The 104,957-nt window shown below is 43.7% G+C and overlaps 1 protein-coding gene across 2 annotated transcripts; it reads right to left on the reverse strand.

Moving 5' to 3' along the window:
• Positions 1-15,700: 15,700 nt before the first annotated feature.
• On the reverse strand, positions 15,701-63,233 carry TENT4A (terminal nucleotidyltransferase 4A). 2 transcript variants are annotated; one of them, XM_066374731.1, is made up of 13 exons: positions 62,405-63,233; positions 36,150-36,273; positions 33,994-34,040; positions 32,967-33,087; positions 30,594-30,701; positions 29,092-29,220; positions 26,683-26,896; positions 24,536-24,662; positions 23,407-23,507; positions 21,621-21,793; positions 21,012-21,170; positions 19,511-19,675; positions 15,701-17,998 (listed from the first exon to the last, which is right to left on the reverse strand). In XM_066374731.1, the coding sequence occupies exons 1-13, from the start codon at positions 63,121-63,123 to the stop codon at positions 17,807-17,809; spliced, it is 2,379 nt and encodes a 792-aa protein (XP_066230828.1). In that variant the 5' UTR covers positions 63,124-63,233; the 3' UTR covers positions 15,701-17,806. The 2 variants fall into 2 exon arrangements, with proteins under 2 accessions (XP_066230828.1, XP_066230822.1); XM_066374725.1 differs by having other exon boundaries at positions 15,701-18,001; positions 62,405-63,232.
• Positions 63,234-104,957: the final 41,724 nt, after the last annotated feature.

The raw sequence follows: 104,957 nt of genomic DNA on the forward strand, positions 1-104,957 counted from the left end.
TCTCTGATCCATCTGGCCAGGAACCCCTCCTGGGAAGAACACAAGGAAGGACAGTGAGGCCATCATACTGTGGGGGCCCGGCCCATGATTCCACACCCAGTATTCTGCTCTGCACGTGCAGAGCCCCGTGTCTTCAACTGCTCCTTCTGCAGATGGTTGGTAATCACCCTCTGTCCCAGACTTCTCTGCTCTGTCCTGCTCCCTTTGGCCAATGTCAATGATCAAGTACATAACTCAGAAATTGCAATAATTCCATGTGATATGGGACAAAGAGAAATAAACACTAGTCATTTATAAATGTTCTACAAACCAGGATATTTACTAATTCACTAATATAACAAGTTTGAATTACTGGGTTTTACATCATTAAAAAAATAATCAAAGACCAAGTGATCGTTATCGTAGCCAGATTTCTTCCCGAAATTGTTTTCTTTACCTGTTAAGTTGGATAAGTTCACCCTTGCTGTCAATGTGTGTGAGTATGGGGGGAGGAATGTTGGCAAAAGGTTAAAAGTACAAATAGCTTTTTTAAGCCCCCCCAAAATAATTAGATCACAGAAATTAAAGTCTTGGCTTTCTTCTGGTTTTTGAGTCCTCCAGAACAGTTTTATTGGTTCCCAAAACAGCCCTTCCTAGAACAAAATATTATTTAATAAATTCTTGCATATAAAAATGCCCTGCATCCTATTAATATTTTATAAACATTTGCTAGTTTGTTTTTATTAAGGATTTATTACTCTATTTCTTGTTTAAAAAGTCCTGATCCATACGTATATCATGTCCTGGGACTGCAAGACAGAGGACTGCTTTCCTCTAATCACATTGTTCTCCACAACTTGGTTTATCTCGGTATAAACTCAATTCCTCGGCACAAGGACAGCTGTCCTGCGGCCGGCGCTGAGTCCGGGCAGAGCTGTGAGTGTTGCACTCATGGCCAGGCTCTGCCATCTGGCCTGGCATTGCTACCACCCTCAGGTTTCTGCCTGAGACCACCCTCAATCAACAACAGGCAAGCAACAGGCGAGCTTTGTTCAGGTTTGCCGTCGTCAGGGAAGGGCTGAGCCCAGCAGCCTGAGATGATCATTCCACTTCAGGCATGGAACTCATTTATTCAGCAAATATATTCTGAGCGTTAGCGATGGGTCCCATGGAAGGTGAACAGGAAGCTAGGTTCCCATCTGTGTCCTACTCCCTGTCCCCCCTTCCTTCCTCAAGGAGCCCCTTTACGGGCGTCAAGTTCTTGCATTTCTCTAGGAAACCACAATAGGACTGTAGGTGAGCACACATATCCCTGTAGACCAGGGGTCTCAAACTCGCGGCCCGTGGGCCACAAGTTTGAGACCCCTGCTAGACCCTCAGATCTGGCTGTCACAGTTGATGATTAAGATTCTTGTGGATCTGAAGGCCTGACCAGCACTTACAAAGTCCCTTTGGATGCTTTTTCCCTGGGAACCTGGGAGCTTTTCCACTAAAAATGCTCACAGTGAATTCCCTAACACCTCACTGTGATGCCTTTCACCACAGGTAAGACACAATCTCTATTCCCAAGAAAAAAAATAACATGTAGCCTGGCCAGGCAATGACGCAGTGGATAGAGCATTGGACTGGGACACAGAGGACCCAGGTTTGAAATCCCGAAGTTGCCAGCTTGAGCACGGACTTGTCTGGTTTGAGCAAGCTCACCAGCTTGAGCAAGGGGTCAGTTGGTCTGCTGTAGCCCCCTATTCAAAGCACATATGAGAAAGCAGTCAATGAACAACTAAGGTGCTGCAACAAAGAATCGATGCTTCTCATCTCTCTCCCTTCCTGTCTGTCTGTCCCTATCTGTCCCTCTCTCTGTCTCTGTCACAAAAAAAAGAAAAAATAACATGTATTTAGAAGATAATGTATTCTAAATGCTGTGTGTGTTAATTCAATAAAAGTAGTAGCTAGCATTATTGAGTAATTAGTGTACTCTAAATGCTTTGGACATATTAATTTACATGTAAGGACTTTTTTAATATTCAAAAACTCAAAGCTGTTACCAAGACCTGGCCCATTTTACAGATGAGAAAGTTGATTTTCCCTCGATACAGCTAGTGAAAACAGATGCAGGGGTTTGTTCCCAGGAACTCTACATCCAGTGCTTGTTCTCGTAACAACTAGAACATACTGCCCTCCTGAAGCTGCACCACGAAGCAGAGAGAGAAGATTGTCACCCATGAGTGCGGTAACAACTTGTGTGACGCATAAGTTATGGCCATGTGCTTTCTGAGTGAGAAAGTGAGAGAAATCACTCACAGCTAGGATAATCGGCAATTATGAGATGAAGTATCAGTCGTACCAAGCCAAATGTAATTCATAGAAGCAGAGAAATCATTTCCATCCAATTTAGTAACATGCAAAGGGATGGAGACAGCAGTCTTGGCACACAGGGGCGCCCACGGCTTCCCACCCCTGCCCTCCAGGGCGGGGAACACGGCAGTCCCCAGCATGATGAAGCCTCTTTCTCTTCTCTCCAGGGAGTAGGTGCCCCCAGTGGTTGGTGATGAAGGTGGTGAGACGGCTGGATGCATAGTAAGACTTGGCTCCACTTATTTCCTGTGTTAAGTAAGTGACTAAGGATTTGAGTCAAGGCCAGTCTACTTGTCCCAAAGCAGCCGTAAACCCAGAGAAACTTTACAAAATATAAGTCATTACCCTTAACTATGGTTTTCTAAAATCATCTGTAAACACACGTTATTTTTTTCAAAAGGTAATATCAAACGTGAGCAGAAAACACAGTTCAGAGTATGTGAGGTTGCCCTTGTGTGCTGTGGGATACACGTGATGCATGTGAGTTCCAGCAGTGTAATCTATCCTCTGCTTCCACCCCTCTTACACGTCACCTTCAGCTCCTCCCCATTCATCTCCCAGGACAGGAGGACGGGAAACGAACCACAGCAATGCCAGTGACTGCTTCCCAGGGCAAACTCCATCTGTCCGTTTCTTAGGTAGTACAGCAGTGGCCAAGCATATCTTTAATACCAAACAGCTTCCCTAAATCCGAAGGCTGTGAGCATGACTCATTGTTCACATTGCATCAAAACCAAACAGATTTCTTGTGGGCCAATTTCCTGTACAATCTTCCTCCTGAGTGTCCAGACCAGCATTTCAAAGGTCTGATGAAACAAATCCAAGTTAACACTACTTTCTAAAAATTAGAGATAAATGTAACTCTTCCTAGCAGCTTTAAAATATTCCCAAACTAGAAGCAACGCCAATGTACATCAAGAGAAAAGAGAAGTTTATTCTGGTATATTCAGACAATAAAATGTGACAACAGTGTCTTAGTTCAGTCTGCTATCATGGAATAACACAGAATAGGTGGCTTACACATTTATTTCATATAGTTTCTGAGACTTGAAGTCCAAGATCAAGGCTCAGCAGATCTGGTGTCTGGTAAGGCCCCACTTCCTGGTTTGCAGATGGCCAACTTCTCACCGTGTCCTGACAAGACAGAGAGCAAAGAGAAAGCTCGGGTCTCTTCATCTCCTTATCGGGGCACTAATCCCATTCATGGGGGCTCCACCTTCCTGACTTAATCACTTCCCAAAGGCTCTGCCACCTGATAGCAACATTGGAGATTTAGTATTCACCACATGAATATTGGGGGAACACAAACATTCAGTCCATAGCACACAGTGATGAAAAAGAATGAACTGCCGATGTCAGTAACAACATGGATGAATTTCAAAGTCATGGTTAAGTGAAAGAAGCCATACAGTAAAGCGAAGTTCCCGTGTGACACTAGCTATGTCAAGTTCAAGACCAGACAAAGCCAATCTACAGGGATAAATGTCAGGATAAACATTACTCTTGGCAAATGGAAGTAGTGATTTAAAAACAATACAGCAGGTCATCAGTTAGTTAGCCTAGGTAAAATTGGTTTCATTATCTGCGTTTCACTGCCCTTCCAAAAACCATCCATGATGTCAAGGAATTCCAAGGGTCTGGCAAAGCTCTGAGTCTTGCTCTGGATAATGGTTAATTACAGGGGTGTGTTCAGTATGTGAAAGTTCATAGGGTTGCATGATCACCAAGGAAATAAGAAACAATTAATAAATGAGCTCAGCAGGAACACAATTTCCCTGTAAGCATATTGGCAATGTAGGTGTATAACACAATCAAAGTTATAATGCTATTTGGGACAGCTTTTGTGACCTTGAGCACTGTTAGGAATCCCACACCATTCCAACACCAAGACCGTAAAACATTGGGGCTAGAAGATCGAGGAGATCACATAGACCAAGCTCCTTGGTTTACAGATTCATAAACAAAGGCTCTGAGGCTTCTGTGGATGGACAGATGTTACCTGGGAACGAATGCCTTCAATCAGTGGAGCTCAGCCATGCTGCGCACATCAAACTGCCGAGAGCTTTAAGCCACTAGCATCCAGGCTGGACCCAACCCATTAAATTCTAGTCTTTGGGAATGAGGCCCCAGCAGCAATAGTTTTATGAGTGTCCTGGGTGAGTGTAACGAGCAGCCAGGGTGGAACACTGACCACTCAGATTTCCCAAAATGCTGACATCTCAACTGAAATTCATTTGGCTCAATCTGCCCAGTGACCTGCAGCAATGGTCCCAGGAGGGGTAAGTTTTGTTGGGGTGCAGGAGATGTGAGAAGAGAAACAGTCCGTATGGTGGGGCCTGCCTCACAGGGCTGGAGGAGAGAGCAGGCCCCACCCACACGGCCATCAGCTCTCTGGAGCAGGAAGATAGCTCTACTGTCCTATGTGCACAGCTTCCTGTCACTGCCTTCAACTCACATCTAGTGTGCTGCCGTTACATAACCCAGCGAGCTGTGCTCTTAAAGTTCAAAGTCAAGATGGATCTGGCACAGCAGAAAATCCAGGATACATTTAGTAGAGATCACACTCTCAGAAGAGGCACGACTCCAACTGCCTCGTGCTGTGCATCCTGACACAGTGATTCCTGGGTGGAGAATCACACCCAAACATCCCACTGCAGCCAGACATAAGTTAGGCAGCTTCTGGGCCACTTCCACCACCCCCGGGAAGGCCCAGGGAAGGGCTAGGGTGGCCACCAGACACCATCTTTGGGTTTCCTCTACCTTAGAGTCCCTGGGTTCTGGGGAAGCCACCTGGGAGGGGCCAGCCAGCTGGACCAGAGGCATCTCTTGGTAGACTCAGTGTTCTCACCCAAATGTTATTGGGGACTCTGCCATCGCCCTTCCTCTGGGGTCCCGAGAGCACCCCTACTGCTCCAGGGAATCCAGGCCTGGCAGGGTGGCCCAACATCTTCACAAGGCCCATCTGTGGAGCCAGGAGGGAGCAGAGCCTGAAGGAGTTGCCCAGCCACCTCCTGCTTACCTTCACTCCCCAGGAGCCCGGCGTGGAGTGGATGATGGGCAGCATGTCTTTGCCTCTCCATCGAAATCCAGCTCTAACACTGAAACCATACCTGATAGTTTTTTCTTTCTAGTTTTTTTTTTTTTTTTTTAGTGTCTTTCAGGAGATAACACCAGGCCTCCTCACAATGCTCAAGAGACCACCAGACCAGGAGGTCAAGCTGGTCCCAGAGGCTTGAGCAAGCCCAGTTAGAAAAGAGAAGATCCTGCGTGACACCATCTCTGTCAAGTTCAAGACCAGGCAAATCCAATCTGTGGTGATAAAGGTCAAAATAGACATTACTAAGGTGACCAATTGTCCTCCTCTAGGGAGGACAGTTCTTCTTTTGTAAGTTCCGCCCTCCCTCGAAAAGTGTCCTCTGCCTGACTAGGCGGTGGCGCAGTGGATAGAGCATCGGACTGGGATGTGGAGGACCCAGGTTCGAGACGCCGAGGTCGCCAGCTTGAGTGTGGGCTCATTTGGTTTGAGTAAAGCTCACCAGCTTGAGCCCAAGGTCGCTGGCTTGAGCAAGGGGTTACTCGGTCTGCTGTAGCCCCATGGTCAAGGCACATATGAGAAAAACAATCAATGAACAACTAAAGTGCCACAATGAAGAATTGATGCTTCTCATCTCTCTCCATTCCTGTCTGTTTGTCCCTATCTATCCCTCTCTCTGACTCTGTCAAAAAAAAAAAAAAAAAAAGAGTCCTCCTACATGTCTTCCTTTTTGATATTGGAAGTTTAATCTGTAAATGTTCGTATTCAATCGATGCAGAGTTGATCCATTGCGTGTGATGTGATGTATTATTTGTGTATCTAGATGAGTACTTTTTTCTTAAAATTATTATTAAAAATTAATAGGTATGTAAGCATAATTACAATATAAAATATTACAAATGTTTTATTATGCATTTATATTATAGTGTATTATTGTTGCAATGATAAAAATGTTTCTTTTATTTACGATATTTTCTTCAATTTATTTTTGTCCTTTTCATTGTAAAAAAGTTGGTCCCCTTAACATTACTCAAAATAGAGCATATCAAACCAAGATTCATGGAGTTAAAGTAACAGAGGTGCTGCTTTTCCCAGCAGGAGCACATGAAGAAGCCAGAGGGCCATCAGTGAGGAAGATCCAGTGTCCAGCCCCAGTATGGACACGTTCCGAACTGACCGCTCAGCCAGATTGGAATTTCTTTGTTCTTTCCTGTCTTCCTTCACAGTTCTTACCTTAGGTAGCTTCATTCCAAGACAATCCAATCAGACCCCCTGAATTAGAATTAATAATTACTGTGTTGCCCTGGCTGGATAGCTCAGTTAGAGCATTGGTCTGATAGACAAAGGTTGCTGGTTCGATCTCTGGTCAGGGCATATACAGGAACAGATTGATACTTCCATCTGTCTGTCTCTGTCCCTTTTTCTCTCTCTTTAAAATTAGTAAGTTAAAATAAAAATAAAAAAATTATGTGTCGCCCTTCCTCACTTTATCCTTTAAATTTGCTTCAAGTCTTTATTGGAGAGGCTAATTTGCACTTCCTCTCTGGTCTCATCTGGTTGTCTCATGAATAAAAACTGCTTTTCTCTGCAAAACACCTGTTGCCTCAGAATCTGGCTTCTCTGTGTGTGATGGACAAAGGACTCACCAACCTGCCTCCTTGAGGACATCAGGAAAGGAAGCCTGGGATGGTTCTACCAGCCCTGCCCCTTGTTGATGTAAGAAATGTCCAAACCTGTCTAGAACTTTTATGAGTGTATTTGAGCCAAATTGATGACAATTGCTGGAAAGCAAAATCTCAACAGATTGAGGAAATGTTCCCCGAAATGGCACTTTTACCACGAAGACGTAAGGGGGCTACACAAAATCCAATGGTGATAGATTAAAAAGGTGAGAGGGACCAAAGCAGGGAAATCTCTGAGATTGGATAAAAAGTAAAATGGATAGACACTTCTTTTACATTGGAGCTATAGGATAGTCAGTAGTTAACATTTACAGCCCACAGAGATGGTGTGCGGGGAACAAGATAACGACGAGGGCTCCTGTGCCCGTGTTCTGGTGGGAGGCCGTGCCCTGTGGGGTCTGGGAATAAGTGATGACTCCTGACATTCCAAAGGTTAAGTTACTGTAGGTGCAAAAAGACAGTAGAGTCTCAGTTGATGTCAATATTTCTCAAGGAAGATACTGGCCTAGGACACGACTGCCCACCATGATTCGCTTATAGTGAGGAAGTTTTCATTTCAGCCCATCCTGTGCGGTTACTTTAAGTCTCTGGTTTGTAAGGCCACCTTAGAGATATCCCCTGAACTCATCGAGTGTAGTATGTGGCCCCATTTTGTCCACACTCAGCAAACCCTAACCCGTGTGGGGGTCAATTAGAAAAATCAGGGCCTACTGACTGCACAATGAACAGAAAAAAAAATGAGCTCTTACGAATATTTATCTCCTCTAGGATCTTCTTCAACACGTCCCCCATCTCCCACCCCTGGCCACTTCCCTCCCCGCTCCCGCACTCCCCCTCCCATCCCCCACAGAGTTCTTTCAGCATATTCCTCACCCCACACACACCCCTCTTCTCTCAGTGGCACCCCTGAGACCAGCCTATGTGACTGGGTGGGGTTGGGTATGGTTAATAAAAAGCTACTGCTCCTGGAACACGTGACCTAAAAAAAATGATGGGACAGTTAAAAATCACACAACTACCTGACCGGGTGACCCTAAATTACAAGATATCCAAAATACTGGACTGGCAGATTACTTTATTTTAAATGGAGAGGGGATTTTCATTCAATTCTAAACTGAGTTATTTTCTATACCTTTTAAAAAGTAAGCATTTACTACCTAAACTTTAAGATGCTTAATATTTGCATCACTTCAAGCCATCCGACATGCTAAGGTACAGATTCACACAAAACTGGGTTGCGATTATTGACTTTGTAAAATGATTCATATTATACTTTTTCTCCCTAGGGTTGGTGATTCATTATGGCAATTAAAATATATAAATTTTATTTATATGCACACTGAGGCAACATAATGTATACATAAATTAATGAATAATACCATATTAAAATTTCTTACATATATGAAGCACCATCTTTATTCAAAAAGATAAATCACAGACAAGACTTGACTTCGGTCTCCATTAAAATATAAAATAATGGGTAAAAAAGAACTTTCCACTAACTTATTTTGCCTATGTGTACAAAATTGTCAGGCCACCTTTTATTGTAGGAAACACCTATTTTCTTTCAGAACGTGGGGCTCCCCCTCCCATTTCTCCATCCGTGCGCCCCTCTCCCGCCCCTCGTCTGGGTTTCTCTGTAGCATGTGGGCTCACACAGCTCACTAGCCAGCCACACGCCAGCTTTCCGATCCAGGGGCCCCTTCACACTCCTTAGCTCAGTTGCTTTCACTGCAGCATTTGTCATTGCTAGTGACCCTCTCCTCCTGGATCATGGGACCCTCGTCTTCTTTCACTCTAGTCCTCCCCCTCCCGCACAAGAACAGCTCATCACATCACATTCTCCACAGCCCGTTGGTCTTTTCTTTCACGCTGAACTTTAGTTGTCACTCATGGTCGTAGCATCCAAGGTACCAAGATGTCCCTCCATCCAGACCACCCTCCTCAGTCCCCCCCACCCACCCCTGCTCTCTTCCAGGCTCCTACCTCACACTCACCATGGCCAAGTAAGCTCAGTATGCTCCCAGAAACTTTGAAACTGGTTTTTCTTAGAATGCCCTTGCTAAGACACACTGATCTAACGACTCAGGTGTGCTGCATGATAGAAATCACCCAAAGGAGGGGTTGCCACACTGGTTACACATATAAAGGGCCAAATAGTAAGTATCTTAAGCTTTGCAAGCCATGCAGTATCTGTCATGACTCAACTCCACCACTGAAACTGAAAATGGTCCTAGACAACATGTAAACAAGTAAACGTGGACACATTCTCATAAAACTTCAGAGAACTTATAAAACCAGGCAGCAGGCTAGATTTGACCAATGGGTCATCGTTTAATAGACCGTGCCTAAAAATATATCCATGGAGCACAGTGGTTATCTATGCCTGTTGGAATTCTAGGTGGTTCTGATATTGTTCTGTGTTTTCCAAGTGTGCTAATATGAATGTGCACATCATATTGATAATCAGAAAAAGAATTTAAGGTCGTGTCAGTTGTTAGTGGCCAATGCCTTGATCAGCTCTATTGATTGAGGTTTACTCCCCAGAGGAGAGAAAGATCCTGGTGGAACCAAACACTGTTTACAAGGAGCCTGAAATTAAATGGTTATTACAGGTTTGTTGGAGGCTCCAACAGAAAGGTTTTTATTAACTTGACTTCTTGTCCTTAATCTGTGCAGGCACTTGGGCGCATGCTCAAATACTCACACACACGGTGATTTTCTCGAGGGAGTGAATGAAATTCTTTTTCCCAATACATTCTCCTCAAATGACTTCCTTATCTCATTGGCAGTGCAGAAGTCAAAGAAAATATGTCTATTTCTTACACTACAAACTCAGTAAGAATAAAAAATAAGGCAAACTGTAACGTGTTTCCTCTTTCTCCTCTCTACGACTTCCAGTGCACATAGCACTATTAAGGATTGTCGGTTTATTTAATGCCCCCACGATCCCAGAAGAGGGGCCCTGGTATTACCAGCACAGGTAGGCAAAGACAGGAGGCAGATGTGCAGGAACTCCCCGAGACCCTCACTAGCAGGGGCGGCGTGGGGTTCCAGGTCAGCTGCCCAGGCCCCTGCTCCCTGCTCTTTGTGACCTTCTGAAATGTCCTGTCCTGTTCCTTCAGCACAGCCACTAGTGGGGGAAGGGTGCCCCATTCAGCTTGAAGACTGGGCGACTGAATAGCCCAGATGAACGAGGCCATCCCACAGTGTCATTCACTGAGGTTTTACTAGTGTCCCAGGGTCACCCTAACAATACCACCAACACGCCAAGTGCTCAGAATGGGTCCTGACATGTAGTGGGCGGCACAGGTTTGCCTGGTCATAACAGAGGTCAGGAGGAGGTCAAGCCAGTGTTGTCAAGTCAGTGTGGTCCCCACGGGGCCAAGACCAAGGCTGCACGTTCAGCTGAACAGCCTCTCCTCAGAGGTCCGAGCCCTCAAACACAAGGGGCATCTTCATTCAGCTGCCAAGAGGAGCTCAACTCTCCTACATTCCCCCACCCAGGCCTCAAATCTCAGCAAATCATAACAGGCAGGAGCCCTCATCTCTTCCTTCATGTCAGACTGGAAAGGTTAAGTCAGGATGAAAAGGTTAAGTTGGAAGAATTAAAAGTGTTCCTGTCATTTTCTAGGTCGGATGGGTTTCACTAGGTACCTTGCCAAACAGAATTCTAACTGAAAATGGTTTCAGGGGGAAATGTAATTATAAGATGAAATCAACAGGCCCCATCGCAAGCCCCCAGGGTGCTTGTTTGACAGGCTCTCAGCTAAGTCTGACCACGTTTCCTTGTGTGTGTGCTGGTAAATAAAGACGCATGTGCAGTCCCCAGAAGCAGAAGCCTGTCCAGGGAGTCAGTGCTGAGGCGAGGGCTGGGCAGAGAGCCCCAAGGAGGGCAGGGGGTTAGAGAAGGAAGTGCAGGGCGGGGAGCTTGTGCCCGAAAGCCTCCATGAGCAGCATTGGCAGGGCAGCTGGCAGTTGACAGAGCTCTTGCAGGTAGGCACATGGCTCTCCCACAGTTCCGGGGTGGGTGTCAGCCACCCTGTCAACAGGTAGAGGGGCTCAGACAGGGTCACTTGCCCTGTGGGCGCTTGCTCACATGGCCAATAAGGGAGGGAGATGGAGCAGGGCACAATCCTCAAGCCACAGCAGCTCCTGTTCCTGTTCCTGACTTCTTCCTTGGAAAAGGGGCATCGTGGGGGCAGGTTGTGCAGGTCCCAGGGGCACAAGCCCCTCCACCATCAAGCTTGGGTTCCCTCCCAGCACACGGGACCCCAGTGACAGAGCCAGTCTGTCTGCAGGCTCTGCAGGGAGGGTGGAAGTCTGATTTCAGCAATTCAGGCAGTCCCCTGTTGGAGCTGACAAGCACCCCTTGGGGCAGCAGGGATGGCCCAGACCTCAGCCATTCAGCCTCACCCCTGTTTTCACTATTGGGATTTTACAGATTTTTTCTTCAATAGAAGAAAAAAATGCAGCCTTTTCCCCCCGTATTATTATTTTTTAACCTGATCACAAAGTTTTTCAAATACCAATGTAATTTGCAGCCTACCTCAGGGGGCCACCCTCTCACGAGGAAGGTGTGTCCCTTCTGTGATGTGCAGATCTGGGATCCCTGCAGGAGGGAAGGACTCCCCAGCCTGGAGGTTCGCAGGGTAAGAAAATCTGCTCGTGAGGTGAGAGCGCCCCCTGTCTTCTCTCGGTGAGACTAGAAGCAGCCCGCGCTTACTGAAGGGCCTGCAAAGGAAGGCTGGACCAGCCAGGGAGCCCTCAGCCCACAGAGACCCTGGGTGCTCTTGCAGAGGTCCTCTGAGCAGTCAGCAGCAGGAAGGATGGAGGCCTGGCAGACCTGCCAGGGGGACAGACTCACCAGTAGCCACACCCATTCAGGAACTTGAGATGAAATTGGATGAAATTAAATGAAACAAAGCAAAAGAACAAAACAAAATATTGGCAATTATCTGGCTCCCTTGTGGCTCCAACTTTTCTTCCTCCTATGCTGATTGACTAGCAGGCACTTTGTCAAAAACAACAAACAAAACCTTCCAGGATGGAGAACACTCGAATGCGCTACATTTCAGCTAAAAGGACAAAACACCTAAAAAAAAATTTAGTACAGATCTAGATTCCAATTTTCCTTAAAAAATGAATCTGGATTCTTGACTCAATTTCCTGCTGCTTTTCTCTACAGAACTTTTGTCTTATATTCACTGAAATTTCGCAGTTCATTTTGCTTCAGACTTTATCTGGCATGTAATAACAGGAGCAAGGGAAGTGGGGTACCTCCCATAAACCTTGCGTCCAGCAACCTCTGGGTGCCCACCATGGTGCTGAGCCTGGGAGGGACCCACAGACAAATACATACACACCTCAGAAAGCTGATAGTCTATTCTATAAAGAAGATAAATATGAAAAGTTAAATAACAACACAGAATACTACTTTACTATGATACAGTGATTGTCAAAAAATATAGATTATTATTTGGCCACTGATTTTACAGGCCCAACACCAGAAAAGAGAAAAACCACCATCTATACTCCTCCAGGCAGCTAGCTCAGAGAGGAGGACGGACCCAATGGATGTGGACAAAGGAGCTGGCCCCCAAAAAAGTGGACAGGGAAGAGGTTACCCTCAATCCCTGTCAAGACTCACCCTGTTCCCCAAGGGGACCTGGGGTCACACAGGCAGAAACCAGGGTTGTCAGAACCCCCCCACACTTAGGCAGGACCCCCTTCCCTGCACCAGAACTGCCCCCTGGGCTTCTCAACTTGGCAATGAGCTGGAAATTTCGGGCATGGAGAGGGAGACCAGCCAAAACACGTTGCATCTGCCCTTTGTTCTGCACTCAGGACAGAGGGCAGCAACATTTAGACCTGATCATGGGGTGTTACCACCAGCCAGAAAGATGTTCCCCATCCAAGGGCCAAGCACCGTGGACCCTACCCATCAGAATGTCTCTTGAAAAGCAGCAGAGGATACTGGGACACCCCAGAGGGAGGAGGCAAACTGCCCCATCTCTAAGGTCTCTCCATCTGAGGCAGCTCTCCCTGTTCCCTCTCCTCAGCATTTAGTTGTTTCATGAAATAGAACAGACTAGACGCTATATGTAAGAGTGGCACAGTTATATGCACATGGTGGCAAAGAAAATGTAGCCCACTTGGTGAAGCATCACAGAAATATGAAAAATGGTGCTTTCCCTGGCCACCAGGGAAAACGACTAGGACTTCAAATTTCCCAGGTGCAGCTCTGTCTACACCAAGGAATTCACATCTCTGGAGGGGGCACCCCAACAGCCATACTTACCTGGAGATGAGCACACAGTCCTTAGAATTACTTTGTCAAGAACAATAGCACAGTGTGAGTTCCCACTAACCACCCACAGGAAGGAATCAGCACAAACAGTGTGGTGGTTAGGCCAATGATCATGAGTTCCAAGGTAGTAGGAGAAACGCTTCTGAGGAGGGAGGGCCTGGAGAGGCCTGAGCGTGTGGGAGCTGCTGCCCAGAGCATGGGCCAGGTAGGCCCTAGAGCCCTAGCCATGGCCACCAGGGACGTGGGCCTGTTCAACTCCATAACAATGTGGGCTTTAATCTGATAAGCCGATGTCACTCTGGTATCCAAACATAAAATGCAATCGTCACAATTTTGGGTATCACTGAAAAAATATCCATCTCGTAGTTACAAAGCTATTTAATTTTCAACTGTGTTTTCTACTACCTACCCGTTTGAGCAGACTTTTTCAGCCCTACCACTGATAAAAATCAAACAGAGAAACCAATGGGTATCAATGTGGCGCTTCATCTCAGAAACAAAGCTGCAGCCTCAGTTATCAAGTGTTCTTGCACAGAAGCAACAGATTTCATACTAGCTTTAATGCAATTAAATATTGCTCTCTAGAAATTTCAGTTGTATTCTATTAAAAATATTTTTTTAATGTTCATCTGGTTATTTTAGAGAATTTTCATTTTCTATATAGTTATTATAATTAAAAGGTAATGGGCTAAATATTAATAATGGTTTTAATTCCTGCTTTCACGGTCCACAAGTGTAAAAATGCTGAAAACCAGTTTTACACGACTTTTGGTACATGACCAATAGGATATTAAAAAATAAGTCCTTTGGTAGAGACCATCTGAGAGGCAAGCATTCATAGGACACTGGACAACAGAAACCACGGCCTTCTCCTCAGAAGGGATATATGGCCCACCTGCAGGGAGCCACCACTGATCACTGTGACCCAGGCACAGCTGCCCAGGGGCTGAAGGTGCAGACTGGGCTTGGTGAAGGCCACATCCCCACCCCAGCCAGTGCCACCCTATTCTGGAGAGATGAGACAGACGGCTGGAACAAGCCCAGGGCTGTGCGGATGAGGAGGGACTCATAGGCCTCATTCATGAGGTGTTCAAAGATTTAGGAGCTGGCCAGAGGCAGTGGCACAGAGGCGCATCCTGACGGGAGGCAAGGCCAATGGCCAAAGGGAGTAAAAGGAACAGGGTTGGGGGAATTTGTAGACTAAGTGGGGATTAAAAGCAGTCACTGGGGTAACGTGTCCCATCTCAACTAAGCCAGTTGACAAATAACCTTGACCCAGTTACTTAACCTCCCTGTGCCTCAGTTTATTCAGCTAGAGACAGGAACAAATACCTGTGCCTCAGGGCCAGGCACCCACTAAGCACTTACCAATGTCAGCCTCATCTCAGTGGCACCACCTACAGGGTTTGGCTAACATCCCCAGTACGCCTTATGCTGCACACAGCACTGAGGGGGCCAGCAGGGGCGAGAAACCGGAGCTGCTTTGCTTGGGGAACCAACTGAGAGACAGGGGGTTGAGGGACTTGACCACAAGGGGGCTGCAGTATGAGGCATGGACCAGACAGCTGCACGAGGAGGTAGCAGGGACAGAGTGGATGGAACAGGAGGCCCAACAGCCATGAGTGGCTGAGTGAGGAGGAACTGAAACTAGCTGCTGAGGTTAGTGCGTGTTTACAACCACACCAACACACCTTCCCAGGACCACCATGATGCGGGCCGGCATCCTATAAACACTGCCCACAGAACCCCAGTCCGTGATGCGGGCCGGCATCCTTCTGGCCACCTCACAGAAGCGTGGTGCCATGGGGGCTGGGTCCCAGCCATCTCCAGTAGCACCTGCTCAGAGACGCCAGGGAAACCTTCTGTGGAAGGACTGACTGACTGGGGTGCACTCGACACCCACCTTCACAACGCTGTTGATTGGTCTGGAACACACACTCTGAGGGGCCGTGTGGCCTGACACAAGTAGCTCTGTCACTCACTGGTTTATAAGAATTTTTATCAAGTTCCATATAAGGTCTACATGTAAGTTACATTTCAAGATACAATATGATTATTTGACATTTAAAATGTGTCTTTTTTACGTGACGGAAACACTGACCTATGAGTGACATAGAAGAAACGCTTCACGGGCAGTCCAGGGACACAGCACCCAGGGTCGGCTCGGCAGTCACACAGCACGAGCGCTGACCGCCCCCAGGCCTGGGGTCCCGACCAGGCACTGCGCTTACTGAGCCAATGGATGAAATCATTTTCATTGCCTTAATTTAGAAAATTTGAGATTATGAAACTGTAAAAACCACCCCTCTCCTTAAGAGGAAAGCTCATACTCAATCACTGTCTGGTTTTCAAAGTTTATTAAAAATCAAAGAATAGAAAAACTTTACATAAAAATATGTCAATTTTAGCTTCCACATTGTTGTCCATACACAAAAAAAATCAAAACATGATATCTTTTTGTTAGACCTGTAGTGTGTGACCACAGTGGTAGCCAGGCCAATTCATTCGGTTCACCATGACGAGGGTGGAGCATGGCACCTGTGCCTGTGAATCGAGCTTTAAAATGGGCACCCACGGGACACTTGCTGCTGTCCCCGCAGTGGTGTCCTTAATGTAGTGTTACAGTCAATATTGCTAATGCGTAGAGATTAGTACAGGCCTACATATCAGTTTTTATAAATATTTCTTTATCAATAGGTTCACAATTTAAATATCTTTAAATATTTTTGATAGCTTTCAATCATTAAGAACTGCAGACAAAATGTGCTACTCTATTCTGGAATGCCTCCTAGAGAATCTGCAGTCTCAGCTGGCAGACCTCAGTGATAATGTGGGCCAGTCCTGCTTAAAAAAACAAACAAAAAACAACAACACCATAGACATAGACACTTTAAAGCTTGTCCTTGTTGGGTGTCCATCACATTCAGATATCACTTTGTGTATCAATCAGCTGTCATGGTAATAAGTTTCTTGTCTCAACATTCTCCACTAGTGGACTTCAAAGGCCAACCTCCCTGTAGTGTTCAGCAAGGACAACAGCCCCACGTTAGAAATGGGAAGTCAGATGACCTGTGCAACGCAGCTAACTCCCAGGACAACTGTGGTGCTCGAAAAACTCGGGGTCAGGCAGGATGAATATATTCTTGTTCAAAAAAAGGTAACAAAGACAGTGGTTGTCATGGCAGAATACACTTGCATAGTATACCTGTATGCCTATCCAGTCGGGCACCAGCCACGTCCCGGCCCCAACACTGGGCTATGCTCTCCCGCAATACTTTAGGAATACTCTCCATGGCGCACTGAGCAGCTGAAGTACTTCTCATATATTTGCTCTTAACAGAACTAATGCATACTGCTACACAGATTCCTCAACGGAATCAACATAATTCCTTTCTCCACATTCCTAAAACTGGGCACCATTGTCCGTAATGATATTCACCAGACCCATCATTACAGGTTATGTTACTAAAACTGAAGCAGGTAGAAGTTCACATTTTTTTTTAAAGATTTTATAATGTGACAACCTTTTTTCATCTTAGAAAGTTATACTTCTGGCACTTTAAATGCTGGATTTGTTGTCTAGTTTAAAAGAACCAAAAAGCAAACATTAAAACTCCATGGTCAGAGCAAGACAACAGACAGGCCAGACGGCAGGGCCGGCAGGCAACTGGTCAGTAGACTCGGGGGCCAAAACCCTTCAGAAAACATGGGGGACAACTCAGCTCCATCACGAACAAAGAGGTCTCCCCTCTGACCCGAAGAATAAACATAAAAATACACTCAAGCCCCTCACTCATGGTGTTCACAATGGTGCTCATCAGACAACCAGCCGACTTGATGAACCCAACTTAGAAAATGCAACTCGGGAAAGGTCCTAAGTTTGTTTAAAAAAATTCCCTACTCCCTTAAATATAACTTATGTGAAAATATGAAATTAAATAAAAAAATCTGTTATTGCACAAATCATAAGTTTTCAATATTTACATAGAAAAACTGTTCTGAAATTTGAAACAAAATGTGAGGGCAGTAAAACAATGGCGACCTCCCATCCTATCCACCGAGGAAGAATAGAGTATGGGTTGACCTCTGTGGCTCCGACAAATGTAGAATGAAAATACCCCACCTCAAAGAACAGACACGGCTACTGAGAAACAAACGCCAAAGCCGACTTCACCCCCTGCAGCTCCAGGTCCAGACTTGCTTCTGGAAGGATCCTGGGAAGTCAGAAAACAGCGTCCACGTTGAATAAGGCTTCACAGATGAGTACAAGGAGCTGTTCTTTAAGATGGACGTGACCACCACACAAGGAACATGCAGAGTGATCAGCGGCAGGCGTTGGAGGGGCCCGGCTGAGGTGCTGGATGCTGGTCTCAGTTCCCACCGGGAGCCGAGGCCACCCGGGTCAGTCTTGGAAGGGTGGGGGCCAGGAGGTACTGCCAGGAGCTATTATCTGCTGAGACTGACAGGCAGGCTGTCCCTCGTGTGCGTGTGTTTTTTTCTCCTCCAGCCAGTACGGTTATACTGGTGGTGTCCCCGGTTGCCCACGGGGGGCCGCACACCTCCACTGCCCACGGAGCTGTAGCTGCCTCCTTGGCTGTGGTTGTGAGACCCTTTCATGGCCAGCTTCATGCCACTGTGCTGCTGAAGAGACAAAGAGGAACAGCAACGATGAAGGGCGGCTTGGGGACAGCAGACACTGCTGCCATGGGAGACCCTCCCACCCCAGCTCCTGCGAGCTGTCTTGGGGCAGTGAGCCTCCATGACCGTGACTGTGACCCTCTCTACTGGAGAAAAGGTGGAAAAGCAGTGAAAATGTGCAAATGCTGCACACACTGACATGCATCTTGTCACCACTGCACATGCTAAGTGTACACATGATAATACACATAAAGACTCTGAGAAAAAGCCAAACTTTTACATTCCCTAGTAAGTATGACATCTGAGACAAAAAATACTATTCCTATTCAGTGACACATTCAAGGAAGGAACTGTGGACCTGTATCAAACTATACACATTCATATCCAAATATATCTACAATCTCACTTCTAACTGGTTCTATCTATCCACAGAAACAAGAGGGCCTCTCTTTTTCTTGCCCCCAACTTTGACCATGAAATCCTGGAAACACATGAACCAGTCCCATGTCCCAGCGCTATGCCATCTTCACACACAGCAGCATGTGATGAGGTTGCTCCTACACCACAAAGTCCCATGCGAAGTAGACTAGGAGAAAACAGCCATTTTCAGGAAGGTTTCAGAGCAAAACAGGCAGCAGAAAGGGGTTGAGAAGGAAAGCTTAAATCCAATTAATAAAGGCTGCTTTTCCTTTTTGCAAAGTTATGGGTTCATCTGAATATTTCTAACAGAAACGCCTCATAATACAATGAAATTTGATGGCAGATATGGTTAGATAAGTGACAGAGGAACTGACTACAGTGATGGAGATGGACAGTGGTAAGTGTAGCAAATACATCCCAACACGGCCCAGGGGAACATCAGCCTTAGACATTGCACCTTGCTCCCACCAGAAGCTGCCAGTCACAACCTGAGCACTTCAAGAGCACTGGAACTTCATATGGCCTGTTTTCTTCTTACACAACAGTTTCTAGCATGTGGGATCTGGACTTAGATTAGGCATAGGGAAATGGAGAAACGCATTCACAGGGGCCCCAGGACCCAGAAAGCAAATGAACTTCAGGTGCTACCAGCCCATCTCGCCCTCTGCAGGGGTACCCAGGCCAAACACTGGGCAGGTGACAACGCTGCAAGAGGGGGCGCATCAATATTTGTTCTTGATTCTATTGTTTGCTTCTTAAAACCAAACTTTTTAGCAATAAGTTAATAGATAAATGGGAAAACAAAATATTCTTTGCTTCATACATTATTTCAAATATCAGTTTGCAACAGAAAAATTAAAAGAAATAAATGTGGAGAGGAATTAAACTATATTAAATTTTAAAATAATTTCTTAACATTTTTAAAGTTTTGTTTGTTATATGGAAAAGCAAACATGAAGCTGAATGATCAGGAAACAAATTCTGTTGAAAAAGTCTCTGTGGAATTCTCTCTTTGGTGGAGGGAGCATTAAACACTGCCTATCATGAACCTGCTTTGTGGGTGCCGGAGGCCTGGGCCAAACAGAGACCTACCTTATGGTACAGGTGAGGGCTGGAGAGCGGGTTGGGAGACGCGGACGGAATGGCCGGGGACGACATGTGGTGCACGGCCTTCAGTGCTGGAGTTCCTTCAACACCAACTTGTCTGCAAGGAACAGGGGCTACCCCCAGAGTCGGCGGAGGTATAGTAAACCTGGTCTGGAGACAGAAACATAAGAAACATCCATAAGGCATGGACCTGACAGGTCAACTGCCCAATTCCAGGGATGAGCCACCAAGAAGGCAGCCATTTGCAAAAAGGCTCATGAATCCAGTTTGTGTTTGACTATGACCTCACAGGATTTCTTCTGAATCAGAAACATTTTTATGTTTGGAAACAGCAAGCACAACATGAAGTATGCCCAGTAACCCAAGTCAGAAAGTTTCAATATTCAGTAGGCCTAAACAACAATTGAAAATAAAGAAATACAGTCATCACAGTAACTGTCACTCGAATATCTGGAAAGAGCCCAGAGCAGCGACAGCCTGTAGATGGGCGCTGAGGTGGGGTGGCCCTTGCCCCTCCTTGGCACTCTGTGAACTGCCCCAACTCCTGCACCCGATCACCATCCCATCACGGCACAGGGTGCTGGTATGAACCCCTCCTCAGACTTCTGTAAAGTGCACCACTCACACCTTCCAGTCCTGTGCCCCACAGACTCTGGAGAGTGACTGTGGCCCTCCTTGCCCATATCTATGCTGCTTTACACTTGAATTATAACCACCTTCTAGAGACTGGCTTTACTTTTAAAGTAAATTAACATGATGGGTTCTATACCTATACACATTCAACTGATGTATAATTGGGAGGTAGATACAAAATTTATTAGTTTTGAAACTGTCCTCAGACTTCTATTTTTGCCTCAATTAAAAAAAAGATGACATTTTCTTTTTTAATTTTAAGTTTTAATTTCTTGTGTTGAAATGGTTTCAAGTGTCCCAATCAATAAAACACCCTCTACCATCCACATCATGCCCCACATCCCCACAGAAAGTCTCTATCCCATTTAAAAGAGGACATATTTTAACAGAAAAAGCCTTATAAATACTGGCTATGCAAAAAAGTCAAAGTTTATATTAAACTTTGTAAAAGTGTAAACATTGTGTTTCTGAGAGGAAGCACAGACAAATGTCTGCTTCTACCCCAGGACAGCATCAGAGTGCCTCTCTCTGACACAACCCAGGACAGTGGTCTCATACTGGGTCTCAATGTAGTATGCAGAACGACTGTCAATTTGGGCCTTGTTCAAAGCCACATCAGTGTTTAAGAACTGAGTCCCCTCACTGCAAACACTGCATGGTGGGCTGCGATAGCACTGTCTTTAAAAGAATGACAGGAATTACATTCTATCAGATCCTCAAAAGATGAGAATTTCCTTCAAGAAAGAAATGTACCTTCCAAAGACTCTTAAAGTTCTTTTCCTAAATCAAAGAGTCAGCCACTCCTACATGGTTCCCAAGGGCCCATTACAGGATGGCACCAGCGGCCATGTACCTGAGTGTTAGTTGTCATGATCAATGTTCTGGAAGTAGTGGACTGAGGTTTGCCACTTGGCATGGGCAAAGCAGTGGGCAAACTGGTCAGCAGAGGAGTGGGCGCTTGCAGACTGAACTGGTAAACACTGGGTGTTGTGCAGGGCGGTGTGTCAGAATCCTGTGGGCAGGAAGAACAGGGAGGACTGTAAACAGAGGCACACAGCTCCTAAAGTCACAGAAGAAACACCTGCCATGCTGGCCATGTGAGGCTGCTAGAATCTGCCCGCTACTGCTGCTCAATAGGCCACATAAAAGCTACTCCCACAGCCTCCACCTCACAACTGACGGGAAATGTAAAGGAAATGCAGAAGGGACACCACGACTTAACTGCTTTATTCCCAAGTAAGTTTTTTAAAAACTATTCAAGGAAGAAGTCCACTGTAATTCTACCATCGGGGCATTACTATTCACAAGGGGCCACTTGGGTCACTGAGACTGGGGCTCATAGCAGAGTGAGGACCACTCACTGCAGACTCGGGGTGGTCTCCCACCCACATAAAGAGAATGATGAACACTCCCTGCTATTGACATTTTCCACAAACACAGACCACCCAGCAGACACACTCACAATGTCACTTCCAGAAAGTGAAGACACAGAAGATGCAGAGGAGCCCGAGGAGAGGAGCTGGGGGCTGGGCAGAGACAAAGTCAGGCGCTGGCCATAGGGCGGCTCCGGGTCTAGGCGCTGGGGCTGCTCTCCGTCACCAGCGCTTATTCGCTCTTTAATCTTAATTCTATTTTCTATGGAGGAAAAACACAGCCTGGGTGAGTCACGTTCTAGGAGTGCAGACATGCGGTCCCGATGGGACAGCCACCAGCCACAGTTATGACTGAGTCTCTAAATCAGGGGTTCCCCAAACTATGGCCCGCGGGCCACATGCAGCCCCCTGAGGCCATTTATCTGGCCCCCGCTGCACTTCCGGAAGGGGCACCTCTTTCATTGGTGGTCAGTGAGAGGAGCACAGGATGCATCTTGGAGCACTGTATGTGGCAGCGCCGCAGAGAGGTGTCACTAATGTGAAGTACTACTTCCGGTGACGCGTGACATATGCGTCAGGGCTCCGGAAGTATGTCATATCACTTGTTATGGCTAGCAGTGACAAATATGGAACCGGACATTGACCATCTCATTAGCCAAAAGCAGGCCCATAGTTCCCATTGAAATATTGGTCAGTTTGTTGATTTAAATTTACTTGTTCTTTATTTTAAATATTGTATTTGTTCCCGTTTTGTTTTTTTACTTTAAAATATGTGCAGTGTGCATAGGGATTTGTTCATAGTTTTTTTTATAGTCCGGCCCTCCAATGGTCTGAGACACAGTGAACTGGCCCCCTGTGTAAAAAGTTTGGGGACCCCTGCTCTAAATGTTGCTAATGAGACTGACAAATTGAATTTCTAATTGTATTGAATTTCAATTATTTTTTAAATTATATTTATTTCAGTTATTAGAAAATATTTAAATATATTTGAAACAACTTGCATATGTAAATAGTTTTCAACTTGTACATTCTATGAAATCTAAATACAGATCAAATATTTCTGGTGGAAATTTAGCATCCTAATTGCAAAGTGCTGCAAGTATGAATACATACCAGATTTAAGACCTGTACAAAAGAAGGCTGCAAAATATCTCAAAATTTTTTTATATTGATTATATCTACAAATGTTAATATTTTGAATACCAAATTGAATAAACTGTATTATCAAAATTAATTTCACCTGTTTCTCTTCACATTTTTAAGCCAGTTACTAGAAACTTTAAAATTCCATGTGGCATACATTGTATTTTTATTGGATAGCACTGACCTAAGATTTTTTTGTTTTTTGTTTTGTTTGTTTTTTGTATTTTTCTGAAGTGAGAAGCAGGAAGGTAGAGAGACAGACTCCCGTGTGTGCCCAACCGGAATCCACCTGGCATGCCCACTAGGGGGCGATGCTCTGCCCATCTAGGACATTGCTCCATTGCAACCAGAGCCATTCTAGCTCCTGAGGTGGAGGCCATGGAGCCATCCTCAGTGCCCAGGCCAACTCTGCTCCAATGGAGCCTTGGCTGTGGGAGGGGAAGAGAAAGATAGAGAGAAATGAGAGGCGGAAGGGTGGAGAAGCAGATGGGCGCTCCTACTGTGTGCCCTGGCCAGGAACTGAAACCGGGACTTCCACACACCGGGCCCACACTCTACCACTGAGCCAACCGGCCAGGGCACACTGGCCTAAGTCTTGTAGGTTTAAATTAAACTCTTACAGAAAAACTAGGTATTCTTCTTAGTTTGAACAGTTTCCTGTGGAGGGACAAAGAGATACTCCCCGTGAGTGGCCAGAAGTTGAAGGGTAACCTGACTGAATTATGCTCTCACCAAGGTCAGGCGCTGGGTGGACCTTGCTGCCCCACTTCTCCTTGATCCACCTCCGGTAGTCAATCACTTCCTGAGTTACTTTGACGATCCTTCCTAAAGTACTGCAAAGAACAAGGAGGAAAATCAGCATAGCACAACAGCACTGTGAAGCCCATGAAACCCTTCCAGTAGCTACTTTATCTTCTTAACAATATATTGCTTTGCTAAGTGAAACATAGGGAAAAGCTAAAATCATTTTACAAAATACACAGAGATAGAAGTCCTTGAACCTAAAATGATCTACAAAAGAATGTTTAAATCCAGTGCCTAAGTAAGAAGTCTACCTGCCCCAACCACCATAATCATGAAGGTCTGACATTCCCACTTCCTAGTGCATGGTGAGAACAAAGAGAGACTGAACCCATCATGGGGCCCAAATGCTGCCTGGAAAGACTTGGTCACAAGCCACAAAACCCATGGCAATTCTACCACCACCAGTGCCAAGCCTCCAAACCTATCTATTCCATAACCTTCCCAAGAAACAGGGGCAATGGCACTCTTTCAACTACCACTTGAGACAACTGTGCTATCTTCCTTCTTCACTGTACTCTCACCTCCTGCTTCGCACCCAAATCCCACTACCTCCGTCACAACATAATCTGAAGCGAGAAATAAATATTTCTCACTACCAATGACCATGTGCACTGCAAGTGTTCCAGAATGGAAAATGAGACTGTGCCTAAGAGAAGGGGTGGGGCTTGCAGACCCAGATACACATTCACATAGAGCTAACGATCCACATTTTGAAGACTGCCTCAAGAAAAAGCATCATGTTCCAAAGTTTTAAAAACCAGCAAAGTCATCTTCCCAAAACAAAATATTCTGAAAAGAAAAAGATTTAACTCCTCAAATAGAAATTTTCAACTCTTAACTTTGGATGAATCAAATACAGCCATCCTTAATTCCTAAAAGGTCTTCCTTTACTGATATTTTCAAGTGTTACTAAAATCTGACAGCACAAGCACCAGTAAACTTTGTGGAAACAAATGACAGAGGCAAGGGCTACCAGCTGTGCAGAGGCTAATGAGGGTGTGACTACCGTGCTCCTGGAGCTAAGAGCCCAACAAAGGTGTCAACTGACTTCTGTTACCTTTCAGAATCTCTGTTTGGATAGGACCTCGCAAGTGGCGACACGGCATGACTGAGAACAATGTAGGCGTAGTCAAATACCTGCTTCACCTGCATGGCCCCATAGGAGCTTCGGCCAACGTCATTTCCTGAAATAGAAAAGCAGCTTAAAACTCTACCAAACATTTGAGCCATTATCCAGATGTTTTTGATCTTCTCACGTAAGTTATTCTGAAGCAGGCCCCTACCACTCAAACTTGTCTAGACCCCAAGAACAAAGCTGAATCAGGCACCTGCAAACATGCATTAATCGCCATGTGTGTATCTCACAGTGTTTCACAGGCTGAGGGGCCCAATCTGAATCATCAACTCAGGGTTTACCTCCACGAACACAGATGTCACTCAGAGATGGAGTGACAGTCTACAAGAGTCAAATAACTTCCCAGCTATCAAAAACACAGCAAAGCGGCAACCAGAATGAGGCTGCTGTCTCGTTGACTGAGAGCCCACTGTGGCAGGCAGTTAACCTGACCACACCTCAGTTCAGTCAATACCAATGGGACCTGCAAAGCAAATCCTCTAGGATAGGAGGATAGAATGTTCCAGGTCTGAACTCTGGGTGTTGGGTAGCAAATTAAACGAAGCTGCCAATGAAGTCATCAAGCAAACAACAGGGAAGGAGCTTAACTTTTTTATTTTATTTACACGAAACATCTTCACAAGCCAGGTAAGCAAGAAAAAAATTAGAAGCTGTATTCTAAGTATTGGAATACTATCTTTTCCATATTTAAGTATATACTATAACCTAGTATTAGGGTGGTGTTTTTGTTTTTCATGTACATTTGAGCAAACACTGAAGACAATGGAAATATCTCCATTTAACTTACTAACACAAACAGATGATGAAAACCTGTCACACTGTGCTGCCAGGAAATCACTACTGAAAAGGCAGGGCATAAATCAGGTCATTTATAAATAACAGAAAAAAATAGTATGTTTTTTTGAAAAAAATAAATTTAAGACATTTTATACCCCAAAAACCATAAAACAAAAATCATTAAATGAGGATATTAAATATGCTAAACAATAAAAGAATACCAAATTCAGATGCAAATAAAGGGGGTGAAAAGGAAAGTACAGTATGTACAACAAAGAAAGGTTTCCCTAACAATACACGGGTCTCACAAAATCAGTAAGGGAACAGTCTGACAAACAGACAAAGCACATACACTCACACAGCAAGAAATACAAAGGGGCAGCATACCAGGAACTGACATCTCTACCACCTTTTCTGTCACCTGTCAGTCACTGACTTTATCACCAACAGTAAGAGCAGTATCTCACTTAACAGATGCTCAATAAACATTTGGGTAATTGACAAATAACAATGTGACAAGTAACAATGTGTTTTACCTCACTGTCATTAAAGATATGTAAATTATATGAAAATTTATATTGCATGGTTTTATCAGATTGGCAAAGACTTCAAAGACTGTCATCAGAGTTTGGAATTATGAGTACCCTTAAATACTCTAAAAGAAATAAAACTAGAAAAACTAGAGGCCTGTTTCAGGTTCTTCAAGGTGGTAACTGTTGTGACAGAACAGACTCTAGACACATAAAAAAGGGGGTTGGGGTCTCAGATATGCTTTTAAGTAAAGAACAAGTTACAAATCAAGTTACAAATCTGTTTGTATTATCTGACGCCATTTAATTAATAAAGCTGCAATAAAGAGTGTTAATATCCATGTAGGAAAAAAATGGGAGACATACAGACCAAAATGGGAGGGGATTATTACGGATGGAACACTTCACTTTTCTCTGTCACTTACTTTTAGGGGGAAAAACGGTTTATGATAATTATTGTTATAAAAATAATTTTATAACAAAAAATACATTTTTTTTCTTCTCACCTTCCACATTTTTCTGATTGACTCCAGAATGTAAACAAAATTGCAACTCTACAGTAAGTAATTAGAAGCATTAAACAAGGACTTGTAAATTGTCACTCCTTACTGTTAGAAAAGTAGGAGTTTACATCAGATCCAATGAACTGCCCTTGGCTTGCAGGGCCTGAGGACACACGCCACCACACCACCACACCACCACACCACATGGGTACACCAGGGAAGGAATGCCCCACCCGAGTGCAGAGGAAAGTACCCTTACCAGGCAGTAAGGGGTCCTCAATGCAAAGCATCGATGGTCTGTACCCGCTGGTCATGGCTTTCATGATCTCTTCTTTGGCAATATAGGCACCTCCTTCTTTTATTCTAATACCAGTTTTCAAGTAATTAAAATTTCTTCCATAAAGTTCAAAAAATTCTACGAGAAGCATTCCAAGGTTTTCATCAGCTCTCCGGGCATCAATTCTTGGATGCAACTGCAAAAGCAACAGATTCGACTCACTTCTAAAGAAGATGGCATGTACTGAAGTTTGTTACCTAGAGGTCTCTTCTAGGAACCACCCGCATGGCAGTCGCTCATGCACTACCACTGGAGTGCTCAAAGCGGCTGCGAGGAGGCTCTAAGGAAGCCTGGGGAACCTTTCTCAATAAAACGAGTTCAAAAGAAATAAAACCTTCTACCTGAATGTTTTTACTATACCTTAATTCTTTGAAATTGGTAATCCATACTGCAACTTCCTACAAAACATACATTTGATTAACTACAAGTTCCCAACTTGTAGTTGGGCCACATTGTAGGTGGGCCATATTGTGTACAATTTAGTCATCTAGATAGAAGATGGTGGAATTTTCTAGTTATAATCTTAATTCCATTGTTCCAAAATACAACCAACAGGGGGCAGTATTAGACTGAACAACATCACAGAAAAACAGAACATGAAAGGATTTTAACTATTTATAAGTAATTAGTATTGTATCGTATTTATAGCAAACTCATGTCCCTGCTTGTCAGAGAGATTAGTGTCAGCCTCAATTCAGTGCCACAATTTCTTTAAGCAAGTAATGGACTTCTGAACCTGCTGACACCCTCCTGAGTCAATGATTTAAGAGATTCTCAAATCTAAGCAATGCAGACCTGCTCTGCCCATGATAGCTACAAGCCACATTGGTGGTTTATATTTAAATAAATTAAGACAAATTAAAAATTCCATTTTTCATTCTCACTAGCCTCCTTGCAAGTGCTCAGCAGGCATCTGTGGCCCACTGGCCCAGGGCGACCTGGGACTGTACAGACAGAGAACAAGGCAGCAGCAGTCACACAGGATGGTGATTATAAGGAAGTTCTAGCAAAAGCACAATTTATCTCCACGGGGAAATACTGAAAGTATTTTTAGGGTTCAGATCTTTGACTTCTAGGGATTTGCATGTTCCAAAGGCACATGTGTAGCAAGCAATCTTACTATATTTTCGCCTTACCTTACTCCCTTCCTAGTCAAAATCAAACACCTCAGAACTACCCAAGGCAATGCTGGGCTTTCTTACCTCAATCAGCCATGAAATGAACTCAGATGCTATAACAGTCACAGCTTTGAGGCAGGAAGGGCAAGGCACTAAGGGATGTGGAGGTGACACAGGCAATCGCACCTGTGCTGGGTGAGGCTCTTGGGTCACAGGAGCGCTGCGAGGATCCCATGGGGTAATTTGACAGGGGGCACTGAGCCCAGTGCAATAAAAGGAAGTAGTCATTATTACAAGGCTACTAAAATAGTTCATATCAGGAATACCTGAGGAAGCAATCTAAGAGAAGATTGTGTTTATCAAACTCATGTCTGAAAACTAGGGAAGAATGGTAGGAAGGGCAACATCAGAGGTTAGGGTGGAAGACAAGGCAAGGAATTAAAACTGTAAGCAAATGCATGGAATTCCTTTTTCACTATTAAAGTATTTCTGCAAAGTAGTCTGAGGAAATCAAAACAACTGAAGGCAGTGTGACCAGGAAGTGTACCGACCACTAGCAGTATTGCTGATGAGAAAATGACCAGATTCTGAACATAAAGCCCTAACTAAGCACAATCACAAATACAAAACTAGTAATAAACCTGGAGGAAAAGTGCTGTGCGGCTAGCATACATAGGCAAGATCTTATAAAAAAACAGAAACCTTCATTTAAGAAAATATCAATAAGAATATTTTGACTATAGTTTAGCCGTATAGCACAGCATTGAATTGTCAGTTCTCTACTGACAGATTTCCCCATGGTACTTCAAGAGAAAATACTGAAGTTTTGTTAATCTGAAAAAAAGACTCTTCAATTTTTACCATATATGGTACCAAACGTTTTTCTGAGATAGATTTTTTTTCAGTATACACTATAGTTAAGCACCAAGAAAAATGGTTGTTGTTTTTTTTAATTCTTTCAAGGTATGAAAGTTTCTAAATATAAAGGAGTTTCTTCGAGTTTGGACTGACATACACATAACTGACAACCAGATAAGCTCTCCCTCCTCTAACAGTTAAATCAGCTACAAAACAAGATATAAAAAATAATAGGAGAGAAGTATTCATCAAAGTAGGATTTTGTTATGACGTCTCTCCTAAACCAAAACCGAGCAGCGAAGGGAACCCACGTGAGCCTCAGTATCAGTGTTTCTCGAGAGAAAAGCACACTCACCTGCAGAAAGCTAATGGCCATTAAAATTAGGCTGTATGAGCTAATTCCACCGGTAAAAACTTCATTCAGGTCCCTCTGCAGGAGGAACTGTTTCAATACTAAAATCAAGTAAGGCAGCAATGAATATTTCTGTAAATTCCAAAAGAAAAATATTTACTGGTTAGTTAATGTACCTTTGAAGACCTCACACAGCAAATTCTAAGTGGTAGAAAAGAAAGCTTCCTCTATCCTCCTGCCCTTTGGAAAGCTCTCCAGTGGTCGGCAAACTCATTAGCCAACAGAGCCAAATATCAACAATACAATGATTGAAATTTCTTTTGAGAGCCAAAATTTTTAAACTTAAACTATATAGGTAGGTAGCGCCACACTCAAGGGGCCATAGAGCTGCATGTGGCTCGCGAGCCGCAGTTTGCCGACCAAGGCCTAGGCTAATCATCTTCAAACCAGAGAGTCCGAGAGTGAATTATATGGGCTCATTCCCATTCCACTGGGGAGCCCCTCCTCAGGTTATGAGGGGGGAAACCCTGTACAAAGAGAAATGGAATGAATGAACACATTTCTTCAAATCCATCCCACGGCATGCTGCATGCTGGGTGGAGGGCTGTGCTGGTGAAGGGAGGGAGGCAACAGTGCACAAGGAAGGGTCCTAGAACCAATACAAGAACCTTTAACACTCAGAGGCACCCAGAGAAAAGCCAGTGGCGTCGAGGGAACAGCTCATGAGGCGGGGGGACAACAGCAGGATGAGCAGCCAGTCCTCCCGAGGGATGAGCAGGTTGAAGGTAACAAAGAAATGCAGAGGATGAGGAAGGGGTGGGGGACAGCAGAAACTTTGGTTGTTTTTATGTATGCAGGAGCAGAAAGGAGCCTTCAGACAAGACATGATGGAGAGGAAAAGGGAAAGGGAAAGGAAAAGGGAAACGGAAGGAGCAAGGTCCCTGGACTGTGGGAGGAGGCAGTACCCAGACTACAGGTGCTAGGTGGCCTCTATCAAGGATGTCACCACTTCCACTATAACAGGAGGAAAGACCATCTGTTTAACTGGACCAGACATTTGGTCAGAGTTCAAATTATGTCCCCTTCGTAAACAAGTTTGCTCTTCTATCTTCAGGCAAGAGACCAAGTACATGAATCTAGAGTGCATCACGATGCATTCAGTGTCCAATGGGCTCCTGGATTCACTTGCAAACCAAGCCCAAAGAGCTACAGGGATGGCCATTTTGTAATAACCAGGAAGAACATTTCACAAAGCTCTCTAAAACAACATTCAACTTTATGAAATGACTAGCCAAGGAAAGTAAATCTGAAAAACAGCTATGTAGTTTCAAAGTTATTATTCAATATTATTTCTTCAGAAATAATACTTATAGGCTAAATTATTCCTGTATAGTCTCTATTATTATAGTCAGTTTAAATTTTTTAACATTTATAAGAGAAACAATACCCAACATAACATTTTAAAGTCCCTGATTTTTATTGCGCTAACTTGCTGATGGCAGTACCTTCATATAATTCTTGATGAACTCCGCTGCCCGGACCCCAGTCTCCATGTTGAAGCTGATGTCAACTTTAACCTCAGTCTCCTGGTCTGTGAGTTTTATTATTGGTACCTGCGAAAATTTAATTTGAAAATTTATGCTTCAATATGCTAAATTCTTCAAGGTCAGGCATCAAAATGTTTCCAAAGTTATACAGAAAGGCTTTTTAAAAATTAAAAATTATTCACAAATTTAGAGATCATGAACCCAAGATTTTAAAGATAAGAAGAAAAGGGATTTTTGCCAGGGTTAACCTCATTCGTCCCTGGATCCAAAGACTAGCCACTTCCCCAGCCCCGCCAACACCTCTGCCCAGCCCTGCTGACATGACTCAGCACCTTGCCAGTGACCTAGCGTCAATCATGGCCACTATCCGCTTCTGCCAAGGAGGTGAGGGCAAAGGGGAACAGGTGCCTGAGAGAAGGAAAAAGAGGGGTGGGAGGCCCAGACTATATGCCTGCCTACCAGGAGAAGAAGCCAGCTAAGTCCCGGTTCTACCATGAGTGCCCAGTGATGGGGAAAAATTCCTGGTCCCCAAATTATGCTTGCTAGAATTTCTGAAAACATTCAAAGCAATCTCAAAGCCATTTTTAAAATTATAATTTGTACTGATGATGTTTCTCCAAACAATTCTACTTTGGGTTTCAATCTTTCTTTAAAACAAACTAAAAAAAAATTATTCTCTAATAAAAAAAGTCATTTTGGAAATACCCATCAACAGAAATTATCACCAAAAGGCACTAAAAACTGGCCTCATAAAAGATGTCCAAGCAACCATTCAGATTTACAACCCCATTGTGTTTTTCCAGAAGGAAAGGCAATGCTTTGTTTACTCAGCATCTAAGGAATAAAAAGGCTGTTCCCTTCAACAAAACAACTGAGGTCTAGTTAAAGGTTTAAAACATCTAGAAGTCAATATAGGAACATGCTTTTCAGTGTACAACCTGCTCTAAAATGCTCACCTGGAGCCAACTGCCACGGACACCCACAGGAGAGTGACCTATGGCAGCAGAGGAAATGGCGTGGCTGTTGAACCCACCCTGGACCAATTACCTAGCCTCTCTGTGCCTCAGTTTCCTCACCTGTAAAATGTGAAAAATATCAGTTTCTGCCCATGAGAGTGGCTTGGAGGATTAACTGAGATAATGCCTGTAAGTGGTTTAAAAATAGCCAAAACTAACTCATTGGGCAGAAGGCAGCTGAGCAAATGGTTCCACTACATGAGCAAGACAAAGCCCCCACCTTAATTTCTGACCATCTTAAAACTAAAAGGATTTAATCCAGTTTCATATAGGATGAAACATAACTTAAAAATTAAAATTTAACCTGTAGTACAGATGAGCTAATAACCATCACGCAACAAGAAAGTAACTTACAGTTTCTGCACTGCTTTCTAATCTTGGACTTAGGGAAACTTCGACAAGTACACTTCAAAATCAGTCTCACCTTCCAACTGCTTCCCAAAATAAAAAATTTTTCATAAGTGTATATTTTTAGAATAAAAGGAACTGGCAAGGTGTTTTCTTTCTGAAGTATAATTGCCAAATGATGATCTTTTTCTACGTAATCAAAACCATGTTTTGTTTTGTTTTTTGTTTTTTGGTTTTATTCAGTGAGAGGATGGAAGACAGAGACAGACTCCCGCATGTGCGCTGACTGGGATCCACCCAGTAAGACCACTAGGGGGCAATGCTCTTCCCATATGGGGTGTGGCTCCATTGCTCAGCAACTGAGCTCTTCTTAGCGCCTGAGTGAGGCAGAGGCCATGGAGCCATCCTCAGTGCCTAGGGCCAGCTGTCTCCAATCAAGCCATGGCTGCAGGAGGAGAAGAGAGAAAGAGAGAGAGAGAGAGAGAGAGAGAGGAAGGGAGGGAGGGAGGGAGGAAGAGAGAGAGAGAGAGAGAAAGAGAGAGAGAAAAGTGGAGAAGCTGATGGGCGCTTCTCTTATGTGGCCTGACCAGAAATCAAACCCAAGACATCCACACTCCAGGCGGATGCTCTACCACTGAACCAACCAGCCAGGGCTATAAAAGCCATGGTTTAATTATTCAGTTACACACTCCAAAAAGGGCAGCTCCCAAACATGTCTTGTTTCAGAGACTCGCATCCTTCCTTGCATACCCTAACAGAGGCCGACAGTCAGGTACTCTAGTGCCAAGAACAGCTGGATATTCTCACAACTTGTAGGTCAGACTGAACACATTCTCAGCTGATCCTAACTATAAGAAAACAACTCGGAAGCACATTTATATCACAAGTAGAGAAGTCTTCAGCAACCAACACCTGCTGCAGACAACCTCAGTGAATCACACAGGCATCAGGAGAGGCCCACACTTACTGTAGCTTTGTCTAAGACTTTGATGGAGCCCGGCTCAGCCACGTTGTGCTTCCTTAGGGCCTGCTCCAATAGCTGGAGAGGTGGACGCTCCCATTTTCCAAAGACCACTAAGTCGATGTCACTGGACAAAAAAAAAAAGTGGCCATGAATCGCTGCTCACCTCACTATGCAGTAACACAGGCACACACATTCTCATCTCCTTCAAGGGCTGTACATAAACGCCATTACGTATATCCCTCTCAGGGTTATGTAGTGAGAAAATGCAGCTAATGATGTATCTGTAACACAAAGACTGAAAGCAAAAAGGGTGACACAGTCTCCAACACCATTAGGTAATAAGGGACTGAAATAAACCGCCTGCCCTCTAAGGTTTCTGGGTCCTTACTCTAGAGCCGTCTATACTGGATCACTCTCTTGCTGACTCGGACTCCTTGACCCCCAATCCTGTTCAATTACCCACTGGCCCTGCCAACACCAACTCCAAACCCTGAGATTATAGCCTCCCTAGTATCCAAAGTTAACAGCAAGTTAACAAAAAATAAACTTTTAATGAAACTATGTATATAAAATTGATTTGGATATTTAAAGTCCTTGATGGACTTTAGAATGCAAATGACATTTTTCTATCAAATAAAAATCCTAACAGTATTGTTTAATTAGAATTATGCTAAAATGTTCAGTAAAACATAAGATCAAATTTTCAAAGTATATCCAAAAATATCAGCAAAATGTTTTCTATTGCATTTTCTTCCCCTGGCCCTGTCACTCATCTCCATATGTTTCTAGTGTCCAGCAATTTTGTACCCCATCAAATTAAGCACAACAGGAAAAATACAAAGCAATCAATTATCATAATAGTAAATTAAATTTTATGTCCTGCAATTTTCTCTCTCTGCTCCAGTCTTTTCCTTTAGCTACTATTTCTAGCCTTAGTCTTGAATACAAGGACTTTACTAAGCCCTGACTACAACAGAGATACCACCATCTCCTCTTCCCAAATAAACATAAACACTAACCCGGCACTCACCTAGTTGGAAGATAGAGACCGGTACTGAAGCTGCCAAATATCTGTACCTGAAAGAAAAAAAATAATTGTCTTAAAATAGGTGACAATTCAGTCATCCTTCCATCACTTCTCAGTCAAAGGCCTCATTCCTACTCCTGAGTGAAATTAAAACAGTCCTGCAAGCCCTGGACAGTTAGCTCAGTGGATAGAGCATTGGCCGGTGTGAAGACATATGAGGTTCGATCCCTGATCAGGTCACACATGAGAAGCCCTGATCAGGTCACACATGAGAAGCAACCATCTCCTCCTTCCCCTTCCTCTCCCACTTCTCTCTCTTCCCCTCTTGCTGGCAGTGGCTCATCCACCCCAGGCACTGAACATAGCTCAACTGGTGTGAGTGTCAGCCTTAGACGCTGAAGGCAGCTCAGTTGATTCGAACATCGGCTCCAGGCGGGAGCTGCCAGGTGGATCCCAGTTAGGCTGTATGCAGGAGTCTGTCTCTCTATCTCCCTTTCTCTCACTTAAAAATAAATACGGCCCTGGACAGTTGACCACAGATATAGCATTGACCCGGCATGTGTATGTCCTGGGTTTGATTCCTGGTCAGAGCACATAGGAGAAGTGACCATTTGCTTCTTCACCCCTCCGCCTCCTCCTTATCTCTCTTCTCTTTCTCTCTTCCCTTTCTGCAGCCATGGCTCAATTGGTTCGAGCGTGTTGGTCCTGGGTGCTGAGGATGGCTCTGTGGAGCCTCTGCCTCAGGCACTAAAAATAGCTCAGTTGTGAGCATGGCCCCAGATGGGCAGAGCATCAGCCCCTGATGGGGGTTGACGGGTGGATCCCAGTAAGGGCACATGTGGGAGTCTGTCTCTGTATCTCCCCTGCCCTGCATGTTGGAAAGACACAAAAATGATCCAACAAAATCTACTTAATCTGTAAACTAAAGACTTGCCCAAAGAGGAATTTATTTTTATTTTCCGAGAGAGAGAGACTGGAAGGGAGAAAGATGAGAAGCATCAACTCATAGTTGAGGCACTTTAGTTGTTCACTGATTCCTTTTCATATGTGCCTTGACCAGGGGACTCCAGTTGAGCCTATAACCCCCTACTCAAGCCAGAAACCTTGGGCTCAAACCAGTGACCTTGGGCTTCAAGCCAGCAATTTATGGGCTCAAGCCAGTAACCACGAGATCAGGTCGAAAATCCTATGCTCAAGCGTTGACTCCACGCTCAAACTGATAAACCTGTGCTCAAGCTGGAGACCTGGGGGTTTCAAACCTGGAACCTCAATGTCCCAGATTGATGCTCTATCCACTGCACCACCACTGGTCAGGCCCAAAGAGTAATTTTTAAAAACTCAAAATTAAGAGACAAAATAATTATTGGCCTCATCCACACCTGCCAAAGCTAAGAACTTTATGGAGACTGGTTCAAGCCCTCCAATAATTTTCAAGCCCATAGTTAGGACACAGAGGTGAAACACCGTGCCAGAGCACTAAAGTTTAAAGCCAAGGATACTGTAAGTCACTTGAAGAGAGGAGAGGAATTGAGGTGCTGCCCAGCTCACTGGGAGCACATGTGCCCTTCAGCAGCCTAGCGCATCTCCATCACTGGTGGGTCACCAGTCACAGTCACTGGTCACCGGCAGGGGAGGCTGACCGATAAGGACAGAAGCCTGCACGCAGACCATCATAACTTGGTCAGAGGACATGTTCATGTTTCTTGCATTAAGCACCAGAAATGCCAGTGGCTCTCATATCAATGGACACTATTTCGTTTGCTGTAAAAGTAGTGTTTGAGAAAATACTTTAAATTTTCACAAAAATAATCACACCACCATGAGTGGCGGGAGAAGGGGTAAAATGTCTAACTTTCAATTAGACATTTTAAAGAGAAATAATCACACCATCCCCAAAAACCTTCTGTTAGGCCAGTGGTCCTCACTTGAATGCATCAGAACCACAAAGAGAGCAAGTTAAATTAAGATCCCTGCCCCACCCCAAGGTGTCTGACTCAGCAGGTACATTTCCAATCAGCTCTCAGGGGATACACTGCTGCCTGGCCCAGGACCACACCTAGAGAAAACCTGACTTGGGCACAGGTCTGCACAGACATGTTACAATCTTGGGTGTTCACATTTACTTGTATGTGACAAGGAAGTACAGAGACTATACCCACATCAGCTGTTGGCCAAAGATCTTTAACCACAGTTTCAATCCGTTTTACCACCTCTCTTCTCATGGCTGCTTCTTCAGGACAAGGGGACATGAAGTTATAAAAGTCAATTATTTCCTCATGAAGTCTAATGGACAAAAGAGAAAACATACTAGAGTTACAATTAAACTTAGCCACACTTTTCACTCTGTTATTAGGTCATCATGACACGACAATATATTTCTGGCCACTTATAATCCAGTTTCTTTTCTCCTCTAGAAGTACATAATGAACACTCTGTGATAGAACAATTACACATATATTTAGCATCACACATTAACAAGAATTTTATTAATAACACATACAAAAACTTTTGATTGGCATTTTAAGACTTACCCAACAGAATCATTTCAGTGACTTTACATTAAGAAACAGAATTCCATCCATGAAAGATAGAAGACAATTTCAGTTTATGTGTCACAATAAACACAGTCTCCCCAGGCATGTCACCCCACCTCTGATGAGCTCTGAACCCCATGGCCATACTAAGCATGGAGGGTCTGAGACAGGCCAGCCTGCCTACCCACTGACAACGTGCTGGATCCAGTGTCCAGTGCCTCCCAATCCTGTTACACAGAAACGTCCCTTGGGGCAGAAAAGTCCCATTTAACTCAACACTCAAGTGTTCTCTCCTTGCAACTCAGAGACAAGGAAGTCAATGACCAAATGCGTGAGGGCAGAAATATGGCCTCCTTTCTTTTCCTAACAAAGGTCTGCAGGAGAGAGAAGTGAGCTCCAAAAGCCACCCTATACCTCACCTCCACCTCATAAGTCACTTCTGTCACTGTCAGCCTCATGAGCAAAAAGCTAGTCCTTTGGAGGTGGCAACAGCTTTTGGAGTTAAGTTTCAGGGTAAGGACCTGTTCCACAGAATCCTTCTGAAGGAAGGAAAAACGTTCATACTTCACTTCTTTTAGAAATTGGGGGGGGGGGGGGGGTCAAATGATCCAACCCTAGAAACTATAACAAATCAAATTCACCTGCTTCTGTTTCAAGTTTGTTTAGAAAGCAAATAAAAGACAAAATAAATTAGCTCAATAATAATATTATAATAATGTTAGTTCAATAGTTAGCAAAATAGTCCACATAACAACAGGCAATACTTCTTAATGCCAAATTACAAATGTAAAGAGCATCAGATTATCTTACGTGTAATCTTATATAGCAGTGGTCCCCAACCTTTTTTGGGCCACGTACCAGTTTAATGTCAGAAAATATTTTCATGGACCAGCCTTTAGGGTGGGACGGATAAATGTATCATGTGACTGAGACAAGCATCAAGAGTGAGTCTTAGATGGATGTAACAGAGGGAATCTGGTCATTTTTTAAAAATAAAACATCGTTCAGACTTAAATATAAATAAAACGAAAATAATGTAAGTTATTTATTCTTTCTCTGCGGACTGGTACCAAATGGCGGCCCAGGGGTTGGGGACCACTGTTATATAGGCTCTTGTTTAAGGCCAATTTCAACTTTCTCCCCCTGAAGTACTGCCTCCCCCTCCCCAAAATTCATTTGAAGTGATCATTCCTAACAGCAGCAGCCCTGAAGGCTACTCGAGGCCACCGAAAGCAAGGAGGAACTCCAGTAGGAAGTAAATCCTCAACACCCTTGTTCCCGGAATATCTGCAATCTCAATTAGGCAATCATTTAGAACTAATTTTGTTCACCATGTTTAATTTTTTTTTAATCTAAAAAAAGAAAACCTCACCTAAGCATGCCAGTCAGGATCCAGTTTTTTAATAAATCCAAAAAGGTAGAAAGTCATGCAACACTAAAATGTAGTAAGTTTCCAAAATATCTATCAAACTCCAAGATAGTGAGGGTAAAGTGACTATTAATTCACGTTACTGAGCACCAACTACATACTAAGCATTTAACTGTCTCTCCCAGGAGTTCAGCAGATACGTTAAAGTCTGAAATTCCCTACCACTTGGAAAGTTGTTAAAGGACCAGATGTGTCTGGTTAGCAGGTAGTGCCTACACAGCGAGGAGATTCAGGTGACACCTTCCCTGTAGCAGAACACAGGGCACCACTATGGAGAGCTGGCTGGGAGGAGCATTGGGCTCTTTGTGAGAACAGCTTGAGCTGCAGGACCAGCCATCACCTTGGTGAGGTTAGAGCAACTGAAGCTTAAGAGTACATGCGCTCCTGCACCTCTTAGTTCTGTTCTGATAACAACAGTAGAGAAATTTAGAAACAAAAATAAAGATATGGGCCTAGAATAACTCAACAATTGGCCAAAGTCATGGAAGAAGAATACCAAAGCCGATGGGCTAAACTTCTATCCACATCCCACAAATACATTCAATCGCCTTGTCAAGAGGGTATTCCAATTTGCTAAATGTCACTGCAAGTCTGTACTTGCAGACCTAGAATATCTTGTCAACATTTTGTAAAATTGTACACATCTGAAATAACAACAAGGATAGTCCCTCGTCAGGTTCCCAGGACCCCTTGCCCTCAGCACCTACACATATACTACCTGATTTGTGTGACAGTATCAGTTTTCTGTCTGTTGACTGACTCATGACATAAGATGGGTCATCTAGCACTCGCCCTCCCCACATTGTAGGAGAGATTGATGATGGGGTTGCAGCATGCCCACATTCCAGAGCAGGAAGATGCCAGGTGGGCCAACAGGCCTCCTGATTTCAGTGGCATGACCCACTAATAAGACACATTGATAATATCTGAAGTACATATTAACTTGTATCTCAAAGTTAGCAAATGCTCTAGCAAACATTACAGAGTAAGACTATTTTGGCTTTGCCTTCTGGGAATAGAAGGGATACTGCTGGTGAACTGGCTGGACCAGAGCCCCGCTGGCCCTTCCTTGAAGCAAGCAAGGACCGTGAAGGCACTATGTAACTCCTGGAACGACCAGAGGACTGTATTACTCTGGACTGTGATGACACCGTTAGCACAGAAAGACACAAGAAGGTCTAACAACCACCATGACCTCTGACTCCAAAAGCTACTGTGGCTGTCACTTTCTGCTAGGGCTCCAGGTGGAACCCTCAAAGAAGAGAAGAAGCACCGAAAGTGTGAGGGAAGGGGATCAGGGAGACAGGAGTGCCCGCTCCCTGGCCAAGCCCAGCACTGTCCCCCACCCCTAAACTCTTCAGGGCACATGGTAATGGACTGCAGGCTGGTCTCCTCCAGAAGAGGGCTCAACTGCGCACTGCCTGATCTCCAGCACCAGGGCACAGTCTGCTCATGGCAACCATTCAATCAATGTGTGTGGATGAATCAATCAAGTTTCGATAAATATTTTGTTATGACCCTGTCAATTTATAACCTACCATACTTCCCCAGGTATAAGACATTGCCATGTATAAGATACACTTTAAGTTTGGGGACCAAATTTTGAAAAAAAAAATGTATTACATAAAGTTATTGAACTCAAGTTTTATTCATCATAAAATTCATTAAACTCCTCATCACTGTCAACACTTTCATCCATTAGCTTGTCCTCATCTGTGCCTGATGATGAATCACTGTCTTCAACAAGTGCAAAAAACAAGCGCGAAAAAGCGGGAAATGCAAGCAAAAAAATCTACAACCACTGTATAAGACACACCCAGTTTTTAGACCCCAAATTTTTAGGAAAAAAGTGTGTCTTATACATGGGGAAATGTGGTATATTCCCTACAAAATGACATCAAAACATAAAATTCCAAAAAAATAATACTTTAACCCTGTAGTGGCTAACTTGATTTGTTAGCAGAACCCATTTAAATGGCCAACTGTCCTTTTAGAAATGTAAACAGCACTAAAAAGAAGTCTGGATTACTTTATTTAATACTAACATTACAAATAGTTTTCATCATTTAAGAAACTGCATATTTGGGTAAGAACAATAATACATTTCCACAATTAGGTGCTATCAGCCACGTGTCCAGCTGCCAGCATCAGATACAACACAAGTGGTTTTATTAATCTATTACTTCTCATACTGAATATACCTGCATGCTCAATTCTCCAATTTCACAGAACTATTTACATCCATGGAAAGTTTTGATCATTTCTCCTCAAAATGAAAATGAGAAAGTTTGACTTCTCTCACATATCAAAACCTTGAAGGAATCTCACAGCTGACAAGATATCTACACAAAACCACACTAAGTCTCCCTACCTGCAATCAGTCATTGTTATGTCTTACAGCTCAATGTCAGTCCACCAGCGTTTAAACTCCAGATCTTCCCAGAAAAATTATAGAAAAATCTCTAAAATGATCACATAGGTCAGGGGTCGGGAACCTTTTTGGCTGAGAGAGCCATGAATGCCACATATTTTAAAATGTAATTCTGTGAGAGCCATACAACGGCCCGTGTACGTTACGCATTATCCAATAAAAATTTGGTGTTATCCCAAAGGACAGCTGTGATTGGCTCCAGCCACCCGTAACCATGAATATGAACGGTAGAAAATGAATGGATTGTAATACATGAGAATGTTTTATATTTTTAACGTTATGTTTTTTTATTAAAGGTTTGTCTGCAAGCCAGATGCAGCCATCAAAAGAGCCACATCTGGCTCATGAGCCATAGGTTCCCGACCCCTGATATAGGTGGAAGAAACTTCAATCACTTCTCAGGAGGCCTTGGGGCACTGTTTCAACTCTACTTCAATAGCAGAGGCTGCTGGCGGCCCACCCAGTGTGCTAAGAGGCCACGTGGAACATCGTCCACAGCAGCTCCTGGAAGAAACTACCAGCCCACTTTCTCAGATTTCTTGAGAGGGTAGTTCCCACAACCCTTTGTCTTCCCCTTCCCTCAGTCCTGGGGCACTGACCTGTGGCCAGGCTCCAGAACCACAATCCCCATGTGGCTCTGAGAACAGCAAGCAGGTGTGGAGCCAGAAGGCAGGCCAGATCCCGATAGGATTAGATCACCATTACTCCATTATTTTTGTTCTTTGAAGCCAAAACCAGCCCTGACAGAGTAGCCTAAAAACAACAAAGTTAGATTTCCACCTTGTTCTACATTTGAAAATACGTTACAGATGCAGAGTTAAAATTTTTCCTGAAAAAAAAAATCAGAAAAAAAAAAAGAACCACAAGGAACATTCAGGTATCTTAAACTTGAAAGAGGACTTTCCAGACTCCAATTCAAAAACAACAATCACAATGCAAAAACTGACAGATTCAAATAATTACAAAAAATTCTATCAGGCCTGACCAGGTGGTAGCGCAATGGATAGAGTATCAGAGACTGGGACACAGAGGGCCCAAGTTTGAAACTCTGAGGTCGCTGGCTTGAACGTGGGCTCATCCAGCTTGAGAGCAGGTTCACCACTTGAGCACGGACTCGAGCAAGGGGTCACTCGCTCTGTTGTAGCCCCTGGTCAAGGCAATTATGAGAAAGCAATCAATGAACAACTAAGCTGCAATGACGAATAGATGTTTCTCATCTCTCTCCCTTCCTGTCTCTGTCCCTTTCTGTCCCTCTCTCTGTCACAAAAAAAAAAGAAAAAAAAAAATTCTATCAGAAAATATGGACTATAAACAAATTCAAAAGCAAATGACAACTACACATGGCAAAAATAGGAAGAATGCAACTGCAAAAAGAACAGGCCTCTTAGAAGTATACAGGGACCTAGACCTGGCATACTCTAGAAGTTGGCCACTGATTTGTCTCTGAGCAATTCCACTTCTGGAACCCAGTGCTACAAAACATTAACACACATGCACAAGAATCAGTAAGGCATGCTCACTGCAGGGCTGCTGGTCCTAAGGACATGGTCCCACATGATGAGATGCCATGCACTCACTAGAAACAAGGAAGATGTGTGTATTGATATGGAAAGACCTCATGACAGACTGTCCATGCAAAGACAAAAGAAAGACATGGCCCTACTTACAGATGAATGTTTAGCTGCACATACATGTGAACACACCAAAGGTCTAAAAGGCTACTTGCCAAGAGGGTGTCCTACCCAGGAGACTGGGATGAGCTGTTCCAGATACCTTCGCACTGCCTGAATTGTTTTTACACAAATGTACTCATCACATACATAAATTCAAAAATAAAAAGGAAAAAAAATTCTTCTTTTTAGAAGAAAAACAATAAAGGCTGTACACAAAAATTCACCCATAAGAATGTTCATTATATCACTGCTTATATGTGACTTTTGGAAACAGCAAAATGTTAAATACAAGACAAGTCAACTATATTTCAATATCACAAGATCACCTGTGATTTTATTTATTTATTTTTGTGTGTGCATTTTTTAATTTTAACAATGAACATACAGTCCTTAATTTAAAAAAAAAAAGAATATTATGTCATTCAGACTTCCAATCCCCAAGGCCACTTCCCATTCCAGCTCATAAAAAGCAGTGTGCTTATGGACTACTTGCAGTCTAACGAGTGTGGGTTATGGAGGCCAGGCCCCAGCACTACCATGAGCAGATGTCATAGGAAAAAGAGAGACATGAACCATGAGAATCTAGCAAGATGCTGCAGAGAGGACTTCTTGCACGAGGTAAATGTTCGGTAAGTGCGGCTATGGAGCACTTGTAATGTGACAGGTAAGGACCTCGATCTTTCAGTACCTTATCTAAAAAGTCGTATGTGGCCAGTAGCAAACATCTAGGATACTGCAGTTCTGGCTGTTTCTTCCTTAATTCAACCTGAGACAGCTGAGCAACACTAAACTCAATAGAAAGCTGATGTAGGCAGCCTCACTAGAACACATTTCTTGAGGTTTTCCAAACTGGACAAACAGCCTCCATTTCCTCTCCCAGATCCTCACTCCTTCCTTTCCTTCTTGAAGGCACCGAAGCCAAGGAAATAAAAGGTGGCTCTCCCCAGAGGGCGCCAGGCCTGACTTAAGCACCCTCTACCACCTGCACACCCTCTAGGGTAGACCAAGTCAAGTGATAAAATACTATTTAGTAAGTCTACAGACACTTTCTCCAAACTTGATCTTCTAAAATAAACATTTAAAAATCTTAGGGCTAAATATGGAAAAATAAGAGCAATGTCTGTCAAAATTAAGCATTATAGTTCTTGATGCAATTTAAACACATACTGCTACAATTATGAAACTATGGTTTAACAGCTTAACAAGATGTTAGTAACAATGAATGGTACCAGATTAGGGTATTTTGCAAAGTAACTGATGTAATTGTGAAATTGACACATCTTAATGGAGAAAGGTTGAATAATTCATTTTCTGGTTATTCAGAATTTTCAGTGAATTTTATTTTTTTAAGATTTTACTTATTCATCTTTAGAGAGGAGAGAAAGAATGAGAGAGAGAGAGAGAGAGAGAGAGAGAGAGGAGGGAGGAGCAAGGAAGCATCAATTCCCATATGTGCCTTGACCAGGCAAGCCCAGGGTTTTGAATTGGCGACCTCAGTGTTCCAGGTCAATGCTTTATCCCACTGCACCACCACAGGTCAGAACAAGTTTTCACTTAATCATGAAACTACTGTACTGGAGAACAGACTTCTGAAGCATTATTTTCTAGGGTACTTTTAAAGTAGACATTTCTTATCTACAATGGCTCTCTTATAAGAGAACAGACCCAATCAAAAGGTAATGACTTTTTTATTATTATTATTGCTTGATTTTAGAGACAGGAGAATGGAGAGAGACATGGAAGCATTCATTTGTTGTTCCACTTAAATGTGCATTCACTGGCTGCTTCCCATATGTACCCTGGTCAGGGATTGAACCCAAAATCTTGGCGTTTTCGGACAATGCTCTAAACAACTGAGCTAACCAGCCAGGGCCTGACTTCTCAATTTTTAGTCTATTTCCTAAATTAATTTCTGTGTTCAGTACCAAATATAAGATCAGCAATATTTTAGTATCTATCTTAGTATCTGGTATATTGTTGCAGCAAATATTTATAAAACCCGCTTCAGGGAGCTGTTTTAAAGAGCATAAGACATTACTCGGTTAAAGGACCAAACTATTTAAATTTCACAGCTAATGAAGCTATGATGAAAACATATGACCATTTCAGGGGATGATTTTTGATATTAGAAGCTCAGCTGGGCAGGGTCCATGGTTCCGAATTGTGTCTAAATTTGACTCAAAGCAAGGTAGACCTGGCTGGCTCCCCCACCCAGGAGACTTGATATCCAGCCCCAGGCAGAGCTGCCACCGCAATCTGTAAGTTGGTTAAAGCTGATCTCTTGGTACTTGACCAAGGAGAACAACAAGTGTTTAAAACAAAACTGTGGAAACAAAAGGGATGAAGGAAACACTCCAATCATCTAGGGATGCTGGTCTGCTCTGGGAGGGGAAGGCATAGGTGGGCTGGCCCGCTCTCCTTGGCTGTAAGTCCTGTGGCTACTTCTGAGCAAAGCCATGGCCAGAGTTCAGAATTTATTCATCGTTTTGTTGAGGAAAGAGAGAAGCCATATGAATGAAGATACCTCCTTTGGTGTGCTTACAAGAAATTTCAGCACCTGAATCCACTAAATAGGAGCTGTGCTCTGTGTTAACACATCCAACTTTCCCACCTCACTGAACTTAGAACTCTCCACACTGGTCCCTACAGTCCCTGTCCCCACTGTTAGCCATGTGTCATCCTGTTAACCAGGTGTGGCAGTTTACCTTTAACATCCTGCATGAACCTGGCCAATTCCAAAGCTTGAGGAAAACCAGGCTTTTCCATTATGACATAAAATGCAAGACAAAGTACTGTACTAGAAACTGCCTTCAACTGTTACTGTCTCTCTCCCTCTCCAAGTCGTCTTAAAAACTTCAAAAGGTTTAAAAAGCCAGTGATTTCTCAGAAACTGGAGCTCCCTCCCCTCATGACCACAAGTTGCATGCTTTTTTTGCCAAAACATGACTTAAAATATCTGAAGTTACCTGCTGAAGTTTTATAGATTTTAAAACACTGTCGACGCACAAGAGGACAGATGCAGAGTCCACTCCACTGCATAGACAGGGTCTGAGTTAGCACTCTCTTCACTAATTAGAAAGAGTGGGCTGTTAAGCAAATGGCAAGTGAAAGCATCCACGAGGGACTGTATCGCTGAATAACTTCTATTGTGAGGGGTGGGCCAGCCTCTTTAAAGTACCTGTTTATTAATACAGTTAATGAGCTAATTAAATATCTTTATTTTTAATTATATTATAAGACAATATCTGCTCCAATTACTTAGAAAACCTAGCATCAGGTCTTCAAAGGTTATTTCCTTTCAGTCTAAGCTCAAAAGTGGAAGGAAATTAACTAAAACTGCAAACTAGAGACCTCCTCTGTTTCTAGAGTCTTCTTGTATGTTGTAGTGGTACAGCTGTCAAGCCAGGGCTCCCATCAGCCTGCTCTCAGTCTGCCCTTCAGCTCTCACTGCTCCTTGCAGACACACATCTGTGCTCCTGCTTATTTTAAGTCTTCTTTAAGAATCTGGCCTCCTTCAGTCTTTCGAGTATAGCCAAACAAACCAGAGAGGGCTTTCCATTCTGGCTCTGTCACAGCCCACAGTGAGCAATGCCCAGTGTCTTGGAGGTCCCAGGAACTACTCCTGTGACTGTTCAGCTCTTGGGCCAGGAGGTTAACAGGCCCCTTCCGAGCTAAAACTCTGGTTCTAGTGCCACCCTCAGTCACTGGTGCAGGAAGCTATCCATCAGTGAAGCACATACTCACACCCAAAAATGACAGGGCTCCTGAATAAGCTATCCCACAATCCAAAAAAAACACCTCTGCAGATGTGGAAGACCAAACCCAAAGAAGACATGTGTGAGTGAGGGTGTGGGGTGAGGGGTTCTCTCCAATACCACATCTCTCTGGCCGTGCCACACCAAGTACAACGAACAGGCTTTCCTGTGCCAGCTCTCATTAAAGGCACTGCTGCCAGATGGCTGGTGCTGAGCAGAATTATGATGCTGCATTCAGACTTAGAAGCAAACCTAAAATTCAATAGTGATACTATCATATCAATATTCCTATTATTAGCTGGGATTTACCACCTGCTTACTCTGTCTAGGCACAGCTTGACACACTTCATGAGTGTGAGCCCGATAACCAGCATTACTGACCGTTTACAGATGGCTCAGAGGTTAGAGGGGGACAGCACCTCTATAGCACACATCTCTCTGCTGCTCAAAGCACTCCCTGGAGCCTCCCAACCTACTTCCTGCAGACTTCTGGGATCTAAGAAGTCTCACTCTACCTCCACCACATTAAGCTGCTTCTTCCCCACCAGCTACTTGCCTGGCCTTGACCATTTTAGCAACACCAGATGTTCACAGCCTCTTACCAGTGCTGGTGCTGCTGTCCTGATATGACAAATGGTCCCAAAGCCCCACAGAGCAGGAAAACCCAGCATGGAACACACCTAATGAAGGACCTGATCATCACCTTCCGCATTACCTGGACTGAAAAGCACTTGGTAGAGCCTGACCATGTCCAGTTCCATATGTCTGTGGATGTGTACACATGGGGCATTCCCAATGGGGAACCAGACTTGCTTCAGACTTCTCCACAACATTCAAAACGAGAGACAACAGGACAGAGAGAGGCTCTGAGATAGAGAAGCCTGGTACTCAAGCACACAGCAAGCTTAAAAAATATGGCACCAGTTAGCTCCTCTTTAGAAAGTTGGCCAATCAACACACACAACAGAAAGATACTGATAAGTGGAAGGGCTGGAGCCAGATGGCTGCCTGTGCCTCAGGCAGCTCAGAGGATCTCAGTGTAAGGACCACAGCACCTGGTCAAAGTGAAGCAGGTGCAGGTTCAGAGCCAGAGGACTGTCTGCCGAGTGTAAGGGAGGTAACAACCTTGCAAGAGCCTGCAAACAGATATAGCACACGAAGGCAACAAAGACAGCCCAGCACCTGGTGAGCCCTGCCAAGCAAGATATACCCTCAATGAAGCCCACCAGGAATGGGGACCACACAAAGAACTTCGAGATCTAAAGGAGTCCCACTAAAAGTCCTGGTAGGAGTTTATATAAACACAAAACCAAGACTCATCGATTGCAAACTCTGGTTTCCTGTGCTGAGGCAGGATCGCAGAATCAGTCAGAACCCAGACTGCCTGGGGCCAGGTCAGCCTGCTGCTTTCCAGTTATAAGACTTGCAGGATCCTCAGCTGCTCTGTGCCTCCTTTTCCTCCTGTGAAACATGAAAATGCCGATGGTATCCCCCACATGATATTGTCATGAGGATTTAATGAGTCTAGACAAAGTACTTAGAATTATAATCATAGTGATTATAATTACAGAACAAAATACAAATGCTTAACTCATGGTGACATACAAGATAATGCAAATCCCAAGGTGGGAAGATATATAAAAGGGCTGTAGTCCGATTGGGCTGCTATAATAGGATACCACAGACTGGGCAGCTTAAACAAAAGACATTTAGGCCCTGGCCGGTTGGCTCAGGGGTAGAGCATCAGCCCGGCCTGTGGAAGTCCCAGGTTCAATTACTGGCCAGGGCACACAGGATAAGCGCCCACATGCTTCTCCAGCCTTCCCCCTCTCCTTTCTCTCTATCTCTCTCTTCCCCTCTTGCAGCCAAGGCTTCACTGGAGCAAAGCTGACACAGGCACTGAGGATGGCTCCATGGCCTCTGCTTCAGGTGCTAGAATGGCTCCAATTGCAGTGGAGCAACGCTCCAGATGGGCAGAGCATTGCCCTCTGGTGGGCACGCCAGGTGGATCCCAGAGGGGCACATGTGGGAGTCTGTCTGCCCCCTCTCTCACTTCAGAAAAATAAAAAAGACACTTATTTCTCACAGTTCTGGAAGTTAGCAGTCCAAGATCAGGGTCAGGTTATAGTGAGGGCCTCTTGTGGCTTGCGGACAATTGCCTTCTTGCTGTGTCCTCACATGTGGAAAGAGAGTATTAGTGAGCTCTCGGGTCTCTCCTTATAGGGACACTAAACCCATTTTGAGGCCCCGCCCCCATGACCTCATCTAAACCTAATCATCTCCCAAAGGCCCATGACATGGGGGTTTGGGTCTTTTTTTTTTTTTTTTTTTGTATCTATCTAGACTTAACTGTTTTCATCATCTTTTTTATGTTCTTTTGTGTGTGTGTGTGTGTGTGTGTTTAATTATTTTTATTTATTTATTCATTTTAGAGGGGGGAGAGAGAGAGAGAGAGAGAGAGAGAGAGAAGGGAGGAGAAGCAGGAAGCTTCAACTCCCATATGTGCCTTGACCGGGCAAGCCTAGGGTTTTGAACCGGCGACCTCAGTGTTCCAGGTCGACACTTTTATCCACTGCGCCACCACAGGTCAGGCTTTTTTATGTTCTTAGTCTAAACCAGGGGTCTCAAACTCGCGGCCCACGGGCCGCATGCGGCCCGCCAAACAATTTTGTGCGGCCCGCAGACTAATCCACGAATTTCAAAATATTTTGGATAAAATTAAGTAAGCCTAGGGGCCTACTTGTATTTTTCATTTCTCTAGCATCCTAGCTAGATATTAGCTTCGTTAACAGCAGTTGTGATGCAAACTACAGTTTCTGGTCGTTTTGTGACACTGAGTAAACTGCATGTACGATTGTGCTTGTTGTACTGATTTTTTTTTGTTTTCAACTGCAGTGAGAAAAGTGTTGTGTAACAGTTGCCTTTTGTAGACCTAGTGCGGCCCGCCGAACGGCTGTGATCTTGCTCTGCAGCCCACATGCTGAGTTGAGTTTGAGACCCCTGGTCTAAACGGTATTTAAAAAGAACATGAATTGTAATGGAAGTATTTCTATTGATCAATCCATGTGTCCATCCACAGACCAGCTTAGAGAACTGGAAATCAATGTAATTGTTTCCTTCCTGCTATTGTACCTCTTTGGAAAAGTCCCTTTTTGCTCTACAGGTCCAGTGGTCAAAAAGATGGGCTGTGGATGAGACCGCCTGTGCTCTAACCCGGGCTCTCCACATACCAGGCATGTGTGTCTGGACAGGCCTTCACTTCATCTTCTGCTAAGTGAAAGGACAAGAGCTTCTCCCTGTCCTAGAAGGGTTGCAGCAGATGCCACCCATAGTAGTGAGGGCTCAGTAGAGCCAGTGATGATTATTACTGTGACCAGTGCTGAAGACCACTCACTTATTTGGAGCAAAGAAAAAGTTGAAGCACCCACAAGCAAAGGAAGGCTCTGAGTACAGTGAGTCCTCTTCCTCATCTGCAGGCCTTTTACTTACTCTGGTCTTACTCTAAAACAGGGGTCCCCAAACTTTTTACACAAGGGGCCAGTTCATGTCCCTCAGACCACTGGAGGGCCGGACTATAAAAAAAAACTATGAACAAATCTCTATGCACACTGCACATATCTTATTTTAAAGTAAAAAAACAAAACGGGAACAAATACAATACTTAAAATAAAGATCAAGTAAATTTAAATCAACAAACTGACCAGTATTTCAATAGGAACTATAGGCCTGCTTTTGGTTAATGAGATGGTCAATGTCCAGTTCCATATTTGTCACTGCTAGCCGTAACAAGTGATATGACGCACTTCTGGAGCGTCACTGGAAGTAGTACTGTACATGAGCCATGCCGCGCTTTGCGGTGCCGCCACATACAGTGCTCCAGGAGCACAGGATGCATCCGCTGTGACCACCAATGAAAGAGGTGCCCCTTCCGAAGTGCGGTGGGGGCTGGATAAATGGCCTCAGGGAGCCGCATGCGGCATGCGGCCCGTAGTTTGGGGACCCCTGCTCTAAAACCATCCAAAAAGGCCATTTTTACTCCTAGCAGTTTTGCAAGCTATAATTCATTCCAGGCCTTACCCTGTGACAATTTTCAAAGTTCCTATTCTTTGGAATTTGGTCTTGCTTCTATATTCTTATTTTTATCCTTCATGCCTGTACTCAAGTTTGTACATCAGTCTCTTGTGAGTCAGTCCTTGATAAAGCCACAAACTGTTTAGACAGATTCACCTTCTGCTTTTTTTCCATAACTTCTAACAACACTCTGTATTTCTCTACATTTCCCAGGCTAACCATCATTTCAGAGTTGTCCTTCAATTCTTAAAAATCTGTTTGCTTAAATTTAAAGATTACCATAACCAAAATACTCTTTAACACACTGCACCATGGCTTCTAACTTTGCCAATTCACCAGGTTCTTATTTCTTGCTCTTAAATTCAAGTGCACCAATTTCCTCCCTGGGGAGGCAGTGGTAGAGTCCATAAGCTTTCTCATCAAGGCCTCCATTCCTTTCAGCCCAGTTCTTTTTTTTTTTTTTTCTTTTTTTTTGTATTTTTCTGAAGCTGGAAACGGGGAGAGACAGTCAGACAGACTCCCGCATGCACCCGACCGGGATCCACCCGGCACGCCCACCAGGGGCGACGCTCTGCCCACCAGGGGGCGATGCTCTGCCCCTCCGGGGCATCGCTCTGCCGCGACCAGAGCCACTCTAGCACCTGGGGCAGAGGCCAAGGAGCCATCCCCAGCGCCCGGGCCATCTTTGCTCCAATGGAGCCTTGGCTGCAGGAGGGGAAGAAAGAGACAGAAGGAAGGAGGGGGGGGCGGGGGTGGAGAAGCAAATGGGCGCTTCTCCTATGTGCCCTGGCCGGGAATCGAACCGGGTCCCCCACACGCCAGGCCGATGCTCTACCGCTGAGCCAACCTGCCAGGGCTACAGCCCAGTTCTTTGATGCTTAAATCTACTGAGGCTTAATTTGTAACACATTGTTGACCAGCAATTTTACGCAGAAGTTATCTCACGTCACCGGCTATTTTTTCGTAATTGAGTATGAAAGTGAAACAATCTAAATAAACCAGTATATTTTATTTATACATAATAAATTTAAATAACTTTGTACATATCTGCTATATATTATATTTTATACATATTATATATTTTAGTATTTTTTTTGGTGTGGTATACTGCATAGCAATCACCTACATGTAATAGTATGCAACATGTTTTGTAAATATATCTGGTTTCACTGCACTTTCCTTTTGAAACACACACTTTACACGTTCTAGTTGGATTGAACACGACAAAGAAAGATTTTACAATATCCTTGATATATAAGTTTAAACTGCAAGCGGTTAGAAGACAGTCCAAGTTTAGACGGCTGGACACTGATTGTTTTTGTTTACCATACCTTCGATTTTGCAGTCTCACGCCTGGAGGAGTGGGAAGGAAAGGAATCCGCATGAGAATATAGAATGGTGTGCTCTTTTTTGAACTTTTACCCTCAGGGTGAAGAGTCACAAATACAATAATCCTATATTACCCTGAGTTTCAAAAATTGAAATAGCTAATGCAAGTGCATACACAAGTTACCTTGTGAGCGTTCAACAACATGTTAAAATGAGATGCTGTGAAAAAGAATGTGGAAAAAGCAGGTTCTGCACCAATGCAGCATCTGACACTAACGAGGTAGTCGGCAAAAGCTCACTGGCCCTGCTTTTGGTCTTTAGATTGTCTTCAGATAAAGCAGCAACTCAGCAAATGCTCCTTTTCTGGTATAATGCAATTTCCAAGAATAATCCAGATGGTAAGAGTCCTGCTCCCTCCACCCCAACTTCCCTCCAGGCCCATTTTGGAATGCCTCAGAAAGCAGGCAGTGCAGGAGTGGCTTCCTGTTGCTGGAATCCTCTTGCAATGCTCCCCCATCTTCATTCTTCACCTGACGGCCAGAGTCCTTACAAAAGGAGGTAGGTAGTCCCTATCCCCCTCAAATCTGGTCTCTACAGACACTTTAAACCAAGTTTGCAGGACACATTAGTTGCTAGCTTCTATCCCCACATCTTGGGGACGTCTCCATTTAATACTGCTTGGAACTCCCCGATGTCGGCTGGACTGACATTTACAAGTGCAGCATCTTTTGGCAAATCACATTAGCCTATATAGGCTTTGGTTTTCTGTCTGAAGACAGGAGTAACAGTACTCATTTCATTAGCCTGCTCAGAGAACTGAGGACAATTGGACAGAGCTATGCCCCATGTGCTATGAACTGCTACTGCTGCAGAACTGAGAACCAGGTAGAGACTGTCACATGATGCTGTTAACCCAGAGTGCAGAAGTGCCAAGACCTATTATTGCCTGCATCTTTGGACAAGGCACTCCAAAATGTAAAAGTTGTGCCTTGTTGCATTCTGCTGTGAACCTATTTTTATGCTTCATGTGTTATTCAAACAGCAGACCTTTGAAAGGATTTATTCTAGAAATTCAGAATACAATTTCTAGAGCTTTCTAGTGGTGACTTGCTGGGTAGCACAGCTTTTGCTCTTGTTTGAGCTTGAATTTATTTAGGCAACAGTTACTGAATCAAACACTGTTTCAAAAAAAGAGTCTAATAGGTACTCAACTCATGGACCTGGGTTTTAAAGAGCATTTTATGAATTGGACTCCACAGGCAAGAGAAGTGAAGGCAAAAATTAATGAATGGGACTACATCAGACTAAGAAGTTTTTGCTCAGCAAGAGAAACTGATAACAAAATAAACAGAAAGCCAACTAAATGGGAAATGATATTTTCAAACAACAGCTCAGATAAGGGCCTAATATCCAAAGAACTCATAAAACTCAACAACAAACAAACAAACAATCCAATAAAAAAATGGGAAGAGGATATGAATAGACACTTCTCCCAGGAAGAAATACAAATGGCCAACAGATATATGAAAAGATGCTCATCTTCTTTAGCTATTAGAGAAATGCAAATCAAAACGGCAATGAGATACCACCTCACACCTGTTCGATTAGCTGTTATTAGCAAGACAGGTAATAGCAAATGTTGGAGAGGCTGTGGAGAAAAAGGAACCCTCATCCACTGTTGGTGGGAATGTAAAGTAGTACAACCATTATGGAAGAAAGTATGGTGGTTCCTCAAAAAACTGAAAATAGAACTACCTTATGACCCAGCAATCCCTCTACTGGGTATATATCCCAAAAACTCAGAAACATTGATACGTAAAGACACATGCAGCCCCATGTTTATTGCAGCATTGTTCACAGTGGCCAGGACATGGAAACAACCAAAAAGCCCATCAATAGATGACTGGATAAAGAAGATGTGGCACATATACACTATGGAATACTACTCAGCCATAAGAAATGATGACATCGGAACATTTACAGCAAAATGGTGGGATCTTGATAACATGATACGAAGCGAAATAAGTAAATCAGAAAAAACCAGGAACTGTATTATTCCATACATAGGTGGGACATAATAGTGAAACTAAGAGACATTGATAAGAGTGTGGTGGTTACGGGGGGGGGGAGGGGGGAATGGGAGAGGGAAAGGGGGTGGGGAGGGGCACAAAGAAAACAAGATAGAAGGTGACAGAGGACAATCTGACTTTGGGTGGTGGGTATGCAACATAATTGAACGACAAGATAACCTGGACTTGTTATCTTTGAATATATGTATCCTGATTTATTGATGTCACCCCATTAAAAAAATAAAATTATTTAAAAAAAAAAAAAAAAAGAGTCTAAAGTTACTCTGGTTCCCTGTCCAAACATATTGCTGTTTAAATTTTAATTTAAATTAATTGCAATTAAAAATCAGTTCCTCGGTTGCACTGGTCATACTTCAAGTGCTACAGTACTGGGCCATATAAAACTAGAGCTCTGCCATCTTCACAGGCTGTCCACTGGACAGTGCTGCTCTAGCTTTAAATTCTCTGTCCCTCACTTTTGTTTAGCCCACTGTACCTAGAACATATTGGAAGCTGCAAAGACCTCAGAGAAAATGTGCACAGAACAGCAAAACCACTCCTGAACAATTCTTAAATAAATCACATACTGCAGCACACACACCTGGTAAGATACTTTGGGATTGCACTTAAAGCTCTGGGAAGCTAAGAGTCTTAGTTAAAACCAGGAAACACATTTACTTGAGCATGGTTTAAAATTTTTTTTCTTAATTTTTCCACTTATTTGAGAGAGAGGAAGGACAGGGGAAGAAAGAAAAGAAGGGAGGAGGGAGGAGGGAGGGAGGAGGGAGGGAGAGAAAGAAAGATACACACACATATATCAACTTGCTTCCACTTAGTTGTTCCATTTAGTTGGGCACTCACTGGTTGCTTCTTATATGTTCTCCGACCAGGGATTGAACCCGAGACCATAGGATGACAGTCTATCCACTGACCCACCCAGCCAGGGCCGCATTGTTTAAATTTTTTTTTAAGTATATCTTCATTCAAAGGGAGAAAGTATTTCCAAAGCTTCCTGTTGGTCTCCAGTTGTGTCCACAGCTTTCCCTAGACTCCTACCTTCAGTATTTTAACAGTTTCTCCAAGAGAAAACTTCCGACCTGAAAGGGAAAGTTGTCCATATTTTCAAAAACCAAGCAAGAGACTTTTTCCTATCCAGTTGGCACCAACACCTAATTTTGGATTTCAATTTCCTCAGAGGAGAGAAGAAAAGGAAAGCAGAAGCCTTTTTAATCCCTCAAGGGACAAGTCACACAGCACTTCCAAGTCTCTTAAATTTAATAAGCCTGTAAGAGAGATGTCCTACGCCCTGCTTCACTGATGGGGAGACTGAGGCTCAGAAGTCAGAACACAGGATGAACCTAGCCAAAAGCAAACCTGTTAACCAGTCAATGAGTGCACAATGCCGGCTAACCAAGTGACCTCAACCAAGGTCATGTGCATGCTTTCCAGTGCTGGGAAATGAATGCCAGCCAAAGGGCTCAAAGCAAAAAAATAGAATAAATAAATAATTTGATTTTTCATTGCCTTTCAAACCCTGCCTCCTAGCCATTCCCTCTGATCCCCAGGATGCCAGAAACATTACAATAGTCTGAAATCTCTTTCAAACATAGAAAGATAACAAACTACCTATACTCACATATTATCACTTAGGAAATTAACTCCAATCTTAACCCACAAAAGAGCCTAAGTGTTTCTGCAGAGCAGCAGATCTGGTAATTAAGAAGAGCAGAGACCCACAGTAAAAAGGCATGTTGCTACTAATCAAAGACGTTCCTTGCCAATGAGAACCTCAGCACTGCTCCCATCTAGTCCACCTGTCAGTGGGAGATGGATAAACCTCTGCATAGAGACCCACCTGACCCATGACCAGGTTCAGCCCACAGCCTTCCTTCTCAATGCCAGCAGGAGGAACACACCTCTCAAGTCCAGGACAAGTGTGAACTGACCACAGGACACTTACTAAGTGGACAGCATTTATAACTTTTCATGCTAGGTATTACTTTTATAGTTAAGAAAAGTAAATCAATTAAAGTTAAATGGGGACACCTTACAAATACAGCATAACTTTTTTAATGTTCCTGGTTTGTATTCAATATTGCAAGGGATAAAACTGCTTTAACCACATCCTTCAGGAAGACAGGCAGATAAACTGCAATAGGTCTAAATATTCTGCACTTAAAATAACTTCAGAAATGACACTCAAATCTTAAGAAATTCTAAGACAAACAACAATTTGGTTTATTTAAACTATGTAGACTTGCCACCCCTCACTTGCTCACCTAAACTGGCAGATCCTTTCTTCTTTTTCTTTCCTTCCTTCCTTTCCTTCCTTCCATCATCCATCTATTCATCCTTCCATCCATCCTTCCATCCACATTCAGAGATAGCAGTTAACATGTACTTGGCTCTGAAAATGTAGGCTAAGACACAGCCCTCCTTTCCTGAGGGGATACAGGGAAGCAGTGGTCAGTTTTATAAGAACAGCATTAATTCCACAGGAAGGGACCATGGGAGAACCATAGGGGAGTCTTCTTTCTCCTCCTGTTGAAGGAAGCACTGGGTTCCGAAGAGGGACTCTGGGAAATACCCCACTCCCATTAACCCTGGGTTGCAGAATAAGTGGTATGGTCTGCAAAGATAACTGCTATGTACTTACAGTTGAATTCCAGAGATGACCTGGGTGAGCCACCAACCACCCTTTCTCCCAGCATAGGAATGACACCTTTCCTAGTCTGGGCAATGCAGAACACCTTATGAACAGAACTTTTCAATTACTGTAATTTTCATACTCCTTTACACGGCTTTCATGAAAACATTTCTTAGATAACATATTTTAAGAACAGTTCACATGAGAGAGGCACAGAAAAGCACTCACAGAAATGGTCACTCTGGGTGCCTGAGTTCAGTGATGAGAACCAAGCCAGAAGACAAAACTAGCAATCTGCAAGAGTCATCCTGATGAGCTGAAGTCCAGTCAAGGGGCAAAAGTGTTAGAAAAGAAAACCACCACCTACTCATCATCCATTTTCCCATGTTAGGGGAGGTCTACCTAAAGGAGAACACCTGCATATGTCAGGCAGCCCCAGAAAATTCTACACCTTAATCCCTGGAACCTCAGACTGTGATGAGATTGTCATCACTCGTGTGACAGGCCTTTAAGATAGAGGGTATCTGGGTGGGCCTGACCTAATAACATGAGCATGTAAAGCAGAGGGCTTCTTCCAGCTGGCGAAGACATGGTCAGAGAGATTCAGGGAGCTGTTGACACTTTGAAGATGGAGGGACCCCAGCCAAGGAATGCAGGTGGCAGCCAGCATGGAATGAGGGATCTCAGTGTTACGACTGCAAGGAACTGAATTCTCCTGAAAACAGGAATGAGCCTGCAAAAGGACCCTGAGCTCCAGCCAAGAATAAAGCAGCCAAAACCTTGACTTCAACCCAGCCATCCCCAACTTCTAACCTATGCAAACTGTGGGACAATTAATGAGTGTTGGTTTAAGGTGCTGAATTTGTGGCCATTTGTTGCACAGCCACAGAAAACTAGCACAGCATGGAAATCTTAGAGTAAGACATTTAATTTGTAATGCAAACCCCAAACTGCCAGGGGTGATGCACCTTGACCACCTCACTTGGAAGGCCCATTCACACCGGAGGCTGGTGTCCTGAGTATCTGTCTCCATCACCATGATCAACTATCTACCCTCAGGTGCCATGCTCTCTCAGCAGACTTCTGAGAGGCAAGACCACTGACAAGCTGACCAGAGCCTTCTAGATAGACTTCTCGGGTCACACTAGCCAGTGGCAATTTCTAGGTGATGCTGTGGCTTACACAATCTCCTGTGAATCTGGTTAGTATGATTCAGTCATCCCCTCTCCTGTCAGCCTAATTCTGGCTGCATCATCAAAATTGAATTTCTGAACTTGAATATTACATGGCACTTTTGTGGTATTTTTTTTTTACTACAGCCCTCTTTTACTTCACAACTAAAAAAAAACAACAGATCCTAAACTGTAAGCACCTAATGCACAGAAGGTCCTCATTTTCCAGGGATAACTGGTCCCTCTCCTCCCATAAGCCACTTATAGGAGTTCATTTGAAATGAGGACCAAAATGTCATATTAGTGACAAAAGAAGGCCTGACACTTTACCTTGAAATTTATTACAATTAATTTAACTTAAAATATTTACTTTAAAAATTACTTACAAAAGCATTAAATCACAACCATGTGGATTTTTCCTAGGAAGCAAAGACAGGCTCCACTTTACCCCATTCCAATTTCTAGGGCTTGAGCAGGAAGGTGGCTATTTTGTGCAGAAATATTCAAAGCTCCATTTTCCCAAAGAACCTGTTTGATATTCCAATCCTCTTTTCTGGAGTGTCTGTTCTGCCATCACCATTCTCTTCTCATCAGCAGCCGGTTCCCTGAGTATTGACTGTTCTAACTTCGTCCAGTCTCCTTTATCAGTGACCAAACTTTCCTCAATTTCATCACAGCCAGCCTCTTGCACTAGATTTTCGATTTCACTTTGAGAGAGACTGGCCATGGTACAATGGGCAGGAATGAGTGATGCTATTACTAGGTAGGGAGGAGTGTTTGAGCTCTATCATAAACACATGCAAAGTGCAATCATTCTCGTTTCCCTCTACCTTATACTTTTGGGGTCTCAGAGGATGAACTAAACATTCAGAAAACAAAGCCCACATGAGCCACCACCACGTTTTGAGGTAAATCTCGCAATAACCTTTCCCCTACATCCCGTGATGTTTTTTGGAAGAGATCAAAGTGAGAAAAAGGCAACTAGAGTGATGATGGCTCTAGTCTGAGGTGGGCCCTGCTGGGCTTTCACCTGTGCCTTCCCATTTGGTCCCCCAAGGATGTGCTGAGAAGGTCACACTGGCTCTACTTGGTAGTGCCAAGTCAGGTTGGAGCCACTCAGAGAGCAGGGATCCTGGCTGCTCCTCTAAGCTTTGACTTCCTCAGAACTAAGGAAAGAGAACACACATGGAATTAGAAAGAACCCATATTCAGGGCCCTGAGCAGTGCAGCTGACCATGATCTATGAATGGCATCTACCAGTTTCTCACAAACTTCACAAGAAGAACATAATTTTCTTTGGAAGAGAATGTGTCAAAAATTAAACATCATGAAGGGACCTGCAGAGAGAATACTATATATGACTGTTGCACACTGCAGCATGCCTGAGAGGACACTCTTCGAAAGGCTAACCCCCAACTGAAGCCTAGTCAGAGCCCAGGACTACAGGGGTCTGTCAAGGAGCTGAGGGACTCTCCTTGTTTCATGATACTCTTCCTGACTTCACAGGGCAACAGTAAGGATGTGGCAAAGTATCTGAGGTCCACACTCCCACACCCACTTATGTAGTACTCTATCTTTAAACCAGGGGTCGGGAACCTTTTTGGCTGAGAGAGCCATGAACGCCACATATTTTAAAATGTAATTCCATGAGAGCCATACGACGACCCATGTACCTTATGCATTATCCAATAAAAATTTGGTGTTGTCCCAGAGGACAGCTGTGATTGGCTCCAGCCACCCACAACTATGAACATAAGCAGTAGGAAATGAATGGATTGTAATACATGAGAATGTTTTATATTTTTAACGTTATTGTTTTTATTAAAGATTTGTCTGCGAGCCAGATGCAGCCATCAAAAGAGCCACATCTGGCTCATGAGCCATAGGTTCCCAACCCCTGCTTTAAACTGATGAGGTTTCTAAAGCTACTGATAGCAAAGTAACAAAACACTGCTGGGTCAGAAGGTGAAAAGTCAGGAGGTGAGGGCACGTGAAACTGGCAGCAGCCAGAGGCCAGGATGCACAGGCCCATGAGCCTGTCCACACACCTGTACATATCGCTATGTCAGAAGCCTAGGTGGAAAGCAAATATCACATTGTCCACAGTGTTCTCAAAAGTGTGAGAGTTCAACAAAAGATGGAGTAAGAAATAGAGTCAAAGGCAGCTCCAAAAGAAGCATTTCACCTTTATTACTCCCAAAGTTCTCCCACTAATTCCTATCCTCTCGTCTACTTTCTATCTTACTCAAAGATGAAAGCAAAATGGCAAACCCACAAAGCCAGGTCATCAGGGAAAGTTTCCAAGGGCAGACATCTGCTCTTCAATGCAGGTTGCTACATTGTGCCACCAGGCAAATGCCCAATTGGGTTTAGTTGATGCAACTCAAACTCCCATTGCACCAGGGAACAACTGCTTATCCTCTCGAGGACTGCAGACACTGTCTTTCCCAAAATGCCTGTCCTGGGGCAATACTGTAAATCTGAGCAATTCTCATCAAGGTCCTTTTCTATTGGCCAAGACAGGGGATCCCCTGATTTCAGCTCTTTCCCATTCTAAACCCCAAATGAAAGTGTTTTTGGTGGCTTCCCTATCACTTTGGGTAAGCTATCAGCCAGGGGCAAGTTCCAAATAAAACTGTATCTTGACATCAAAAGGTTAGTTCCTTTAAAGCCAGTGGGTCCCATATTAATGATAATCAGAGTCATCTTACTCCTTTCATCATAGGCACAGCTCAACTGCTACTCTGGTTTAATCCCTCTCCCTGTCTCCTCTGAAAGGGCAGTTTGATAGAATAATCGAGAATAGCAAACCAAGCAAGGATGCAGAGGGCACCCCGCCCTTCCAAGCACATGGTAGGCAATGCTAGTAGGCAGAGATACCAGGAAGGGATACACGGAGATTAGTAGTGGGGCATGGTACAAACCCCACAAAAGCAGGAGAGGCAAGGGGGCCAGCAAAAGAAGAAAAAAAAGAATACTAACATTAAGCATCACTGCAAAGGCCCCTAATAGGTGGATTAAAATGCAGACCTCCTGGATACTTTAGTGTCCACTCTAACCTCTATACCATATGGCCTCTGAACTGAGTTCTAAGAGGCAGGCAGGGGATGGCAGGATGAGATGGATCCTAGGAGAGAAGGGGAACAGGCCCCCAGGCAGTGCCCAGGGCAGCAGTGCCCTGCTTTAGTGTTTAACTTAAGGAGGTGCCATCACAGGGTCCCAAGAGGGTGGAACTTGATCAAACGGGCTGGCAGATCACCCCATAGGCAGTGCTGGGAAAGGCCCAGAGGGGCTCACGTGTGCAAGCAAGATGATCACCTGGAGCTACATGAGCAATCTCCACTAGAAGTGACAACAGTCTGCTTAAGGTTGAGGAGGATGAGGCACAAACTGGACAGTGATGAAACACCAGACACAAGAGAGAGTAACAGACGAGAGATCTACACACCTAGACAGAACTCATCTGTGCCAGGCAGGGGCACTCACAAAGGAGGACTAGGTTTCAGAGTCAGGATCATGAGATTGTGTCTCTCATGCCAACCCCAGCGCCAGTCTCTCATCCTATCAAAGAACCTGGCATTAAGTGGGCTCATTCATTAAGAAAAGCAACAGCAAGGTACCTACTGAGGCTTACTAGATATAAACCTACAGATGAGGAAACAGCATCCAGAACCCGAGTGATTTGCACAAGAGCATGGTGCTCCCCTGCTAGAAGCTCGTGAAGGGAAGAAGCAGGACTCGTGGCTGCCCGAGCCTCAAAATGCTCTACACTGAAAACCACGTTATCTTCCTGTTTCCTAGTACCGAGACACAGAGCCAATTCCAGTTAGATTGACAGGCTTGGAAACCTGAAGTTACCCCAAAGAACTCTTAGGTATAATGTTCATACATCAAGAAACTGCTTCCACCACCTCTTTCAGCAAGTTTTACAAGTAACAACTTGAAGGAGAGGAAGAGAAAACTGGGCTCCTACTTGGGGTCTGAAGTACATGCTCAGGCTTCAGAAAATTAAGAAAGTAACACTTCTAACCCAAACCAGGTGAAACAAGTTGCAAACATGCAGCTTTAATGTGTATCAAACATGCTTTGAAGTAAGAGTAATTGGTTTTTCAATACACTTCCAATGAGAACAAATAGACCTATAAGAGTATAAGAGTGTTCCTTTAAGAAGTATTCCCAATACCTTAACAATTGTGAAATTAATAGAATTCTAACTTTTTGACAACTTTGATACCCTGGGAAATGCTTAGGTGCCTTTTAAATGAGCATGCAATTGTGCAAGGCAAGTTTATAATTTAAATCTTGAAATATTGAAATAAAGCTTATGCACAAATATTCATTCTTAGATGAGGAGAAAAGCACAGGAAGGGATAGAGACTGACTGGGTAAGTAACATTCGCACCTGAGCCGCCCCACCTAGGACAGCTCCATCCAACCACGTTTTTACCAGTACTGGCCATCTGTAGCTGCACTAAACTTGCCTGTAACTTCTACGTCCCTCTAGTCTGGTGTGAAAACATTTAAAACAAAGGTGGCATCTTCCAAAAAATAAGTATGTGCAACAAATGTTTTTCTTTGAATGCTGTTTAAAAAAACAAACCAAAACAAAAACCTGCAGTTGATGCTTTTTATGTTAATTTGAGCACAAAACAAAATAACATATAAAACCCCTCCATAAGTCATTTCTAAATTGTTTAATTGTGTTAGTGTAATTGTGTCACTACAAAAAAAAAAATCACCTTTTAAAAGGGCTTTGCCAAAAAGAAAAAAATTTAAACAATTTGATTCACGTTCCTAGCAATACTAAATCGTCTGCAACTTAAATAAAATGCCACACCGATCTGCACCCTACTTTGACACAAGGGTCCCTAGCATGTCTTGTGGGGAAAAAAAAAAGAAGGAAAATATCCGAACCCCCTTTCCACTCTAAACAGGCAAAAAAGGCAAACATCTGCACAAGTGAAACTGACCACTCGTTAAAAAGTTTAATATTTCTTCAGAAATAAGTGATAAAGATTTAGTGTCAAGAATCTTAAGATTTGCAATATAAAATTACAAGAAGGCAATAACCACAGTCTGAACATTAATACTTTCCAAAATAAAAACCTTAAAGCAGAATCGGACCTTAGCCTCCAACAATCCATTCCTGAAATAAAACGGGAGCCCGTACGGGGATGTCAGAGCGCCCGCAGCACCCACCGCAGGATCGCACACGCGCCCGGCCCGGGTCCCCCTCCCTGTCCCCTCGGCCCCCTGCCCATCCCTCCTCCCGCCCCATCCCCGCCGCCGCCCGCGTGCACTCACCCCTGGATGCCTGGGCTGTATGCTCGGCTCTTCCACGGAGTGCCGGGCCGCGGTGCCTGGGGCCCGGGGCCGCCCCCTCCGCTCAGCGCGGCCGCGCGGCTGCCTGACAGCAGGTAGTTGAGGCCGTACGTGCTGGCCTTGTTCTCGCGTTTCCGGCGGCCGGGGTGGAACTGGTGCTGCGACGGGGAGCTGGCGGGCGCCGGGCCGCGCGGCCCGGAGTGCCCGTTGGCCGCGCCCGGGGTGCTGGGCGGGCCGTCGGCGAAGTGGAAGAAGGCACCGCCGCGGCCGCCGCCCGCCCTTCCGATCGAGGCGCTGCTCGAAGAGGACGACGAGCAGCCAGGGCTCTCGGTGCCCGACTCGGCGTTGGACGAGGACGAGGACGAGGACGACAGCGACGGCGACTTGTGCAGGCGCCGAGCACCCTCTGCCGTGGGCCCGAGCGCCGTCAGCAGCGCCGGGGGCAGCGTGGCGGGGCCAGGCGCGGGCGGCGGGGGAGACGCGGCGGGCAGCACCGGCCCGGCCAGGCCGCCGCCGCCGCCGCCCAGCCCAGCAGCCCCCGCCGCGGCCGCCGTGTCCAGCGCCGGCGAGTTGAGGCAGAAGTAGGACGCGAAGCCAGAGCCGCCGCGGCCCACGCCCTGCGAGGTCTCCCAGATCTGCATCCACAGGGCATTGGCCGGCCCCTTCTGTTCCGGCTGGATCCAGGCCACGCGCGGATCCATCCACGCGCCGCCCCGCGGGCCCGCGCGCCCGCCCGCCCCGCCGCGGCCCCGCCCCCGCCGCGCCCTGAGCCCTGCCGCGCCGTGCACGGACCGACAGCCGGGTTGCGGGTGGACAGACGGGCGGGCGGACGGGTCTGCGCTGCGGTTCCGGCCGGCTCGCGGCGGCAGTTCCTCCGGTCCCGGAGTTGCTTGGGTCGGCCCGAGCAGGCCGCGCTTTGGCTTGGGCCTGTCAGGCTCCTTCAGGCGGCGTGGGGCGGACACGGGGGCCGCGGCGGCAGCGTTCCACACGGGCCGCGGGGAGAGGCCATGGGAGAGGGGCGGGCAGCCGGGCCGAGGGGGCGGGCCCAGGCGCCGCGCGGCTCAGGACCCGAGGGAGGGCCGCCGCCGTGCGCCGGGCCCTCAGTCAAGCTCGCGCCGCTGGCACCGTGCTCCTGTGGCGGCGGCGAAAAGACACTCTCGGCAGCGACAGGGCGCAGGGGAAGGAGGGGGCGCCGCCGCCTCCGCTCCAATGAGGGGCGGAGAGGGAGCGGGGCGGGGGCGGGGCGGGGGCGGAGGAAGCACGGCCTCCCTTGCCCGGCCGGGACGCCAGTGCGCATGCGTTGCTCATTTCAAATGCTCACTTGACATCGCCGCCTTGGTTACCGTGCCTGCGCACTGGCGTGCTCCTCGGCGCGGGTGGGGAGAGCACCCGGGTCGGAAGGATACGCGACTGGGAGGGGCAGAATGGGTGGCGGCGGAGGCGTGGGTCCTTCTAGCCTAGACTTGGGTCCTTCTAGCCTAGACTTGGCTGCAGTAAGAGAGAAAGTGAAGAGTCTAGTGCGCCGCCCTTGGCCCGGCTGCGTCCGCGGGTCCCATTCCCGCCGCTAAGCGCAAGCCGAGGAGTGGAGACATGCGCACTAAGGCTGAAGGTCCTGTCAGTCGCTGGGCCGCGCTGCGCGTGCGCAAGGGCAAAAGGCCGCCTCGGCTGCTGGGTGGAAGTTTCCACGCTGCGGGATGGGGGGCCTCAGACGCCACCTCAGTCCGTGTCCTCTACCCGCCGTCTTACGTAAGGGCCGGGCCAGCTTCGCAGCGCAGCGCCCGCTGCTCGGATGAAAAAACAAAAATGCCTCACAGTGCTCCTTGTGTGCAGCTGGTTGCGTTACAGCCACTCATGCCCGCGCCTTCCCACGTGCTCGCCGGCGTCTGTCCAGAGGAGACGTCTCCACACCCTGTGACCCAGGCGGCGCTGCGCCAGAGCAGGACCCGGGGGTGGCCTAGCAGTAATTTCTGCGGGTCACCTTACCCTTTCTGTTTCCTTTTTTTAATGATTTTGTGTGCAGAAAACGAGGTTCAGACTTCCAAGTCAGCTCACTGGTGCGGTTTCCGGAGGCAAACTTGGCAGTACTGCCCATCAGGGAAAGAGTCCGTGTACTTGGGTTGGGGCCTCCTGCCTTTGATTATTCAAGCTGGCACAGTATTGTCTGTACTTCATTAGAGAATCGTCCAGCTGTCTGCTGTTTGAGTTCCCGGTGTCCAGATGATGCTGTGAGCCGGTTTGACAATGGTATTGTTTGGAATGTAAGGCTAACCACACGTTCTGTGAAATCCAAAGCAAACGCCAGGGTGTTGTATAAACCTGCACGTGCTATGTAAGCCCAGAGGGCATGACAGGACACCACCCCAGCGGGACCCTTGCCCCTCCTGATCTGAGCCCAATGCATGCACTTCCTGGCAGGCAACTTTTAGGAACCGAGCCAGGACCCTGAAGCTGTTTGTCTTGCTCCCGCAGCGCAGGGGCACCATTGCTTTTAAACATAACTTGAGCAAAGTCTTTAACGGCGTTATATTTTAAATGCGCTCTTCCTCGTCTATCCCATGGATGAGTACAAATTACTAAGAGCTTAACACTTCAAAAATTGTGCTAACATGGAAGATCGTGTGTTGCATACTAAGTCTTTTTGGCAAATGGTGTTAATGTAAAAAATTAATATTTGGGTTCGTACATTTCTCAGTACTTGTGTATTGTACACGTGGAAATTATGACGAGGATTAGAATATGTGCATTAAATAAACAATGGAAAATCACACAAAAGTTAGTCGTTATTCTAGAAATCTGTTTCTGGTGAGTCAGGCCAAAATCCTTGCAGTCTTACCGGGCTCCCGTCTCCATAAGGAACACCTCGTTTTGGCTCCACCTGCAAGAAACAGCCAAAACCCAGCAGCCATCCCCCTCTTCATTCCACTACCTGTACCCCTTCAAGCCACCACTTTTTCAAGGCTGTTTTAAAATAGTGACCCTAGCTAATTTCCTACATTCCAGTCTCACCCCTTTTGGCATTTTCTCAGCAGCTTTGAGTGAACTTTAAAAAAAAAAGTGTTACTCTAAAAATTCAGGTCATATCACTCTTGTGCTCAAAACCTTCCAGTGGCTTTCTTTCTCCTTCAGCCTTATGCCCTGCAAGTCTTTACATTATCAGGTCCTCCCTCTTTTTTCCACCTCCTTTTCCAGGCCTTCCCCTAACCCAGCCTGCTCCAGCCATAGCAGAGCTGGCACACTTTCTCCTCAGAGCCTTGCACTTACTGTCCCATACTTGAGATGCTCTGCCCCCAGATACACACATGGCTCCTCTCTCCCAGTCACAGGTCTTGGTAAGAACTTCCAAGTGACTCTAAATTACAGACTTAAGCTTCAACACTCCCTGCCTCCCTACTCTGCTTTACTTTCTGTTAGCATTTATCTCCATTAGGTTCCTAGGGCCGCATAACAAAATACTACGAATTGAGTGGCTTAAAATAACAGAAATTCTCTCACAGTTCTAGAGCTAAAAGTATGAAACTGAGCTGTTGGCTGGGCCAGGCTGTCTCTAAGGAACATAGGGGAGAATCTGTTCCTACACTCTCTTAGTTTCTAGTTTTGGAGTGATTCTTGGCATTCCTTGGCTTACTGGTGCATCATTCCAGTCTCTACCTCCTCCATCAGTGCATGGAATTCTTCCTGTGTCTGGGTCTCTTCTTCTCTTGTTTATAATGATACCAGTCACATTGGATTAGGGTTCACCCTACTCACTTCATCCTAACTTGACTACATCTGCAAAGATCCTATTACCTAATGAGGTTACATATTAGTGGTACCTAAATTTAGGACTTAAACAAATTTCTTAGGGGGACACAGTTCCACCCATCTACATCATCTAATGTCAAATTTATCTGTTTCATCATCTGTGTCCCCTTACCCCATTAGAATGTAAGCTCCACAAGGAGAAGAATTTTTATTTGCCCTTTTTTTGTGCTGTGGTCTACCTTGAGGACTGTGTCTGCCGCATGGAAGGTCCTCAGTGAACATTGATAAGATGACGACGGGTCTGCTGACCAACCCAATGGGAATGAAAGCAGGTACTTGCCAGCTTCCAGGATTTATTATACAGATTGTCATTGTTGACGGCTTTTCGACATTTTAAGCTTTTTCTATTACGGCCTCAGACTCCATCTTCATTGTTTGCCTCTAGTTAAGTCCCTTAATTTGATTCATCAGCCACCAGTCAACTTCTTATAATCTGAGATTTTGTTGTTTGTGTATTGGGTCATAAATCTTTCTATGTAGAAGCAATATATTTCTTAATGTAAATCAAGCACTACTGAGTAAAATGCAGTTCCTGAGACTCTGGGCAGAGGAAGTCTTTCTTATTGCTTACCTAGTTTCACAGATAAGCCCAGCATTTTCTCTTTTGGACCAAAACCCATTTCTCCCTCTCTCTCTCTCTCTCTCTCTCAATCTCTCTCTCTCTCTCCCCTGACATGAGAAGAGGGGTAGTAGGACAGATTACATTATGGCTTTAATGGTTTGTTCACCAAAGCTAGATATGCTGGTTAGTTAAAATGCACATATCTGACTCATCTGACTTACTGAAGCTTTTAGAGAGTGAGACCCAGGAATCTGTATTTTAAGTAAATTTTCGGAGCAATTCTTAAACACAGTAAAGTTTTAAAACCTCTCTCTAACTTAGGGGTCCCAAACTCAACTGCTTACGAAAACTGAATAGGTAATGTAAATAGGTGAAAAATTCAGGGTTTGTGTATATTAGTCAAGTTACTGTTGGGTAACAAACCACCCCCAAACTCAGTTGCTTTAAATAAGTATTTACTATAGCTCACAGGTCTTATGTATCAACTGCATGGTTCTGCTGACTTGGATCAGATACAACCAACCTTGGCTTACAGATCACTGACATGCTACAGTCAACTGGCCGGTGAACTGAAGGCAGATAGTCTTAAGTGGCCACACTCACATGGCTGGCAATTTGCTGGCTAGCAACTAGAGCACCAGGGGCTGGCCCACGAGGCTATCATTGTCAGGGAGGCTAGACTCAGCTTGTTCTCAGGGTGGTGAACAGGATTTCAGGAAAGCAAATCTACATGCACAAGGTCAGCATTGGCATGTCTTTGGTTTCTCACCATTCTGTGAGCCAAAGCAAGTGATGAGACCTTGACAAGACTTACATGGTAGAGAAATAGCTTTAACCTCTTGATGCAAGGAGCTTCAGTCATATTGCAAGGGGCATGGAATATTGGGAGGGGAATAATTGGTGCCCCAATGTGACACAAGAGTATTGGGGACACTGGGGTTCTAAACAGCACTTGCCCGGTATAAAGGGGCCAGAGCCACTCCTTTCCAGGCTGTTGGAATACAGGACTCATCCACGGTACCAGAGATGTCCTGTCTCATGAGAAACTGGAAAATATAGATGTGAGCCTGAAATATCCTATTCTGAAATGCCAATCTCGAGGTAGATACTATTTGTTTCCTACCCAGGTTTTTTGGCCCTGCTGCCCTACTTTGTTCTCGCTGGCAGAGCCCTGATTCTGCCTAGGTGTCTTTGTGGCCAGGTATATAGGAAGAGGCCACACCACAGAGTCTGTGTCGCTCCTGGTGATCTCATTCTTCCTGCCATTGCTGAAGTAAGCACAGCACATAACTCCATCCTGGAGGATATGACCTTCAGGAAAAGCTGCCAGGACACTCCTGGGAAAGTCTCTCAGCTGAATAAAAGAGACATATAAGAGGAAACCCCTTTCTTCACCACCAAACGTACTTATATCTGCATAGGACACCTCACAATGCTATAGTCATCTGGAGGCCTGAAAAGAGATGTGACCACTCACTCTGGGGGCTGCGCCAAATGATGGCAAGAAGACCAGACCATAGCTTCACTCTTGACCCTTTGGCATCCAAGGTGACAACCTTCCTTGCTAGTTGAGGTGTTTTCTGGATGGGTCACACTTTCATTTGCTACAGAAAGCATTGTAATATAGCAGTTAAATTTTAAAAAATGCTAATGTACCATAAAAACCAGACTAGAACAGTCAGTGGGTTGTTTACCTATGGATAATCTCTGGTCATTAGAAAGCAAAAAACGTTGGGGGCAGGGAGGGGGGTGTGAAGAGAGAGAGCCATCTGCACAGTTCCCTAGTAATAATGTGTTCACAAAGAGGTTTCCTGCAAAGGTGGATGCTGAAATTTTTGGAACTTTCAAGCTCGGGTGCCACTTAAATTTTCGGAGTGAGTTTTTCTGTGAAGTGAATTATCTTCCTTTTTATTTAATTATGGGAAGTTTCAAATGTATACGACAGTAGAGAAAAGGTATATAATGAATCCCTGTGTACCCATTACCCAACTTTCATAATTATCAACTCATGGCCGCACTTACAAGAATCCTCAACCACTTCTCCCTCTCCAATGATTTTAAAGGAAATCCCAGATAATATATCATTTTATCCATGTGTATATGGTATATATTTCTAAGTTCTAAGCACTCTTGTTTTAAGACATAACTGATATTATCTCATCCAACTATTAATAATGTCATAATCTAAATATCTGATCCATAAGCAATAGAACATTTTAATTGGTTGTTTTTTTAAAAAAAATAGTTTCTATATTGCAATTGATTGATTTGTGTTATCTAAGGCTTTTAATCTATGGTTTCTCCCTCATTTTTAAAAATCTGTTGATTAAGAACACAGTTTATTTGTCCCACAGTCTGTGTTTTGCAATTATATCTCCACGTGGTATCATTTAACTTGTTTCCTGTTATCTCTGTTCTCTGTAAATATCTTTGTCATTGTATCTGGAGTCTTGATGGAATTTGTGTTTGGTCTTTTTCGTTTTGGTAATACGACTGCAGAGGTGGCACTATGTCCCACTTGGAGGCTCCTGGCATCTGGTGTTATCTTGTGGTGATTAGTGCATGGGATGAGCATTGCCTAAAACCCTAGGTCCACTGTTTTCTCAGAGGTGAGTCATCACATCCGAACAGCACAGGATCCCAAGATTACTGTTCCACTTAATCTGAGAAACAGAGGATACCCTGCAGATCGCCAGGTCTGACTCCTTACTTTCCAGATGAGGGTCCTGGGGTTTGCCTGAAACCACAGCCCAGTCAGAATGACAAGAGTGGGGACCTCAGCAAAGCACATCCTATGAGTTAAACCCCATAAAGCATTAACTTCACTCAGTCATGTGGAATATGGAAGGAATATTCTACTGGAAGGAATATGTAGGAGAACTGGGGAGATGGCCTATAGAGACTCTGTAACCAGTGAGTCCCACAATTATGTTTTGAATATTTTTGTCAGAAGATGCACATCTGATTGTGGTGGGCACATTTAGTCCTTCACCAGAAGGTGACCTCTGGGGGGACAGGGGAGTTTTCAAAAAGCTCCACCTAGAAATACACATATGTACACTTTCAATACATGCAAATTTCACTTACAAAGAAATAAATGAAATTATATTTTAAGATATTTACATATGCCTGACCAGGCGGTGGCACAGTGGATAGAGCGATGGCCTAGGATGAAGAGAACCCAGGTTCAAAACGCGAGGTGGCCAGCTTGAGTGCAGGTTCATCTGGCTTGAGCATGGGATCATAGACATGACCCCATGGTCACTGGCTTGAGCCCAAAGGTCATTGGCTTGATGCCCAAGGTCATTGGCTTGAGCCCAAGGTCACTGGCTTGAGCAAGGGGTCATTCGCTCTGCTGTAGCCCCACCCCCAGTCAAGGCACACATGAGAAAGTAATCAATGAACAACTAAGGTGTTGCAGCAAAGAATTGATGCTTCTCATCTCTCTACTTTCCTGTTGTCTAACCCTATCTGTCCCTTTCTCTGTCTCTGTCACCAAAAATATATATATACATATATTTATATATATTTATATATAAGTTGCCTTATGTGAGGTGATTCAGTGGAAAAGCGACCTGGAATGCTGAGGTCACCAATCTGAAAGCCTGGCCAAAGCACATACAAAAAGCAATCAATGAACAACTAAAATGAAGCAACCATGAGTTGAGTTGACACTTCTCGTGCCCTCTTCCTCTCTCTGTAAAATCAATAAATCTTTTTTAAAAATTCATATATATATAAGTTAAAGCATGTCAAAAAAATCTTGGTTTTGAGAAAGCAAAAATTATATATTTCAAAATGAGTATTAAATAGATATAGATTAGAGAATAGAATTTTGTAAACATAAAAAAAAATGGTAAAAGCCTGACCTGTGGTGGTGCAGTGGGTAAAGCATCAACCTGAAATGCTGAGGTCGCTGGTTCAAATCCCTGGACTTGCCTGGTCAAGGCACATACAGGAAGCAACTACTAGGAGTAGATGCTTCCTGCTTCTTCTACCCCACTCCCTCTCTCCAAAAAAAAAAAAAAAAAAAAAAAAAAAAAAGGAATTCCCTAAAAGATGCAATGCTTAATAAAATAAATAACTTAAAAAAGAAACAACTTTAATAAAATGGTAAGGCTCAGTTTTCTGCATATATATATTTGTGTTAAAAGTCTTATCTCCTCACAATAAGGTAAATGGGATGTTATGAATGCATGCTGTTCTTCATTTTAAATGTCTCAGATGATTCATAATAAAAAGTAAATTAGTGGTAAATATTTCTAGCCACTTTTAAAGGGTTCCACCTTGACTTAAAGGAAACCAGCTTATTTACCCCCTACCCCCCAGCATCTTCCTATGGGCTCCTCCCCTTTCCTCATCTTCAAAGGAGGGCTCTTGGGAATAAAATCACCTAGTATAAGTTCTAAGTTGGCCCTCAATTTATGTCTTTTTCTATCAATTAAAAATAGTCCCAGTCCTGGCCAGTGGCTCAGTGAATAGAGTGCTGGCCTGGTGTGTGGACATTCATGTTTGATTCCCAGTCAGGACACCCTCTCCCCCTTCTCACTCTCTTTCCCTCCCATAGCCAATGGCCCAGTTGGTTCCAGCATGGCTCCAGGCACTGAAGATAGCTTGGTTGGTCTGAGCACATCAGCCTCAGGTGCTAAAAATAGCTCAGTACTCAAGCATTGTCCCCAGATGAGGCTGTCAGGTGGGTCCCAGTCAGAGCACATGCAGGAATCTGCCTCACTATCTCCCCTTCTCTCACCTAAAAAAAGAAAAAAGAAAAGAATAGTTCCATCAAGAGTAACTGAAAACTTCACCAAGATTGGCTGTATTTGTTTCTCAGGGCTTTCTGTGACAAGTAACTGCCAACTGGATGCTTAAAACAACGGAAATCTATTCTCTCATAGTTGAGGCCAGAAGCAGTGGTGGGATTCAACCAGTTTGCACCAGTTTAGCAGAACTGATACCTAATTTTTTGTTGAGTTTGGCAAATCAGTTGTTAAAATGGCACTTGTAATCAGGGTTCTCTCTAAGGTGGGTGCCTGGGCAGCTGCCCAATGTGGAAATTATAAATTTACATTCCTTACTCTTTTTTATTTTATTATTATTTTTTACATGTACACATTGTCTTATTTTATTTTATTATTTTTTTATTTATTCACTTTAGGAGAGAGAGAGAGAGAGAGAGAGAGAGAGAGAGAGAGAGATGGGGGGAAGAGCAGGAAGTATCAACTCCCATATGTGCCTTGACCAGACAAATTTCGAGAATTTGAACCAGTGACCTCAGCGTTCCTGGTTGAGGCTTTATCCACTGTGCCACCACACATCAGACACATTCCTTACTCTTTTTTAATGTTCATCTGTGCAACAGTGTATTCTAAGTGCCCTTAGTAATGTTCATTCTGTCCATACCTGAAAAAAATTGCAAGTAAGGACACCAATCAAGAAGCAATATGGAAATATCTTAAATAACAGTTTTATTGTTTTTGTCAGGTATTATTTAATATTTTTTCATTAATATTTTTAAACTTTTTCTTATAATCTAGTCTTGTTTACCTCTTTTATTGTTCTTATTTAAGTATTAAATGCATGAAATAATAAATATCTTTTGGTATATCTTTTTTTATATACTTAAAACAGTCATTAGGGCAGAGAACCGATTGTTAAATTATTTGAATCCCACCACTGGCCAGAAGTCCAAAATCAAGGTGTCAACAGAGCCACCCTCCCTCTGAAGGCTCTAGTCTAGGGGAAGATCTTTCCTGACTCCTCCAACTCCAGGTGGCTCCTGGTGTACCTTGAGTTGTGGCTGCATTTACCTGTTTCCACATGGCCTTCTCTCTACGAGTGTCCTTGTACTTTCTCCTCCTCTTACAAGGACACTAAACATTGGATACCTTAAATTCAGAATGATTTCATCTCAAGATCCTTTAGCAATTATCCCTGCAAAGACCTTATTTCCAAATAAAGTCATATTCTGAGGGGCTAAGTAGACATGAATGGAGGGGGGAACTATTCAACCCACAACAGAGGATTATACAAAGCAGAATTATTTTTCTCCCAAAATAAGAAATATGGAGATAGAGGGTTCTTGGTGATGTAGCACTACAGGATGTCAAGCTAACCCACAGTGAATTCCCTGGGTGTTGCACCATGGCTGTCCCAGCCCTTGCCCTATACCCACATTCAAGCACAGAAGAAATGGGGGGAGGGGTATTTACTGCTTGTGACTCTTTTAATCAGAAAAGCAAAATTTTCCAAAAAACGCTTATACTAGATTTCTCTTTACATCACATTGACTAGAACTGGTTATAAGACTACTCCTAACTACAAGAGAGGCTAGTTTATAGGTACACAGAATGATTGTGAATGGCCCTGGACCAGACATGGCCAAAATATGGCCCACGGGCTGGATACAGCCCACGTAATGAGTTTATGTGGCCCACGATTAAATTTTTAATATTCTCCGCTAGTTTAAAATTTCAGCTACTCAGAAGCGGAAGCGTCTTTGATTATTGGAAATTGAGATATTTAAGAATATAGTGATACATGGAAAAGAATTCTGCGTGTGACTAATCTAGGGTTAACTTCCAATAATTGGTCGAATGGATTCTCGATACTTCTTTATTTTTTAAAAAAATTCTATTATAAAGATTTACAACTTTTGTACTCATCTGTACTCGATATGAACTGTTTGACGTTTAGCGGCAACATGAAACCCACATTCTTTTAGGCGGAGTTTGCCAATGCGCATCCAAGGTCAAACAATTTGTTATTTTTGTGGTCAAGTGTGCTGAGTCAAGTGGCATTGTAGCATAGACAATAGCTGCAGTTGATAACTGAAAACATGTCCAGGCTGTTTGTAAAATGAAATAATGGTTTTATTTGTGATATAACCCCTTCAAGCTCATTCTATTAATTAAATATTATTTTGATTGATTGCAATATAGTTTAGATATTTATATGGTATGTTTTTATTAAAATATATTTTTATTAAAATAATATTGTATATTAAAATTTTTTCACTCACATTTATTCATAAACAAATTACATAATAAAATTTTGTTTACTTAAACAAATTGTTTTGTATCTAACATTTTTTAAATTTTTTTATTATATATATTTTTTTGTATTTTTCTGAAGCTAGAAACGTGGAGAGACAGTCAGACAGGCTCCCGCATGCGCCCGACCGGGATCCACCTGGCACACCCACCAGGGGGCAACACTCTGCCCACCAGGGGGCAATGCTCTGCCCCTCCAGGCGTCACTCTGCCATGACCAGAGCCACTTTAGCGCCTGGGGCAGAGGCCAAGGAGCCATCCCCAGCACCCGGACCATCTTTGCTCCAGTGGAGCCTCGGCTGCGGGAGGGGAAGAGAGAGACATAGAGGAAGGAGAGGGGGAGGGGTGGAGAAGCAGATGGGCGCTTCTCCTGTGTGCCCTGGCCGGGAATCGAACCTGGGACTTCTGCACGCCAGGCTGACGCTCTACCACTGAGCCAACCGGCCAGGGCCTACATTTTTTAATTTTAATATTTCATCTGGCCCATGAAAAATGTTTTCTTTCTAATCTGGCCCGGGGGCAAAAACTGTTGGCCACGCCTGCCCCAGACCTTTAGTCGGCAAACTGCGGCTAGCAAGCCTCTTGCGGCTCTTTGGCCCTCATTTGAGTGTGGCTCTTCCACAAAATACCACATGCAGGCGCTATCTCGATAAGGATTGTACCTACCTATATAGTTTAAGTTTAAAAAATTTGGCTCTCAAAAGAAATTTCAATCATTGTACTGTTGATATTTGGCTCTGTTGACTAATGAGTTTGCTGATCACTGCCCTAGACCAATTATGAGACATACTTGTGCTGAGCATGTGACCATATTGAAAAAGACTATGGTCCATTAGCCAAAAAGAGATGGTGGTCTTGTGTAAGCCCAATGTCTGCCACTCCCAGTTTCTTCTGAATTTGGTCCCTCCAAGTCTGCTTCTGAGAGAAAAAATCCAGTTTTATGGCAAAATCCAGTTTCAGGTCAACATTGACTAGGCTGACTCCACCAAGATAATGTACTCTGTGCTTTCTTGTCAAGGTTAGCAGATGGTCCCTTCTCCCACATGACTCCAGGGCAGAGACTCTCAAGGGCTGATTTTGTATCCCAGAGGACATTTGGCAATGTCTAAAGTGAAGCCAGCAGAGGAAATTAGAAGGCAGGCAGACAAAGGATGTTCCAGAAGAGGCATGGGGAGATAAACAGTCCTGAGACAGGAATGTCTAGCACTCTCTGTGGCCAGGCCCTGGAGGTGGTGGAGAAATCTAATGTGAGGGTTATACTGTAAACCAGTGGTCCCCAACCTTTTTTGGGCCATGGACTGGTTTAATGTCAGAAAATATTTTCACGGACCGGCCTTTAGGGTGGGACAGATAAATGCACAAAATAAAATTATGCGACCGGCATAAAAACTGTGTTTTTTGTGTTTTTTTCCCCCTGAAGTTGGAAATGGGAGGCAGACAGACTCCCACATGTGCCCAACCGGGATCCACCTAACACGCCCACCAGGGGGCGATGCTTTGCCCATCTGGGGCATCGCTCTGCCGCAACCAGAGCCATTTTAGTGCCTGAGGCAGAGGCCACAGAGCCATCCTCAGCGCCCGGGCCAACTTTGCTCCAATGGAGCCTTGGCTGCAGGAGGGGAAGAGAGACAGAGAGGAAGGAGAGGGGGAGGGGTGGAGAAGCAGATGGGCACCTCTCCTGTGTGCCCTGGCCGGGAATCGAATCTGGGACTCCCGCACGCCAGGCCGATGCTCTACCACTGATCCAACCAGCCAGGTCCAAAACTTTGTATTTTTAAAAATAATTGTCGAACTTATGAGACAAGCACCAAGAGTGAGTTTTAGACGAATGTAACAGAGGGAATCTGGTCATTTTTAAAAAATAAAACATCATTCAGACTTAAATATAAATAAAACAGAAATAATGTAAGTTATTTATTCTTTCTCTGCGGACCGGTACCAAATGGCCCATGGACCGGTACCGGTCCACAGCCCAGGGGTTGGAGACCACTGATGTAAACCAAAGCCAGGCATGGAAAGATCATCTGTCACATTATAGCACTTAAGAGGCCATATTTAAAGTCATCATTAAAATATTTACACTGAAGAGTGCTATGGTCTGACTTATGTTTTAAGAGACATTCTCTGGCCCTGGCCTGATAGCTCAGTTGGCTAGAGCATCTTCCCAAAGCAGAGAGGTTGCTAGTTCGATCCCTGGTCAGGGCGCATACAAGAACAGATCCATGTTCCTCTCTCTCTCTCTCTCTCTCTCTGCTCCTCTCCCTTTGTCTCTTGCTAAAATCAATAAATAATTTTTTTTTAAAAAAAGAGGCTTTCTCTGGCTTCGCAGGTGAAATTGTGATAGACAAGGTTGAAGATAGGGGTAAAGGTTGGAAGAACATGGCCTGTTGAGAGAAGCAGAAAGTCAGTCATGGGAAGAGTATTAGGTTTAGAAAGAATTATTGAGGAGGTCAGTTAGTTAGGGTAAGTAGCTATAGTTGCTATAAGAAACAGCCTAAAATCTCAGTGACATGGCATAGAGTTTATTTCTCATCCCCATCTCAGTCAGTGTGGGTCTGTGATGGGACCTGGGTATGGGGAAGGAAGGTCCTGGTCCGTGCAGTTATGTAGGGATGCAGGCTCCTTCATTTAGAAGGCCTGCCATTCTCTAGGGCCTGGCAGACCTCTTGGTTCTCTGCAGAAGGCCAGCAAGAGAGGGAAGAAATAGGATGGGGGACCCTTCAAGGGTCTTAGAGGCCAGGCCTGGGGATGGCTAACACACAACTTCGGTCCACATTCCAGCTGTCAGAACTCAGACTTGTGGCTCCACCCAGTATGAGGAAGTCAAGTAAGCACAGTTGAGCTGAGAGCTCAGGAAAGAAAGGAAATGGGTCTGGCTAACACTGCACTGACTGCCACAAAATGTTTCGGAGGTAAAATCATCAGGGCCGCATAATTGATTCCACATGGAGGAAGGAGAGAGGGAGAATCCGGAAAACATCCAGATTTCCACTGAGGAGCCTGGGGCAGGATGCCCTGGGTGGTGAGCAAGGAAGATGGCAAGTCTATTTTAAAAGCACCACAGAACACTGAGCATTTACTGCCTGTTTTACTAAATGGCCTGCATTCCATTTATGGGAGAAATGCTTCCATATATATATTGAGAGGTTTACTCTGCCTTAGCAGATGGAACAGTGATGGACATGGCTGAAGATAGGGATCTTATATAAACAAACGTAAATCTACAATGTGAACAGACAGCATGAAACAGGAAAATTCTCATTTTTCAGTATTTAATTCTTATCCAGTACAGGCCCTTCACTTCATTAATTCTCCTTGCTCCCTGGTGTTAACCTTCATAACAAGAAGCTCTTACTGACTGTTTACTTTACACCAGTTCCTCAGCTGGCACTGCCATGCCAGACATCACCTGCAGCTGGAGTTGTTCCCAGGCTGCTGTACCCCTCTCCCACTGAGGTCATTAGCAACCAGTCCAAACCTTATCGCCATAAACCACGGTGTTAGTAAAGCTATGGCTCTGCACAGGGAGGTAGTTTTAGATAAGCAAACCATGACTGCCTGTCTCATGGAGTTTGCTAAAATTTCCCTCAGTTCTAGGACTTGAGTCAAGGCACTCTGCCCATTCTCAAACATGGAACTGTTTCTGTGGTTAAGAACCAGTATACATGTACCACATCTTCTTTATTCAATCATCCATTGAAGGGCATTTTGGTTGTTTCCATGTATTGGCCACTGTGAACAATGCTGCAATGAACATGGGGCTGCATGTGTCTTTACATACTAGTGTGGTACATATATACTATGTAATACTACTCAGCCATAAGAAATGATGACATCGGATCATTTACAACAACATGGATGGACCTTGATAACATTATATTGAGTGAAATAAGTAAATCAGAAAAAACTAAGAACTATATGATTCCATACATAGGTGGGACATAAAAATGAGACTCAGGGACATGGACAAGAGTGTGGTGGTTACCGGGGGTGGGGAGGAGAAAAGAGGGGATGAGGGGAGAGGAGGGGCACAAAGAAAACCATATAGAAGATGATGGAAGACTATATGACTTTGGGTGATGGGTATGCAACATAATCAAATGTCAAAATAACCTGGAGATGTTTTCTCTAAACCTATGTACCCTGATTGATTAATGTCACCCCATTAAAATTAATAAAAAAAATTAATCACTAAATAAGAATATAACTTAAAATAAATGATACATTGATAGATTGCATCTGTTAATTTATAAATTATAGAAGAAATAAATGCACAGCTAATTTGTATAGCAAAAAAAAAAGAACCAGGACTATGGAACCATTTCATGACTATGAGGCCTTGGGAACGCTGATTAATCTTGAAGACCTCAGTTTCCTTTTCTACAGATCAAGGACAACAGTAACTTCTGCTTAGCATTGTGTGAAGACATGAGGGGCTTGCCAGAGTGACAGGTACACGGCACCTGTCCTACAGGTGTGTTTCTAATGTTATTTCTCAAAGGAAGAAGCTGGAATTTTCTTTGTATCTTTTGTCTCCTGCTTATCTCCTCCTCTACTTGAGGGGAAGATACAGTTGAGGGCACTGCTCCCTACTTTGTGGTCTTGGTCAGGCTCCAACAACCACATTGATGGAATTGCTCCCCAGGTCTAATGAACTGATTAATTCTTCTATTTCTCTAACTATTCCCTACTCCCAGCTGAACCCTCTTGGTGCCTGTTTTGTTCTATTGTACAAACCAGGATGTGGAGAGGAGGCTGGAAGCAACTCTAGTTCCCATCATTGCTAAACCATCACTTAAGTCATGAGTTTCTGTACCTGATATTTAACAACCAGAGACAAGAGCTCCACAGACACATGTGTCTTTCCTCACAGCCCAGGGCGAGAGGTGAAAAATCGGATGATTCTGAACTAATCAATCAAGATGGAATTTATATTCTCGAACAGATCACCAGTGTGCTATGTGAAAGGTCACCTGGCAGGGGAAGGAGGGAGGCAGGAAGCCAGTTGGAGTCTATGACCATTCCAAAGGAAGAAACATGGGTGCTGGAACCAGGTGGTGGGAGTTGTGTGGGACCAGTAGGCATATTCAGCACGAAGTCTGAAGGTAGAGTCATCAGAATTGACTGGGGAGTGAGGCGAAGGGAATCAGCTGGTGGCCTGAGCAACCAAACGAGGTCTTCCTTTCCCCGGATGGAGCGTGCTGAGGGGAGCAGGACGCATTCCTGGAAACATTCGGTTTGAGGTGTCCCTTGACATCCTGGAGAGATATCCAGGAGGCAGTTGCTCTCACAAGTCCTGCATTTGGAAGACAAGTTGTTCTGGACAGGCGTGTCTGAGAGCGAACACTCTCCTGCTGGCATGTAACCTGGGCTCACCCGGGGGGGGGGGGGGTGACAACAGCAGAGGAGCAGGGGTAGGTGGGACCAGGACCGGGAGGCTTGTCATTTGTTTTTGTGAATTAGTTGCATGGCCACTTAAACCTGTGTAAAATTCTGAGTAGATTTAAGATGTGTGCTGTCATTTTTCAAGGCCCTATTCAATAAAATATTTGGATAATTACTGTACTCGGGAAACTGGCTCAAATCCACTGAGGCCTAAAAATAGCAAGTTGAGAGACCTGTGGATTCTTCTGTCATGACAGCGAGGTCTCATAGCCGCAGCCAGGCAGCCTAGGAGGTACAAGCCCTCCTTAGAGGTGCCGATGGAGGCTGCACACAGAGACTTGCTGGCAGAGATCTTTGCAGTGAATTCTGTGCAACCAGAAAAACAGATGTAGGTGATGGCTGGGCTCTCACTAGCCCACCAATAGGCCCTTGGTTGAGAAAAAGTGCTCATCATAATGTTGCCTTCCTTCTGAATTCAAGTTATGAAGGAACAATGGCTGGAGGTCCCTATCCATTTTTTTTTATTCATTTTAGAAAGAAGAGAGAGAGTGAGAAGGGGGGAGGAGCAGGAAGCATCAACTCCCATATGTGCCTTGACCAGGCAAGCCCAGGGTTTCGAACCGGCGACCTCAGCATTTCCAGGTCGACGCTTTATCCACTGCGCCACCACAGGTCAGGCCCCTATCCATTTTTTTTTTATTCATTTTAGAAAGAAGAGAGAGAGTGAGAAGGGGGGAGGAGCAGGAAGCATCAACTCCCATATGTGCCTTGACCAGGCAAGCCCAGGGTTTCAAACCGGTGACCTCAGCATTTCCAGGTCGACGCTTTATCCACTGTGCCACCACAGGTCAGGCCCCTATCCATTTTTTTTTTTTTCTGAAATGAGAAGCAGGGGAGGCAGACAGACAGATAGCCACATGCCCAACCGGGATCCACCCGGCATGCCCACCAGTGGGCAATGATTGGCCCCTCTGGGGCACTGCTCCGCTGCAATTGGAGCCATTCTAGTGCCTGAGGCAGAGGCTATGGAGCCATCCTCAGCGCCTGGGCCAACTTTGCTCCAGTGGAGCCTTGGCTGTAGGAGGGGAAGAGGGGGGTGGAGAAGCACGTGGATGCTTCTCCTATGTGCCCTGGTCAGGAATCAAACCCACGACTTCCACAAGCCGGGCTGATGCTCTACCGCTGAGCCCACTGGCCAGGGCCAGATGTCTCCATCTTGAAGGGAAGTCACAGCAGAAACAAGGTAGCAGGTGGAAAAGCACAGAACCACCTCTTTCTGTAAAACACAGGGCAGCACCCTGAAAATGTGTGTGTGATGGACGGAGTCTATTTCTAAGTTTTGATTTAGTAAGCAATGCTATAGCACTTCTTAAAAGACCACCACACTAGTTGTAAAAAAAAAAAGGCATGACTTTCACCACCAGCAAAGAAATAATGGCAAATACCAGTGTTTAAGAAAAAAAGACAAGGTAGGGTGTTCTTCATTGCTATTGTCCATTTATTTACTTTCTTGAACAGGAAGAGTGTTTAATTTCAGCCATGAAGTACCTTAGCAGAGCTCAGAGACTGTGGTCCTTTTGTGGAGTTTGAGGGCCCGATTCTGATTCTGGAGTCTGGTTTATAACTGCATTTCAGGAGTTTGCCATTCAAAGGGGGTGGGCTGAGTGAATACGTGCCCCTGCACAGAGGGCCCGAAGGAGGTCTGCTCCTGCCTCGAGGCTGTCCGGGCTACGTTCACCTGTCCTTGTACAGATGCTTCGAAGGAGGACGATACCTTAAGGTGGTGATGGAAGGAGTCTTAGGGTCACCTGGATGGAAGTTCAACACCTACCTCAGTCACGCCCTCATGAGCAAAAGGCAAATCCTTCAGAGCAGGCACTAAATATTCTGGCTAAAGAAAAGCTCAGGGTGACCAACATCGTGCACAATGGATGGAATGTGAGCCATCCCAGAGGGTGGCAGAGCTGGTGTTTTCTACTCATCATTCTGAAGTCAAAGTGTTTCTAAGGGTTGGAAACGGCAGAGAGAAAGCACCATTGGCCTACACTGTTATTCGCATTGAACCAATGTGCTGTTTTTCATTTTGGATCTCAGGTCACTGTAGGTTTATACGGTTCCTGTTCCTGCTTAAGCAGCCCCTCACTGGGGTCAGAGAGATGCCAGCTCTGTCCCCATTCTTGTAGGACAGAGTTCAGCAGAGGCCTGGCTGAGAGCAGGGTCCCATACACAGTGTCAGCTGAATAAAAGAACTGACGTTTAAGATCTTCCCATATGGACCTCAAGCTTCAGATCAGCCTCATTTTCATTGTTCCCAGTTTGCCGAAGTCCGAAGTCTCAGAACTCTTTGCTCACAGCCCCTGAGCAGACATCGGCTTTCCTGTCTCTGACTTTTGGTTCAGGGTGTACCAATTTTCCGGAAGTTTTCTCAATATGCTCTTTGCCTCTCCCAATGCAGCCCAAACCTAATAAACCCAGGTCCAGTGGAAACCTTTGTAAAGCTTTCTTGGCCACATCAACCAAAAGTGATCGACTTAGGAGGTAGTGTTTGTTGTTGTATGTCGGGGGCGCAGAGAGAGAGATTAGCAGACGAAATCATTGTGGACTAGCAAAGGACCACCGCTCGCTCAAGCAAATGGCCCCGAGTTTGCGCTATGTCCTATTTTTATTCACAAGACTTCAAAAAGCTGTTTACTGAGAAATTGGCATAACATCAAGCATAACTTTTACTTAAAGATACATGGAGTACACCTGCATGATAGCTTAATAACAATACAATATCAAAAGGCATTAATTGCTATTGCTTCTATGGTTCCCACAACATTCCTTTCTTTATCTCAAGGGATAACCTTGAAAGGAACAGAAATCTTATGAGAATGTTTTACTGAGAAAAAAGCCCAGCAACTGCCTTCAGTCACATAGACCTGTTTCAGTGACCCGCCTTCAAGTCACAAAACAATTCTCTTAGAAAAACATTCTTTTCTTGTTGGTTGTGTTTCCATCCAAGGCCATGCAATGGGTTATTCCACTACAAGTGTTAGTATATGCAGAGACTGAAACTCTACCTCCACACAGGAGGGCAGGAAAAGACCAAAGAGAGAGGACTGCCACTCCAGGCTGGGCAATGATGGACTTTATTAAGGGAAACTTACGTATGAGGCATATCTTGGACAGTTGAAAGATGAAATAGTTTCCCACTCCAATTGGCAGGTACCAGAGAATTATATAGGGGAAAGGGACAGTTATGGATACTGGTGTAAGAATGCTACCAGGTACAGAAATTATATTATATGCTTGTCCCAGCCAGGACAACAACCTGTTCCAGGAACTGGCAGGGCAGAGGTACTGATTTATGTCAAAATGAATATTGATTACTATCAGTCTCTAAGGGGGGGAGGGAGCATGGAAAGCAAACTTTATTTTTGCCTAGGTCTAGTGCACAGGACAGATAGGGGTCATATCAGGGAACAGTCCTTCCTCTACAGGTAGAGGGTTACAGTTACTGTGAAAGTGACCATAGTGATTTTGAAAATGAATGATGGGCTGCTCTCATTGACTGGAATTAGGTAACTCTCACACTACTTAAAATTTCCCTCGTTTACTCACTGTCCCAACTGGACTGCAGGCTGTGTCATAGCAAGAATCTTCACTTCCTGAGGCTCTGAGCCCTTCTCTGGCCCCAGCCCTCAACCACAGGCAGGAGGCGCTCAATACCAGTGGGTGAGACATACATTTGCCTGCCTGCTTCTCTGCTCCTTTGTAATTCACAGGGTGGGGTGAGGGTAGTCCTGGACTGTAGCACGCAACCCCAGAATCAAGGGGGGAAGAAACATGATTAATAATAGCAGTTGGGGTTAGGTCTTTTCAAAGAAAGACACTATTCGCCTCCCAATGCTCCAGACAGCAAAAGGAGGAACCTATGGACAAACACACAGGTGAGTCTATAAAGATTTAAGGAGTAACCGCTCCTTTCCAAGGGCGCCAGGCTCTGAGCCAGCAACCATCCAGATGACCTCAATTTAGGGAATGAGAGAAAGAGCAAGAGAGGTTTTTCACCCTGGTTTAAAAATGTAAACACCTAAGTAAAAATTAAAAGACTGAAACTAGTCAATTATGAGTCAAGTACAGTAGTATCCATGAATGCAACACAGTTGCAGACATCTGGATGCTAATACAAAGAAAATGTCATTTAGAGTAAAAAAAGATATTCAATTTATTTTTTCTTAATCTTTAGCTGTAATTGATTCTAGAATTCATTACTATTTCTTTTGAAATAGAATGTATGCTTTTAAATCGGAACACTACATTTTATCATAAAGTAAGATAGAATGATCTTGGCTCAGGTTTTTATTTTTACTTTTTTTCAAAATAAGCTGGCTCTTTTCAGGGCAATGCACTTAACATATTTTGGAGACACGGGTCATAGCATATACCTTGTACAAGACATACAGCTATGGGGAGGGGAGACTTTCACTTTGTTTTTTTACCACAAAATTCTAAGAATGAGTTTGTGAAATTTGAAGTGTCATACCACATATATGCATAAATGGTGTAATTATGTTCTCTCATAAAGGCTTGGTTAGTGACAGACATAAAACCATTTCATGTCTAAACAATAAAATGATAAAGACAAATCATGGGTGTGTTTTTCAAATTATTTCTGGGTGAGATAGAAAGTTCTGTTCCAAACACATCTTATTTGCAAAATGCCTAAAGTGAACAAAACATGCTGTGGAGGCCAAGGCATTTCCAGAATTCAAAATATTAAAATAGCTGGAAACCATATAAATAATATTGCCAACACTGGCATATTATTTATAATCTGTTAGTAAATGTTTTTGAAAGCTAGACAGTTTGAATTCAGATTGTGACCTCTTAGGACCCAGTCTCCTCATATCTAAAACATAACACATTAAGTTCGTGGGAAAAAATTTATGGTAAATAAAAGCCCGACAATAGAAAATATCTTTTCTATTTGTGAGGATTTTAAAAAAATATTTTATTTATTTGTTTTTGAAAGAGGGGAGAGAGAAAGAAGTCAGGAAGAGCAGGAAACATCAACTCCCATATGTACCTTGACCAGGCATCCCGGGGTTTCCAACTGGTGACCTCAGCATTCCAGGTCGACACTCTATCCACTGGATCACCACAGGTCAGGCATTTGTGAGTTTTTTTATGAGAGAATAATTTGAAGGAAAAATATGTATACTGTTTTCACCTGGTGGATCACAAAACATAAGGATATGGTATGATGGGCTAGTATAATATTTTAATAATAAACTGAAGTGAACTATTCATAGAATACTTTTTCTGACTGCAAGTCATGCTTAGAATTTCATCCCCCAATCAAATATGTATATTTATTTCCACCATCTGCATTTATATTTCACATTTAAAACTTTAATATATTTTAAATTGGGTTTTGTATATAATGAAATAGGAAATTTAATTTATTTTTTCCAAATAATTAGTCATTCAGTTTAATATATTATTTTTTTGATTATTGAGATTATGACATACTAAATTCTTACAAACACTTGAGTGAGTTTCTAAAGTTTTATCTGCTCGATAATTAGTCTGTTCATTCCTTGACTAGAAAAATACCTTTTTAATTATTAGATTGTAAATTGGTATGTTCAATGTCTGTGTTACATATAATAAGAATTAATATGTGTCTTTCCACACAGAAGAATGTATGTCTCTTCATTTATTCTAGAATTTTATGTCTCAAAGTATAATGTTATTAGTGACATCAAGTGATTGAACATTCTTTTAAAGTTATTGTTAGTATCTTTACTTTTTATTGAAATTATGTATGTCAGCCTGACCAGGCAGTGGTGCAGTGTATAGATTATTGGCCTATGTCGCTAAGGACCCAGGTTTGAAACTTCGTGGTTGCTGGCTTGAGTGAGGGCTTATCTGACTTGAGCACAGGGTCGCCAGCTTGAGCATGGGATCACAGACATGACCCCATGGTCACTGGCTTGATCTCAAGGTTGTTGACTTGAGCAAGGGGTCACTGGCTTGGCTGAAGCCCCCTGATCAAGGCACATATGAGAAAGCAACCAGTGAACAACTAAGGTGCCACAACTATAAGTTGATGCTTCTCATCTCTTTCCTTTCCTGTCTGTCTGTTCCCATCTGTCTCCTTCTCTCTCTCTAAAAGAAAAAAGAAAGAAAATTTGTGCATGATTATTTTAACTTTACTGGATTTTCTACTATATCAGACAGATATTGATTTCTGACTATTGGATTGCTAAGCAACCACTCAAAGTAGTTTTCATAAGTTGATTCCCTTGAGTTTTCAGGTAGGCAATCAAACCACCTTGAAGAGAGATATTACTGTCTTCTACTTTGCAGTATGCAGCTCATGTCTTTCTTATTTTATTGTCTAAACTTTTCAAATCAATGATGAACGTACCAGTGATTGTAGACATGTTTTTGTTATTGATTTTAATGGGAGTGCCCGTATTTTTTCACTGCTAAATATACTTTAAGGCTGGTTTCCAATAAATTATTAGATTATTAAGAAAATGACATTCTATTCCTAGTTCTAGAAACTTTAAAAACTGAGAAATGAATATTATTAATCACCTTTTTTATATATTTTTAAAAATCTTATAGTTTTTCTCTCTTGACCCATTTATTCATTTATGTTAAATCATCTTTACATTCCAGCAACAAAATATATGAAGAAATAGTGAGTTATCACTGGAATAGACTACATACTAAACAACATGCATTAATATTTTATTAAAGTGTTTGTATCTGTGAGACTCTTATGCAGTTTAAATAGTGGCATTTGTTCCTTTCAGATTTCATGGTGATAAGTTGTAATACCATCTAACTACCATAACATTACTGAGGACACAGTTTTGAAAACTTAAATTTCAAGAGCTCTTTCCTAGTTCTCTATTTCTTACCAATTCCATTTTGGTTATGTGCCTCTTCCTAGCAAAACATAAGTGTTCTCTAGTTTTATACTTACAGCACAAAGTTATCAATTTATTTTCTACCAATTTTTTTTATTTCTAAATTATTTTTTGTCTTTAATTTTAACCACTGAAGCCCTGGCCAGTTGGCTCAGTGGATAGAGTCAGTCCCACATATGGATGTCCTGGGTTCAATTCCTGGTTAGGGCACACAAGAGAAGTGACCATCTGCTTCTCTTCTTCTCCCTCTCCCCTTTCTCTCCCTCTTACCCTCCTGCAGCTAGTGGCTTGACTGGTTCAAGCATTGGCCCCTGGTGCTGAGGATAGCTAGGTTGGTCCAAGCATCAGCCAAACAAGGGTTACTTGGTGGATCTCGGTTGGGGTATGTGTGGGAATCTGTCTCACTATCTCCCCTCCTCTCATTTAAAAATAAATACATAAAAGATTTTAAGCACTCTTGCTTGGTAACTAATGATTCATTAAATTTATATATTCATTCTGAAATGTGCAGTCTAACAATACAAAATGACCTTCTTCACTCCATTCAATTATCTTTGTCTCATATACAAGGCAGTGTTTTCAGAACAGAGCCACTGTTGGTAATATGAGGATAAGGGACTTCCAGGAATTAGGGCATAATTCTTATAAAGGGAGGTGGAGGATCAGAGAAACAGTCATCACCAGCTCACCTGAAACATCAGAGCTAGTAGACAAATGAGAGCTTGCAGATCTAGCCTCTGAAGTGGGATCACAAAGGGCAAAGCCATGGCAAGGTCTAGGTAAACTTCTGCCTCAAGGAAAATGCTCTCCCTGAGTAACTGCTACCTGTGCAAGTCCACACCACATGCCTGGTGGTGGCCTGGGAATACAGTTGGTCAGGAGTGCCAGCTGTCATAATGATGAGTTAAATCATGAGCAGGGGAGAGTAAAAATAAACAAGGGTTCACCTGTCAGCTCTAATTTTGTCATAATATTTGACCATGATATCTTTCTAAGACTAGTGATTTCTACTTCTAAAGTTAATAATTTTCATCTCCCAAATTTTGTGTGTTTCTTCTATGCTCAGTGTAAACAAGAAGTGCACAGAGAAGGGGATTCTAGGAAATGTAGTTCTCAGCCTTCACCAAGTTCCTGTAACTTAACCCAACACATTACATTTTCTCTAGTATGAATTTGTAATTGTTATTTTAATTTTGGTATACTTTCTCAATATGTCTTAAAGCATACTTTGATGCTTGTTTAATAGGTTTTTTTCTGATTTTAAAATAATAAGTTGTGTAGATAACCTCTATAAGAATGGTAGAAGAATGAGTAACCCAGCATGTAAATATTGAAAAATAAAATGATGCAAATATTTGTTTAATTCATAAGAAGTCATGAAAAAAAAGGAAAATAAATCAGGCAGATGAAATAAAAAGCAAATACTAAGATGGTAGATATAAATGAAGTAGTTATAACATTAATTATATTATATATAAATAGTCTAAATATTCCATGAAAAAGATTAATACTGTCAGTCAAAGCTTTTAAAATCTAACTATGTGCTACTTACAAGAGACAGCCTTTAGTTGTCAGACACAGAAAGGCTGAATGTAAAAAGACAGAGAAAGATATGCCAGGCAAACCAAATTTGTATGTTAGATAAGCTTCATTCAGACATAAGTTATCATGCTATTGACCATGAATTCAATGTTAATTGATCAATATATATTAAATAGGTGCCTTTATTTTTTTTTTAGATTTTATTTATTGAGTTATAGAGAGAGGAGGGTGGGAGAGAAAAAAAGAGGGGGGAGAAACAGGAAGCATTAACTCATGGTAGTTGCTTCCTGTATGTGCCTTGACTGGGCAAGCCCAGGGTTTTAAACCGTGACTTTAGCTTTCCAGGCCAACACTTTATCCACTGCACCACCACAGGTCAGGCCTTAAATAGGTGCCTTTAATAAACAATCAACAATGAAACAAAGTTATATATTGATCATTTGATAAAAATATTGTGACCAGAAGCTCATACATAGGAACCTAACTCTACATTTCCTTTAGGAGCAATGGTTCGGTATTTGCTAATTTGGTGTTTACGGCAGCTTCATCGAATATCACTAACGTGAATGACAAGAACTGTGTATAATGTCATGGATTTATGATGTGTATCATGCCACAGATGGTGCTGTAGCCCTTCCACAGCATCTTCTGTTCAAGTGAATTCATATTCTCAATTTGGGAGCTCAAAGTGAAGCGACTCACATATTTACCTTTTAATCTCTCTTATTTGTTTGTCCTGATTGTTGGCAGGCTGGGGCACGAGTCAGCTCTGTAATACTTGTTTTTGTTTTGTTTCATTTTATTTTTATAATTTACAAGTGTCCCAAGACCAAGTTAAACCCAAGGACATACGTTGTTTGGCCTGTGAAGTGTTTTTGACATTTTTTAATTAGTTGTTCACATTTAAAAACCCAAAGATTTTATATAAAATTTTGATAGGATAAGACACATAACTCTCCCTCACACCTCCTGTGACCAGTATTCCAATTTTTTGCCTTATAAGTCTCTGAGCACCCACACAAATCAGTAGCAGACACCCATAAATGAGTGTAGATCTGTCCTCTGGTCATTCTGTCTGAACAAAGTGGACAAGCAAACTGTCTAACATTCTTCCCTTTGAGACCATCTCCCTCCAAAACAGTCTTCCTGGGATTTTCCTGGTTGGGTTGGCATGATGCAGCTGTCCACTCCCAGTTGGTCCTCTATGTTGCTCAGAACCATCTGTCAAGCAGGCATGACGGTTTTTCCTCACCAGTCAACTACACATGAACTCCATAAGAAAAGGAGGCAATGTAACAGAAACAGGTGTCAGAGTCTAGAACACAAGCTTATGCAACTTATCTGTGCTTCCTGTACCTGTTGGAGGCCAGTTACATAGATGCAATATTCACCTGATTATGAAGAACTACTGTGCTCGCCCAAACTCACTTGGTTAGACAGCACCTAGTGCATCATGGAAGGTTTTGGTTTCATGGACACTGATCCTGTGGCCAGAAGTTTAGTATTTTTCAGGGCCAAGTAACAAGCTAAAACCTTTTATTCAAAACATAAAATATTGCTCTGTAGAAGAGGGGTCTTTGCTCAAAAATCCTCTGGCTCTGTCCTATGAGTCTATTGTTGGGGCTTGCCAGAGATGCCAGTCACTTGACGTATCATTTGATCTGCTGTCATAAGGCTCAAGTAACAGCACAGTTTGTGTTATTACCAGGACTTGCTCAGAATCTTTTCTTGCTCTCAAACCCCACTAAAAAATTGGCAGCCTTTCAGGTTACTCAGTACATAGGCGGGAGAAACACACTCAAATGTGATATTTGTTGCCTCCAAAATCCAGATACCTCCTTAAGTGTGGAACATCTTTATAGTTGTGGGTAGAAAAATCACACAGCAACTTTTTGTTACCCAAGAAAAGAATATTCTGACATGCTCCAGACCTCTAGATGCCTCCGGTTGTGGTCCCATGAAGTGCCCTGGCATTTGTCTCCTGCCCTCTGGCTGTCATGGATCTCCAGTAAGGCATCTATGATGAACTGAGTTGTGTTTGTCTTCCCACCTTCCCACACCTATTCCTGTTTTGAAGATTTAACCCCCAGTATACTCTTTTAGAGAGAGGGCCTTTAAAGAGGTCATGAAGGGTAAATAAGGCTGTAAGTTGGGACCATAATCCTATATGACTGGTCCTTATAAGAAGAGGAGGAGATATTAGAACTCCATGTGGGCACAAAGAAAAGGTCATACGAGGACACAGAGAGAAGGCAGCCAACTGCAAACCAGGAGGAGAGGTCTTGCCAGAAACCAGCCCTGCTGTCATTTTAAACTTGGACTTCTAACCTCCAGAACTGTGAGAAAATACATCTCTGTTGTTTAATCCACCTAATGTATTTTGTTACGGCAGCCTGAGCCAACCGAGATAGCATCTAAGGGACTTTTTACCTCCTAATCATCAGATTCAGTCTGAATAATTCCAGGAATGTAGAGAGTCAGTGTAGTAATTTGTAGGATATCAAAATAATCAAGTTCTCCACAGATGGGATTACGGCAGAGAAGGAAGGTGTACATAACTCTGAGACAAGATTGTGAAAGGTATATTGTTGGTCCTGCCAAAGAACAGCAAACTTTTTCTCTGGGTATTTGCAAGTTAGAAAAAATAAGAAAATAAAAAAACTATCTATCTATCTTCTATCTATCTATCTATCTATCTATCTATCTATCTATCTATCTATTCTATCTATCCATCCATCTATCTATGCATTGTCAGATTAATAATTACATATCAAGTGCCAGGACCTGTGTTGATATTTTCCAGTAAAGGTACCACATCTAGAAGAGCAGCTGCTACTGGAGTCATCATGTAATTTAAATTTATGGTGTCTATAGTCTTATTACCTTCTGAAAAGGCCCAAGGAGTAAGTTAATAGGAATATAATACTCTTTTTAAAAATTTATTTATGATTTTCTAGAGAGAGAGAGAGGATGCAGGAGAGAGAGAGAGACATCAATTTGTTGTTCCACTTATTTATGCATTCATTGGTTAATTCTTGCATGTGCCCTGACCGGGGATTGAACCTGCAACCTTGGTGTGTAGGGACAATGCTCTGACCAACTGAGCTTCCTGGCCAGGGTAAAATGTAATATTCTTTCAAGTTACTCAAAAAGAGTAACCTGGTCAAAACTTATTGCAGAAATACTATATGATCACCACTGCTAAATCTTTCAAGTTTTTGATGATTACACTAATCTTTGCAGTCCACCCAGAGCCATGACATTTTGTTTGTTTGTTTGTTTGTTGTCCTAGAAGAAAGGAAAAGTTCAAAGAACTTCCACTTGTTGCTTCCTACCATCCAAACACCAGGGTCCTAATGTGCAGTGTTCCAGTGTGTATTTTAATCACTACTGTCAGTTACTAAAAAATAACAAAGTGGGTCCATGAGCCAACTGGAGCCATTGTGGGATTTGAACTATAGCTCATTTATTATTTGATCAACATAAGTCTTTACTTCAGTGGAACACAGTGGCATTATTATTCTCACAGATTAACATCAATTCAGAGTCAGTGTCTAGTGACCCACAAAAGTCTGAGAGTTTCCCTTTCTCCATTACACTTCCATCTTACTAAATAGATACAGGTCCTTTTGAGGAAGCCTTGGAGCAGGAGTCCCCAAACTTTTTACACAGGGGGCCAGTTCACTGTCCCACAGACCGTTGGAGGGCCACCACATACAGTGGTCCTCTCACTGACCACCAATGAAAGAGGTGCCCCTTCCAGAAGTGCAGCAGGGGGCCGGATAAATGGCCTCAGGGGGCCGCATGCAGCCCGTGGGCTGTAGTTTGGGGACGCCTGCCTTGGAGGGTGATTTACAGAATATATTTGTAGCAAAGCCTCAGAGTCTTCAGTTGTACAATTATTTTTTTAATGATAGTACTCCCTTTGACTCCAGCTCCATAAACACAGGGGTCATGTTGCTTGGCTCACCCTCCTATTCCCAGAACCAAACATAGTTAGTGGCACAGAGGAGGCACATGAGTATTTTCTAAATGAGTGAACAGGGAAGGCCTGTGGGAAAGGAATACACTCAGCTTTGGGCCCAGCTCACACACAGGTTTGGAACTAAAGGCCATCAAGACTAGTCATAAAGAGTGCCCAGTACCCAAGGGTTCATCTCTCTTCCTGCAGCTACCCATTGGCGACAACTTCATGGGACCAGATCCTAGGTATCAAGAATACTGAATCTTGGCTACATCTCAACCTCTTTTGGCCAAAGACAACCTCTCTTAGCTCACTGGTCTTCACTTCCAGGTTTACCTAAATCTCAGCTCCAAGGATGAATCTTGCTTAAACACAAAAAGAAGGATTAACGAAACACCAGCCCACTCTCTGAGACTGAAAATCAAGTCACCCTTGACATCATCTGACTTTGGACTCATGCCCCATACAAGTTCATGGGCATCTGATGCCTTAGAGTCTGAGGCCTTGACTCTTAGTAGTAGTTTGCTGGATCAGATCTCACTTCCCTCCTTTTTCTGCCCCACTGCTCTTACCAGCCTCCTCCCCACCACTTGTCAGAAACCCTTTTGACAGAATTCCCTGATACCTGCTTAGGTCTTCAATTTGATGCCATGCTTTGCATTTTATTTATTAACTCTTTTACTTATTTTGTAGTAGGTTTAGATAATCACAGAAAAGTTGCAAAATAGTAGACAGTTCCCATTTACCCTTCATGCAATTATCAAACCAGGAAGCTAACAATGATAGAGTACACTTTGTTAAACCATCGATCTTGCTGAAATTTTATTGTTTTTTTTTTTTTTTTTTTTTTTTCCATGAGTGTCCATTTACTGTCCCAGGATACAATCCAAGATCCTACCTCTTATTTAGTTACATTTTCTCTTTAGCCTCCTTTGGTCTATGACAATGTCTTAGTCTTTCCTTGTCTTTCATGACCCTAACATATTTGAAGAATACTAATTAGGTATTTCAGAAAGTTTCTCAATTTGTGTTATGTGGAATATTTTAAAGGTAATATTGCATCATGTTACTTCCAGCTTAAAATTCCTACTTCCATATCACTTTCAGAATAATATCTTAAACTTCCCATCTGGACACATGGACTATTGACCATTGGATCTTGCCATCATTTCATCATCTTTATGGCCTTTAGAATTACCCGGTTCTGCAGCCATTCCAAACCCCCTCTAATAATATGCTCCAGCATCTTCATCCTCACTATATCTGAAATCAATTTTCCCTTCCCCTTTATTTACCATGTGAACTCCTAATTTTATTCAAGACACTATTGTTCAGGCAAGTAATATTAGAAGCTACAAAACCCCCACATCTTAGTGGCTGAACATCACAGTTTGTTTCTTGTTCACTCATTCATGTGGATTGTTTGGTTGGGTGATTTTCTTGGGAAGCTGTCCTCCAAGTGATAGAACATCTCAGGGAATATCTCAGGGAACTGCCATTCTCAACAAGCAGCACCATAAAAGGGAAGAAAAAAGAAGTGCATGTGGAAGTTTGTATATATGTATATATATGTGTGTGTGTGTATATATATATATATATACATCTACATATATCTACATATACATATACACACACATATGGCACAAGCTGATACAGTTTCACAACATTTCTGCTCATATTACATTGGTCAAAGCTAATTGTACGGTCACCTCCATATGCAAGAGATTAAGGAAATAAGTGTAGTTTCTGGATCCCAGGACGAAAATGAAGCAGTTTAATAAAGTTATGGCATTACTCTGCCACTGGCCACCCTCTAGTCACCAAATTGTTTGCTTCTTCTTTCACCATAATACAACTTGCTCACTCTCTTCCCAAGAGAGAACTCAGACATTTATCCAGTTATAGTATGCAACTCAGAGCCCAGGATCACTGTATGGCTCAGGCCTCTCTGGGAAAACAGCAGCAGTTCTTCTTGGTCTGGTTTTCTGTGCTATGAGAGATAGATCTGCCCCCCCCACCACCACCACCACCATTTTTCTGATTTCCAAAATGTGGTGGATCAGGACAGGAGACCTGCATGAAACTCTCCCATTTGGAGAAAGGAAGAGTGAAAGTCTCATAGCCATCACTGGTCCATAGGTATACTTTTCAGTCCTGTAGAACAGGTGTGGTGATATTTCCCTGCTCTGGACACTGGGGAAACTCTGAATAGACCCTGTATTTGCTATCTGAGACCTTGTGGGTAAGGTCCCAGACATCACCCTCTGGGGGGCTCCTCCTTGCTCATTATCAACAACTACGTAACAGTGGACTTTCTTTTTGGAACAGTACAGCTTTGGGAGCTCACATCTTGTTTAGATAACACTGAGGACTCAAAGATTGTTTTGAAGTCCAAAACATTAAAGAATATTTTGATCCAGACTCATGGTATTCTTGGCAATGCAATTGTCTCAAAAAGTTAGTGACTTCTGATCTACTTGCCTCCAGTCAATTCCAGGTACCAGTAGCCACACCCCAAGACCTTCCTTGGACATCATTCTGGAATGGGCTTTGTTTCCCTGCTCCAATGACTCTTTCTCAACATAATGGCAACCTTTCTGAGGACATTGGGCTTGAGTGGGAAGTCTACATGCTTACACACATATTTTCCTGAGTTATTTTATTTCACTCATAAACTTCACCAGAACTTTATCAGCTCAAATTATTTTTTTCCCCCCACATTTTACTGTCTAGGGACTAGGAGCAGTTACCTTTTACAACCCTACAAGGCCCTGAATTGCTGGACTCTCTATTACTTCTCATTTTCTGCTTACAAAACAGCCAATTATTTCTTGAGTTTGTTTCTTCCTTGTGTTGCCTGTACAAACAGAGCCACCTCCAATGAAGACAAATGTATAACACTTCATTTTCCAATGACTCCCTCTACAAACGAATAGTAATGGGGTCTGTCTGCCACAGGTGACCATTTTGCCAAATGATTTGTCAGAACATAACACAGATGTCCAGCCACCCAGCATGCTATGTTTCCTTCTCACCACTTGCCCAACTGCTGAGAAAATAGCATATATGTATTTGCCATAGCAGCAACTGACTGCAAGGTACCAATTTTCATGCTATTAAATAAACCATACTAGTTGTTGCAAATGACCCCCATGTTTCAGTTGCTCAACAAAATCAAAATGTATTTGTCACCCACCTGATGTTTAATGAGGATTTTCTAGTTAGTGAGTCAGAGAGCTTGGCGACTCTTCCCATCTTGGGATGCTTTGCTCCCCAACAGGTGGTTCTAAATTTGTCAGAGGAGAGAAGACAAAGGATTAGGTGTGCAAGATATTTTATGGGCTAGCCTGGAAGCATCATACATCACATCTGCCCAAATTTCATCAGTCAGAGTTAGTTGTATGAGCCTACTGGAGTAGCAGGGCCCTGGTTAAAATACCACTCTGGTGCCTAGGAAGATAATTAAAAGGTTAACAATAATTAAAATAGTTTCTCCCACAAAGATTGCCTGACTAGGTGGTGGTGCAGTGGATAGAGCATCAGCCTGGGATGCTGAGGACCCAAGTTTGAGACCCTGAGGTCACCAGCTTGAGTGTGGGATCATAGATGTGACCCATGGTTTATGGCTTGAGCCCAAAGGTCACTGCTTTGAAACCCAACCTCACTGGCTTGAGTCCAAGGTCACTGGCTTGAGCAAGGGGTCATTTGCTCTGCTGAGACCCTTCCCCCTCATCAAGGCACACATATATGAGAAAGCAATCAATGAACAACTAAGGTACTGCAACAAAGAATTGATGCTTCTCATGTCTCTCCCGTCCTGTCTGTCCCTGTCTATCTTCTCTCTCTCTCTCTGTTGCTTGCTAAAACCATATATATATACACACACACACACACACACACACACACACACACACACACACACACACACATATATATATATAATCAATCTGAAATTTCACCTGTCTTTGCAGAATCAAGCATCTCCCCCTCCACTTACATATATCTTGTATATAATTTTCATCACAGTACCTCCCACACTGCATTAAAAATTACTTTATTGACTTATCAGGTAACGAGTGCCTCAGGGTTAAGCACTGTCCTGCACTCATCTCTGTAACACCTGAGCCTGGCACTCTGAATGGCCCTGGGCAGGTGCTGAATGGATGCTTGTCAAGAGAATATTGTGATGGGAGGGTGGCCAAGTTCAGAGTGGACTTTGAGAGTCTGTCCTCTCTACAGGGTAGGTTGGAGTTTTCCTAATGAAAAGAAAAATAGGGATTATTATGAAATATATTTCTAATAAAAATGAAAGTAGCATTATGTTCTTTTTCACTTATTCAAGTGGAAAAATTGTGCCCCTCCTAATCCTTGGCACTCATTTGCTGATTTTCTATTACCCAATGGATTATTCTTAACACAATTAAGTTCTCAATAGAGGCTATTATTTATATTCATTAGAATAACATCTCTTGTCTTGAATAAATTCTTATTAAGAAAATAACCCTGCCCTGGCCTGTGGTGGCACAATGAATAAAGCATCAGCCTGGAATGCTGAGGTCGCTGGTTCGAAACCCTGGGTTTGCCTGGTCAAGGCACATATGGGAGTTGATGCTTTCTGTTCCTCCCCTCTTCTCTCTCTCTCTCTCTCTCTCTCTCCTCTCTTAAATAAAATATAAAAAAATTAATAAAAAGAGAAAAAGAAAAAAAACAACCCATAAAATGTGGGCATTGAGTTGCCATTCAATACTGGGAAGGTGATGTGTGGGAAGTCTGTTGCCCTGAAGATTTAGTAATGTGCCCCAAGACTTCTCTATTCAAGGAGCCCAAGATAGAGAACCTTCTTATTCAGACAGAACTATGCCCAATTAATGGATGGGAGTACACAGAAATGTGGAACAACAGCCCATGTGTTTGCTATTTACCTAAGAAATAAAGGACTCTTAATGAGAATCTTAAGAGCATGTGAGATGTCTCATGGCTCCTGAGGGTATCCCACAGGTGTGCAGTGTCCTGGTCTGTCTTAGCAAACAGAAAGATGGCCACCAGGACAGATGTGCCAGGAGCTCATAGGTGGTGATGATGGTTGGTGGTTGTGGAGACAAATTTCTGACAGATAGATGTAAAGTGCCTTGAAAAAGACCTTTTTATATCTTGCCCCAAAGTGACACCTAAGCTATCTGCAACCTCATCCCAACAGTCCTTTACTCTCTCTCCCCAGGGCCCAGTTTGGAGAAAGGATTTAGCTACTCCAATGGGTGGCGCAGTGCCTTAGAATCTGAATCTTTGGGAAGGTGACCTGCCTTTGAGAAATCCTATTAGCATAAAGGCTGTGTGAAACAGTTAGTTCATTGAGCAAAATGATTGTCACCCCCTACGGTTACCCACCTTTAACAGGAGGCAGTGGAGCACAACCCAGTGGACATCAGAGCATCAGAACCTGGCGGCTGGCAAACCTCAGGGGGTGGAGGCGGGCCCCTCTCACCTTCCACAGGTTGTATCACCGGGCTGATTTAATCACAAGAAGGAACAGTCTGTCAGATGGGTAAAATGCCTTTTCTTTGCATTCAGCTTTTTTTTTCTTTAACTAATGGGCTTCAATTTCTTTTTTGAGTAGTTTTAGGTTTATAGAAAAAATAGAGTGGAAAGTACAGAGTTCCTATATACCTCCTTCTCTCTGTATGGTTTCTCCCATTAATTACATCATCTATCAGTGTGAAACATTTGCTACAATTGATGGTGCAATTAATAATATGATAAATAAAATCATACTACAATCTGAGTAGCTTTAACATTTAATAATTAAAATAAGTCAAAATTTAAATAACAAATAATTTTAATAAAATAATTAATAATATAATAATAAGTTATCATTAACTGAAATCCATAGTTTACATATGAGTTCACTCTTGGTATACATCTTACAGGTTTAGAAAAATGTATAATGACATGTATGCACGATTATAGTATCATATAGAGTAGTTTCACTGCCCTAAAAGTTGTCTGTGGTTCACTCATTCACCCCTCCCAACCCCATTCCCAATCTTTGGCGGCCAGTAATCTTTTTTTTATTGTCTATATTTTTACCTTTTCCAGAATGTCATCTAGTTGAAATCATAGAGTAGTCAGCTTTTCCAAATTAGCTTTTCTTCACATAGTAATAAGAATTTAATATTCTTCTTTGGTTTTTTTGTAGCCTGATTGCTCATTTTAAAAAAGAATCTGGTTGGCTCAGTGGTAGAGCGTCGGCCTGGCGTGCGGAAGTCCAGGGTTCAATTCCCGGCCAGGGCACACAGGAGAAGTGCCCATCTGCTTCTCCACCCCTCCCCCTCTGCTTCCTCTCTGTCTCTCTCTTCCCACCCGCAGCGAGGCTCCGTTGGAGCAGGGATGGCCCGGGCGCTGGGGATGGCTCCTTGGCCTCTGCCCCAGGCGCTGGAGCGGCTCTGGTTGCAACAGAGCGATGCCCGGGAGGGGCAGAGCATCGCCCCCTGGTGGGCGGAGCGTCGCCCCCTGGTGGGCGTGCCGGGTGGATCCCGGTGGGGAGCATGCGGGAGACAGTCGTCTCTCCCCGTTTCCAGCTTCAGGGCCTCAGTCTCTGGGTTCCAGCTGCCTGCCACACACCAGCCCCCTGGACAAGAAGCCTGTATCCTCCATCCAGCTGGCCTGGGCTGGGCAGGCTGCACTTGGCTACCTGCCCTCTTTGCCCCCAGAATTAATACTTTTGCTTCCTCTACCCCAGCTGCCATTAAAACACAAGCCTTGCCTGACCTGTGGTGGCGCAGTGGATAAAGCGTCGACCTGGAATGCTGAGGTCCCCGGTTCCGGACCCTGGGCTTGCCTGGTCAAGGCACGTGTGGGAGTTGATGCTTCCTGCTCCTCTCCCTGTTCTATCTCTTTCCTCTCTCTCTCCCGCTCCAATAAAAATGGATAAATAAAATCTTTTTTAAAAAAACAAAAAAATAAAATAAAAAATAAAAAAAGAATCTCCGAATAATATTCCATTGTATGAATATACCACAGTTTCTTTATCCATTGAGCTATCAAACAACATCTTGATTGTCTCCATGTTTTAGCAATTATAAGTAAAGCTGCTATAAACATTCATGTGCAGGTTTTTGTGTGGACATACATTTTAACTTGTTGTCAGTGGAAATGCTGTTGTTTTACGGAATTGCAAAGAAGGAATTCTAAGGGACTCACATGTGGAGGAAATAGGCTTTCATAGTGCAAGTTATTTGGGGTTGAAAGAGAAGGCTGCCCATAGGTTCCTAGTATCTTATCTCAATCTGTCCTGCCAAGGAAAAAATCCAGTCTTCCCATTATTAAGCCCAGTATAAAGACCAAAGTCCAGGTATTCTGTTGCATAGTTCAATCCAATTAGTCCTCGTCCAGCTAGCATACTCTATGTTCCTGGCTGTGCCCTGGTTAGTGCTGTGTCCAGGCTTGGAGTCCAGTCCACACAGCTGCTGGCAGCTGGCCTGCCCATGTGGCTTTTTAGAACTACATGGCTGCTTGGAAAAGACTCAGGAACAGATTCGGTGAGACTGTGTTTCCAAGCAGGAATAGAGAAGGGAATTTTCTTTCATAAGCCTGTGTTTATATTGCGTTGGCTGGAAATAATTAGCTTTTCTTTAAGCCAATCAATCAGATTCTTAAAATTTTGTGGGTTTGCATTGGTTTCTCTCACTAACCAATCAGATCCTTTTTCTAGGCTAGTCTGACAGGCCTCTGTGGTCACCATCTTGGCTTCCACTGTGCATGCCTTAAAGCAGAAACACAAAAGTACCTCCCTCTATAGCAGGGGTCCCCAAACTTTTTACACAGGGGGCCAGTTCACTGTCCCTCAGACCGTTAGAGGGCCGGACTATGAAGAAAACTATGAACAAATCCCTATGCACACTGCACATATCTTATTTTAAAGTAAAAAAAACAGAATGGGAACAAATACAATATTTTAAATAAAGAACAAGTAAATTTAAATCAACAAACTGACCAGTATTTGAATGGGAACTATGCTCCTCTCACTGACCACCAATGAAAGAGGTACCCCTTCCGGAAGTGCGGTGGGGGCCGGATAAATGGCCTCAGGGGGCCGCATGCGGCCTGCGGGCCGTAGTTTGGGGACCCCTGCTCTATAGTCTAGGGTTGTGCCAGTTATATCCTGGGAAGCTAAAAAAACTGATCCTTCCTCCCTACAGTAAGGAGGGAGGGATTGTTAATCCCTTTAGTGGGGCAGTCCCTTGGTGTGTTCAGAATTGTGAATGCTATAGCTTCCTAGTAAATGGAATATTGTCACTTCCTACTGAAGCAGGCTTTCCAGGTTTGTTTCTTTTTTTTTTTTCCAGGTTTGTTTCTTTTTAATTTAAAGTCTGATTACCTTTGCTCCCTTTCTTATTAATATTTAGCTATCTAGCTATGTTAACAAACTCATTTCGATTAGGTAAGTAAACGCCTAGGCACATGATTGCTGGATAGTGTGGCAAGAGTATGTTTAGTTTTGTAAGAAATTGCCGAACTTTCTTCCAAAATAGCTGTACCCTCTTGCATTCCCACAAGCAATGAATGAGAGTTCTTTCTGCTTTACATTCTCACCAGCATTTAATACTATCAATGTTTTGGATTTTGCCATTCTAATAGGTGTGTTGTGATATCTCATTGTTTTAATTTGCAGTTCCCTGATAACATATGATATTGAGCATGTTTTCAAATAACTGTCACTTGGTTGGGTTACTGCCCCACCCTGTGGGCCTAATGGAGATACTTCTTTTTCAAAGCAGAAAGAATTGGCTAATAATTAAGGGGGGAAATATTTCTAGAGTGATTGGACCAAACATTCCCTTAACACACTTTTCAAAAAAGATAGGGAACCACGCTAATTCCAAGTAACATTTCCTTTTTTATATACTTTCAAATTAGACAGCACAATCATCAGAGCTAAAAACAGTAGGGAATGATTAATGCCTCCTCCCCCCACCAAGGGAGCCCTTGAAACCATGTTCTGCTGCTCTGCAGTGGGGGAAGCACCCAATCCAGGCTATTGACTACTTTGAAAAGAGCTAGACACTAATTAATTTGAGCTCTTTCTACAATCCTTCCTCCCACATGTATCTTTAGACTAGACCAACTAGATTCTAAGAGAGAAAGGAAATTGTTATCTCATTGAGAAATCCAGCTTGTTTTTAACTCAATGATACTGAGTGAAATTTATTCTCTGCACTGGCTCCAACAAATCCTCTATAAGCTAATATTTATCAGGACATTAGCATATTTTTATTAAGGACCACCATGTCTACCACAGCAAGAGATGCAAAGAGCAAAGAGTGCTGGCTCTCTCCTCACCTTGATGGGGAGACAGGACTGATACACAGACACCAACAGGGATAGTAAACACCTACCAATAATGCAACGGCCAGGAGTTTCAATGTCCAGCTTGACTCGGACACTGGTGCTATTGCAATCTCTTCTTTGACATTGAAGATTAGAACTGTCTGCTCGATACAACCCTGAAGGAGGAACTGCTCTTAGTGGGACTATGTGACACTGTGGTGGTTGTTGCTCTGAGACCCTCAATGGGAGCTCCTCACCTCATCCTGGCCAAGCTCTGATGAGCATCACTTTATAAAGCGAAATAGGAAGTTAAATGTCTTAACATTCTCTGGGGTTTGTCTCTGGCCCAAGAACCCTTCATTTACTATGGTTTTCACTCAGTTCTGATATTACATAAAACTTTCCCAAGTATTTTTTCTAAAACATACAGTTTTAATTACCACAGTCATTCTTTCTTAACCAGTTCATTTTAAGATATTGAAAAGCCCGTTCTTCTACTGTAATCTGTAAAGCAGATGGGTTTTCAGCATCTTAGACAAAGTGTAAAGTTAAGGAGGCCAAGGAGTGCCTGTGGGAAGGTTCTTCTATTGGGAGGGCTGCATGTACAGAGTCTTCAAGAGCTGTTAGATACCACCTCCCCTTCTCTACCTGGGACAGAAACCATGCCTTATCAAGCAGAAATGATGCAAAACCCCAGTTCTCAGCTTACTGCTGAGACCTTCCTTCATCTCTCCCTGCTCCAGTCCGTTTGGATCATCTGGCTTCCATGTGGTCAGATGCCCTTCCCTTTCATTTTCCGGTGGGGTAGAGAAACCCACTGTACTTCCAGAATCATGTTCTCTCCCATAGACATACAGCTTTCTGTTTGCCAATGGATATCTAGATGAACCACTAAATGCTGAAGAATTTTTATATTGCTCTATTAGACATGTATTCATATTAGGTAAAAACTGAATGCGTTAGGAGAACTGGGAATTGAAGAAATAATACATTTCATTTGTATTGTATTTGACAGAAATGAAGTTTTTATCAATGAAAGCTCAACATTCTGAATATCACCTTAGTCAGTGGTGATATAAATATTACGTTCCTGTCCCATTTTCTTTAGGAAAAAGTGAAGAATGTCATTTAAGAAAATTAAAATTGGAAAAGTGTTCACCTTTCCACAGTTTCTACACTGGTTCACGGTTGATTGATAGTGTTAATTAGATTGCATCACTCTCTGGAAAAGGTCTTAGATTAAGGTAAGAAAAACTATTTTGCTGACTTAGCAGTTTTATTGGTTTTCTTTAGGTAAGTAGGCTTTTGAAAGGACCTAAATCAGCTAGGACAATGCAACTGGAGCATTAAACTGTCTCTAAGGTTAGAACAAACAGACAAAAGGCTGTCTTATAATAAACACAGTCTGGTTCTTTGTGAGGTAAAGATGATGTTTTGACACATGGATATTCGTCTTAGCTGTTATGAAAATTTTTCTGTCCCTGGTCAAATGTGTGTATGGTTTTTTATTTTTTTTATTTTTTTGTATTTTTCTGAAGCTGGGAACGGGGAGAGACGGTCAGACAGACTCCCGCATGCGCCCGACCGGGATCCACCCGGCACGCCCACCAGGGGCGACGCTCTGCCCACCAGGGGGCGATGCTCTGCCCCTCCGGGGCGTCGCTCTGCCGCGACCAGAGCCACTCTAGCGCCTGGGGCAGAGCCAAGGAGCCATCCCCAGCGCCCGGGCCATCTTTGCTCCAATGGAGCCTTGGCTGCGGGAGGGGAAGAGAGAGACAGAGAGGAAGGAGGGGTGGGGTTGGAGAAGTAAACGGGCGCTTCTCCTATGTGCCCTGGCCGGGAATCGAACCCGGGTCCCCCGCACGCCAGGCCGACGCTCTACCACTGAGCCAACCGGCCAGGGCTGTATGGTTTTTTAATTCCTGGTGTTTCTTTTTTAAAAAAGCACAATCGAGGCCCTGGCAGGTTGGGCCCTGGCCGGTTGGCTCAGTGGTAGAGCGTCGGCCTGGCGTGCGGGGGACCCGGGTTCGATTCCCGGCCAGGGCACATAGGAGAAGCGCCCGTTTACTTCTCCAACCCCACCCCTCCTTCCTCTCTGTCTCTCTCTTCCCCTCCCGCAGCCAAGGCTCCATTGGAGCAAAGATGGCCCGGGCGCTGGGGATGGCTCCTTGGCTCTGCCCCAGGCGCTAGAGTGGCTCTGGTCGCGGCAGAGCGACGCCCCGGAGGGGCAGAGCATCGCCCCCTGGTGGGCAGAGCGTCGCCCCTGGTGGGCGTGCCGGGTGGATCCCGGTCGGGCGCATGCGGGAGTCTGTCTGACCGTCTCTCCCCGTTCCCAGCTTCAGAAAAATAGAAAACAAACAAACAAACAAACAAAAATAATAGGAAGGGACCAGCAGGCTGATAGAAAACCACTTGGGGTTAAAACAAGCAAGGCAGCTGGCAAGTGTAACAAGATAATAACTTCTGGAATACCATCTGATAAAGAAAACAGTGGGCCCTCCACAGCGGTACAGAAGAAGGCCAGAAGGACACGAACCTCTGAATCAGCCAAGTGACAGGTTCTAAAGTCAGGATTTATTTGGCAATCTTGGACTTCATCATAGCCGAGGAACCCCCAAATCTCATCATTGGTGAAGCTTGTCAGGACTGAGTCAGCGCTTTGAGAATGAGGTCAATAACGGTGTGGAGAGGCAGATGAGCAGGGATCAGGTGGCACTGTTGGTGGTGGAGGCAAACTGGCCCAGGCAGGGTCTTTAACTTCTGGTAGTTGCTTCTGAACACCCCCACAGGCCACCTTGTGCACCCACTATTTTCTTCCAAAAAGACAGTGTTCCAAAATTGTTATGGGTCTGAAAACACACAAGCCAGTTGTGTTGGCAATTTAAACATGAATGTCCTTTAGCCAGAGGCAGCAACAGGCAGAACACTTGTTCAAACTGTCCTCTCGAGAGCCACAGGGCACTTTTTTAAGGACCTAGACCCTCAGGCCACCTGGCCCCTCCCAGACTTTAGTAAAGCATGGAGCTCTCTTGCTGTCTCTTGTGGGTTTGCTGTCCAGTGAGAAGCAAAGTAGGAACCATTTTTTTTTTTTAATTTAACCAGTGTATTTTTAGCCCTAAGTCCCAAATTGTCTACCAGGTTTCCAATGGACTGGGGTGTATAGCCCAGAGGTGGCTGGTGCCGTCTGGCAACCCAGGGCTCAGAGAAGTCATATCCAGTGCGTGAGCCATGAAGGCCACGCTGTGCTCACAGAAAATGACTGGCACCCAACCTCCTGGGCACTGATCAACCTGGATGAAGGGAACCTCCGTGGTTAAAGTCTGCTGTTTATGATGGGGGCTAGCATGCTGTTTAGGCAATAACTTGGAAAAATGCTCGAGTTTAATGGCCATAAGATTTCTGTCTATTGGAGGACTTGCCTGCAGAAAGCGGGGAGAATAGTTAACTCTGCACATTGAATGATGTGGTCCCTTGGCTGCTCTTATTTATTTTTTTATGTTAGTGAGTCAATGTCCTATGTAAATAATTAGCACATAACTATTTACTATCTGAACAATGTAACATATTAACAATAAGCCTTCTTATTTTGTTGAAGATGTGTCTGACAGCCTCATACACTGTGCCAAAGAATGATTTTGTGAGGAATTCTTAGACACAGAGCAGAAAATAAAATAGAAAATCACAAACATCTCTTTTCCTGTGATTTGGAAAAGATACATTCTTATAGGATAAGGCCATTTTTGGACTAGCTTTTTTTTTTTTAATGAAAAAATAGGGTTAAAATTTTGATAATAAAGATTATTAGTTAATGTTTGTTTTTTTCTGGTCAAGCCAGTTTGCACTGTGCCTGGAGAACTTCCACTGTGAGCAAACCTGTAGTTTTTAAACTACAAAGTTTAGTTTATGCAATGTAAATGTATGTATATTTAAGAATTAAGTAAATGTAAGAATATTTAATGGTAGGAAGTAAATAAGTTAT

This window comes from Saccopteryx leptura, chromosome 1 (assembly GCF_036850995.1).
Source record: "Saccopteryx leptura isolate mSacLep1 chromosome 1, mSacLep1_pri_phased_curated, whole genome shotgun sequence".
Classification (NCBI taxonomy): domain Eukaryota; kingdom Metazoa; phylum Chordata; class Mammalia; order Chiroptera; family Emballonuridae; genus Saccopteryx; species Saccopteryx leptura.

Excerpts from the sequence above, each read along its gene's own strand:
- TENT4A (XM_066374725.1), bottom strand. The coding sequence starts at position 63,123 with ATGGATCCGCGCGTGGCCTGGATCCAGCCGGAACAGAAGGGGCCGGCC. Across the intron at positions 34,041-36,149 it reads ATCTTTGGCCAACAGCTGAT|GTACAGATATTTGGCAGCTT; the intron begins GTGGGTATAGTC and ends TTTTTCTTTCAG. Across the intron at positions 30,702-32,966 it reads AAGTCTTAGACAAAGCTACA|GTACCAATAATAAAACTCAC; the intron begins GTAAGTGTGGGC and ends AAATTTTCGCAG.